At 38.9% G+C, this 143518-nt stretch overlaps 6 protein-coding genes and 1 long non-coding RNA gene across 12 annotated transcripts in view; 5 read left to right on the plus strand and 2 right to left on the minus strand.

Annotated features, from left to right (window-relative positions):
* The first annotated feature begins 686 nt into the window (after positions 1 to 686).
* Positions 687 to 18102, plus strand: ddx46 (DEAD-box helicase 46). Of its 2 annotated transcripts, none has more exons than XM_023341973.1 (23): positions 687 to 826; positions 1027 to 1194; positions 2257 to 2379; positions 3160 to 3265; positions 3345 to 3513; positions 4769 to 5013; positions 5084 to 5194; positions 6261 to 6426; positions 7121 to 7241; positions 8297 to 8472; positions 8561 to 8682; positions 9804 to 9882; positions 10631 to 10713; positions 11824 to 11988; positions 13487 to 13649; positions 13746 to 13939; positions 14519 to 14656; positions 14735 to 14884; positions 14963 to 15190; positions 15714 to 15932; positions 16536 to 16680; positions 17694 to 17767; positions 17877 to 18102. In XM_023341973.1, the coding sequence occupies exons 1-23, from the start codon at positions 810 to 812 to the stop codon at positions 17922 to 17924; spliced, it is 3210 nt and encodes a 1069-aa protein (XP_023197741.1). In that variant the 5' UTR covers positions 687 to 809; the 3' UTR covers positions 17925 to 18102. The 2 variants fall into 2 exon arrangements, with proteins under 2 accessions (XP_023197741.1, XP_023197742.1); XM_023341974.1 differs by having other exon boundaries at positions 3160 to 3253.
* Positions 18103 to 19241: 1139 nt separating this feature from the next.
* c11h5orf24 (chromosome 11 C5orf24 homolog) lies at positions 19242 to 27177 on the plus strand. The gene is made up of 2 exons (XM_023341975.1): positions 19242 to 19747; positions 22370 to 27177. The coding sequence occupies exon 2, from the start codon at positions 22375 to 22377 to the stop codon at positions 23026 to 23028; it is 654 nt and encodes a 217-aa protein (XP_023197743.1). The 5' UTR covers positions 19242 to 19747; positions 22370 to 22374; the 3' UTR covers positions 23029 to 27177.
* A 1063-nt stretch (positions 27178 to 28240) lies between these two features.
* txndc15 (thioredoxin domain containing 15) lies at positions 28241 to 31964 on the plus strand. Its single transcript, XM_005807203.3, has 6 exons — positions 28241 to 28453; positions 29073 to 29380; positions 29490 to 29633; positions 30461 to 30624; positions 31492 to 31622; positions 31696 to 31964. Exons 1-6 carry the CDS (start codon positions 28357 to 28359, stop codon positions 31890 to 31892), a joined length of 1041 nt encoding a protein of 346 aa, XP_005807260.1. The 5' UTR covers positions 28241 to 28356; the 3' UTR covers positions 31893 to 31964.
* A 793-nt stretch (positions 31965 to 32757) lies between these two features.
* On the plus strand, positions 32758 to 54054 carry pcbd2 (pterin-4 alpha-carbinolamine dehydratase 2). Of its 2 annotated transcripts, XM_023342664.1 has the most exons (5): positions 32758 to 32945; positions 34371 to 34502; positions 44227 to 44307; positions 51610 to 51663; positions 52157 to 54054. In XM_023342664.1, the coding sequence occupies exons 1-5, from the start codon at positions 32844 to 32846 to the stop codon at positions 52163 to 52165; spliced, it is 378 nt and encodes a 125-aa protein (XP_023198432.1). In that variant the 5' UTR covers positions 32758 to 32843; the 3' UTR covers positions 52166 to 54054. The 2 variants fall into 2 exon arrangements, with proteins under 2 accessions (XP_023198432.1, XP_005807261.2); XM_005807204.3 differs by lacking the exons at positions 51610 to 51663; positions 52157 to 54054 and adding an exon at positions 48302 to 50782.
* A 4836-nt stretch (positions 54055 to 58890) lies between these two features.
* pitx1 (paired like homeodomain 1) lies at positions 58891 to 70162 on the minus strand. Of its 3 annotated transcripts, XM_005807205.2 has the most exons (5): positions 70029 to 70162; positions 69471 to 69525; positions 63187 to 63336; positions 62321 to 62523; positions 58891 to 60421 (listed from the first exon to the last, which is right to left on the minus strand). In XM_005807205.2, the coding sequence occupies exons 2-5, from the start codon at positions 69514 to 69516 to the stop codon at positions 59873 to 59875; spliced, it is 948 nt and encodes a 315-aa protein (XP_005807262.1). In that variant the 5' UTR covers positions 69517 to 69525; positions 70029 to 70162; the 3' UTR covers positions 58891 to 59872. The 3 variants fall into 3 exon arrangements, with proteins under 3 accessions (XP_005807262.1, XP_014327301.1, XP_023197459.1); XM_014471815.2 differs by lacking the exon at positions 63187 to 63336 and having other exon boundaries at positions 70029 to 70161; XM_023341691.1 differs by lacking the exons at positions 69471 to 69525; positions 70029 to 70162 and adding an exon at positions 63482 to 63645.
* Positions 70163 to 94201: 24039 nt separating this feature from the next.
* On the minus strand, positions 94202 to 105506 carry LOC111610006. 2 transcript variants are annotated; one of them, XR_002753448.1, is made up of 3 exons: positions 105214 to 105506; positions 103573 to 103818; positions 94202 to 94505 (listed from the first exon to the last, which is right to left on the minus strand). It is a non-coding gene; the product is annotated as an uncharacterized LOC111610006 (long non-coding RNA). The 2 variants fall into 2 exon arrangements; XR_002753449.1 differs by lacking the exon at positions 94202 to 94505 and adding an exon at positions 99925 to 100447.
* A 24324-nt stretch (positions 105507 to 129830) lies between these two features.
* Positions 129831 to 143518, plus strand: part of LOC111610082 (cell wall protein DAN4-like) — a 17035-nt gene continuing 3347 nt past the window's right edge. The window contains exons 1-21 of the mRNA XM_023342420.1: positions 129831 to 131658; positions 131737 to 131899; positions 132074 to 132266; positions 132627 to 132698; positions 133009 to 133080; positions 133389 to 133460; positions 133769 to 133840; positions 134149 to 134220; positions 134531 to 134602; positions 134911 to 134982; positions 135293 to 135364; positions 135675 to 135746; positions 136057 to 136128; positions 136437 to 136508; positions 136819 to 136890; positions 137201 to 137272; positions 137583 to 137654; positions 137965 to 138036; positions 138345 to 138416; positions 138727 to 138798; positions 139107 to 139178. Coding sequence (XP_023198188.1) covers positions 131538 to 131658; positions 131737 to 131899; positions 132074 to 132266; positions 132627 to 132698; positions 133009 to 133080; positions 133389 to 133460; positions 133769 to 133840; positions 134149 to 134220; positions 134531 to 134602; positions 134911 to 134982; positions 135293 to 135364; positions 135675 to 135746; positions 136057 to 136128; positions 136437 to 136508; positions 136819 to 136890; positions 137201 to 137272; positions 137583 to 137654; positions 137965 to 138036; positions 138345 to 138416; positions 138727 to 138798; positions 139107 to 139178 — 1773 coding nt within the window. The 5' untranslated portion in view covers positions 129831 to 131537. The remainder of the gene's footprint in view (positions 131659 to 131736; positions 131900 to 132073; positions 132267 to 132626; positions 132699 to 133008; positions 133081 to 133388; positions 133461 to 133768; positions 133841 to 134148; positions 134221 to 134530; positions 134603 to 134910; positions 134983 to 135292; positions 135365 to 135674; positions 135747 to 136056; positions 136129 to 136436; positions 136509 to 136818; positions 136891 to 137200; positions 137273 to 137582; positions 137655 to 137964; positions 138037 to 138344; positions 138417 to 138726; positions 138799 to 139106; positions 139179 to 143518) is intronic.

The following is a 143518-nucleotide window of genomic DNA, read 5'->3' on the forward strand; positions in this document are numbered from 1 at the left end:
ATATATATATATATATATATATATATATATATATATATATATATATATATATATATATATTTATACGTTTCATAGTTTCACTTCCTAAAAAAAGCAGAAAGCAGATATTACAGACATTATAAGTTGAAAACATCCAGATCTGCGATATTCATACGTGTTTACAGCATTTTTGTTTGTTCTCTTGACAATGGTGGATAAATATTGTTCAATGTTCTTAACCAAAACTGTAAAAAAGGGTGAAGGTGATGAAAATGTACATTTGTGATATGAAATTTGCCAAATATATTAATTAGATTAATTGCCAGTCTTCTGCCTGCATTAGTAGTCATATTATGAAAACCATAAATAATATGCTCATACTTGAGAGAAAATGTAGTATCAATGTGACAAATTATAAAGTTGTTGCATTCTTTCCAAAATCTTCTTGTTATATGACAAATCCAGAAGAAATGACTCGATGCTTTTTGCATAACTTACAGTTGTGTCTATTGTTTTAATATATTTGATACTGTATTGATTAGTTGGATAAAATCTGTGTAACAGTTTAAAGGAGACATCTATGATTTTGCTATTTATCAAAATTTCTGATTAAACGTCCACACCCTTTCCCACAGTAAATCAGGAACAAATCTACCGATGGTTTGTTCAACCTCCGAACACGTGAGGGCGCTCTCTCTATTTTTACTACATGTTTGTCGCAGTTTTCATACGTTTCTGCGACACAAACAAACCATCGTCTGCATTTCGAGACGCATTAGTTTCTTTAAATCAATTTGACCTTCATTTAGTGCAACTCTAGTTGAGTCGGAATGGGACGTGAGTCCAGGTGAGTCCACATTTCTTGCCTAATTAACGTTTTAATCGTTTAATCTGTAGTTTTATGTGACATGCTAACATTAGCATGCTAGCTAAAACGGCTCTTGTTGCACGTTCTCTAGTTATCAAACTCTTGCTGCTTAATTTGAGGCTAGTTATGATTTTTCTTTGAAAGTGAACCCGTTTGTTATGTTGTTCCTCCGCCAACAGACACTACAGGAAGCGCTCAGCGTCCCGCGGCCGGTCGGGCACCCGGTCGAAGAGTCGCTCCCCGGACAACAAGCGCTCAAAGAAAGACGACCGAGACCGAAGCAGGAGGGATCGGTCCAGGAGCAGAGACCGCAGGAGGTCCCGGTCCAGAGACAGGAAGAGAGCCCGGTACGTTCCGGTCACCCGACCGGGAAAACGGCAACAAAAATGAACTTTATGCAACTTTCAGCTTCTGTATGCAGCTACAGAAATCTTGACCTGTTTTATTCGCGTTTATATTTGTTTTATTTCTATATATTTAGTAATTCGTTACAGTTTAGTTAACTGAATATACTTCTGAGTACTTTCTTCATTTTTCAAAGAATTTACTACAGTTTAACTTTAAAAGTCAGTGTAGTTTATCAAAAATGTTTGCTATATTTTAATAAAATATAATCTAATAGATTTTCTTTAATAATTAAAGTTTAGACATGTAGACCAAACTAATTACACAGTAAAATGTAAGTCAAAAATGTAAGTAAAATGCACAAAAAGTATACATTTATTTTAGTAATTATGCAGATAAAAAGTAAATAAATGCTTAATGTTTAAAGTTGTGAAATTAGTCTGTACAGAAATATTAATTTATTTGTAAAAGATGCCCCTTTCTTTTGAAGTTAAAAAGATATTGAGTGTCATATTGGATTATAAATGCAATCAAAGCTTTAGACAAACAAACTGTAATTATGAGTAAGATAGGAGGAGATAAAAATAACCGTTAAAAATATTTGCCGTGGTGGCGAAACGCGCGACCCACGTTTAGAGGCCTAGAGACTCCCGGACCCGTTGATATTTGCCACATGTCTGCTCCCCTTTCCTGTCAGCCTACTTTCAGATAAGAGACACTAGAAACCGCAAAAGACCCTGGAGGGGAGAAAAAAAATATATTTTCAGTACAGTGAAAGTGAAATCATTTCACTTTTAACGGCCGTGATAAAAAGTGGATATTTTTAAAAATGCTGATAGTTTGCAGTATTAATAGACGGAGGTTTTTACTCGTGACCTCTGACCTCTGCAAACTGAGGAGCAGAAAATCACCGACTTGTTGAATTAACTAATCACCTTTGATGGAAAGAAAATCTGATTAAATTAGCAGCAGTATAAAAGCGGCTGCCTTCATGCTTTAATTGAAGGTATATTTTTATTTCTTGTCTGATTTCTCTCACCCCTGTGTCTGTGTCCGGTGTCCAGGCGGTCCCGGAGCAGAGACCGGAGGAGGTCCAGAAGCCGGGAGAGGAAGAGATCGCGCAGTCGGAGTCGAACTCGCAGGTCCCGAACCGGCAGCCCGGCAAAGAGCAAGAAGTCAGATGAAAAGTGAGTTTTTAATTTTCTGGGACAGAAAAGCTCACAGTGTCTCGTTCTCCCAGGTCCAGGCTGCTGGAAACATTTCATCCCAGTTGGTTTCCAGTCCTAGCAATTACTGATAAGCAATTAATCAATTGAAAACTCAATAATTTTCATTCTGATGAAGATTAATTTTGTCTAGAGAGACATCATAATCCATGTTATTTATGGTTTCTGTTGTGTGTAGTTTTTATCTTTGTTTCATTTATTGTTTTTCATTATTATGTTTCATTTTGGATATTTAAATTATTTTCCTGTTCAGTATAAAAAGTTTTTTACAAAAAAAGGTTTGAGAGGGTGAACTTGCATTAATGTGCCATTATCATTATGTTACATAAAATGGTTCCAAAACAACAATATTATCGTTTATCGTCCAGCAAAATATCAATTATCTTTATTTTGCCTGACAGTAAAATATTTTGATACATAATAAGATAATTCAGAGATGCTCAAATCTGACTGTAGTTTTGATTCTAACTCTCATTTTGGGTGAAAAACATTAACAAAGTTAGAGATTAAGGAATTTACGTAAAGTTAATCTGTTGATGTGAATTTTCCACATTGAAATTTAGTAGATTACTTTCATATCATATATTATTTTAAATATTAACTTACAAAGAGAATTAAAATGGTTCAATAAAGGAAAGAAAGAAAGCCATCAAAACTGTAGATGCACCATAAAAATGATGAAATTTATTGCATTTATTAAACTCCAATGAAATGTTTTTTGGTTTTGTTTTGTTTCCTCAGAGCCAAGAGCAAAGAAAAGGAAAAGGAGAGCGTCGAGCCAGTTTCCGAGAAGAAGAAGGTGAAAGAGGAGAAAGAAGATGAGAAGGTGGAGGACGTAAGTTCAAAAGTGTGTTTCCCAGATTTTACTGAGCTCAGATGTTTCCCTCATCATGGCAGGAAAACCTGATCATTTCTTGTCTTTGCAGCAAGATTTTGACCAAAACAAACTGGAGGAAGAAATGAGGAAGAGGAAGGAGCGTGTGGAGAAATGGAGAGAGGAGCAGAGGAAGAAGGCGATTGAAAACATTGGAGAGATAAAGAAAGAACTGGAAGAAATGAAACAGGGCAAGAAATGGAGCCTGGAGGACGACGACGGTAAGGATAAAAAAACCAGGAAATTTACCCAAACATGGGAATATTTTACATCTCTTATGTTTTTAGTTGTTACTAAAAATAAAACCAATTTACTAATCACTATTTAAAAATACTCTACTGGATACTTGGAAGATGAAACTTTGCATCTGACAAATATTTTTGACCTACAAAATAACTTTTGTTTTAAAATGTTCACTGCCATGCCACACTTTTCAGATTTGAATTTGGAAATTGAAATTGAAACCGTCGTCTCGTTTCTTCCACTGCAAAAATATGCATTGTTTTGCAGGACTGAATCCATTTTTTAAATAATTGTCAACTAATTTGTTCATCAATTAATCGTTAACTGGAGAATACACTCAAAAAATTATAAAAATAAAAAATGGTCATTTGCAGAAAAAAACCAACGTATTCAGAGCAATAAAAACTGAACAGTAAATATATAGATTTTCCTTTAAGATAAAAACACAAAACTCCTCAAGTGGAACAGTTTGAGCTTCATGCGGTTAAAAAAAAAATCTCATATTAATCTCATTTTCATATCCAATCATTAATCAATCAAAACGTTTTCCACATGAATCTTTAACTGCAGATTCTTCCTTCACTATGAATAATCAAACTTTCACTAAAGGAAGGTTATGTTGTTAAACTTCAGGCATTACAATGTTTTATTATTTAAAGTATCAATTTGTTTCATTTCTACATCATTTAATGTATTTATATTAATTAATTAAAAAAATTAAGTGGTTAAATAAAACAATCTGCAGAATATGGAATTTTTTTTGATCAGATTATCATCAGAATAATCGATTACTAAAATAATTGTTAGTTGCAGCATTTGTGTTGTTGTTTCTCCAGAGGAGGAAAGTTCCCAAAAATGATCCTCAGGTAAGAGTAGAAACACGTCAACATGTTTTTACTCAAGTAAAAGGAAAAAGTATTTGGTGAAAGTTTACTAAAGTACTGAGTAACTGATCAAATTATCGATCATTTAATATTTAAAAATGACATCATCAGCCGGACCAAAATATGACGATATGTGGATATTTTGGTGTTTTAAGAACAAAAATGACAATAATTGATTTAAGTCACAAAAAATGACAAAACAAAATGTTTCCAAATCAGTTTCTTTCAATAAAACACTTCACAAACTTTAAAACATGTTTCATTCAGTGGGAAGAAAATCCAGAAGTTTAACTTGGTAGCCTGGTAAAAATACTGTAAAAGTATAAAAACAGGTTTTTTTTGGTATCAGATGATGATGAGGAGGGTCCTGCTCTGATGGAAGTGGATGAAGATGAAGAGGATGGGGAAGAAAAAGGGGAGGGAAAAGAGAAGGATGCAGAGGAAGTGAAGAAGGAGGAGGGCGAGGCTGAGAAGGAGGCGCCGATGGAGCAGCAGGAGGAGGAGGACGAGGTGGATCCTCTGGACGCCTACATGGAGGAGGTCAAACAGGAAGTGAAGAAGTTCAACATCGGAGCCATGAAGGGAAACGATAAGGTGAGCGCTTCACTTTAAAGGAAGTTAAAAGTTTTATTTCCATGAGATATTGATTTGTTTTAATCAACAGAAAGGAGCAACGACGGTAACCAAAGTGGTGACGGTGGTAAAGACCAAGAAACAACCGATGACGCACAAGAAGAAGGGAGAGCTGATGGAGAACGACCAGGACGCCATGGAGGTACGACGGAGACCCGCTTAATGACTCCATGTGATCTATTGGTCTGATTCTTAGTGTTTGAACATTTAACTTTTGGAAAAATCTGGATGTTTTTTTCCTCATCACCAATGCTGTACTTTGTTTCTCAGAGTTCAGAGCAAACCTGTCGCAATAAATCAATTAATCAATTAATCACATGATAAATTAGAACCAACACAATAATTTCCATTTGCATGATTTATAGTTTTTCACTTCCTACCAACAACTGGATGATAAAAATCTTCAGTCTGCTGCTTTAGTCTCAATGTAACTTTTTTTTAAGGATAATTTTGTTTCCACAGACTTTATAATTCATTTGATTTGTTTTGGATATTTAAAATGTCTTCCAGTTCCAGAGTTAAATATTCATTAGAATTTAAAGTTTGATCTTTGAGAATTTGTTCTTCTATTATTATTATGCCATTATTACCATTATATTAATTGAAAATGGTCTCAAAACAACAATATTATCGTTTAGCGCGATAAAACACCCAAAGCCGCCATTTTGTTTGATCGCCTGTTCAAAGCTTCTGTTTGTTTTATCTCTACACTGAAACATAAACGCCAGGATAATATGTTTTTGATCATGAGATAAAGTCATAATACAGGAATAGAGTTGTAGTAATATGACAATATAGCCGAAATATTGCAAGAATAAAGTGTTTAAAAGTGATTGATATTGATAAAATTATCAATATCAGGACTTTGATGAACAACAACTGAGAAATAACCAACCTGAGGTGATCATATAGGATTTTAACTTTTATTTAAAAACAACTTTTTTCTCATAAGATGTTTTTTCTGGTAATATTATAATTATATTTTCATAATGAAACAAACATTTTCATAGCTTAATCCTCCGTCGTGCAGCTCAGAGAAGAGACAATTGAAATAAAATCCACTTCTTGAAAATATTCTGTCATTTGTAATTCCTTTTTTAGAAAATAAAGCACGGGAAAAAAATCTGTTAAAACTGGATTTGTTGTGAAAACCAGTTGGATTTAAGTTCTGAGCTGCTGGTGCCTAACATCCTGTCTTCCTCTGACAGTACTCGTCGGAGGAAGAGGAGGTGGACCTGCAGACGGCTCTGACGGGTTTTCAGACCAAGCAGAGGAAAGTTCTGGAGCCAGTCGACCACACCAAGATCCAGTACGAGCCGTACCGCAAGAACTTCTACGTGGAAGTTCCTGAGCTGGCCAAGATGACCACAGAGGGTCGGTCCTCACGTCTGACTGCACAAACACACACTCCCAGTCACTGTTGGTGATTCCACTGGAAAAACTGTGTAGTTTAAAGGGAAACTTTTACTCAAAATTCACATTTTGCAAATTTTTGTTCTTCAGTTTGGATTTCTGCTGCTTCTGAAATCAGAATAAGCTTTAAAAAACATCCAGCTGCTGTTCAATAAGTTTTTATTTTTTTATTTTTGGGTGTCTGGAAAATGAGCCCTTTCAGAAACAAATCAGCTGGCACTGCCTGTTGCTTAGCAACCCCAGTGCAGTTCAGCCCGTTTGGTCAGCTGGTTTTCCCGCTGTATGCGCTGTACAATGGCTGCTGGAACAGACAAGAGTTGCTTTTCAGACACTGATGCTTTTCAAACATGCACAGTTATATAATTGTGCATCTGTTGCAGCCATTTTGTTGCGAGTGTGGATATTGAGTTGAGGGCGTGGCCAGCAGCTTTGGATTTAAAGTGACAGAGACTCTTAAACAGCTCAGACTGAAATCTGAGTATCTAATAAAGATTGAATGTAAAAATTGTAATGAAGATGTTTTGAATGGACCATAGAGCGATCCTAACCGGCTGCAGGAATCAGAATTGATCACTGTTAGATGTTCAAAGTTATATTTCTACCAGATAAGCGACCAGTTGTCCTCTTTAAATGAATTATGACCGTCTGTTTCCAGAGGTGAACGCGTACAGGCTGGAGCTGGAAGGCATCACCGTCAAAGGCAAAGGTTGTCCCAAACCCATCAGGACCTGGGTCCAGTGTGGCGTGTCGATGAAGATCCTCAACTCCCTGAAGAAGTGAGAGATAAGATTCTCATTTTTAATTATTTTACTACTTTTTTTACTTGAAAATACAGAAATTAAAATATGAGGGAAGTTAAAGTTATATTTTTATAATTCTCTACAAAACTATGAGCCCCATCTTGTTAATCCTGTCTGAAATTATTAAACCATACAGAACCTTACTCATGTTTTTATGTTTATGTACACAAAATAACAGAAAAATTTCTTAAATATGAATTTTAAATAGTCCACCAGAGGATTTTATTTCCTAATTTGGTGACTTCTGAAGGTAAATGCTTATTTAGGGGTATTAAACTCAAGGGGGATGTCCTGGTTTTCAGATAATTACATTTTTTTAAGTCTTGTGTCAGATTCACATTACTAAAAGTAACAAGGAATTTAGGGCTGAAATGATTAATGACCATTAATCGTTAACTGCAGCATACAGACTTACAAAAAAACAACAAACTCAGAGCAGAAATTAAGACAGAACATGTAGATAGGTTAATCAATTCCTAAAGTAATCATTATTTGCAGCCCTAATGGAATAAATAGAACTCATTAATTGTGACAATGAGGTCTGTCACAATAATGATAAATTGTTCCAGACATTATTGCTATGAACAATAACATTGTTGTTTTGACGCCGTTTTCCAGTAATATAATGCTGATAATGGCCATAATATTACTTTAAATACTAATGATCAATTGACACTGGAAAACATTTTAAATATCGAAAATAAATAAGCAGAAACAATAAAAAATATGAATCTCTGTGAACAGAATTGTTTTAGTTGAGACCAAAACACCAGACTGGAAACTTTGTCCTCCAGGTTTGGTAGAAAAAGAAAAACAATAAATTATGCCAATGGAAATTATTGAGCTCGTTTTCATTTATCATGCGATTAAATTGTTTCTTTATTTCGAACATGATAAAAATATAAAATCACTCACATATTTTTGTACCACGATGTTCTTAACATCCTAATTGATTTACTTCTTATTGCGACAGGCTCCTGTGTTCAGTGACATGAAAGCTGCTTCATGTTTTGTTTTATCGATGAAACCAGGCAGGCATATGAGAAGCCGACGCCTATCCAGGCCCAGGCCATCCCCGCCATCATGTCCGGCAGAGACCTGATCGGCATCGCCAAGACTGGCAGCGGGAAGACCATCGCCTTCCTGCTGCCCATGTTCCGCCACATCATGGACCAGCGCCCCCTGGAGGAGGGAGAGGGGCCCATCTGTAAGGTCCCATGTCAGAAATAAATAAATGTTTTATTGGCGTATAAAGCAGCCTGGAAACTGATGGACGCCCTTTGTTTCCGTCGCAGCTGTAATCATGACTCCCACCAGAGAGCTGGCTCTGCAGATCACCAAGGAGTGTAAGAAGTTCTCCAAACCGCTGGGGCTGCGAGTGGTGTGTGTTTACGGAGGGACGGGAATCAGCGAACAGGTACAAAAACCATGAGGCAAAGCCGCCTCACTCTGTACGGCCAGAGAGCTTTAACTCAGCCGCTTTGAAAATATTCATCAAATCACCAGGAAACGAAAGCAGAGGGACGTGGAGGAAGAAACATGGATCCAATTACTGATTTAGGCTGAAATTATTCATCCAGGGTTTTTTGATACTAATTAAGAACTTGAAATATTCACATACTGATTACATATACAGAGTTGGGCAGTAACTAGTTACATTTACTAGAGTAACGTATAGGAAAAAATTTACCTTTAGGAGTATTTTATCACTCTGTACTTGAGTAATTTTATTATAAAGTATTTTTACTTTTGAGTCAAATTTTTGGATTTTCTTCCCACTGAATGAAAATCAAACATGTTTTAACCAGAAACCCTCCAGACTCGGACACAAACCAGCAGTTTCTGTTAACGTTTCATCAGTTTTTTATTGAAAGAAACTGATTTGGAAACATTTTTATTTTATCTGATTTTATTATTTTTTGTCACTTACATAAATTATTATTTTGGTTCTTAAAGTACCAAATTTTCCACTTAGCTTTTTATTTTGGTTCATCTGATGATGTAATTTTTAAACATTAAATGATTGATAATTTGATCAGTTACTCAGTACTTAAGTAAACCTTTTAACCAAATAATTTTTTTACTCTTATTTGAGTAATTTTGTGGACGGCTACTTTTTACTTTTGCTTGAGTTGAATATGTTGAAGTATTTCTACTCTTAGCTGAGTAATATTTTTGGTAACTATACCACCTCTGCCTATTTGTATAAGTAAAATAATCTCTTTTAATGAAAGTTTGGAGCCTTTAAAAAATATTTAAAGAACTTAAATCTCCCTCAGTAGCATCATTGGTCACCTTTATAAAAACTAAATACATTTAAATTGTATTTTGTCTGAAGTTTTATGTTTAATCTTAGTATTTTTAAAAACTCTACACAGACTGAATCTACCGATATTGAAAGTCAAATTTAAGCTGCATCCTCTGACACTTTTGGCTCTGATATGTATTGATTTCAGCTTTAGTTAGATGCTGATTATATTTGTCTGAAGGTGATTCTGTGGAAGTTTTCCTGAGTTTTTCTGCCGTTGCTGGTTCCAGATTGCGGAGCTGAAGCGCGGAGCAGAGATCATCGTTTGCACTCCAGGGAGGATGATTGACATGCTGGGCGCCAACAGCGGTGAGTTCAGCCGAATTCATCCTCCTCCATGAGATGTTGATGTGATTTAGTATCGTTTTGGTTTTGGTCTCAGTTTTTATCCTCACCAGTGCCTTTTTACTAAACTGTTGACATTATCTGACCGCTTTTGGGATCAGTCATTTCTACAAGACAGTGATGAGTTTCCTGAAGATCAGGGCGAGCACAGGTAGGTGAGATCCAGGTTGGGTCGTTCATGATGCCTCCTATCAGGGACTTGGATTAGACCGTTCATGTAATTATTACTATAAATAAACTTATCTCTGTTTTGATGGTCCAACAGCATGTTAAACGAACTCTCTGGGAATAAATGTTAGCATGCTAAATGCCACATGTTGTTAGTATTTTTGAATGGTAACACCAGGGTTTGTGTCTGGTTTCCACACATGCGAGGTAATCTGTAATTTGTTTCCCTTGTAGGTGATGGGCTCCATCTCTTGTTTTGTATCTTGAGGCAGTTTTCTGACTTTTTCAGGTCCCTCATGTCCCTGAGATGGTACGCAAGACCAGAGACAAGCAGAGTCAGGAATCTGAAATGCAGCCATAGGAGGAAAAATATATATTTTGACATTTGAATATATTAAATAACTTTAAGTAGCCTCATCCTGAAAGCGGCTGTTTGCTAGGTTAGCTGGATGTTTCTAGAAAAAGGCAGGCTGCTTTTTTTGTACAGCTGAATTCTCCTGATGGCTGATTGTTCTTCGATTTGCTCCTCTTCCTTGGCGTCTAGGCCGGGTCACCAACCTGCGGAGGGTTACGTACGTGGTGCTGGACGAGGCAGACAGGATGTTTGACATGGGCTTTGAGCCACAGGTTGGTGTTTTTATCCCGACGACAGCAACGTCTCTGAATGCTTTTAAATCACATCTTCCCCAAGACAAAAGTTCAATGATTTGTCCTCAATGAAATAACAGTTAGCGCACGGCGCTAGCATAAGCAGAAGCTACTGCTAGCAAAGCAACGGCCAGGACGTCATGTCAACATCAACATATCTAAAACAAAGTTAGTCATTTCAGCGTTACCTGCAGGTTTGCTGTGTCTGTCCTTTCATTGAGGATTTAAAAAAAAATCTGTTTTATTGGCAGTAATTTTTGCACTGTATTTTTTGTAAACACTTTTTTATTTCTGGGGAGAGAAAAATGAGATCACACCATGAGCTTGAAGCCTGAAGGCCTGAGTCGTCCTCTCAACGTTTATCCAAGTCCCACAGAAAGGATTCAATCATTTATAGATCCTCGTTTCTCTGCTGTTAAAAATCTCCAACTTCAACTACATTGTATGGAAAGTGTCAAGGTTTGCCACAAGTTCTCTCTTGGATTTTGTTGTGGGCTTTGACTAGGCCAGAGATGTCCAAACATGTTGAAAGTTCTCAACGGCCACAAAAATCAGATTTTTATAAAGCTTTTCTTGTCTGTTCTTTGAGTCTGTCTTGAGTTTGTGTTGATGTATTTAGTTATTAGTTTTATAAATCGATAAAATGCAGATTTTGGTGCATCCAGATCTGATTTGACTTAAAGTTGGACGAAGCAACAAGAAAAAATGAAAACGCGTGGTCAGTAAAAATTCTCCATAGCTCCTTGGACTAGGCTGTTCTAACACATGAATATTTGCTTCTGTTGTCCCCACAGCATGATGCTGCCACCACCATGTTTCACAGTGGGGATAGTGTAATCTTATTACTTTTACTTCTGGGTTTTCTTTAGTTAGAGTTGAGCTTCTCAGATTAAATGTTTCATTTCTTTATAATCTTTTAAACATGTCCTCCTTTGTGTTGTTCTATTGCCTAAAGCTTAAGTAAAATGACAAAATGCGGAAAAGTTTAAGGTTTGTGAGCATTGACATTGTGCTGCACTGTTGTTTAGAATTTCCGAAGATAATGAGAGAAAACATTAAAAATCTCATTTATCTTTCACTGTGGTGCAGGTGATGCGTATCGTAGACAACGTGCGTCCCGACCGGCAGACGGTCATGTTCTCCGCCACCTTCCCCAGAGCCATGGAGGCGCTGGCCCGCAGGATCCTGGCCAAGCCCATCGAGGTGCAGGTCGGAGGTCGCAGTGTGGTCTGCTCAGATGTGGAGCAGCACGTGGTAAATAATCCTAATCTGAATTATTCTCAAGAGATTACACGCCCCTTCTATCTACACTGAAAAAACAAGAAACCTTACTAAGTATTTTATCTGGTTTCTAGTGCGAATATTTTACTGCACTTCAAATAAGACAAAACTAACTTACAAGTAAGTAAGAGTAGAAGTACTTTAACATGTTTCTACTCCTCAAAGCTCTCCACTGGCTACCGATCAAACAAAGAATTCATTACAAACTCTGTTTGCTCACCTATCAATGCGTCCACTGCCCCTGCTTACCTCAATGAACTCCTCATACCACATGCCACCTCTCGAAGCCTTCGTTCCTCCTCTCACCACCTGCACCAACCAAAGACCAAGCTTGCCACCATGGTAGACAGGGCCTTTCAGGCAGTAGCTCCGCGGCTTTGGAACGTCCTCCCAGAGTCTCTGAGCCCCACAAGGTGTGGAGGCCTTTAAAAAAGGTCTTAGACACACCTTTTTAAACAGGCTTTTTAGATCTGTTAGCTTTTTAAATTGTAAGTTTTAATTTGTTACTATTTGGTGTGAGATGTATTATTGTATATTTTATTGTAAGTTTTATAATCTATTTTCGTCTCTGTAGCACTTTGAGATTTCTTTGAAATGTAAGGTGCGTTACAAATAAAATGTATTATTATTACTCAAGTAAAAGCAAAAAGTAGCCATCCAGGAAATTACTCAAAAACTGTTCAGTAAGAAGTCTGAGTAACTGATCAGATAATCATTTAATATTTAAAATTACATCATCAGACGGACCAAAATATAAAGTTATAAAGTGGAAATTTTGGTATTTTAAGAACCAAAATGGCAATAATTCATATAAGTAACAAAAAATAATAAAACCAGGATAAATAAAATGTTTCCAAATCATTTTCTTTCAATAAAAACCTGTTAAACTTTAACAGAAACTGCAGGCTTGTGTCTGAATCTGGTGAGTTTCTGGTTAAAACTTGTTGATTTTCATTCAGTGGGAAGAAAATCCAGAAATTTGACTCAAGTAAGAGCAGAAATATTTCATAATAAAATTACTAAAGTACAGTGTAGTAAAAGTAATTTTTTTCCAAAAAGTTCCTTAAGTAAATGTAATTGGATAAATGTGACTAGTTACTTATAAACAGAGTTTGGTAGTAACTTTAGGAGTTTGTTTTAAGTCAATAATTCATTAACATTTATTGAAAAAGTTCTAGTTGCACTGACAGATTGTCTTTTAGAAAAACATTTTTTTTCTGATGTTATAAGTGAAATGACATCAGAACTAGAACTTTTTCATCAGAAATAATTTATTTAAAACAAGCTCCTGTATCTTGCTGAAAAGTTACCTCTAACTTCTGTCTTATTTCTGGTGAACTGTGATGTGGAAACTTAGACCAAAAATACTTGCTGAGATTTAATGTTTTTGCAGTTTATAGAACCACTCCAGTTTATAGTTTGATATACGTTTCATTTTCTCGCTCTCTGTTTCTTTTCTGTGTGCTGTCAGCTGGTGATTGATGAGGAGAAGAAGTTCCTGAAGCTGCTGGAGATCTTGGGTCACTACCAGGAGAAAGGATCCGTCATCATCTTTGTGGACAAACAGGAGCATGCAGACGGCCTGCTGAAGGACCTGATGAAAGCCTCGTACCCCTGCCTGTCTTTACATGGAGGTAAACTCAGATCGGCGGGACACATGTGCTTCGTATTTCGGTTGAATCTTTTGCCGTTGATCTTTGAGAGTTTCCCTGTCGTCGTTTTCCTCCGAGGCATCGACCAGTACGACCGAGACAGCATCATCAACGACTTTAAGACGGGAGTGTGTCGCCTGATGGTGGCCACCTCAGTGGCGGCCAGAGGCTTGGACGTCAAGCAGCTCATCCTGGTGGTCAACTACAACTGCCCCAACCACTATGAGGACTACGTCCACAGGGCGGGGCGCACCGGCAGGGCGGGCAACAAGGTCTGACACCTTTACTCCTCAAACTCTGCTCTGTGCTCCAATAAAGCTGCTGAAGGGGAAAGACAAACCAGAGAACTCTGAGGAGTCTGTCCATGTCGACGAATGGTTTACCAGATTAAAATTAATGGGTAGTAACTAGTTACCTTTACTCAATAACATTTACTTCAGTAACTTTTTGAAAAATATACTTTTAGAAGTATTTTTACTACACTGTACTTTAGTAATTTTATCATAAAATATTTTTTCTCTTATTCAATTTTCTGCATATTATGAAAAATATTCACTTTATGTTATGGAAAGACCATCAGTCCTCTTGATACAAGAGAAAACTAAGAAAAATGGCCTCTTATTAATTCCTTTTTAGTTGATTGATGAGTTCAGTTAACAGTAGATTAACTCGAGTCGATATTTAGTTTCCCGATTTCGTATCTATTTAGTGTGTGGCTGTGACGTGATATAAACTGTAGGGGAGCTTTGTAGGTGTGATCAGAGTTAGATTCATCTTCTTTTAATGGATTTTTCCTTCTCTTAATTGCTTCTTTTGCATTTCTAGAACTAACAATGATCTGTTTCTGGTAGGGTTACGCCTACACCTTCATCACAGAGGACCAGGCTCGCTACGCTGGCGACATCCTGAAGGCCTTGGAGCTGTCAGGCTCAGCCGTTCCTCCAGAACTGGAGCAGCTGTGGGCTTCCTTCAAGGACCAGCAGAAGGCGGTGAGATAAATCTACATTTAAAGAATAATCAATTCTGTTTAAATCGTCTCTGAGCCTTAAATATTCCTGATCATGCAGGAGGGTAAGGTGATTAAGAGCAGCAGTGGCTTCTCAGGGAAAGGCTTTAAGTTCGATGAGACGGAGCACGCTCTGGCCAACGAGAGGAAGAAGCTGCAGAAAGCTGCGCTGGGACTGCAGGACTCTGACGATGAGGACGGCGCCTTGGATGTGAGGAGCGATCTGAAAGTTAGAAAACGCTGTAAAGGATCTATAATCCTGCAACGTTTCAACCTCTCCTTCCCTCAGATCGAGGAGCAAATAGAAAGCATGTTCAACTCTAAGAAGCGGGTGAAGGACCTGTCGGCTCCCGGCGCGGCCGCCGGTCCCGCCGGCGCCGTCACGGCTTCATCGGCGGCCCCCGGGGGCCCGGCGGGCCTCATGCCTGGATCCGCTGGAAACAACCAGAAGCTGGAGATGGCCAAAAGGCTGGCGCTCAAGATCAACGCTCAGAAGAACCTGGGCGCCGAGGCTCAGGTGGGTCAGGCCGACGGAGGCCATTCTGTCCGAGATCCAGGCAGGAAAAAACAACTTGAGGGTTCTTTGTTTCGGTCTCATTTTGATGTTTCAAGGTTTGGAAAATGGTTAAGATTCAAACTGTTTTGTAATAAAGTCCAACCTAATGTTTGATTCAAAGACTAAATTTGGAAATCGATATTTTCATACACTTTATGAAAAGTCATGCACATTTTTTTTCTTGCTGTATGAAGTTAAGTTAGAATAAACATTTTTTGTTTTAGGTCAGTTAGAATTACAAAAATAATTTCTATTTGACAAAAGCCACAAACTTTGCAAAAACATTTTTAGACTTTTGTACTTTTTAGAGAGTACAAAATTCTTTGTATTTTGTGTTTAAGTATTTAAGTAAAAGTAAAAAGTACAGTTTAGTAGAAATACTGAGGAAAGTAAATTTCTTCCAAAATAGTTAATCCACTAAATGTAGGTGAGTAAATGTAACTAGTTGCTACCTAACTGGTTGTGTGTTTTACTGTACCTGCAGGACGTGATGCAGCAGGCCACCAACGCCATCCTGCGCGGCGACCCCATCATGACCCCGTCGGTGTCGGCCAAGACCATCGCAGAGCAGCTGGCGGAGAAGATCAACGCCAAGCTGAACTACACGCCGGTGGAGAAGCTGGAGGAGGAGCGGCAGGCGGCTGAACAGGCCGAAACCGTCAAGAGATACGAAGAGGAGCTGGAGATCAACGACTTCCCTCAGGTCAGCCATTTATCACCTCAGTTAATCAGCTGATCGATCGACTCGTTTCAGTTCCTTCAAAAAAATAAAGATTATTGTTTTACTTGTTCACAGTAACGTTTTGGCGGTTATTCCTTCCCTCTAAATAGAATATGAAAAAAATTTAGAACAGTTTAAAGTATGAATTATTTGTATAAAGAACCAACAAAATCCTGCATATCCAGCATCTTACAAATGTTAAATTTGATAACAAATCAATTAATCGCATAATAAATTAAAACAAGTTCAATAATTACCACTTGGATTATTTATCGTTTCTCTCTTTCTACCAAAAACTGGATGAAAATGTCTCCAGTCTGGTGTTTTGGCCTCAAACAAAACAACAAATAAAATTAATCATAAAGTCTCTAAACAAAATTATCCTTAAAAAAAGTTTAGTTGTTTGTTTTCTTTTGGATATTTAAACATTTTTACTGGATCAATTTTGATATTTAAACAAATAATTGTTCTTCTCTGGGCAGAAACAAAATAAAAATGTGCATTAGCTATGTTTTTCTGACAAGCCGCTGTCTCATTGTGTAGTTTTACAGAAAGTGTTGTTGTGGTTATGTTTGTGTTGTGCAGACGGCCCGGTGGAAGGTGACGTCTAAAGAGGCTTTGCAGAGGATTGGTGAATACTCTGAGGCGGCCATCACCATCAGAGGAACGTATTTCCCTCCAGGCAAAGAGCCGAAGGAGGGAGAACGAAAGATTTATCTGGCTATTGAGAGTGAGAATATTTACTGCTTCCTACTTAGATACTCAACACAGAATAAATCATCTGGTGATCTGTTGTTTTATCTCTGGATGGTAAACACGCACACACACACGCACACACGCCCACTTCCCAAAATTATTATATCAAGTTTGCTGATCTGCTTTTTATTGTTCTTATTTGCACACCTGTCCAGTTTCTGACTTATAAAAGGGGAAAAATACCAAAAAACTGAAACTGATTAATTGTTTTGATATCAATATCTGTATTGGTCCCAGTATTATAAAAAATCTAGCTCAGGTATCAATTCTGTGGCTGATCCAAAGGGCAGATCTACTCAGTTTGATTCTGTGCGTTATTATTTATTCTACATTATATTTACGATTCCTAACTACACTTTCTGAACCATTGGGAAGAAAGTTTGTTGCAGTTTATTTTTCAGTCAGTTTCTTTATTATCTATTTCCCATTGGCTGTTATTCTAACTTCACTGACTGAACAAATTAAAGTTGTTTTTCATGTTTGACCAGATGGTGAAACTATTTGCTTAAGTTCTCAAATAAATTTGTGATTCATTTCATTTATATCTGTTTTTAAGGAAAAAGAAATGGTTGAAGTCAATCAGCTGTTTTTCTGTATCGGATCGGAATCGGCCGATACTAAACCTCAGATATCGGTATCGGAAGTGAAAAAGTGAATCGGTGCATCCTGAGTTTGTTCTTTAGTGAACAAAGTGAATTAAAGTTCACTTTAATTAAAGTCTTTAAGAACTTTTAAGTTATTTTTCTCTGTGTGTCTAAAATGTTGGAAAAACCTCTTTACTTGCACAATATTTGATAACTAAAAGTTTTGCACTTTGGAAACAAATGCACGAACTTTTTAAAGTGATAAGCTTGTGTGTGCTAATTCTTATTTGCTTGACTTTTTTTGAGTTTCAGGCTTTAAGGACTTTCTAAGTCCTTAATTCTCAGAGAAGCTTTGATTTTGAGGTTTTTCCTGCTAGTAAAGTGTTTCTGTTCTGTTTCTTAGGTGCGAGTGAACTGGCTGTGCAGAAAGCCAAAACGGAGATTACACGGCTAATAAAGGAAGAGCTCATCAGATTAGTATGTGTTGTTACAGATGAAATGTTTTTGGTTGAATATACACAAGTGACATTAGCTGTTTTAAACTCTTTAAATGTGTAATTGTTTCTTTTTTCCTTTTTGCCTTTAGCAAAATTCCTACCAGCCGACAAGCAAAGGCCGCTACAAGGTGTTGTAGAGGAAGCGGCGAGGATAATCCGATCTCACGTTTATCTCAGCAGTTTCATCAAAGTGGATGATGAATATTTTAATCTGTGTTTTAATGTTTCATTGATTTAGTTTGTATTTCCCCGACTGTCTAGCCGTTTTTCCTCTCGTTCCACATTTAACATTAAAGCAACACGTTTCTCCAATGATCTGGTTAAAGAATGTTTTTATTTTTAATGGAAAACATATTTAAATCAAATTTGTTAACAAATATTATAACGTTGATGCAAAGATAAAATATTTCTAGTTTTCTGGTTGCTGAAGAAATAAACGCAATGTGCTCAGATATAGTTAATTATTCAGCAGCTCTTGGTCTTTATATTATTTATAAGGTGGGATCCAGATGTGTCTGTGGCGACCGAGCCGACGCCTTCTGCCGGTTCGTTTTAATGAACAGCTTCCTTTTAATCCTTTATATTTATGTTGGAGTCATAATCAGATTTTACCCTCTCTCTGATTGGCTGCCATGCAACTAATTAACCAATGAAACTAAATTGCTCATCTTGCTCCTCCCACTCACTTTCACAGTTGAGAAAAATTCATGACATAAAATATGTATTTAAATAATTCAGGATGCTTCGTACATGTAGTGAATACAGACTTAAAAAATAAATTTATTCATGAAACAGTTTAATATACATTTAGTTAATGCATGCATTTCAAATGTTATTTAAATCACAATATATTAAATCACAAATATACTCTAATAACTTGTGTAAGTAATGACTTGTGGCAGTTTTGGCCCTTAAAGTTGGAAGATAAATAATTTTGCACATCTGGATTTAACTGATTTATGTTATTTTACTATTAATAGCTCAAATTAGCAGGAATAAATGTTTCAGATATGTCGATCTGTATGTAATAAATCAAGAGTGCTGCAAAAATTATCTTAAATGTTTGATATAAAACAAATTTTAAAATCTGACATAAACAACCAGAATAAAGTTTTCAAATGATCCCCAGTAAAATTACAAATTGCTAATTTTACATCTTGTAGCCTACTTCATGTTGTCAGACAGGTTCGATTTCTTTATTTATTCATTCAGGCATGCAGTAATAAATAATCACAGCAGAACGTAATCATGGTGATTGTTTACTTTCACAACTGAAGTCATTTCAAAACTGCTTTTTTAATGTACTCTTTGTCTGATATTAAAATTTGTGTGATCAGAAACATGTAAGAGTGAAGTACATTTCCGATGTTATTCACATTTATTGAACTGTTGGACAAAATTACAAACTTTTTGGAAGCTGAATCACTTTGGTGTGATGAGCCAAATGATGCGGATCTCCTAAAAAGGAACGGAATTCCCACCGTCACAGCGAGCGGCGTTTAGAAAGCGTTACCACTCCGCTACTGACGTTTTCTCGACAGCATTGTTAAAAATGAAGCAACGTTTTCCGTTTTCATTCACCTGCGGCCGTTAATCGCTCCGGTTTTTCGTGTCAAAGCGGCTCATGAAGCGGAAAGGCTGGAAAACCGCGGCCGCTGTTCGGCCGCTGTGCGCATGCTCAGACTGCGCTCTCCGTCCTTATTAATTTTTAATGGAAAATGGCTGCGTTTCTTATCCAAACCGCCGGAGCAGAGGAATAAAGGAACCGTTTCTTCGGCCTCGCTGCCGCTCGCGTCGAACCGGTTCTATGTGTTTGACTTCACGCTGAGCCGAACCGAACCGAACCGAGCCGTGAGGTGGAAAAATAACAGAGGGGGGGGGGAATGGACCGACTCCCGCTTTGAGGGATGAAAGATCATTTTTCTCCTTAACCCTTCTGCTTGATCTGCGAACAATCGAGGTACAGTAACCCCGAGAGTTTTAGGATTTTCTTACTTAAAATATTGTCACTTTTTTCGTGATGCTGCCATGTTTTCTGCTGGACCGCTATCCGGGCCAGAACCAGGCTGGAGGCAGCGGAGTCACCGAGCGGTTTTTGTGTCTGGACGCAAAGATGCGGAATCCATGTGCGCGTATTTATTTGTGAATGGAAAACAGTAAAGATGATGTATTTGATAGTAAACTCCACATCACTCTAACGTCATTGTTGATGTGATTTAATCCCAGCAGAGAATAAATGAAGATATTTAGAGAGTAAAATGTTAATTAACTTTATGTTTGTTGATTAATCTGCGCTTTTTTGGTTTGCTCGGAGGGAAATCTGCACTTTTCTCGAGGTTCTGATGTTGGAGGAAAATTGGGTCAATGTTTTATTCAACAAAGAGATTTCAGGGGGACAACTATGGAGAACTAAAACTGACATAATTAAAAATAAAAGCAGAAATATATATTAAGTTTTTCCTTTTACACATATTTTCAACTATTTATTTTTTTTCTTCCTTTCACCAAGAAATATACATTTAAGGAAACATATTCATTTCATTTCTTGACAAAACGTATGGATAAGGAAAAGGAAGAACAAAATATATATACAAAATATATATACTTCTGCTTTTATTTTTAATTATGCCAGTTTTGGTCTTCCATAGACTCTTCCCCCATTTAAAGCAAATGTAAATTTGCACACCACATACATTTAAATTATGTTTAATACAATTAAAATATGATTTCTTCATCCAAAATTCAAATTATATTTCAGATCATTCAAAAACCCTTAAACGTTGTTGTGGATGGTGATGCTGTAGCCGTCAGTGTTGCAGTGAATCTGAAGAATCCTCTGACTGAAGACTGTTGCTTTATGTCAGCCTCAGACCAATAAACCTTAATTTTGTAAAGAACATTTCACACTGAAACTGGAAGATATGTTAATTATCCATAATGAAACGGAACAAGGAAAACCATAAAGAAAGTTTTTTATGTCTCAAAATATATTAATACATAATCAGAATTCAAACTATTGATCTCATTTTAATTGAACATGTGATTGATCTATTACTAAAAAGTTGAGTTGTTGGTTTTAGAGTGTAACGGCCATAACTCCAGATTTGTATTTGCAAGAATTTCTACATTGCTTTGATTTGATGACTTTACTCTTTGTGGTTTATTTTTCCACTAAAATGTAGAGATTTTACCGTCTAAGAACTTAAACCATTTTTTAGTTGGTTGACTAACATGGAAAATATAAAATTAATTTGAGGAAGTTTTTTCATTTTGCTTTTCTGCCAGAAAGTGAGATTATTTATTTTACATTAATTTATAATTCCTAATTACAGTTTCTGAGTCATTTGGAAGTTTATTGCAGTTTATTTTAACGTATTGTTTTAGTCGGTTTGTTTCTTTGACTGAACAGGTCAAAGTTGTTTTTACATATTTGACCAAACTGGAGAAGCTGTTGGTGGATTCAGGTTATCAAATAATTTGTAATTCAGTTAATTTGTGTCTGTGTTTAAAAAAGGAAACATTTTAAGTCAATCTGTATCGATATCGGTCGGTATCGTATCGAAAGGTAAAAAATGTGGATCAGTGCGTTCATTGAGAGGTGGTGGTCCGGTTTGTCCACATTAGATGATATAATCCTATCTAATCTAATCCTATTTCAGATTATCTAACAGAAGAATTGCAGATTTATTTCAGTTTACTGAATAATTTTACTGAATTGATTCATTATTTTGATTGTTTCCGTCGTTGAGGAATAGAATAGAAACAGTTTTATTAAAGTTCACAAAAACGTGTTAAAAATATATAAAAACAAGATAAACAATAATAATATTATACTGTTCAAGATTATAACAGAAAATACTGTGCAGTTATTAGAAATAGGAATATTAGACTCACAATAAAAAGGATGAGTTGGATTACTTTAAAAAAAAATCACAGTTGAAAGTGTATTGAACATAAAAATCTATTTCTAATTTTGTATATCAGTGCAGAAAATCAGATGTTTATTAAGAGCTGGAATGTTTTTGGGTCTTTAAATAATAACACATCATCGGCAGATAGACACAGATTTTCTAGGTAGCAGATTTTGCTGGACGATAAATTTTCCCAGAAGTTATTGCCATAAATGATAAAATTGTTTTGAGACAATTTTCCAGTCAAAAATGTTATTGGCATAATAAGAACAGATGATCAAAGATCAATAAACATTCAATTCTAATGAACATTTTACACTGGAACCAGAAGACATGTTAAATATCCAACATAAATAAATCTATAGAGTCAAAAATTAAAATGAATTATGAAAACTTTGGAAACAAAATTGTCCTTCAAAAAAAGGTTAAAAATAAAACATCACACTGAAAACTTTTATCATTCTTTTTTTAGAAAGAGAAAAACAATAAATCATTCAAATGAAAATTGATTTTGTTTAAGTTTATCATGCGATTAATTGATTTTCTAAATTATTTTCCTTACCAGTCACAGTTATTCAGTCCGTCTCAAACACTTTGCATGACTGAAGCCATGGAGCCATGAGTTCCTCGGCGTTTCCTCGGCAGTAACGACTCGTTACTTTGACCCCCAGCAAAGATGATGCGCCAGGTGACCAGCAGCGACTTCTGCATGAGCAGCAGGCCGTCCTGCCTGGCGGAGGACGCTCACCACCCCGCCGCTCATTTCGACCTCTGCGCCTCGCAGCCCAGCAAGTTCTACCCGCCTCCGCCGCCGGGCTCCCTGCAGATGACGCTGGCGCCGATGGCCTTACCCGCCCAGAGCCACAAGCCGCTGGGGTGCCACAGACAGGACCTTCTGGGCGCTGACCCGCGCGCACCTGGTAAAATACCTGGCCTGAAAGGCTCGGAGCAAACGCCCGGCGAGGCGAAGAAAAAGACCAAAGGCGGCGGGAAGTCGGGCCGGCGCGGCCGGCCGCTGGGCACCACCAAGCTGGCCGGGTACAGAACCAGCACCGGGCGGCCCCTCGGCACCACCAGGGCCGCCGGGTTCAAGACGAGCCCGGGGAGGCCGCTCGGCACCACACGGGCCGCGGGGTACAAGGTCAGCCCCGGGCGACCCCCCGGCAGCATCAAGGGCCTGTCCCGTCTCAACAAACTGGCTTACAGCAGCAGCTGCAGCGCGGCGGCGTTCCCCTACCCTCTGCCGCACAAAGACATCCTCTGTGAACCTTCCTGCAAAGACAAGGCGGCCGCCGAGGACCGGCTCTGCACCGTCTCCACCTCACCCTGACCTGGCTGGGAACGCAGCTGCTTCCTGTTGGGGCTGGCTGCCATTTTGATTTGTGACACTTTTTAGAAAAAATTCTTGTTGTCTTGGTGTCATTTGTGTGCCTGCCGCCTGATAAACCACCGTTTGTTTCTAATGCTAATGCTAACGCTGGAGATCTCCAACAGATTCATGGGAACAAGGACAGCAGGAGGCCGTGGCCTGTCAGAGCAGCAGCTCCACTTAAATATGTAGCATTTTAAAACCATTTCAAATGGAAAATTAATTTCTGCATTAGCTGCGCTTCAATTACAAATGTGTGCAAAACTTTGTAAAAAACACAATTTTACGATTGCGGTATTTCCATTCAATAGGAAACATAATTAAATAAAATCACACTTAAATTATTAAAAACCATCATCCTCCAACCACTTCCTGTCTTCTTCTTCTTCTTCGTGGTTTCTGGCAGTAGTAACTTCCTGTTGTTGATCATGAGGATGAGAAATAAAGAAAATGTGACGTTATTAGAGTTTCATTCTTGTTCTTATCATGAAAAGGGCAAATATGATCATGTCATCACGTTTCCTTTCAGGTGTGTTCAGGCTTGTTGCTCATGTTTATGTTCTCTTCCAGTCATTGATAAATATATTAATAAGCCATTCACATGGAAAATAAAACCTGACATCATTTTTCCCACTTGATAAACTTTATGCTCACAAACAGCGTCTCTCTTCCAGCCACGTTTCTGCCTGGATGATCTCAGTTTTTTTGTTGCTAAACTTTTCACTTGATGCTTAAATGCTTTTGAAGTTATGTTTTTAAATCTGTTTATTCGTTTTATTAAATGTATTTAGCCTGTAAGCTAATGTGAACGGAGATTCTCAGCAGAAGAGAAGGAATGCTGGGATTTTCTCTGCACCCAGAAAATTAATCTGGAAATCGTTTGGACTCTTTTAAACCCCATAACTCAGATAAACTTGGTTTATTTCAACTCTACTGACTGAAACTCAAAATGTTGCTCCAAAATGTCTTTATTGTTATTAGCATATTTTTGTCTAGCGGCTCCCTCGGCCTGCAGACTGGGACAAATACGACTGTTATCCGTCTTTGTGATGTTTGTTTCTGTTATGTGTATTATTTTCTCTTTCAGTATTTCTCACAGGAAAGATTTGGATAATTGTTCATCCTGCAGAATTCAATTTGTCCTTTTAAACTTAATTAGTTCATTTCTGTTTTCTTTTTGAAATTCAGCATTTTTAAAAAATTCTCAGCGGTTTTCCCAAACGATGGATCGCTCCACTTATGTTTCATTAGTAGATTTTTTTTGAGCCAATACTTTTCTATACATTATCCACATGTAGTTATATCTCAACATATGATGAACATTACCTCATTACTAATAACTGTAGATAAACAAGATGCTTTTTGAAATCAGAAAATATCTGAGGAATAAATATGAATCCATGTTTCTTATTTCTTTGTTTCTGACTAATTGTTCCAATAAAGTATCAGAGTAGAAACATGACTATCACATTAACCTTAAAGACTGGATTACTTTGATACGTTTGTTAAAATATATAAAATTCTTTCACTTTCCTGTCTGGGAACTTATTAATTATGTATCAGCATTTTAATTTTTACAAGATAAACTCTGTTTGTTTTGTCATTGTGACATAAGCTCCAGTTTTCTATGTATTTGTCTTATTTATTTTTGTTTGTTTCTAGTTTCATCATAAGCCTTTAAGCTCCTGAAATCAAACTATATGGAAATGTTTTTATGAAGACCCATCCAGAAATATGGCATAGTCCAAGTTTAGTTCAACTTTAAGTTGCTCTTCTTGGAAACCATTTAAAGTTGGTAAATTTGGTGCAATAATTTACCGTATGTATTCTATGCTTTTCACTTCTCTGGTCTTTTAACTTGTGTGCATTTTACTAAATGTTTGGATTATCTGTGCAGTGTGAACAAATGTACTGAAAAAGTCAGAAAACTTTTTTTTTAACTCTTTACCAAAGAACGCAGCATCTCAAAAGGTTCGATTCAACATTAAGTTGTTGTGTAAAATGTAAATCAAAAAACAAACAGTCCAATATAAACTAAACATGGGTGAAGTAAAACTTGTTGCATTAGATGCTAAAATGAATGCATTCATATCATCTGCATTATGTCTGATTTTTCTATTAGTCTGTTATGTTGTGAAAGAAATATCCTCTTTGTACAACGTTTTGTCCATTTAACCGATACGTTTTGGTTTAAATCATTTTTTTATTCAAAGTATGTGTCAGGATGGCAACAGGAATGCTAGTTTTAGTCTTTATTGTTAAACATCAGCTGTCTTTATATTTACATTTTGTCCTTATGTCTTAATCTTCAGGCTAATTTTCTGAAGTCCTTCAGAAATGTGAAACTGAAAGATTTGTCCTGATTTTGTGAAAATGTTTTGAAGTGTAACTCTGTCCCTGAGAGGTTCATTTAATTGACCCAAAATCAGAAACAGTTTACACCGTCACAGCTAGCGAAGGAAGCTAGCATGAGTTTGGTTTGAATAGCATTATTAAAAGTAAATATAATTTGTGGTGAAACAAAACACAAAATAATAATGTACACTTTCCATCTAGATTGTAGAGATTTTAATTCTCTGAAGTTTTGTATGTGGATAATAAACACAGATTTAAGTTTCCTTTTTGACACCAAACATTAAAATCCAGTTTCTTGATTTAAATCAGATTTTTTTTCTTTCAAACTCTCATGATAAAGGTATAAACTAAATTATTCTGACTGTATTATTAGACTTAATGTTTTCATTTCACAGTGAAGCTAGCTTCTGCTGGGTTAGCATAAAGTCCAGCTGCAACGTCAGATTCACACATCTGTCCCGTTTTCTCAAAACATTCACAAAAGAAATGCAAAACAGAAAAGGCATTTCTTTTTACCAAATAAAATAGCTAATTCGAGAAAGAATCGTTAACAGCAATTAAACTAAAAATAATCTATGTAGAAGTAATAAAACACTAAAGATTTCTCTGCACTGTTTATCTGCTTTGTATTTCTGTGTTTCACAATTTAAATTTTCTGAAGATCTTGTTTGTAGAGACAGAACTCAGATTTGTATTTTATTTTTAACACTAATATTTAACCTCCATCAGATAAAAACAACAACTTAATTTCCACTGTTGTAGTTTAATTTTTAACTAAATTGTTAAATGGGAGTTTTAGTCTTTACCTTTGTCATAAATATTGCCGGTTTTTATATTAACTTTGTCTTTACAAGATTTTGTTAAAATAAGGCCATTGAATCCATCCATACTGTAAAACTTACATATTTAATATTCTGGAATATTTTAAAGATCTCATGTGTTGTTTTTCCAAACAATATCCTTTCTTTTAAAAATAATTTATAGCTTCACATCCTGCTAGTTAGCAGGAGGAGCTAGTATTAGCATGATTTTGTTAGTGCTAACAATTAAATGTAAATTATCTGTCTTTACTGTAGCAGAAGGTTTTTATTAATGTAGAATTATTATTAATAACTCTCCATTAATAAGAGTTATCATGATTTGTGTCGTTTTTGTGACAATCTGACTTTTAATCTGTTATTGTGAAATGCTAACAATAAAAGCTAACATTTATTTAGCTTAAAACTATGGAATAAATAATCCCAAGAACCAGCTCCAAGTTTCTATAAAACCTGATGTAGCTGGTAAAAATGAGAATAGAGTGAAAGTTTGGTTCATATATTGTATCTTAATTATCTTCTGGGATTTAGATATTAAACTGAAGCTGTTTTTTTGTTAAAAAGACAGATGTTGGTATGAATTTTGAAAAACTTTACCTCATCAAAGAACATTGTGTCAGCTAATATTAGGCCTGAGATCCACTGTTTGTTTGTAAGGAGGAGAAAGAATACCTAAATAATTCTTGATTATTATTATTTTAAGCAAGACATTGCAAACCAAGGATCCCAGTTATGAATAGTTTAATCTCTGTTACCGTTTTGTGTCTCACCACCTGCAGCTTTTTCTCACGTTTGTGTTTTGGAGAAAATGTGAAGCCCAGTTATTCCTGTGTGATTGACAAAGCTTGTAAAGCTTTGTACAGATTCCCATACTCTTCCTGCATGATTGTTGTGAAATGTTGAAAAGCTGTGTAATAAATAAAAAAAAAACACTTGAGTAATTTTTTCTTTGCTTTTATGATGGTTTTGCTTTTCTGACTGTAGTGTTTGTTGTTCAGTGTCTGAAAATCCTTTTTTTACAGTGTATGTCAGTGTAAATACATTTATTGATGTAGTAATATTTAAGTACTATGTAATGATATGATGGATTAACGTTAATGTCATTTCATTAACTATTAAGGTAAAAAAAGAAATAAAAACAAATAAAATAGTTTAGACAGCTTTATCCAACATTTTCCTGATTTTAAGTTACATTTGTTGTACATTTAAGTCTTTTTATTCTTTCATTGTAAATTCACTGGGATTGATTGATTATCCTCAGTGGACTTATAAAGTTATACTTTGTTCTTGGAAGGTAATTGGTTACAGATCTGTTGCACAAAAACTTCCCACTTCCCTTTTACCTGAGTTTAAGTTAAGTTTTATTGCACATTTAAACCTTTTCATTCCTTCACAAAGAACATCACATTCTTTTGCATCTAAAAGAAAAAAGAACTTCCACTATTCCACTTGAGATATTGTTAAAGATTTTTCTTTAAAGCTTTTATGAAATTTAGCCTTAAAAACAATGGGTTTGCTCCTTTTATTTGGAGGCCTAACAGAAATAAAGGAAATAATTCTGGAAGTAATTTGGAAGCAATGAAAGAAGAAAAAGCTCTACTAAAGTAATGTTAGTTTTTATTCCCCCATAAGCCCTAAAATATACTTTAGTTTGAATAAAAACATAAAAAAGATCTTGTACACAACACAATATGTAATATCAGCAAATAAAACAAAGAATAATAATACAGAGGAATAAGGAGAGGGTACATAAATGATATAGAAATAACTGCAAAAATGATCATAATTGACAATATTCAAGAATCTTTCAATCTTCAAAGTTAAAATATAAAGTAAAAAAAGTAAACATTTATTTGTAAATGAGAAAAATAAGATTCAAATGTGTATCTCCTTTAAATATATGCAAAAATATTGTTTAGAATTTATTATTATTCATTCTTTACGTAAACAAACGTTTGTAAACAGTACGCCGGAAGTTAAATTGCGGTGTATCATTTATATAGTTCCGCCACAGAGTGAAATATTTGTTCCTAGGAAACAAATACTGCTGTCACATCTCATCGTAATGGCCTCATAATCTCTTCTCTGACCGAATAGTCGTCTTAAAAACTAAAATATGTCGCGAAAGTATCGTAAATCTTTTATAACGTTTGTTTTGTTATTTGTTTTTCACAGTTCCGCCATGTTGAGTCTATCGGCTCAGACAGCAGAAGGTAGGACTCTAACTGTCAATGTTGTGAAAATTAACCGACGATTATGCTAATAAATATAACATTTATGATAAGATTGTATATAGAAGCAATAATTCAAGGTTCTGACTTATATTTCTGAATAAGTGAATTCATCGTCTTGTAATGTGACGCCATTTTTCATTAATATCTTAAGCTAGCTAATTTAAACGCATGTAAATGCGATAATATTTTTTCCCACTTAATAAAATAGGTAGTTGTTTACCACAGATATAAAGATCTGTATTATATCTTCTCTATTGATTATAAATACAGTTTTATGTTGTATTTTTGACACTTCCGTAAAGTAGGTTTTTTAAATAAACAAGTTGGATAAAATATTAAAAAATTAACCCATATTTAATAGAAATCTGAAATGCACATTTGGTCAAGACTAACAGATTATAATATATAGTGAAAAATGTTTATAAATATTCGTGGAGTGTAGTGTTGGCAAACCATATTTTTTGTAAAAGTTACGTACTGCAGCTTTAAGGCTGTGATGGGTTTTTGTAAAGGAACCCCTCTGTGAGATTCGTGTTTGAATTTTCCTGACTGAACCAAATTAGAAATGTTGAGTGAGGTATCTTCTGTTTTTCTTCAGGAACTGATGAGTCTCCTCAGGTTGTTCTGTCAGAGGAGTTGGAGAATAAACCCAGCTTTGTTGAGTCAGAGGAGTTGGACTCTTTGCCCAGAAGGCAGTTTAAGACGGCTGAAATCGCAGACGCGGTGATGGGGATTGAAACCCCGATCGATCCGTCTGACATCGAATCCCTGATTCCCAGGAATGTGAAGGACTTCCAGTCGGGCTTCTCTCCCCCCTGCGACGGGAACGGCGATCGGTGCGTCTCGCCTGCGCAGGCCGAAGACCTGGAGCTGCTGGAGGAGCCGGAAGCAGAATCAATGCAGCAGGTTCTTCAGCTGGAGCTCAGAAACTGAAATACAAGCTGCTGTGAAATGACTGAAGGGTTAGGGCTGAAAACATCACACAGAACCTTTATTTTTATTGTTTCACTTCCAGGTCACTCTGGAAATGGTTCCTGCAGAACTTCCAGCTGAAGAAGCGAACACCACAGAGACGGCAAAGACGTATAAAGTGAACTGTGACAAGAGGAACGTCACAGGACTGGAGAGCTTCACTGTTCAGGTCCTCAACTCCTCACAGGTACTTCTTCCTGCCTCAGTGTGAAATCTGTCAAAATGCAAAAACACAAAACATCACCAAGTCACTTTGGTCTAGTTTCTAGTGAAAATATCTTAGTACATTTGAAATAAGACAAAACTAACTTACAAGTAACTTTTCAGCAAGAAACAGGAGCTTGTTTCAAGTCAGTTATTTTTTAATATTGATGAAAAAGTTCTAGTTCCTCTTGCAGATGATTTCACTTATAACATGGGAAAAATATCTTGTTTTAAGTTAAATCATCTGTCTATGTAACAAAAACTTTTTCTTTTATCTTGCTGAAAAGTTACTTGTAAGTTATTTTTGTCTAATTTAAAATGTACTAAGATATTTGCAGTAGAAACTAAACAAAAATACTTGGCTAAATGTGTGTTTTTTGCTGTCATTTTCAATAGTTGATTTAATTTACTAAATGATAAAGTCCATCCAAGCCGACCTGGAACGATTTAAAAATGTAGTCCCCCTCACTTGTAAGTCATGAATGAACTAATTAGACACATTTCTTTGGTTCATTTTCAGTAGCTGCAGCCAGGTTTGAAAACTGCTTTGGTTTCTAGTAATTAATACATGATAAATACGCCTGTCTGACAGACTGGAGTTGGTTAAAAGATCCTAAAACACAACATATCCTGTGATGATCTAAAGAAACAGTCAGATGATCTTTAATTGGATGTTGTTAGGATGTTGATGTGTAAACAGCTCGTATATTTTACAGAGATTGATCTGCTTGTTTTCTGTTCCAGCCAGTAAAACTTCAGAGGTTTTTACTGTAACTGAGCAGCAAGTGAGGATTTCCTCCTGTCTTTCAGGACCTGATGGATTTTCTCAACGCCAACAGCACAGAGTGCTCTGTGGTTCTGTTCTTCACAGCCTGGTGTCAGTTCTCAGCCAAACTGGCGCCGCACTTCAACGCCCTGCCACGCGTTTTTCCCAGCATGCATTTCCTGGCACTGGATGCCTCGCAGCACAGCAGGTGGATGTAACTTCTTTAGGGTGTAAAAACGTCTCATTTCCCTGCTGCGTCTCCGTTAGAAACACCGTTCATTTGAGTTTTATTCACTCCGTGGCTTAGTTTCCTTATGATTGTTGAGTTCAGTTTAAATAAACAGAGTTTGAGCCAAACTACAAACTAGACATTTTCTTCACAACAGATGAAATAATGAGCAACTTGTTCAGCAGGAATCAGTTTGTCTTGTATACAGAGTTGAGCTGAAAAAAATGTATTTTTAGGAGTATTTTTACTACGCTGTACTTTTTACTTTTACTTAAGTAAAACTTCTGGATTTCCTTCCCACTGAATGAAAAACAAGCAGACTCACACCTGCAGTTTTTATTAGTTTCATATTTTCTTTATTGATAAAAACCTGATTTGGAAAATTTTTGTTTTGCCTCATTTTTTTCATTTTTGTTCCTTATATGATTTATTGTCATTTTGGTTCTTAAAATACCAAAATTTCCACTTAACTTTACATGTTTGTCCATCTGATAATGTAATTTTTAAATCTTAAATGATTGATAATTTGATCAGTTACTCAGTACTCGAGTAACTTTTTACCAAATACTTTTACTTGAGTAGAAACATGTTGAATTATTAATTATTTTGTACTACAACACTGTAACTTGACTTCCAAACTCTAACTAACTGGTCATCGGACGTCATTAAATAATCGATTGGAATTCATTTTAATCTAATAAAGCATTAATCGTAAATCGATTATTTGCAAAGCTTTCTCTCTCAGTGCTGAAATTGATACAATAGTAATAATTAAATAGGGAACCATAACTTGTGTTTCTAGTTTCCATCTCTTGAACTTTTGTCCCGGTTGTGTTTCGCTGCCAGTCTCTCCACCAGGTTTGGGACGGTGGCCGTTCCCAACATCCTGCTGTTTCAGGGGGCCAAACCTATGGCTCGCTTCAACCACACGGACCGCACGCTGGAGATGCTCACCTCCTTCATCACCAACCAGACAGGTAGCGCGTGTAACGTGTAAAGAAATAAAATTTAGATAAACTAAAAGGTTAAAGCAGAATGTTTTGGCTTCAGGGTTTGAAGCGGGCCCCAACAGAGACGTGACAGAGGGAGACCGGATGGGGCCCCTGTCCAGCCTCCCGGTGAGAGGCATCGACTGGCTCCTCGTCTTCTCCATCCTCTTCATCAAAGCCTTCATCGTCTACGCCATCCTGCGGGCGGACAACCTGCGATGGGTCGTACCGGGACAGGAGCACGAACACCAGGACTGAAAACACAATAATCATACTGCAAAGTTTTTCATTCAAAAATGTTTCAGATTCAAATAAAATATGCAAAATGTTGTGGTTTATGTTTTTAAAAATGGAAATATTTCATAGTTTTTTGAGTTGGTTTCCTCTCAGTAGAGGGCAATAATCTTAGAGTTCAAAGTTCAAATCACAGAAAGCAAATGTGACGCATGTTAGTCGCACCTCAATATCTTTACAAACAAAAAAATAAAGTAGAAATACTTTACATGAATGCCTTCTTATGTATTCAAGAAAGAAACTCCATTTTCTAAGAATAATTTCATAAGTTGGGATTTTAGCAACAAAACAGACCAGAAATTAACTTAATATGCTTTTATTGTTTTCTGATCTGGATAAAATATATATATATATAAACTATACTGATATTTTTAACCTCCCTTACATCCTCATTTCCTGGCAGTTTTGTTGCTGAAATTCATTACTAATACACCTAGAAAATAAAATATACTTTATTGATCCCCTAGAAAATTGCTTATTGCTTATTTTTAGAGAAGCTAGTCCCATCCACAATGTTATTGGTGAATATAAATATACCATTAGTAATATAACAACACTAGTGTGAAATAAGTAAGTTAAATATGAATAAATAAAGTAAATTAATTGACTTAGTGTAAATAAAAAAAAATTATTTGGTGACCATTAGTTGTTCCCCTTGTGAGAATGAATGTTCTGAAATTAAAGGTCAGATGTAAAAGTAAAAAAAGTCAATTAAATGTTTCTATTGCTATACACAAATGATTTTAATAACTACGTGTATACATTTAGTTTTACTAGTTTTTGTGTAGGCTGACTCCTTTCGGGTGATTTTGATCAGGCAGTGAGGTGAACAGCTACGTTGAACGTGAGTCAGGACCTCGGAGGACGCACGTTTGCGCAGAACAGGTTGTAAAGGGTAAATGAAGTGAAACAGACATGTTTGCGTTAACGTCCGTCCTGAGGACGAGCAGCTTTCGGTCCTGCAGCCGGCTGAGCTGCCTAAGGAAACCTCCACTCCGCAGAATCTCCTCTAAAATGGTGAGAGCAACAGCCGCGGTTTTCTGTTAGCATTTATGCTAATTAGCGTCTTTAAGCTTCTTTAAAAGACGAGCGGGACGCCGGAGTTGTTACCCCGACGGTGTTTCTTCATGGGGAAAGTTTGTAGAAGCAGCGGCGTATGTCGCATTCAGTTTGTGTCGTGACGAAAAAACACATCCTTTTAATTACTCTAAATTTATTTTATTATTTTCTGTCATGTTAGTGTAACATTTATTTAAAATCTCTCCGGGCTTCTGTTAATTTTATAATATCGCGGAAGAGTTTGGGAATAAGGAACTAAATACACAATTTAAGAAACTTAGAGCGCGGTGACGAAGACATTTAAAATCGCCATATTAGGAGTTTATCACAATAAAGTACAGAGAAACATGCATGACAAAGTAAATGCACTGTAACTGAAATAGTAGCTCAGATTTTATTAGAAAATGTGACCAGCAGCATCGACAGGTGCATAAACAGCTCCACCTGCTGGAGACCAAACAAACTGCACTCAGGTGTCCACAAAGTAAAACACGAATGGATCAAACAGGACAACAATATTACAATACATTTTTACTAATAACTGACACTTTAAAAAATAATCCATCGTTTAGGTTGGTGTTACAACATATCTAATAAGATCTCATGATGCAGCAGCTTCCAATTTATCAAAGGTGACTCACTGTTGATCATAAATCTGTGCACTTTACTTAATTAATTTAAAGAATTACATTATCTTCTGTATCTAAAGATGCACATATACCGTAGAAAACTGCTTTAGCTTTCTCTTATAATGAAGAAATCAGATTATTGTAATCTAATAATCTGATTAACATTAAAGTTGAATCCAATTCCTTGCTATTTATTTTTGTTTTAGTTTGGTGAGCAAATTATTAAATTTGCACCAGTACATCTGCCACATTCTAATTGTTTTATTATGATCCTTGTAGCCAGATTGGTTTAAATATATGCTACTGATACAAAAAATATAAAAAAGAAATATTATTTAGACAAGTAATTTTAAATAAGTCCTGTAAATTTACCCTTTTATTGCAGTAATTTTAACCAAAACAGCATATATGTTATGTTTTATTTACAGAATAACTTAAGAGTCTTAGGAGTCTCACATAAAAAATATCCTAAATAATTCAGATATTATTTGTGCAAACATTTCCTCATCACAAAAACCTAAACAATATATCTTAACATAAAAAAAAATGTCTAAAATTAACTTCTTTTATTTTTTTTGGAAAGCACTGTAAACTGCAGAGGAAATCCCAAAATGAGCGGTGTTGCTCTGACAGCTGCCACCAGGCGTTTGCTGCTCTGCAGTTATAATTCTGAAGGAAATCCAGTAAAACTGAGCCTGAACTTGGTGGTCAAAATGTTTGATTTTAATAACTTGGAGTGGCTTGTTGTGTCCAGTCGTCAGACTCTCATTGGCTGAGCCCGACGGACCGGGATCAGCTGGTGATGGAGCTCCGGGCGACGGGCTGGATGGAGGTGGAGGACCGCGACGCCATCTTCAAGGAGCTGCACTTTAAAACGTTTAATCAGGTCTGTGGCTTTATGCTTGTTTTCATATTAATGTTGTTTTCATAATGTTTTTATTTGAATTTTTTACTAAAATGTTGAGTCAGAGGGCTGCAAACTCAAAAATCTGACATTTTTCTGATCAGTTAATGCACCATCACAGCAACACTCACTGAGTACAGAAGCCGAATGGATCAACTGTGAGGGATTGTTTTAATAAAATGTATTTTATTTGTTAGGAACAATGCATTCATGTGCAAAAATTAGCCAAAAGGCTTTTTTCATCTGTTGTCTCTTAATAATCCTAAATTTGTCCTGCTAAAAACAAATAAAGGCTATGAAATAACTTAACTACACTAGTTTTGTCAATAAATACAAAAACTACAATCAAAGCAATGAACTAACATCATAGTTATCATAGGAAGTGTAAAAAGTACAATTATACTTATCAAAGGTTAAAAAAGTAAAAAAAAAAAAATGGTGGTTTTACTTCTGTAAATCGTCGTTATTTTGCTGTTTTTTAAAAATATTTTTTGCACTTTTGGCAATCCGTACCTGAGTTTGTGCATTCATGTGAGTCGCGGAGAGATTTCTGTCAGCAGGAAACATGAAGGCTGAACATTAAACCACAAAGTTTAATCCGTTTCCACCTTGTGTCTGCATCAGGGCTGAAACGATTGGTCAAATTAATTGTGATTAATCAATAATTTAAGTAATCGTCAACTAATTTTGTAATCAATTAATTGTTAATGGAGTATACAAACTAAGAAAAAGACCGTTTGCTAAAAGAAAAACACACTTGTAGCCAATATTATGTCAAAACTACAAAAAATATACATCTTGCATTTAAGATAAAAACATTTTCTGTAATTTGTACTTGAGGAGTTTTGGGTAGAACAGATTTATAAACGATTTTGTAACTTTAAATGTAAAATGTGAATACTTTTTGTACAGTTTTGTCTTTATCTCCTCTGAATGTTCTGTTCTTTCAGCAAATGGTCTTTTTTTTAAAAATCTGTATACTCCAGTTAATTAATCGATTACTAAATGAGTTGATGATTATTTCAGTAATCGATTAATCGTTTCAGCCCTTCTTTGGCCAGTAAAACATTTATATTTGGAGTCCTGCTGCATACCTCTTGCAGTAAAATAAACAGAAAGTCTAACATAACTTTCTTGTTTTCTTTTTGATCAGCTTCTCGTTTAAAATCGTTTTTTAATTCATCTCGGGGCCACTTAGTGGACTTCCTCTAATCCGCCGTTAGCTGCTTCAGCCACTAACGCCGCCTGGTTTTACACTTCCTGCCGTTTGAAGTCGGAGGCGCGTACGGCCGTCCTCCCCCTCCGGATCCTCTTACCCGACACGTCAGGCCGCATTAGGCGGAGACTCGCCAGGCGGCCAGTTGGCAGCAATTTTGGTTTTGATCAGAATGATTTCTTTCACAAACAATGAAATTAGTTAAAATGTCTCATCTGGTTTGCAAACCACTAACAACCCGTCAGCCTGCAGTGGATGTCCCTCTCCTCTCCCTGTCGCTGCGTCTTCTCGTCTCTTGTTTCCTTCTGGAAGATGAGCTCATGTTGTTCCAATTTTGGTTGTTGGCGTCTCTCTGTTTTGTCTTGTGGGCCGTGTTTCGGTCCGGGGTGTTTTCACTCTCATGGCTGCACTTAAAGGGCTTTTAAAATGACGAGCGCTGACGAGGAGCGACATGCTGGCTGATTTCCATTCGCCACTTATCTGAAGACATCGAGTCCATGAAATCAGATCCCAGAAGAGTTTAGAATGGAAATAACAAACCTCCTTTTCTGCTTTGAAGCTCCTCCTTATGTGATCACCAGGGGGCGCCAGAGCTGCAGTTAAAAAAAGCAACACGACATCTGTGCTCGTTTTTTAAACTGAAGTTACTCAGATTATTGCAAATGGAAAGTGTCATAATGTTTGTTGGTGGCAGTGAATTTGAGAAGGGATTTTTTTTTGTATTTTTCTTACATCAAATTCCCGTTTAAGCAGGTTTGGGTGGTGAGGAGAAGCCCTGCAACCACATGTGATTCTGCTCAGAAACATGCATGTTTTTCTGTTTTTGTTGTTTTAAGTTGCAGCCGCTGATGCTGTTTACACACAGTTTAAAGATCGCCCATCTGCTCGACGTTTCTGTGAATAAAGCAGAAACAGTCATGTGAAACGGCGGAGGTGAGCTGTGCATGCTCAACTGTTGTTACCTTAGCTGAGGTTGACAATAATGGCATTCCTTCATTTTCCCACATAAACTCGCTCCTGCAGCAGCTGCTGCAGCTGCTGAAGCTGCAGCAGCTGCTGCTGTGTTTCAAGTTTAACCTGCAAAGTCAACAAGGAAACTGAGGGATGTAAAAATCCACAATAACAAAAACTAAATGAAGTTTTTCTCCCAAGTCAAATCGAACTATTTTTTTTTTTTTACATAAAAAGTCAGATAAATATTAATAAGAACATATAATTAAAGAGATGAACAGCTTTCTTTAATGATTGCTTTGGTAATTTTTCTAAAAACATTTAATTTATTTAATTACATGTGTAATGAGGAAATTTATTGCTAATCTAATTTTCATAAAGCTGTACACAAAGGAAGGGTTAAAATTTAATACCTCAGACGTCCCAGTCGTTATTCATGAATCTATTTTATTTATTGTTTATGAAGCATATCTAAAATATTTGAAAGGAAATGAAAAGCTGAAATAATTTGTGCAATGCTACCTGACACGCTATTGGCTGTTGTCTAGACAGGAGCCAATCCAGGAGCAGCTTTTTCCCCTCAGCTCTGATTGGCTGAGATGAGATGACGTTAGCTTCTGCGCTAGCGCTGAAACGCTTTCAGCTTATTGCTGAATATTCAGGTAGACTTGGAGTCTGAATTATTAGAATCAATGTTTTAATCTTTTTAGAATCCCCACAGCATGATTCTTCCTCCACCATGTTTCTATTATTTTAATCTTTTACATAACATTGAGACCTTTTGGTTCATTAAACTGTGTTTTATTGATATCAGGCCTGTAGGGGGCGTTGTTTAGTTCAATAGGTTAAAAATGGAAAGCGATGACCTTCGACCTTCAGCTCTGTTTGGACGTTTTGTCTCAATTAGTTTTAAATTTTGTTGCTTAAAATAAAATAATTCCTGAAGCTTTGTTGCCTTTTTATATTTATTAAGACAATCTGTTTGTTAGTTTAAAAGTTGTACAACAATTTCTATTTCTATTTTCTGTTTGTTTCCACAATTCTCAGAATATTATTTATGTATTCAATGAAATGTGGAGAATTTTAGTTTTCAATTATAGAAAAACTTAAAATAAAAAGTAAAAGAAAATAATCTTTGCATTAGTGTGATCTTAGATATTTGTTGTTTTTTAATTAATTACATTTTTAGTAAACAACCACACTGGCCTATTATTTTTTATCAGAACTCCTTTAAAATGTGACATTAATCTGCATGTCCAGCGTCTGTTTTATAATAAAAACTGTTTAGTGCAAACAGTAAAACAAAAACGCACCAACTGATTAATGTGAGATGGAAACTTTGCCAACATCAGAACCAACTCATTTTCCTGGAAAACAGAAAAAATAAAACACATTTTCTGTATGTTTCTTCAAGATCATAATTTGCAGTTATTATGTGAAAGAGAAAATCAAACCATCATTTGAAACCCTGAAGCAACATGTTCACACTTTGGTTCACCACAGACAACGACCGCATGAAGAGCAGCCAGAAAACTTTCTGTTCGTCCCGAGACTCTCGGAACATCCGTCCTCCTCCTCCTCCTCCTCCTCCTCCTCCTCCTCCTCCTCCTCCTCCTCCTCCTCCTCCTCCTCCTCCTCCTCCTCCTCCTCCTCCTCCTCCTCCTCCTCCTCCTCCTCTTCCTCCTCCTCCTCCGATTCTCCCTGCAGCCTCCGTGTCGTTCTGCGGCAGTCGAATCCGTTTTCTGAGACGCTCCTGTTCGTGAATCTGATTCAGATTATTACTGAAACCTCAGATTACAAACCATAAATCAGTTTAATAATTTCACAATGAGAAATTAAACATGTTAATGTGATTGTAGCTCAGTTCAACTATAAAATAGATAAATTTGGTTTTTATCAGCTTCCAGTCTCTGTGTGTGTGAAACTTAATCTTTCTACATATTTTTCAGTTTATTTAATGTAACTTGGAGTTTTAGTTACTTTGTTGTTTCATTCTTTTAGTTTTTCTAATTATTTTGGGTTAAAATTATTTTTAAAAATCTGGAATGAACAAATATAAATATAAAAGAATATTACTGTAACTCAATGAAAATATAATCTAAAATACATTTGAATAAAATATAAAAAAGTAGATGAATAAAACTAAAATATTTAAAATGGTCAAATAGTGAAAGTATTTAAGTTCACAAAAATACTAAAATTATATAAAAACAAATGAACCAAAACAAAATTTAAATATTAAAAAACATAAAAGTTAGGAACATGAAATATTAATAAATATAAAAGTTCTAATAAGTTCAGATTTAAATACTGAAACGGATGAATCAATGTTTAGTAAATTGTCTGAATTCTGTAAAAATTCTGCAGATTTTTGATGATTTGCTGAACTGAACTTTATTCTCATGTGAGAGAAAAACGGCTCGTTGTTTTCCGAGTCGGTAAAACTTTACGTTTCCTGCAGATTGAAACTGATTTCTTTCTCTCTGACTTCGTCTCATTTTGTCTTTAAATATCCAGAGAAATCCATTTGTTTCTTTTTTACTTTTAATTGTAGTTTAGCTCTTAATGATGACTTTCCTCCGTAGCTCTGAGAATCGGCTTTGAGAAGCAAAATGCTCTTTATGTGGTTCTGTTTAGAAAAATAAACATCCAATAAACTCCTGAAGTTTCACAATGTTTGATTTTATTTTTTATCAAATTATTTAAAAAATTATCCTTTATGTTATGGAAAGACGGTCGGCCCTTTTCATAGAAGAACTTTAAAAACTGTCAGGTTTTTAAATTTTCTTAGAAAAACAGAACGCCTTCAGTCAGAGGCTTCTTCAAATTGACCGTAACACAGACTGCTACAGGAAATTTATCCTGCCAACAACCAGAATTAATATGAGTTGCATTTAATTTCTCTTTGGGATCAATAAAGTACCTTTGAATTTTACTTTGAATTTGGATTGAAGGTTTTTATTTTTCAAAAGCTGAAAATGTTCAACTTTTGAAACTGAAAAACTGAAAGTTTTTTCTACAAAATTCCTGAGATTAAATATTCAAAATTTCCACGTTTTTTTCATGCACATTTTCCACTTTTGGAGCTCAGAAATGTCCATGTTTTTTCTAGAAAATCTCTGAAATAAATTTTAAAGAGTGTTGGTGGAGATTTGCTCCTATTTTCGGTCTGCCTGTCGTTAGCTGTCCGTCGCCGAGGTCCCGCTCAGCCAGCTGGCGGACGCTGGAGGCTTATTTGGGGAGTGAAACATCAGAGGTGTGGTCATCATCCTCATCATGGGTGCAGCGTTCTCCCGTTTCGCGCCGCAGAGCGAAGACGATGTGTGTAATGCGGCGGCGTAGGCCTGAGTGCGCGGTGTGAACGTGTCTGCCGGGGTTGGCTGGAGTCTGCAGCCACTTAGCCTGGCGAGGCGTTCCTAAGCCTCTGCAGCGCGCCGGGCGGCCGAAAGCCGATCTGTAAATAACAGACATGTGTTTGAAACCGAGTCCGCGGCCGCAACCAGAGCGAGAACAGCGCCTCGCTCCGACGTCAAATTATTTCATCCAGTGTTGTATGACAATCACGCTGTAATAGCTCCAAAACGGCGGCTGGTTCTGATTATTGGGGATGGAGGCTCTGCGTAACCTCACGTCAAATTATCTGAGTCTGACAGCTGCAGCTGCTGGAGACGGCCGAGGGACGGCCGCCTCGCCGGCTGACCCGCCGCCTGCCCAAGAGTGGCCCAAACAATACAAACGGCCTAAACAAAGCACTTTAAGAGGGAGAGCCCTTGACCTCTGTTGACTTGCTGGCTGGGAGTGGAGAGGCGGTTTTTATTTTCATCTGGGCCCAAGTGGAGGATGTTGAGACGCTTACTGGGCCTGACGGACCGCCGCCCGTCAGAACGGCATTCTGCTTTTTCAAAACTAATTGTAATCTTTTTCTATCTGTAGGGAGAGATTACAGGTGATTTTATTCTCATGAACTTTAAAATGTTTAAAATATTTTTCTTTGCAGAAAATTCACTTCCTGCAGTTTGTGCCTCAGCAGGCCTACAAATGTTTATGATAGAAATAATTGACATTTAATTTAGTGATCAATTAATCATTAATACAGACCAAACAAACACTCAGAGCCGTAACTAAGACAGAACTGGACAACTTATTTAATCATTTGCATTTAAGATAAAAAGAATCTTGTTTGTAAAAATGTTCAAATCTCATAGTTTTAGTTTCACAACACAAGGAATAAAAATAGTTTTCCAATATTTTTGTTTCAGTCCCTGAAGTCAAAACTTTGCAGAACCAAATTTATCTGGGATGTTTCAGTTTTTCACATCTGAAACTTTTCATCAATTCTTTGATCAAGATCAGAATAAACACTTGAACTGACTTTCAGTTCAGAGAACCCAAAAGTTTTCCTCCTTCACTCCGGTCGACCCGGTTCTACTGGAACCAGAACATCTGCTCCACCTCCAGCTGCTGTGGTTCTGACTCAAACCTACCTGTTCCCCTCCTGGCCTGTGGGGGCGCTGCACCAAGAACCTCTGAAGACACTGAGAGCAACTTCCTTCTTCACCAGATGGAAACAAGATGGAGGATTTTAGTGTTGGAGGATTTCTCTTTAGTCTTTGGCTAAAGACCAGGAGCCATTTCTGCTGCTAGCGCTAGGCTAACACGTTAGCTTTGGTTGTAGTTACCCAGAATGCCCTGCACTGTAGTCCACTTCCTGCTTTTGGAGCGGTCTCCGGTCCGCTTGACGTTTCACATTCAAACCGAACCAGACCTGGAGGACCAGAGGTCAGAGGTCGATTGGGGTTCACACCTCCAAACCAGCCGGACTCGACTGGATTAAGTTGAAACTTAAAGAGCTTTTCAAGTTTTTAGAAACATTTTACTGTTGGACCATTTCTGGTGAAAACCTAAACGGACGTTTTTACTCAGAAAAGCTTCTGAATCTGAAATAATTGTGAGAAAGGCAGTAACGTTTTTTATTTTATTGAGCTGGTTCAGTTCGAGTCCGTCCGTTCCAGAGAGTCGAATGCGATGTGTCGGAGTCCAGAACTACAGAGCTGCTGGTGTTCTGAAGTGGGCCGGCGTGCAGGAGCCCGACCTGGTACCGCCGAACTGTTTCCTGTCACCCGGCTCCCAGCAGCCGTTCAGCCTGAGATCGGCCCAGAGACACCAGACTAGTTTGGGCAACACCTGACTCAGCCTGCTCCGCCGCCTCCATTAGAGCCAATGAGCGCTGAGGGAAAGCAGAACGCCTCGCTCTGCAAATTGGAGCCTCTGGGGTCAAGTTGCAGGAATATGTCAATTACTTAAATTGATCAGGAGACGGTTTCCTTGATAACCAATTTGATCGAGCTGCCGATCGAGTTACACGCATAGCGGCACAAGGGAACCAAACAGGGCGTCTCAAAAATTGGTCCGCCACGCTAAAAACACTAAACCCAATTTCCTTTGTGAAGGTAATTCTGTTTGGTCCTGTCAGGTGGCGGATGGGGCCGCGGCCCGGCCCGTAAACAATGGCATTTCAGTTGATTTAATTAGGCACAGAGGAAGCATTTAGGGGCTTAATTGAGATTGCAGTGGGAAATTGCTCTGAAATAAGGCCTACCTGCGTTTCTTCCCCCTCTCTCTCTGGCCGGGGCGAGCAAGACGAGGGATTTCTCTCTCCTCTTTGTAGATAATTAGAATTACGGTAATCACTCCCTGGATGACCTGTGATTGGAGGGAGCCGCATACCGAAGCCTGAGGACGGAGGCTACGGTAGGTTTTATTCAGAGGCCGTCGCGTTGCGCCGCGCCGTGCCATGCTGCGCCGTGCCGTGCTGCGCCGTGCCGTGCTGCGTCGTGCCATGCTGCGCCGTGCCGTGCTGCGCTGCGCAGCGTCGTGCCATGCTGCGCCGTGCCGTGCTGCGCCACGCCGCGCCGTGCCATACTGCGCCGCTCAGCTTTCACATTTTAAATCATCCAGACGTCGCCCAATTGGTCAGAAACCTGCAGAAATAAAGTTTCAGCTTCAGGATGTTTCTGTTCTGACAGGAAATGGATTAATTAGTTTGAACAAAACTCATTTGTATGGTTTTTTATAACGATTTAGAGCGGCAACAAATGATTAATTCAAACCTTTATAATACAATACTAGAAATATATTACAAAAATGCAAACAAACATTTTAAAATAAGAAACTAAACAGTTTTATTGCCTAAAATGAAATGATAAACGCAGCTTTCCCTTAGTGAATGTTTGAATCTGCAGCTAAAACCACATTTTTAACCTGAACGTGAGAAAACGGCGTGTAAATCTGATCAGTTTGTCATTTTGGGGATTCAATTATTGATTAACGGATAGGAAAATAAAAAATCCGAGATTTTTTAGGAGTTTTGTGTTGCACATATTTACAGGCAGTTTTTTTATTATTTAGATACAAAATGTTTATTTCTGGCTCAGTTTCTGCTCAGCAGACGGTCTTTTCTTTTTCTCCACTTATTGATTAATTGATTAGTAGATTAGTTGATGGTTGTGTTAATGATTGATTAATTTTAATGTAATTTTAGCTTTGCTGAGAATCTTTTAGTTTCTTTTTTTAAGTGTCCTGGTGAAAATATTTGGTTTTGCTGCTGAGGAACAGGAACGGTGCCGTTCTTCCAGCCCACTGTCGCCTCGTGCTTCAGTTAACGATCTATTGGACCAGAAACATTTTACCAATCACAACACGATGGTTGGATTTAACTAAATGATATAATTTTATTGACTGTTATTAAATCTCAGATTAGGATTATTATTGGCTTGTTAGGGATTATTTGATATAATTTGAACCTTTTTGTCCTGTAAAAAATGACTGGTGCTACATAATTAATCTACACTGAAAGAAATTAAAGTTTCCAAACTGGGATTCATATTTTTACTGTCAAAATTAAAAATTGATATTTTAACAAGCTGTAGTTATGTTTTATACTCAGATTAAAACATTTCAATCTCTGTTTACCAATTATGACTTTTAAAGACAAAAAATATGCAGAACACATTTTTAGGATATTTTTACTTATGAAAATAAATTAACTTCCTCATACTTGTTATTTATGTTGGTCTAGTTCATACATTTAAATGTGCTTCAGTTTGTCTAAATGTGAAAGTTGATTGTTGCAGGCAGTTTTAAAAACCTGCTGAGGAAACTGTACTATTCTCTGTTGTCCTTCCACTTAACTTTCTGTTAATGTGCTTAGACATTAGCAGTCAGCTGTTGTGGTTAGGTAGTCTGCTGGGCATGACTGCAGAGATTTCTGTTAAAAATCCTTTTATGTCTCATGATCATCTAGAAATATGAGTTTATATTTTTATTTTATATGAAATCCATAATCATCAAAATTAACAAAAACAGTGAAAACATTAAACTTTAACAGATCTTTCTGTAGAATTACTCCAATGTACTTTTCAATCTTTTACTTTAGATGATAAACCAGTGAAAAGTACATAATTTAGATTTTTATTAGTATTTTATGAACATAAAAGGCATTATAAAGTATAAAGCCATAAAGTTTATTTTTCCCTCCAGGCGTTTGGCTTCATGTCTCGAGTCGCTCTGCAGGCGGAGAAGATGAACCATCATCCAGAGTGGTTCAACGTTTATAATAAGGTAAAACATTTAAATCAGTTACAGAACAAGACGTTTTCTCTGTTGATCCTGTTTGGTTCTGTACAAATCGCAGAAACTCTGAGATGATCAACAGATTTTAACAAACTAAAAAAACTAACCCTTTTTTGAGAAATCTTTCCATCCAAACTCCTAAAATATTCTAAAGGTCAGAAAAAAACACATAAAAAACTAGTTTCACCTGCAATCCTTTAGTTTTTCTCTTCAAACCTTTGCAGATATCCAGGGCTGAAACGATTAATCAGATTACTCGATTATTGGAATACTCATCTGATTTAGTAATTGATCGATCAATTGCTAACAAAAGAAATGCACTCAGGGCAGCAATTAAGACAAAATTGTATAAACTTGTACATTTTGGATTTAAGGTGGGAAGAAAACTTTTTTATTTTTTTCACGTTATGTTTATTTTTAGCTGTTATTGCATTTTAGGATTTATTATAAAGTATTTCTACTTTTACTTGAGTGAAATTTCTGGATTTTCTTCCCACTGAATGAAAATCAAACCTGTTTTAACCAGACAGACTCAGACACAAACCTGCAGCTTCTGTTAAAGTTTAACTGATTTTAAACATTTTATTTTATTTTTTGTTCTTTATATGAATTATTGTCATTTTGGTTCTTAAAATACTAAAATTTCCTTTACATTATGGTCTGTCTGATGATGTAATTTTTAAATATTAGATGATAATCTGACCAGTTACTCAGTACTAGAGTGGACTTTCTACAGAATACCTTTTACTTTTAGTTGAGTATAATTTTCCGGAGCTCTTCCCGCCTCGTCAGTGATTTTTCCTCGGAGGTAGAGAAGTGCGTGACGCAGCCGGTCGGTGAAAATCTCTGGGCATTAGGCTGAAGCCGCTGAATTACCGTGCGGTGCAGCGCGGCTCTTTAGGAGGAATGCTGCTCCTAATCCACTCTTTATTAAAGCGGCTGCAGGTCTCTGCGCTCTGCACCAGGCACTGGGAGGCAAACCTGAACAAAATACTTGATCCATTCTGAATTCATACTGAACATAAATAATGTTCTGCTCGGTTTTCATGATTCGCTGAAGTGTGAAGAAAAATCTCACTGGTTTAAGTTGCTCAGCTGATCGGGGGTGTACTTACTTTTCCACGGCTCCTCCAAACCTTCATGCAATCTCTAAAAACCTCAAAGCCCCCAGGATTTTCTGACGTGTGTTTAAAATAACAAACCCAAGTCTAGTTGAGTTTTTCTCAGCAGTTACAAACTCTGTTTCATAATCTTAGTATCAAAATAAAGCTAAAACTTTGGAGACTCAACCAGAAACGTAAATATCACTGCAGAATGTAAACCTTTTAGAAATATCATGAATAAAGAGACAAACACTTTGGAAACCAAAGATCCACATTACTTTGCTAAAATAAACTCGGTAACACTTTATTTGACGAGTTGTGAGTAAGATTGTCGTGACTCCGTCATAAACATGACATAACACCTTCATGAATATTTAAACTTTAAAATTATGTAGCTTTATGTTATTAAAGCTAAAGTTTAATCAGTAATACTTTTATAACAAATTTATGTCAGATCATGATTTATTAGTTAATGTCAAGTTGTCATAACAAAAACATTTTGAATAAAGTCAACTTTGTATTAAAAGCGCCATGATTTACCGAATGACACTTTATGACAACAGTCATAAATATTCATGAAGACTTTCTCATGTTCATCAGTTCAGGTGTCATGTTTATGATGGAGTCATGTCTCTTATTCACAACCCGTCAATAAAGTGTCGCCATAAACTCAAACGCATTTAGATGTTTAAGTAAAAATACTTTAACATTTTGCCTTTGGCACCATCTATAAAAACATCGATGCACCAATCCGATATCAATATCTGTATTGATGCTGATAATGAAAATTATAGAATATCCTGACGGTGTCAGCAGCTCTGACTGAACAAGTTAAAGTTGTTTTTATATGTTTGACCAAAATGGTGAATCTGTTGGTGTATTTAAGTTATCAAACAAATTTGTAGTTCAGTGCATTTATGTCTGTGTAAAAGAATAAAATAAAAAGGTTCTGTATCAGTTGGTACTGAACCTCAGATATCTGTATGGAGAGAGAAAAAAACTTTTTAAAATACCCACATTTGTTTTTTATTGAAATCCTAACCCTATAAAATATTAAGAGTTTGAAGTGTATTTTTTGTAATCCAGTGTAAAACAATAAAAAAAAGTTACTACAAATTTTGTCACATTTTAGGGAAAAAACACAAATTAAGCCACTTAAATATATATTTATTTTTGGCACTGCCTGAGCTCCATATGGGGTCTTTTTGTTGAAGATTTCTGCAGAACCTTGGACTTAAACTCAAACTCAAATACTTTTTATCAGCTTCTAGAAGAGTCTTGCGTTTCCATGGAAACCAAATGTGTTTATGTTTAACTGAGAGGAGGAGCAATAATGAAGGAAGAGAAGTTTAAGGCCTTGTTAACACGACACGATCTAATGAAAATTTAATTTTTGTTCCGTTTCTGTTATTACATTTACATGAAGACGTTCTAATTACAATCTTTGTTCACACAGTAACGATACATCGGAAACGTGTAATGCTCTCGCCATGCCACTAGGCGGTGCTAGGTTCTTTGAACCTAAGTGGCATGTGTTTTAAAAAAAAGTTCTACTTGAAGGCACGTCTGTTCGCGTTCCCCCATCAGGTCCCGTTCCCCCATCGGGTTTCGTTCTCCATCAGGTCCCGTTCCCCCATCAGGTCCCGTTCCCCCATCAGGTTTCGTTCTCCATCAGGTCCCGTTCCCCCATCGGGTTTCGTTCTCCATCAGGTCCCGTTCCCCCATCGGGTTTCGTTCTCCATCAGGTCCCGTTCCCCCATCAGGTCCCGTTCCCCCATCGGGTCCCGTTCCCCCATCGGGTCCCGTTCCCCCATTGGGTTTCGTTCCCCCATCGGGTCCCGTTCTCCCATCGGGTCCCGTTCCCCATCGGGTCCCGCTCCCCATCAGGTCTCGTTCCCCCATTGTGTCTCGTTCCCGAGGGGTCCCGTTCCCCCATCGGGTCCCGTTCCCCCAGATATTGGGGGAACCACACTGTGTGTGTCTGATTAGGGCGCAGTTGTAAAAAAGTGGGCTAACTTCTCTGAAACCCGCTGTGTGAGTTTTCACGGTGTCTGTAGTTCTCTAGATCAGAGCTGAACAAGCAGGCGTGTATTTTGCCGCCTTGGTGATGCGGAGCGATGAAGAGACGCTGAGGGAACCGGACCTGATGGGGGAACATGAACTGTAGCAACAGCAGCATTATCAGTAGTTTCTTCTTCTGTGGATGGTAGGAAGCAGCTGTTTTGCGTCATGCTGTGCATTAGCTAGAGATTCCCTGACAGAAAAGATCCATTTATTCTGTTTACAAGACAACGGTACCGGTACGTTCAGAACCACTGGACTCTGGAACCCGATTTCAATCTGTGCCGTTTCAGAGGAAACATTCGGTGGTTTCATGTAAATGTAGAGAACAAACCCAACAAAACGTCCATTTTCACCAGAAACTGTTTGTCCTGTAAACAGGGCATAAATCTGCCCCCGTTGTGCCCCGGTTCTGCCCCGGTTCTGGGCTTAAAGAAGTGGGTTTCTGAAGGTCTTTGAAAGATTTTCTTTTAATGTTTTCTGCTTATTTAGTGTTTTTGTTCCATCAAGGTTTTCAGAGGAAAACTGCTAACATTTTATTTACAAAAATGTCATGAAATGAAGAATAAAAACAGAAAGCTGGTGGTTGAGTTTATTTAAAACTGGCATTTTATAAATAAATATAAAATTAAGAAGCGGTTTGAACAAAAGGTTTTTATTCTGTGTAGTAAATAACAGTTGGACGTTCTTTGACCCAATAAACATGTTTCCTGGTGTATAAATGTAAATATTGCGGCGCATTTATGTAAAAGCTGCAGAAACAAAGAGCCATTTTGAACATGTTTGTAACTGAAACCAGTGTGCTTCTGTTTCCTCAGGTCCAAATTACTCTGACCACTCATGACTGTGGAGGGATTTCTAAACGGGACGTCAAAATGGCCAAATTTATTGACAAAATTGCTCTTTCAATGTAATGTCTTCAGACGTTGTCCTGAAGTGTAATTTTTAGTAAGTCAGAGTTTTTCCACATCATTCTTTTGTTTACTATCAATAAAATGTGTGAAAATGGACCAAAATGAGGTTTTTCCTTCAGAGGCCTGATTCTGGTTTTTCGGGTGGAAAGATTGTAGATTTGATCCATTTTATCACCGACTGCCTGATTTTGGCAGCATTTCTCCTTGCAGAAGGTAATAAAATAAATTGCGAATACTTTTTCTGCGTAGGACTTGGCAGGAAACGACGTGTTCCTGACTCCGTCCTCCTACAGTCGTATTTTTTTGTTTTGGCTTCGCAGGTTGGAGCAAAGCGAAGGACCCCTTGAACTTTCCCTCTTTTTATGTATTTATTGGGATTCTTTGATAGACCAACACAAAGTGATGCAGAACTGCGAAGTGGAAGAAAAATGATTTTTCATTTTTGATTTTTACATTTGCATTCAATCACTTTCACTTCCATTCCTGTAAATAATTTCTGGGGCAACCAATTGGATAAACTGCATGAAACATCATCTTAAACTGTTATTCTGCTGGTTGGGAAAAAATCTGACTTTAGAAAATAAAATGTTAGTCTTTTCAGGATTAAATCTGGATTAAAGCAGCTTTTCACTCGTTTTATTCACCAACCTGGTTTCATCACATGCAGATGAAACTGGAACAACTTGGAGAAAAATGTTTTCAAAACTTTAATCACATTTTTTAACAGATTTCATTTAAACATTTCAAACACAAATGTTCCAGATTTTATCATTTATGTTTTAATGTATCGTAGAAATGTACAGCTGATATTTTACACTCATTTTTTAAAACTTGCTTAAGTTGAAAAGAAGAAGACATTTTTTTTATTTGTCTCATGTTTTGATCTTGGAGTTTAACTTCAGGATGGCAGGAAAATGTCCATGAAACAGATCCACGTGTTTGAGTTTTTCTTTATTATGAAGCCAAATGTTTTTTATTTATGTCTTGGAGACAAAAAGATAAACTAACTACAGGCGTTTCACGTTTGGCACAACATCTACTTGCTGCTTGTTTTCCTTAATCTCGCTCCTGTCCCTCCGGCCAAAAGGCAGCAACAATCTATCTTTACTACTAGAAACACAAAAATAAAGAAATGGTTTTAAATGAGTTCATCAGTCACAGATAATTATTTAAAAAGCCAAATCCAGATTTGAATCTGAGAAAATTGGATTTACGATTACAGTACGAAACATTTAAACTTTCTGCTTGTGTTGATCTAAACACTGAAAGCAGATTTAATTCTTTCACCCCCTCCATCAGTTATGAGCCACAAAATAACTTGGACCTTTTCAGTCCTTTATTTTGGGAAGGTGATCAACGTTACGGCGGCGGCAGCAGATTACCTGGTGCTGTTTACAGTAACCAGAGTAAAAGATGAACGTTAGCATTAGGCTAACAGGCCGGCAATAGACAGGAATTCTTAAACATTGTGAGTATTTAGCAGTAAAATAAACTTACACTTACCTTCATGAACGCACAATACTGAACCTGATTAGATCCGTGTGTCGCATCTAAATACGTCCGGGTGGAAACCAGACATCCACCCACAAATCCCAGTTTTTCTGAGATTGGAGTGAAGACCTGAGCATCATCTGCATAATTATCATATCTGATCTTATTCCTGTCAGTAATCCAAGCTGGTCGGAGCTTCTAGATGTTAAATAACATGGACTCCAGGACAGAACCCTGAGGAACCCCACATGTGATTTCTGTCAGAAGTTACTTATTAACACAAAGAACTTCCTGTTCTTCAGGTTCTGTTAGGGGTCAGACTTTCTGAATATTTACATAAATTATGTAATTTGTATGGTCACAAAATGTGATGCTTTTTCCCCCATTGTTTCATCGGTTGGTGTACATGTCGGCTCATCTGTGAACATTTTCATTTATTTTTGTGAACAGAAATCAGACAAATGTTGTTTTTGTTCTTCCCAAGCCGACGCGCCTTCATGAAAACAGAACCAGTGAGTTCAGGTGTTTTTAATGGTTTCCAGCTCATGCAGCTCATCTGTATTGTTTCAACTGAACACATGTTCTTCTTGTCCCTAATTCAAACAGAAGAGCCAAATGTTCACTGGTTGCCAGTTAAAATGCTGGTTTCCATAATGATGATACCAGGATGGGAAAGAAGAGATCAGAGTTCTGTTACGACGGAAAATCTGCAACATTTTCAGATCTATTATATCTATGTGCAATTATTAATTATGTTACATCAGGTTTTTATTGTCTTCTAGCCTACTTCATGTTGTCAGACATGTTCTATTAAAATGAAGAGAAACTAAACCGCCTCAAAAAATTAATCACATTTAAGTCATTATTTAATAAAGACGTTTGGGTTTATACACAGCAAACAGTGTTTGGATTGTTTATTGTGTTGAAAGACACATTTTTTATTTTCTCATGTAGTGAAAATCTGTGAGAGAGAAAACACTGACAGCAGCACGTTAAAGAGGAAGAGTCACATTTTGGACATTTTCCTATTTCCATTTCAGTCTGTGATTAAAAACACTCATCTGTTTCTTGGCAATAAGTTTGTTGTGATTTTTGGTGTCTGGAAAACGAGCCATTTCTAAAACTTCCAGAGTGTAGCAATCCCTGGTTTTCCTTTGTACAATGGCTGCTGGAAAAGACAAGAGTTTAGTTGCTGCAGTCTGGTTGGTTGTGCAGGAGGCTCCACCAATGCTTCTCAAAGACGTACAGTTTTATAACTGCCCACCTGTTTGCAGCCATTTTGTTGTGAGTGTAACGGGTGAGTTGGGGGCGTGGCCAGCAGCAGCTTGTCTAGATTTAAAGCGACAGAGACCCTAAAACGGCTCAGACTGAAATCTTAGAATGATTTGGTGCTTCAAATGTAGTACAGATGTTTTGTTTAGGCCGTAGATCTGTCCTGACCTGGTTAGGAAGCAGAAAGAATCACCTTTAAATCTGAAGCTGATTATTAAAGTCTTACTGCATTTCTTCATTGTTTAGCAACAGAAACATTTAATTTACAGTTTTTATTTCTCTTTCACTTTATTTTTTTAAACTTCTTCAGCAAACTTTTTCACAATGAGAGTTAAATATTCTGCACATGTAATTTGCAAGTTATCCCCGTCCAACTGGTTCTGTATATTGTAAGTAACTTTAGGTAAGTGAAGCTGTTTTCATCATTATATTTCCTTCACTTCTCTTAGAAACTTCACTTCTCGCTCCAAAGCGAAGAAGCTCTGGATCTAAAGAGACGTCAGGTCAGTTTGAATTTGATGTTTTTTATTTGTAATCATTGATGCTGATCTGACTGTAAAACTTTAACATGTAACTTTTTACCAGAACAGAAAATTACAGCTTCATATGTTTGGAAACATTTTCCTTTAAACATGATGAGTCGTTAATTTCATGTTACTGAAATAAAGCAGAGTATCCAGAGTTACCGGACCGAGCTGAGCCGGACCGAGCTGAGCCGGACCGGTCCAGATGAGGCTCCTTCATGTAATTGGCCTCAGCTGATGGCCAGAAGCTGCTACTGGCCAAGTCAGCCCTCCATTAGTGAGCTCCCTGCTTTTTGCCCCCTTAATCCAGTTTGGGCTCCAGCTACTAATTCTGCAACGCCAGCAGTCCGGCTAACACACACACACACACACACACACACACACACACACACACACACACACACAGTGAGAGCAGAGCGACTGCAGGAGCAGAGGGGAGGAAATGACACACTGTGATTTGTTTTGTCTTTAGGATGAGTAAAATAATTCTCGTCAGCATAAATGTCCGGCCGGCCCGCGGAGCAGGAACTGCAGGGAGTTATTTACACCAGAGAGCAGAAACCACAAGCACATTAGAGGCTCTCTGGGTTCCTTCCAAGCGGCCGCGGAGCCAGATGGCCGCCATATATCTGCTGCTCCAGGGTCCGGCCTCTGGCACCGCCGGACGGCTGAAGTGGCTGCGATGTGACGGCGAGGCTTTCTGAATCCACCTGGACTGAGGTCCGTTTGGAGCCTGCAGGGCAGCAGCGGCCGGCGCTGAGCGCGGAGCTCTGGCTGTTTCTGCTGCTGGAGGTCGCTGAGCGCCAAGCGTCCAGAAAGCTGCAGCCTGATGTTCAGCTCTGAATTTACAGCCTTTCAAAGGTTTTTATGTTTTCCTCTCATTACGGCCAAAAGCATGAATCTATTAAACTGAGATTTTAGTTGAGAACATGAAAATAAAAAATGCATTTTACTTTTTAATTTATGATTAGAGATCTGTAAAGTGTGGTGTGCATTTGAATTCAGCCTTTAATTTGGACGTTTTATGCAAAATTCACATTTTGAACATTTTTATTTTTCCATTTTGGTCTCAACTGTTTCCAAAAACAGAACAAGAGATTAAAATAAAAACCCAGTGGGTTTTTGGCAATACCTTCATGATTTTTGGTGTCTGGAAAATGAGCCGTTTCAAAAACCTCCAGATTGTTGAATCACATTGAAGGGCACTGAGCTGTTACCTAGCAACCACAACCTAGCCTGCTGCCTAGCAACCCCAGCTGATCTGCAGTGTTTGGCCAAATAGTTTTCCCACCGTACAATGGCTGCTGGAGGAGACAAGAGTTTAGCTGTTGACTTGCTGCATTCTGGTTGGTTGTGCAGGAGGCTGCACTAATGCTTTTCAAACATGTTCGATTGTATAATAGCATATTACTAGCATATCTGTTTGCAGCCATTTTCATGTGAGTGTAAACTTTGTGTTGGGGGCGTGGCCAACAGCAGCTTGTCTGGATTTAAAGCGACAGAGACCCTAAAACAGCTCAGACTGAAATCTGACCATCTGAGAATAATTTAGTGAAGTGAATGTGATGAACATGTTTTGTGTCGACCTTAGAGTGATCCTGACCAGTTAAAGGAAGCGTAGACCTGGTGTTCTGCTGCCTGAACGACTCGGAGGTTTCTTAGCATGAAAAACAGTAGAGGTCAGGGTCAAAGTTCAAACCAGAGTTAGTTCATAAAACAATTCCCCAAGCTTTGAAGATTTCACAGATCACTGTTCCTCTGGTGGAAATGGAAAGACTGCAGCACAAATGCAAACCTTGTAGCTGAATGAAAGAAGAGCGATAACTAGAGAAACATCCCAGAGGCCGAAGGTCACTGAGGACGACCTGCAGAAATCAGACAGAGGAACAGCTGCTGGTTCTGCTCTGGTGTGGAGCCTCACTCAGCCCACTGCTGGTCAGCTGGACGGATTTGAAGGTCTATTTTATCTCAAGGCTCCTTCAGCTTGGAGCAGCAGCACCACAGAGCCGCTGATGGGACACACGACTCACTGCTCAGTGTTTGGGTCGCTGTTGGCTGACAGTCCCAACATGACGGGTCGTGTTGGTCACGTGACCCCAGGTGGGAATCGCTGAGGAGACGAGTTGATGCTGCTGAGTTAGAAAGAGAAAATCTGCGATCAGATCCTGTTCAGCGTCTTCAAGAGACTTTCTGTTGTCCTTCAGACGCTCAGATCTGATCTCTGGAACACAGCTTCAGTGGAAACTAGAGATCAGTCTGACCTCTGACCTGACCCCTGGGTTCCACAGTGGGCCTTCTAGCAGCTGCAGAACATTTCCAGAACCAGAGACTAAAGTCTCAGATCAGAGAAACTCATCCAGGCTTTAGTTTCTCTTTAGTGGCTTTGATTCCTGCAGCAGCGTCTTCACAGGTCTGATTGACAACCCAACGGTCCAGAACGCTGCTGCTGGAGTTCTGACTAGAACCAGGAGGATAGAGACACCATCCAGTTCTACACCACCTAGCTCTACACCACCCGGTTCTAAGGTTGATCAGATTCTCTTTGCTGCATTTTACTGATAAAAACTGAGATAAATGTAACTTTTCTATAGCAAAGCTAAATGCATGTTGATGTTGACGTTACTGGAAACAGCAACAGCTGGTTCTACAAATGATTGACCTGCAGAACATTGTATTTTTTTGTGAAAAATGTAGAGTTTTGTGTATTTTCTTCCAGTTTCATGTGTGCTTGTTGTTTGTGCTGCAGCAGCTGCATCTTATCTCACAGTAAGTAGATCAATAAATCCTGGACTGAAGCTCCTGTTGCTCTTTACTGCTCCAGTTTTCAGCCTGTTGCGTCTGCAGGAATGTGCTGAACAATAAGTCGATGCTGCTCCTCTGGAGAAAACGCCCTGAAAGCCGCTGGCTCGGCGCCGTCACAGGATGACAGAATCAAATATTCGGCACAACGCCGCCGCTCACTGAGCTGCAGCCGGCAGCCACTGCACTCGTCCCACAAACTCGTTTTACTAACTCGTGGAAAAGTTTTGATCTGCTGGAGGAAAACGGAAATGAGACAAAAAAGATGATTTTTCCCAGTAAACTGAGTAACCCAGTAACGGTGCCTTTTAACTGGTTTATCATTTTCTAATGATGTTTTATTTTGGGAAATTCCTCCAACATGTTCAGCGCTGAGCCAGCAGTAAAACTTTCCCTCTGATAAATCAGTCTTAATGTTTTACTTCCTTATAATATCACTTTCTTTAAATTTCTACATTTATCTGCAGTTTTCTGATTCGCTGGTTGAATCTGTGATATTTTTCATCTCATAATGATCTTGTGTTGAATAAAGGTAATAAAACCAGATCAGCTCTCTGCTGCCTCTGATCCCTAAATGACGGTCATGTCGGCTTCGTCAGGTGCTGCAGCTCAAACACAGAGCTGCATGGAGTCACAACATTTTCTTATGACTCATATAATTACAGTGATTCATGCTGCTGGACTCGGGTTCTGAACGGCAAACTTCTGTTTTCAAACAGAACCATCAGATTCATAAATTAGAGGGTAAAATAGCTGCACAGGCTAAATGTTGGTTCATTAAATCATCTAATGCTGTTATCATGTCAACTGAGGGAACAACCATAATAAAACATAACACCATCCAATTACTCTGGATTCATTCATTCACTTCGTGCAACAACTCAGACCTGAAACTTTCATGGAGGAAAATTACATCTTCTAATCACCTGACAAGATTAATTTCTGTTTGGATTAGGAATAAATCTGTGGAGCATCTATTCAGATTACACTGCAAAAACTCAAAACCTCGCCAAGTAGTTTGGTTTAGTTTCTACCTCAGTTCACTTGACATAAAACAAAAATAACTTAAGTAACTTTTCTGTAAGTAAATAGATTTAGATTTAATATTGATTTAGCAGATTTTTCACTTATAACAAGATATTTGTTCCATTTTATAAGTGAAATTATCTACCAGTGGAACTGGTATGTTTTAAATCAATATTAAGGGATTATTGACTTTATGTTGATCAAAAATTAATGTGAGTTAAATTTGTCTTATTTCAAGTGAACCAAGATATTTACAGTAGAAACAAGATTTAAAATACTTGGTAGGATTTAGTTTTTATAGTGTAGATACAATTATTAGGCGTCTCAATGCAACTTTTTCACTTCTGATCCGATATCAGTATCATACATTTATTACTTATTTTGTAAAGGAGTGTAAGGAAAGCTTAATCAGTTTTTATTATAAACTTAGTATGTGGGATAGAAATCCTGGGCCGGACTAAATGCTGGAGCGGACTGATTCCATCAGAGATTTAAGATGCGGGTCGATATCCGATATTTGATATCAATATCAGATCGATACTCTTGGTTATTGCTTCCAGATGTCCCAGTTGTGGCGCCCCCTGCTGGTACACCTTTAAGTAGAAAATGAGCTGAAATCTTTTAGCTTCGGTTTAAATCGGTTTGTTTCAGTTCAACGTTCGTTCCAGGAAAATGGAAATGATCTGAATCTGGAAACAGAACGAATTCTGAAAGCGGAACGCTCGGCTGGGTTCTGTCTGGGTTCTGGATGCAGAGACCGCGTTAAGTGGCGCTGCAGCAGCAGCAACAGCTGCAGCAACAGCTGCAGCAGCTGCAGCAGCTGTGGGAGGCCTTAATTTGTAACTTTTAGGCAAAATGATGTTATAATTACACCAAATTATTTTCTTTAGAGCTGCAATGTGTAACTTTCATAAAAATATGTTTTAAATATTTTTTATATCTGTCTCCATGTCAGGACAGTTTGAGACAGAATCTATGAAAAAATCAATCTTCCATGTTTTCTCTCAGTGCTACCTACAAACAGCCAATCAGAGCCAGGAGGCGGGTCTTAGCGCTGTCAATCACTCTCCCTTTGCTCTCTGCTAGGCTGCAGCTAGCATAACCTGCTGTAAATTGTAAAGCTAGTTAGCATAGCCACTGATGACGGCAGATAAACTGTTTTCCTTTAATGGTAAGCTGTTCCATTAGCACATTTAGCAGCGAGTTCATGAGCTTGTTTGACAGCGCTAAGCCCCGCCTCCTGGCTCTGATTGGTTGTTTTTGGTTAATTTCTTCAGACAGTAGTATTAGCTCATAGAGGAGATCCATCTGCTCACAGATTGTCTGTCTTATAACAAACTTTTATAGCACAGTTTGGTGCTTTTATTTTGAAAAGGCACTAAAGTTTACTTGCAGCTGAAAGATTATTCTGTAAAAACATGGCGGAGGCAGCGTCAGCTCCGTCTCAGGTAAAGGAAACTGTCAGTCCCAGTGTGATGATTATGCTACATGCTAAGTGGCTAGCAAAGCTAACAGTCACAACTTCAGTGAATCCCTTCTGTTCAGGTTATTTTCAGAAAACCTGCAGATTTTAAACGCAGCCTATCTAAAGTATTCAGAAGACAATGCATCATGGGAAACTGAAATATTTATGACGTTGGCTGGCCAATCAGCGCTCATGTTGCTTTGTGCTGATTGGCTGTAGCTGAAATGAATATAGTAGATATAGATATTATATCTACCTGTATAGATCAAACACACATAGATAGTTTGATCTTTTTGTGTTTTCAGAAGGAAAGGTTTGAAGTTGATTGTTTCTCAGTAATGGATTCTGACCTGCTGAGTTAAACCAACGGCTGAACTGGTCAATGTTTGACCCAGTACTGGGTTAGCTAACTTCCAGACTGACTTGTTTTAACCTTGCCGTTTTTACAGTGTCGCCCAGGTAACGCATCCAGTGACCAATCCTGTTCCTCCAGATTCCCTGCGTGTTTTAGATATTCTATTTACCTCACCTGATCCAAAGGAATTAATTACTAAATCAATTTTATCCTCGGTTTCCCAGAAGAGTTTGAACTGGAACATGTGACACTTTCTGATTGATGTTTGTTTGATTTTAGTTTTATTTGGGTTTATTTTTTGTTGTTAGTTCAGCTTAGAATTGCGCTAATATTTTTAGCCATAAATGCGCAGTTTTTGCACCATTACAATTCTATTTTCTTCCATTCTCTGCTCCGGGGTTTGTGGAGATTAAAACCAGAGAAAAACTGTTCAAATATTTACCAGGTATAAAGCAGCGCTGAACTTTGCCCTGCATGTGCGCGTGCGCGTCCGCGCCTCGTTTACAGCCGCAATCAGGGAAACTATTGGAGACGTTTTACGACAGTTTGCGCGTTTTGTTTTTGTTGCGAATCACCGCGGCGCGGCGGCGCGGCGCGGCGCGTCCTGCTGCCAGAGGATTAATAATCAAAGCCAAGAGCTGCAATTACAAGCAATGCGCGTGCGCGCCTTAAATAAACGCGGCGCGGGCACGCGTGATGGCGCAGACCATCATGCGCGCCGCCGATGGTCTGAACAGATGAAGATTCATATTTACAAAACTTTAATAAATACCAGATAATCAGAAACGGTCCAGTTGAGACTTTCTCGCTAAATTATGACAAATAAATAAAATGATATGAAAGTTTGAAATGAGGAAACGCGGCCATCGTTTGACCCGTTCAGACAAAATCAAAGGAAACTTGAGTGAAAAGAAACGAGGTGGAAAATCAGAAGGAAACAATTTCCTGCTGTTTCTGAATAAAAAGGTTATAAATCAAATGAATGTTTGAGGTCAAAATTAATAGGAAAAGATTGTAATCTGATCAACAAGGAAAATAAAAGTTAATTCTTAGGATTAGAAATATTACTCCCAATGTTTGATTAAAAGTTTTAATAATAAAGCAAAATGTATTTTATAAACAGTCACGCTCTTATCTATAAATGACATTTTAAATCATTTGTGTTTAATAATTAATTCTGATCATGTTTCAGTGTTTTATTAACGGCTGCCTCTAATCCTAATCCTGCAGATTACCTATCAGGTTCAACACTAATATCAGTCTAGTGGCAGTAATATAGATAATACAGATATGAGGATTTCTGCAGGTGTCAGAACAGCAGATATGATGTTGACTGAATAAACTGAGCGCTTCTGGCCGGAAGGAGAACATGTGAGAGATTATAATCAGATTTACTGATTTATTCAATAAAACCCGCCGTTTTCTGTGATTTGGTGGATCATAAGTTTTTAACGTTAACATTCATCCTTCAGCCTCGATGAGGAGGAAGACTGAAAGTAAATCAAATGAGAGTTAATAGATTATAATTATTTTAAAGTATAAAACGTTCCGTGGAAGTTAAATATTTAAATGAACCTTTTTAGTTTTCTGTGGATTTATTCAGACACACATGTTACATTAAACACGAGAACTTTGGATCATTTATAAACAGTTCAGGTTAAACAGTTTTACATTAAATCACGGCAAGTTAAACATTGTTGAGTTTTTTTTTCGTTCATTTGAGCAAATAAAAATGAGAAGCAGTCGGTGGCAAAAAGCACAAAGAAGCGTTTATAAAATATGTACAATAAAGTCAAGAGTTCTTCTTTTTTCACCTTTCTGGTTTCAGTTTCTTAACATTAATTATTTATGTTTTTTAATCATTATTAATAATCCCTCTTCCGGTCATTTTCTGTCATTTTATTTGTTTTCTTGACTGAAAATCTCGGCACAAAAACGAACAAAGAGCAAAACTTGTGGCTCCATTTCGTACCTGTCATTCCGAAATGAATTATGGGTATTTTGCTTACGAAATTGAGCCGCAAAGGATGCCGGTCATTTCGCGGTTTCGTAATTAATTAGTTTTATTTTTTTTATTAGTCTCGATGATTTGGGCGCCATTAGTTGTTGTTTTTTTAGGTACGAAATGGAACCACCTGCGGATCAGTTTCTGCTCATCAGAAACGAAACGGATGAAAAAAATGTTCAGAAAAATATCAAATGAAATAATTAGAGTATTTTTATGATTTTTTGATTTTGAATAGTTTAAGTGCGTCGCTACGAAATGGAAGTAAGGAGAAGCGAAATGGAGCCACCAAGCAGCCCAACCAGTACCGGAACCAGAATCCCAGTGTGGTTTTATGTCCAGTTAAATATGTACAGTGCAGTAATGTAACACGTCTTCATTGTCTAGAAAAGCTCCAGATGTTTCGTGGTAAACTTGTAACCCGCATAATCCATTTTTTCTCTTACGGAAAAAATGACCGCAGGGATCCAGGTCGGTTCGGTTGCTGGTTCGGGGTGAGATGCGGATCCTGCGGGTCGGTTCGGGGCCCCGCGGCCCGTCAGCTGTTGTACTGGCAGGCGTTGAGGCTGGAGCCGGGGCTCTGCAGGCCGCTGTATCCGAACGTGGGGTGCTGTTTGGACTTGAGTCTTAGGGTGGCCAGGCTGGAGTTACACGTGTCCCGGTAAACGCTGTACGGCGAGCCGGGAGGGCCGTACGGACACGCGGAGGACGACATGGCCGAGTTGATGCCGGAGGTTCCGATGCCGTTCAGGTTGCTGATGTTGTTGAGGCCCGGGGCCGGCATGCCGGGCACGGCGGAGTGGCCCATACCGGACGCCATACTCATGGAGGAGATGGAGTTCGGGGCGGAGAACATGGACTGCGAGGTGAGCGGACTCATGGAGTTGAAGAAGGTGAAGTTCTTGGTGGAGAGCGGCGCCGGGGCCAGGCCCTTGTTGGTCCAGTTGTTGTAGGTGTAGGTCGGGTACATGTCTTCGTAGGGCTGCATGAGGCCGCTGAACTGCGGCAGGTAGCTGTTCTTACACAGGTCCATCTGCTGGTTCCGCTCCCGCTTCCTCCACTTGGCCCGGCGGTTTTTGAACCACACCTGGAAGGTAAACACTGCGTCACTACGGGACACCCGGAGGCTGCCAGCCACACTATTCAGCTCCAGTCTGGTCACCAACATGGCGCCAAACCACATTTAGATTAGAAAATCCTGATTCGCGTCAGCAACCGAATCTAATTCTAATCCAGATTAAGGATTCATGCAGATTATAGTTTATGATCAGGAAAATAATTTAATGCTTTTAGTTTTTAGAAACGTTTATTCATTTTTTAAAATAAAATATCAGTTTATTTTGTATTATTGTGAAGAGTGCAGAAAAATCACTGTAGCAAAATTATTATTAATAATAATAATAATAATAATAATAATAATAATAATGTTTTCTCGTCAGTTTGTCTTCCTTTCCTTATCGTGGGTTTTCCACGGAGCTGCTTTAACTCCCGTGGGTCCGTGAACGTTACATGAAGCATTAAAACTGCAGAACATTTTTTAGATAGTTTATTGAGTTTTAATCTGTTTTTTAAGTGTAAAGCTCTTTATTAAATAAATATGATGTATGCGCTGAACTTTTTAAAATCGCTTTGCAATAATTTATTTCTGAACATAAAACAATAAAACAATATGTCGTTATTTTAAATTAATTTTGGTTAATATTCCACAGGTAGAATAAAAAAATTTAATCTGTTTAATACATAAATACTGAAGTTATTCTAAGTCATTTTAATGCTTTTTTCTCTGAAACGCAAAACATCCAATTATATATCTATAGATATATAGATATAGATCTCGCATCAAACTGGATTAGAGAAAACAAAGTAAAAAATCTAATCACATAAAATCAAACCGATCGAAACTAAAACAGTCTGAATGAAAACTCGCAGTTTGATCCGCAGCTGTTTGCGCCATTTAACTTTTATTTGAAGCTCCGACGGAGAAACTTTACATTCAATATCAGACATGAAAACGTTACTAATATGATCTTTGCGTGAGTTTGGTGATTTGAATAAAACCAGCAGGTGGGAGCGGACCGGACCGGACCGGACCGGACCGGACCGGACCGGGCTGCGCCGCGCCGCCACTTTGCAGAATCGTTTTTTAATTCATAACTGAAACAGTTGAAGTTTCGTCCGATGAAGATGATTTATAACCTAAAGAATCTCCAGAAGCTGCAACAGGAAAATGAAGGAAAACAAGTCGACCAGAAGAGATTAAAATAAATTCCGTTTGGTTTTTTTAATCTGCAGCCACTTAGTGCTGCAATAATTCAAAATGTCACTTTTAACACTAACAGAAATATCTTTGATTTTTTATAAAGTGCATGACAGAAAATGATTTTCCTCCTTCAAAACCAGCGAGTCTGGACTCCGCAGGAAACCGAACCAAATGGGACCGGTTGCTTTTCCACCACAAAACCGACTCGTTGATTCCCAGAGAAACGCGCGTGGCTGCGCGGGAAAAGGTCCGACAGGAGAAAACGATGAAAAGGAAAGGTTCGGTTTCTGGTGTCGGTTAGTCTGAAGTTTGTGATTAAACGGAAACAAAGATCCAAACCGGATCTGATAAATATGTACAAAAAGTCAACAAGCTTCGTTTTTAAGTTTAATGTTTCGTCCTGATGTTTATCATTAAAATCATTTTAATATTTGCGGGTTTTCATTAAATCTCGTTTGATGAGAAACATTTGATCGTTCAGAACCGCAAACCCTTCAGAAAAAAGCGGAACAATAAAATCCTTCAGCCTCATAAAAGGTCAAACTATTTGACCCGGAATATAAATAACAGAGCAGAAACTTCACTGCTGCTGCCGCCGTAAAAATAGAAGGAAAAACATTCAACCCTGACAAAAACAGAGTTTCTAGTTGGTTTGTGATTGAAAATAAATCAGATTGATTAATGAAGTATTTGGACGTGTTTCCAACATGGCGCCGGGCCTCTTACCCGAACTCTGGCCTCCGTCAGGTTGGTCCAGACGGCGATCTCCTCCCTGGTGCTCATGTCCGGGTAGCGGTTCCTCTGGAAGGTGGCCTCCAGCTCCTGCAGCTGCTGGCTGGTGAAGTGAGTCCGCTGCCGCCGCTGCTTCTTCTTCTTCGGGTCGTCGGCGCTGCCGTCATCGCTGCGGTGCTCCGCGCTGCGCTCCTTCTCTGCGGGGAACAGAAAGCGGCGGAGCGGTGAAGACGTGCGGCGCTGCGCTGCGCTGCGCGGCGCGGCTCACGCAGCTCACGCAGCTCACGCGACCTGCTCAACATTTCACACGCGGATTCAGTTTCCAACTTGCAAAACAGCGACAGGTTTTAACCGAGCGGGGAGCGGAGAGCCTGAGGTCAGACATTTGCAAGTATTTTCATAAAATCCCTGAGCAGAGAAAGAAAAGCAAATATTCTCACACATTTACAACCGATTCTGTTCTCACTGATCGAAATGTTTAGGCCGCTCTAATCTGAGGCTGAGATCTGATGGAGGAAAGTTTAGCCAAAGTTAAACTCGTGAATAAAGCAGGCGGTGAACTGCAGCTGATTCTGCTGCTGGGTTCAGATTGATGGTATTTAGTTTGTTTCATTGTCTGACTGCAGGCCGGGCTCCGCGCATTTTTCCGTGACCCAGTCCGGGATCCGGCCCGGTGATTGGCTCAGGCGGCGCAGAACCAGAACAGAACAGATCTGGGTGAAGCTGAACCTCTGAGTTCTGCTGGTGCGTGAATGAACGTCCCGCTGCGGATTTCTCTGCTTTTTACGCACCAACATGATTTCCGCTCAATAAAAAGTGGATTTTACAGGAAGAGTCTGGTTCCGTCCGGCGGTATCTACCTGCCAGCTCTGCGTCTGAGGACTCGCTGCTTGAGTTCTCTAACGCCTCCCTGCCGGCCTCCGCTGGTCTCTGTAAATGAAACGCGGCGGCCACGTCACGGGGCGGCGCGGCTCTCACGGCCTCCGAGATTCGGTCCAAATTCATGCCACCTTAAAGAGAAGGATGCGGGACAGTGAGAAAGTGGGTCCTGCTCTGCAGCAGCTGCGACAGCGAAGATCCAGAATCACACCGCGACATGAGCGGCGCGGCCACGCGGAGGATTTCCACCAGAGGTTCGGTTTCCCCAAAACCCACAAAGTTTCTGTAGAGGTGAAGCAACGCGAGGCATCGGGCAGCGGTCCGGTCCGGTCCGGTCTGCAGCAGCGCGGCTCTGCTGTGCGCTCTGACCGACTCGGAGCTCCGACTGTCAGGCAGCAGATCCTCCTCCTGCCGCTCGGAACCTCCCAGAGCGACAGTCCAACCCACCGAACCTGCGCCGCGACGCACCCCCACCGCCCCGGGACTATGACGTCACGGTGACCCGACCGGCGTCCCGCTGATGTAAAAGTCCAAACTGCTCGGCTGGTTGTTGGAAAACATTCCGGAGAATCTTGGCAGCAGATTCGGTTTGGTTTTATTTTTGCTCCAATAGAAAGTTTATGGATTAAAAAAGGGGCGTGGCCACATGAACAAAATGATTTATGGATCAGTTTTACAAAGTGGCGACATTAATATCACAAATAACAAATAAATGTTGCGACTTGTTGCTTCTCTTTTCATAAATTCATAAATATTTAATGTTGGTATTATTAATATTTCTGCGGTGGGATTCAGGAGGCGCAATAAAAACAGGCGCTTTAATTCATGTTTGCTGCGTTCCTTTACACACACAGAGACCGGTGTGTGTGTGTGTGTGTGTGTGTGTGTGTGTGTGTGTGTGCTGGATAAACATTTCCTGCTTCATTGTGTCCGGATGAACGATGCGCTGATGGATGAAACATGAAATGATCAGAAAACCCGCTGAGATTCTGACAGCTGCTGATTATCTAAACAACACACACACACACACACACACACACACACACACACACACACACACACACACACACACACACACACACACACACACACACACACACACACACACACACACACACACACCAGCTGCTGCTCTCTCACCTTTAGATATTTACACAGAAAAACAGCAAAACGCATAAATAAATTTCAATCTCCATATTTTTAATGAGGATTTTATTATTTTATTTTACTAAAATTATATTATACTGAAGAAAAGTGGAAGCCAAAACTAAAACATGGAAAACATGTCGGCATGTTTTCATTGTGTTGGTTTACATGTTGGAGTGAATGAATAGAAAATTATAATTATTATGTAAATTAGTTAGATAATAACTAGTTAAAATTACTGAGTAACTTTTGGAAAAACATATTTTTACAGTGCTGTACTTTTGACTTGAGACATTTTATTATAGCAATAAACTGAATGAAAGTCAAACCTGTTAAAGGTTCTGAAGTTTTATTGAAATAATATTTTTATTTTTCTTAACTTTATGTTTTGGTTACTTATATGAATTAATGTCATTTTATTTCTTATAATAACAAAATTTCTACTTAACTTTATATTTTGGTTTGTCTGATGATGTAATCAGCATGATGCTTAGCATGATTAGCATGATGCTAAAGGATTTATTCTCTTCAAAACTAAAATCTGCCCAGAATCGATAGAGAAATGAATAAAGCTATTATATAAAATATAAAGTAGAATAATTTTGAAAGTCATTTAAAGTTTTAAAGTTTTTTTAGTTTTAAAGTTTTTATTGCTTCATTCTGTGTGATGAGTCCGCTGCTCTTGGACGCCCCCTGCTGGCCTGGGTGTCCTAACCTTCAGCTCATATCATTCTTCTTCCTACTTTAATCTATATAAAAAACTAATTTCTTTCATAAAGTTTTAAATGTTAAAGCTTCACACATTCAACACGACTTTAATATTACAGCTTATAACAGAAAACTTCACAATAATCAAATGTTTGTTTCCAGAATCTGAATTTTTTCAGCTTTTATGTAAAATGTGAAAATTTGTTCTAGAGCTCAGATAAAATCCGACTGAGGATGAAAAATATTTTCCATCTAATCCAGATTATTTCAGAGAAAAATAATAATTGATGCTGATTCTAGTTTATTGTGTCAAATGGAGCAAAGAAGAAATTAATTTCTAAAATGTTTCACTCAGTGAAATGATTTACATTTTTCCTTTTGAATATCAAAAATTATGATTTTCATTTTGCACAATTACAACAAATTAATGAAAAAGAAAAATCAGTGAAACCTGAGTTGTAGTTGCTGAGTTTGCTTATGCATCAGGCCGGCTTTTTGTTCAAAATAACCAAACCAGAAAAAACTTTTTTTTCACTTGGGACTCTTTAAAGTTTATGAAATTCATAATTTTATGAGTCTTACCAACATATTCAACAGATTATTTATAGAAAGATTCTCTGTTTCTGGTTCTGCCATCTTCAATTCATTTCATTTTTCACACGCATACCGATATGATCAAACTTTTCTGACTCGTTTCTCTGAGTAGATCTGGAGGTCAAAGGTCAAGTCCTTCCTGCTGCTGCGGTTAAAACATTTCAACAGAGTCGGCTTCGTTCGAGTCCAGAAAAAATTACATCTTCAGAATTTATTTCAGCTAAATTAATAAAAGACTTTCCAGCGTTTAATATCTGTAATGATACTCAGCAGAGAGTCTGACGGTCAGTCTGGGTTCTGGGTTCTGGACTCTGGGTTCTGGATGTTTTGGGGTTTTTACGTTCCTTGCCCGCAGCAGGTCGTCCATGTTTTCAGGGCGTCCATGTTTTCAGGGCGTCCATGTTTTCAGGGCGTCCATGTTTTCAGGTCGTCCATGTTTTCAGGGCGTCCATGTTTTCAGGGCGTCCATGTTTTCAGGGCGTCCATGTTTTCAGGTCGTCCATGTTTTCAGGGCGTCCATGTTTTCAGGCTTCGGTTAGTTTCTGGTTTTACGTTCAGGCGAGTCGAAGCGAACGGAGCGAGTTCGTCCTGCAGGTCAAGTAGAGCCGGCCTGAGTCATAACGGACCTGAGCCGTCCCCCATAAGGAACCATTGACTTTAAAACAGAGGTTCACAGATTTGTGTTGTTTGTATTTAGTTTTATCTTCAGTTTAATTCCTTTACTCTGGAAAATGATCATTTAAATTAACTGGACAATCAAACCAATTCAGTTGAAACTGGAGAAGCTTTCAGATAAAAACTCGACCTGCTGATGACTGAACATACGAGTCCTGCATGAACTGTTCCTGTGACTCTGCATGTCGCCCTGTGTGCGAGCCTCCTGACATCAGATCCAGCCCGCAGCACCCGGACCGGCCCGGTTGCTCAACATCTGGGCTCAGAGCTGCGGCTGCTGCGTGTTTCTCTGACAGGAATCAGGGCAGCGACCTGCGCAGGCCTGCCGGGACGCCGCCGCTTCAGAAACAGATTTGTTAGGGGAACCGGAGCGGAGCCTGGTTCTGGTCGCAGCAGAGGTTTAGTTGCCATGAGTTACAGTGACACGTTTCCACGGCGACAGAGCGTTTAACCCGGAGCGCCACATGGATCCGTTTCCAGGTTTTACTTCAGAAAACAACTTTGTTACCAAAACAATGTTTAATAAAACTGAGAAATAAATACATACACTGCAAAACACAAAACCTGCCAAATCATTTAAAAGGAGACTAAACTAAAACTTACAGGTAACTTTTCCGCAGATATAAGTTTGTTTTAAGTAAATAAATTCATTAATAATGATGAAACAGTTCTAGTTTCTCTGCAGATTATTTCACTTCTAGTAAAACATTTTTACCAAGTTGTAAGTGAAATAATCTTTCATCAACATTAATGACTGAAACTGTTTCTTCTCGCTGAACGTTTCCTGTAAGTTAGTTTACTGACATATTTGCTCTATAAACTTGGTAAGATTTGGTGTTTTGCAGTGTAAGAGGCCGAGTTGCAGGGTTAGTTAATATTGTAATTTTAATATCGCTCAGAGAAGATGCATCATCTCTACATCTGGAACGTTGTGATGTTGTAAAGGAGACGAGTGGATCTGCTGTGCGGCTGATCGATGGCGGTTATCTAAATACTCCAGCCTCCATCTCGCCTGCGTCCTTCTGCTCCACTTCTGCGTGTGATGGATGAGTTAAAAAGCCTTTCCATCCGGCAGGACAGGTTAAAGGTCCAGCAGCAGCGCAAACATTCGTACTTTTTTCTCTCTCCTGTCCATGATGTAAAAATAAAGTGTGAGCCTCATTAATCACCAAGCAAACACACGGAGGGAATAAAAGTGCCGTTTTTTCCCCTGCAGCTGGAAAACAAAGCAGATTGAAAGCGAGACCAGCAGCGGAGATGTAACTGGAGCCGCTGGGTAACTGGAGAAGCGCTGGGCAGATTATCGCCGTGGTGACGGTTCCCCTGCGTGGGCCGAGGCCCGTTTGACCTCCGACTCTGACATCCAAACAGCGCTTAAGAACAACGGCTAATGAGCAGAAAACACACAGAAATCCCCTCTGAGGCTGACGGAGCCGATAAAATCATCCTTCATCCAGAACCAGCAGAACGTCCACAACAAGCACGGCCGGCCTGAGGCATACGCACGGCCGGCCTGAGGCATACGCACGGCCGGCCTGAGGCATACGCACGGCCGGCCTGAGGCATACGCAGGGCCGGCCTGAGGCATACGCAAAGTCAGCAGCTGCTGCTGAGTTTCACCAGAAAACTGCAGAAAACTAAACTCTGTCAGATCTTCATGGTTAAAATTAGACGTTACATTTTATGGGAAAAGTTTCATAAAATCTGAACTTTATTTATCAGTTAGATCAATATTTCCACCAGACGTTTGTTTTCTGAAATATTCTGGAGTTCTCTGCAGAGCAGCCGTATATTTATTAGAAATAAAAACATTAACTGGAATGTTTGAGGGCAAAAATCTCTCCAATATTTGAAGTCTATAAAATCTATAAGAATTGTTTATTCATTTTTCTGAAAGGCAGCAAATTTTTAAATTTAAAATAAATGTAAACTTTAAATCTTTTAGATTTTTGTGTGACTTTTTTCCAAGAAATTTTGTTCATTTTCTGCAGAACAGTAAAACGTTTCCCCAGAAAAACTTAGAAATAATTTTAACTTCTCCAGCTGATGACTGGCCAGAGCCGGCCTGAGGCATAAGCGATCTACATGTTGGTTTGGTTCCTCCAGGCCAGCAGGGGGAGCCCAACATTTTATCACAACATCTCCATGCTTTGTGTTCAAGTTCTTAAAATAAAAAATATTAAGTAGTTTCAAGCAGTAAAACCAGTAAAGTCATAAATTAATTTAAATGTTTAATATATATATATATATATATATATATATATATATATATATATATATATATTTAATTAAAATCTACATAAACAATCATTTTGGGGGGTTTCTGTCATTTTTAGTTGAACCTTTAAACTAAACATCCCGGTTTGTAGTTTTATTGTTCCTGTGAACAAACCACCAGCTGTTCATTTATTGAATCTGATTTATGATTTTACAGTGAATGAGTCGCTTCACATTTAGACAAAACATAAAATGTTTTTCTTTTCATCTGCAGATTAAAGCAGAAATTTTTACTTCAGGTTGTTTCAAACTAAATATTTTCCCGGTAGAAATGAAGCCGCGCACCACGTGACGTTCCTGTCGTTTTCTAAAAATTATTATTATTTAATTCAAAATAATTTTCTATCATTCTAACAATCCGCTGATGTCGGTCCAGTTATTCTGGTTGGATCGGATTTCATGGCATTAAATGACCATCAGGACGAAACGACGCGCAGCTTCACATGTAAAATTAAATTAGTTATTATTTTTCTCCGTAATGTAAGAAAAAATCAAAAGTGAAACAAGTCCGTCCTTCATCTGTTAGAACCAAAATGTTTTATTCTTTATATGTTTTATAATTCAACAAAAATATTTGGAAATGAAACAAATATGATTAGAGTTTGTGTTTTTAAACTTATTTAATATAGATTTTTAAATGTTTAAGTAAAAATTCATCAGTTAATTCCTTCACTTAAGTCATTTTCGCTCCTTTATTTGCACATGAACATTTAATAATCCGCACATCTGCGCGTTTCTGTCCTCAGAAACTTATGAAGCATAAACTGCGACTAAACTCTGAGTTTGAATAAATGTAGATTTGAAGTTTTTCCAGAATCTGTTGGGAGATGAAGATGAAGATGAAGATGAAGGTTCCGGTTCTTACCTGAGTCTCCGCATGAAATCACGTTCTTGGACAAATTCAGCTCCATTCCAGATCCCTGCGAACAACAAGCGTTTATCCAGAGTTTATTAAACATATTCATCAAGTTTCTGAATCTGAACATTTCAACTGGAGAGAAAAAAGTGAAAACAAACAAACAGCAGAAAGAAAGAAAGAGAAAATATTTATTGATCCGCAGCGTCGCTTCAAACGGAACCTTCATCATTTATCCAGAACCACGAACACACACACACACACACACACACACACACACACACACACACACACACACACACACACACACACACACACACACACACACACACACACACACACACACAGTTATCTGCGGGAATCTCTCCTCTGTCCTTCAGCCGAGCTGAAATGTTCAAAATGTTTTCCTGATTTTCCGCACAGCCGTAAAATTCCACTTTATTTGCGCCTCGTGTTGTTATTAAAATAAAAATCAGAAAAGCTGATGAATGAATGAATCTGTTCTTTCTGGTCTATTTGTTTTTTTCTCGCAGCTCTAAAGCTTCCCAGTCAGAACCAGTTACTCACCAGTTGGTTCCCAGTAGAGCGAAGAGGTGAAGGGAGAAGCCTGACTGCGTCCCATGCAGGTGTCCAGTAAATCCAACAAAGCGCGGTGTGTGCGTGAGGCTGCGTGAGGCTGCGTGAGGCTGCGTGAGGCTGCGTGACGCTGCGTCCGCGGTGACCGCCGCTGTGGTTTCGTCCGCGCTGCGCTGCGTCGCTTTTCTCCTCCGCGCTGCGCTGCACGCCTCGCCGTGACGTCACCACGCCCCCACCCCGTCACCTTCCTCATCCTCCTGCATCTTCTTCACTCTTCATCCCGAAAACCAAAGATTGGGGATGAAAACATCAAACTGCTTTTACTATAATTACGAGAGAAACAAAAATAAATTTACATCTTCATGTTTTTTTCTTACTCAACTCATTTACCGTTTTTAAACTTTTTATTAATTCTGGATAAACTAAAGCGGCCCTCTAACATATCTGGTACTTTATGTATTTATTGTTTTTAAAATAAATTTGTTTTTGTTATTTTGATACTTTCTGATATCACATTTATTTTTGTTTTAACGTTATTTGACATTTTGTATTACTTATTATTATACTTTATATTTAATTTATTCCCGTTCATATTTTTATGTTTAATACTCGGATTTAAATTAGATTTTTGTTTGACATTTTCTCAAATATGATAACAGAAATTTATGTAAGCATGAATTATATATTAACTTTGACAAATGTTATGTCTTAATGTAACATAAAAATAAATGTTTTACTGCCAGATTTACTAATAACTGGGTGAATTTGAGAAAATGTTCAGCAATAAGAAAAAAGGTTTTGTGTGTTTTTAATAATTAACCAAACAGATTATTGTTTGATTATGTAGAATCGTTAAGAAAAACGATTTTTCTTTTTTTGTCATTACAAGTTCAATATGTGAACAGTTTGGTTTTTCAAATTAAACTTCTGTTTCTTTTGAAAATTAATCAGATAAATACCAGAGGAAATGATTCATGTTTCCTAAAAAAGAAAAAGGTGATAAAACAGGTTTTCTTTTTCTCTTTATTTCCCGCCGCAGAAACACAGGAACCGGAAGCCGAGCGGCGGGATGATCCGGGTCAGAGGTGAAGCGAATCGGCCGCATCAACTCATTCATTAAATAACGCAAATGAAATTAAATATGTAAGAATTATTTATTTTAAAGATAAAATCTAAAAGCTGAATCGTGTTTCGGGTCGAGCCCAGACATTCAGCCTGGCGCAGAAAAATAACCTTTAAATATTCAAACTCGGTTCATTTTGGCCCTGAAGACGCCAGAGAAAATGTGAAATTTGTCCCTTCTGGCCTCCTGTAGGTCCACCGCGCCGGGAAACAGGAGCCGATTTATTTGGGCTGATAGTTTCTACCTGCAGGTCCTTGAATCCACACAGAGGGGGCGCGCTTCAGGTTTGGGGTTATTACAGCAGGTTTAGCTAAATTAACTGACTATAAAAGATAATACAGCTTATCACAGCTATTGGCTTATAATTGATCAAAGTTCTGCATCTTTCCTGTTTGTTGCTCATGTACCGACCCAGAACAAAAATGAACTGAAAAATGAATTTCTAAAGTTTTTAAACATTCATTTCTAAAGTAATTTTATTTCAATTGAACATAACCGTTCATAAATGTAATGTTCAAAAATGATTAAATTAGTAAATCCTTCCTCAGCATGTAGATTAGATTTTGATTTATTTCTAATTATTCTTTTCGTGTTCAGTGCATAGAAAGTTGTGTTAATAATAAATGTCTCTATTCTGAGGCTATTAGCATAAAGCCGTCGGTGTTAGCTGCGTGTTTTCTGTCTGATAATCAGTAACGGCTACAATTTAAACACCAACACTTAAGATCTGCATTAAAAGTTATGGTACAAAAAGGTTTAAGGTTAGATTTAATCCAACTTTAGCTAATTTAGCGATGGTGCTAATGCTAAATTCAAACTTAATAGCAAACTGAGATTTTTAGTGTTGAGCATATTTATGTGACATTAGTACTCAGAAAAAACTATCAACCAGAATATTCTGATGGGATTTAAATTTTCATCCATCCATTCTGCATCTGGCTTTAGCTAACGTAGCATCTGAGCTAATTCTAAATTCTAACTTGCTATTTGGATAAGCTAGTCTCTGCTAATCATCAGCTGTCTTAGCAGTGTTTGTCCATGAAAAGGTTCACACGTTAAATAGTTAAAATAGATTTTAAAAGTTTGTATCTCCAGTTATTTTAGCATCAGCGCTAATGTTAAAGTCAGAGGCTACTTACCATCAAGGTGGCGCTGTTAAACCTGAGACGGTTGTTGACATGCTACCGTCAGAATTGAAAAAAACAAAGTTTGTATCCAGCTTCAGCTAGCTTAGCTTTAGCTGTAACACAAACGTCGCACATGCTAACAAGCATGTTGTGGCTAATCATTGTTGGATGTTGTTGTGAAGGAAAACTTTTAGCTGCCACTCTGTCCAAATTAATTAGTTTGTAGCCTATCTAGCACTAACTAGTTCTACGGTGGCCCAGAAGGGTCAGCAAAATGAAAAGCCACACAGAAGAAATTGCTGTTGTGTTGTGACTTTTACATATTGTTGACACTTCTGGCCCACTGTTAGCGTTTAGCTTAGCGCAACGCAAAAGTCAGACCTGCTAGCAAGTTGAGCTTCTTAAGTTTGACACAGCTGCTGCTTCTTAAAGGCATATCGTAGTTATTTGTTTACATGTCACTTTGTTAAAATACATCAATTATATTTTGCATCCAGCTTTAACTAGCTTAGCATCTGTGCTAATATTTGCTAGCAGGTTGAGCTTGAGGCTAATGAGCCGCTCATCAGGGAAACTTCTTTCTATTTCATTTTGCCTATTTGAACAATTTTAAACATTTATAATATTTTTTCTTTTATTTTGCAAGTTTATTTTAGCATCTTCTGGCTGATTCAAAACAACTAAAATGAAACAAGTTTAATTAATTTGGTTGATTTAACTCTTACAGTTTGTTTATCAGTGTGTACTGGTAAAAATGCTCGTAATAGCCTCCATCAGAGTGTGTAATTGTCTACCTGTGAGGCCTGCAATGCTAGATAATGAGTCTGTGACACACACACACACACACACACACACACACACACACACACACACACACACACACACACACACACACACACACACACACACACACGCACACACACACACACACAGAGGCAGGCAGGCAGGCTGTAATTAGGCAGGCAGCAGAATGCTGTGATTACGGGACGAGTGACTGGAGGAGTTAAGTGTCACCCTGCAGGCCGTGGCCTCTTCTTCTCCTGTGTAAATAGGTGGGGGGATTATTCAGGTGTGTGTCTGTGGCCGGACCCGTCTGTCTGTCTGTCTGTCTGGTGGACGGCTCTGCACTGTAAATAGTTATTCCTAAATGACAGAACAGCTCTCATGCAGCCAAACTGAAGAAGTGACACTTTACAGTTGCTGTTTATTTTTATTTAAATAAAAACTGAAGTGATTGATTTCTTGGTTGATCTGCAGCTCAGCGTTTCCACCGTCCGTCAGAGAAGCAGAGCCGGTGGTTTTAGCCTGTCAGGCCTTTTTCCGCCCGCTGAGGAGCAGAGAAGTGTCTGTGAGCGGCGTGCCGTCCAGATCCTGCAGAATCAATCAGGAGGATTTTCTCAGCTTCACGTCGGGCCGCTCCACAGAACAGAAAACCTTTTGTTAAGTCCAAGATGTTTTTTCTAACTCGGTCTGTCTTCAGCCGGCCAGCTGCGATGGTAGAACAGACGCTAAACGACGCAGGGATATTTACTGCATAAAGTCTGCAGCCTTATGGATGCATATCCTCCTCCAAACACAGCAGCAGATGAGGGTGAGCTCATCCCGTCATCAGCAGAGCCACGCTGAGGAAGGGACGCGTCACGCTTTGAAGCTGTCCCCCTCTCAGGGTGTTTGATGCAGATGTCACAGTTTCCGATCAGCAGTAAAATTAAAGATGTTTTGATTAGGCCGGTCTGGGAGATTACCAACATAAACAGCTCCGCAGCGTAGATCATCATTTTCCACTTTGTCCAAACTCAGCAGCTCTTCTGGGCTTAGCGCTGATGACAATCGGACGTCCAGCTTCCAGTTTCACATCTGAGCATAAACATGATGCTGGAGAAAGACTGGTCTCCTCTCTGGACCTGCAGGTAGAACCTCACAGCAGCCTGGTTACACTTTGATCTGACAAAAATCATACAGTAAAACCTTTATCTAAAGTACATTTATGGCACTGTTCACCTTTACCGTACAGAAAAATGAGAGGAAATCAGACATACAGTGTTTATAACTTAATTTATGTTTAGAAATCTGAATAAAAGGACTTGATGTTCTGGACTCTTTGTTCTCCCAAAAGCCAAATGTTTCACTCAAAACAGAAAAAATCTAAATGATTTTTATAAACTTTTACATAAAAGTGATAAAAGTCATGGAGTTCCTCAAGGCTCCGCTCTCAGCTCACTTCTATTCAGTATCAGAGACATTCATCCCTCTGGTGCTTTTTCACATTTTGTTGAAACCATACTGGATATTTATATGTTAGACCAACATAAAGTAATGTATAAATATAAAATGATTGCAGAATTACTCAAGTAATTTAAAAAAATGTTCAGTAGGATTCTGTGGTAAAAGTTTAAAGTTATTATCTGCAGATGTTCTCCGTTCAACCTGACTGATGCTGAGACTTTTTACAAACACAGATAGAAAATAAATTATTCTCCAAAATAAATCTGCAGCTTTAGCAGCAGCTGAAGTGATCAAATAAAAAAAATAACTTTATCATTCTGCTTTACTTTGAAACCCTGGTAATACATTAAAGTTTGTGGTTACAACAAAATGTGGAGAAGTTTAAAATGTGTAAATACTTTGGCAAGGCGCCGTGAACAGACAAATAAACCCAGAAATCCAACCTGTGAAATATATAATAATGTAAACAAACAAACGTCGCAGTCAGATAAAAAACTCCTGTTTGACTCGGATGAAGTTTTTCCACTAAAATGAAATTTGTACCTGCAGGTGAATCTGCAGAATCCGATTCAGAGGAGAAGAAACTCAGATTTAGATTTAATATTAAACAGGAACGTTGAGCCGGCTTGTTGTGCATGACGGAGCGACTCCACAGGAAGCTGCAGCAGGTTCTCAGGATTTGCCTGTCTGTGGATATCGAGGCCTTTAACAGTCTTTGCTTTCTCCTCTGTAAGAGTTTAAGCCGAAGATATTTACTGCAGAATGAGGTTTCCATATCTGTTTATCCCTTCAATCCACCTGCATCTCCAGCTGATAAAAACTAATCCGAGAGGAAAAGGTCTGCTCTGTATTCAGCATCAGCTTCAGACGGGATGAGTAAACGGAGCTGCAGGATCCGATCGGCTCTGGTGGAATTAGCCGCTGATTCGACCCGCTGAGGCCGGCTCTGCTGCAGATCGCAGGAAATGACTGTTTATACACTAATGCGTCTAGAAACACTTCATAAAAACACTTTCACCTTTTGTAAACATTAATTAAAGAAATCCTTCCCATCATAGAACTGAACAGGAGTGAATTTATAACACTGAATTTTTATAGCTATATATATATTATTATTTTTCCATTTAAGTCCAAAGTTTTTCTAAAAACAGCGGAATCAGTTCAAACCACTCAGATGTTTTTAGTCGACAGGTTAAAGCTGTTTGGTGTCAGAAAGGAGAGCAGTTTCAAAAACCTCCCGTTACCTAGCAACCACAGCCTAGCCTGTTACCTAGCAACCCCAGCTGATCTCCAGCGGTTGGCCAGCTGGTTTTCCTCTGTACAATGGCTGCTGAAAAGGACAAGAGTTTAGTTGTTGACTTGCTTCATTCTGGCTAGTTGTGCAGGAGGCTCCACTGATGCTTTTCAAAGATGTACGGTTGTATAATTGCGCATCTGTTTGCAGCCATTTTCTTGTGCAAGTGTAAACGTTGAGTTGGGGGCGTGGCCAGCAGCAGCTTGTTTGGATTTAAAGCGACAGAGACCCTAAAACAGCTCAGACTGAAACCAATTTCTCATATTTGCCCTGAAAACTGGAAGCTTTTTAGATCACAGATATTCAGCTGTTATGAAGGAACAACGGATTTATCGTTTGAGACGATGGATCCAGAGAGGTCACCATGTGACAAGCAGCAAATGACAACATTCACACAGGATATTGAAAGATTCCTCTCAGTAAACATCCAGATAAAGTTTTCGTGTCGGTCTGATGATGAGCTGCTGCGTCATCAGGGCGGCGATGGACCAGGGGCGGCACTAGGTTTTAGTGACGGGGCCTTTGGCCCCAGGAGATTCACAGGACGTGAGAAAACAACAGCAGCAAAACTGAAAAGTTACTTTTCTACTTTAAAATAGATTTCTGGATGATAGAAACTTATTTCACTACAAAACTCGACTGTAAGCAGTAAATCAATATAATATAATGATTTTCTATCAAATGTTGCTAAGAACGTTTGTTCAAACTTTAATGCTTGTTTCACTTTTCAAGCTTCAAAAACCCAAAATATTATGACATATCCGTCAGGGCAGCTGACAGATTCTGGAAAACAGAAAAAAATATGTTCAATCTGCAGTTTTTTAAATGTCAGTTTTTAAAAAATCATATATTTAGTAAAAAATATTCTCTATTCTTAATATTTTATGTAAATTAAACTAAATTAGATTAGCATTTGTTTTTATGGAACGAATGGTAAAATGAAACATTAAACTTTAAACCAGTAAAACCAGTTGAGTCACATGACATGCTCAGGATCTTCAGGTTAATTAGAAATTATAAACTCTTTAAATGACCTTCAGAAAGACAAAAACTTTATCATTCATAAAAATGATTATATAGAGATAAAAACAAACCTCTGAAGCAAAGAAGAAAAGTAAACAGAGACATTAAGATTCAAATTAAGTAAAAGGGAAGTTTTGCTTTTTGTAAATAAAATATAAAATGTTTCTTGCAGCTTCACCAAATCAGAGCGTAAAGTGAGCAGTGGAGCTTCTGAATAATTAATCAGGCATAATATGTAAGGAATAGTGACAGCTGCAGAGCAAGAATATAAATAATAATGTTTAAAATGTAGGCTGAAATGGTTTTTCCTGAGTTATAAATTATATTAAAAGCTTCATATTCACCCTAATAAAGATTATTATTAAGTTACATATCAAAATATTCCACAGGACGATTCTTCTTTAGCTCGGTTTCTCTTGTCAGACGAGGAGCGTTGAAATTCTTCTGAAGGCGACAAAACAGGAAAACGTAGAAAATAATGAAAAAACAAACAAAGCAGTGAACAGACTGAAATAAATAATCAATCCTCTGCAGTTTAAATATTAAAAACAGTAATATTCATTCAAAGATTTATATGGTTTTCTACTCAAATGTAAAAATTGAAAAATAAAGTCTAAATTTATATCAACATTTTAACATGGTAAAAACCGTTTTGAATATAAAAAATAAAGAATTAAATTATTCACTCAAGCTGAAATAAAAAAGAATGTACTTGACAATCAGTTTTAAATTTATTTCACATAAAAACTCTTTTTGACCTGATTGTTGCTCCGTAGATTTTGGCTGCAGGTTTGAAGCATTTCTATAAGAACAGCAGGCTGGAAAAACCGCCTCACCGACAGAATGGAAAGTAGATGGAGAGTTAACAAGAGAGAGAGAGAGAGAGAGTGTGTGTGTGTGTGTGTGTGTGTGTGTGTGTGTGTGTGTGTGTGTGTGTGTGTGTGTGTGTGTGTGTGTGTGTGTGTGTGTGTGTGTGTGTGTGTGCTACCCACCCAGCCTTTGACCTATAGCTCTCTTTGTATTCCCCTGACACAAAGATTTATTATGCAAACATCACAGTTCCCAAAAATACATATTGAAACAATTTTTGGACAAACAGGAGACAAAGTGAGTGTTCTGTTCTGTCACGGGAGTTTGGAGCTGAAGGTGGGCCAACGAGGCGGCGCACAGAGCAGCAAGTGCAGCAGCCTTCTCGCTTCAGGGGCGCTGAAAAGGCGGGAGGCGAGGCGAAGGTCTGCCAAACAAAAAGACCAGAGATGATTCAGAAGCTGCCACTGACTCCCTGCTCACCTGTAGCTGCTGCGAGGCCAACACATGAATATATGAACACATGAACAGCATATCGCTCTTATTCAGAGGCGTTCAGAGCAGAACCACTTCAACTGATTTCACTTCAGGAAAAGTCAAAATGACCCAGAAACGACTGAAACTGTATCTGGTTCTCAAGAACTTCAGTCATTCAATGTTTAAAAAAATAATAATTATTATTTTAAATAAATTATGTTATTTTACATAAATAACATAATTACAAAATAACAAAATCAAAAGAAAACATTTAGAAAATCTGATTCTTTCAGTTTTAAACTTTCAGTTGTGATTCCATTGAACATATATTTAAATTAAATTTGTTTAATGGAAACACAAATTATGGAAAAAACTAATTTTTAAATAAAAATCTTGATGCTGGGATCAGGCGTTTTACTTTTGGTTTATTTCCAAAACCTAAATGAAACGTTTTTTTTGCATCCTGAGTCACATGATCAACAACAGGAAGTTACTACTGGCAGAAACCACGAAGAAGAAGAAGACAGGAAGCAGTTGGAGCGAGATGAAGACGCCGCGTGTTTTTAATAACTTATGACATAAACCAACTCATTCAGCTGTGATTTAAATTCTTATTTAATGGAATTTACTATTAGTTTATATCCTTATCATTTTCTTAACATCCTGGTTGTTTCTTGTGTTTATGCTAGATATTTCATATTTATCTAAATATACTTATGTTTATGTGTTTGCCCTGCCGTAAGAGTTGCTATTTTTCCAATTTGTTGTTTCCTTGCACAGCGACAGTAAAGAAGTTCTGATTCTGAAATATTGCATTTGCATAATTGTATTTTTTGACATGAATATCGACAGTTTTGCACATTTATAAATGAAACTGCAGGTTTGGTGAGTTTTTGTTTAAATTTGTTCTTCATTCATCGAGTATCTAGAAATTTAAATAAGAGAAGTGATACGTTATGATAAAAAGTGCAAAGTAAAAAACTCCTAAAAGTTCATTTTTTCAAAGGTAACTGAGTAAATGTAACTAAAGCACCAATCTGTGCTCATGTGTTTTCATGCTCTGATTCTGCATCACTGAAGGTCATAGGGTCGTGTTGCACCCTGAGCTGAACGTCTGAGTGGTTCTGGTACCGGTTCCTCTGGTGTCACTGGTACTTCCCTGCAGTAACTGTGACGTTTCACCTCAAAGGCTGGATTTGTAAAACTACGCTGCCCAGAAAAGGCGACACATTGACAAGAAGAAAGCTCTCTTCTCACGAGATTCTCCAGCCTCCAGCCGTGACTCACTGCATTCCTGCTCACCGGCTCTTTACGTTGCTGGTTTTGTTTTTTGCAGGACAAATATGTGAGCCGAAAGTTTGAGACGTTTCAGGCAGCCTGGTGACGCCGCGCCCTCCGAACGTTTCTGTCTGACTTCACAACAAAAAGCGGCTGTCCTGGTTCCCGCTGCAGCAGCAGTGACGTGGTTGGCGCTTCGGCGCTTCATGTTTTCCTCCAACGTCTGTTCAGCCATTAACCAGCTGCAGCTGAACCTTCGGCCTTCTGGGTCAGTTTTGATGAAACTCTTTGTTTCACTCGGTGCTTTAAATTCTTGGAAATGATTCAAGGTTTTCCAAGGTTTGATTTCTCTATAAAGTTGTTGATATTCAAAGTGCAGTTTGGTAATAAAATTCAATCTAAAGTTTGATTAAAAACCTAAATTATAAAACATTATTTACAGTTGAGACCAGATATTTTCATGCAGCTAATATAAAAAGAGAAACATTTTTCTTAAATCTGAATAATTTTTTCTTGTTTTAAGTTTTAAATCAAATTATTTCATGAGACATAAAATTTTCATATTTTAGCTCAACTTGTTAAATACTATCACATTATTAATAACAGTAATAAATATCATATAATAGGGAAATAAAACTGTCTTCTAAATACCAAAACCTCTGAATGAAGAGTTGAGTTTTTAATAAAAACTCTGCACATTTACATCAAATCTTACATTAAAATATGAAAATACATAAAGACTATTACTTTCACTAGATTAAAACATAAAAATATGAAACATAAAAACAGGTTATTTAGTGTCTTTCTGGATTGTTTTATTCTGCTCACATATATTCTACATGAAATATTCTTTTGAACAATGATAATTAGGATATTATGAAAGGATTTCCAGCTGCCTGTCGCCATGGTTACCCCAGGTAAACATGAAGAGAAAAACATGGAGAGGATTTCTGATTGTTAACAAAACTATTAAACGTTTGGAGAAAAAAAACAAAACTTCAAATTTATAATGAAGCACAATGATGAAAGGACACAGAGGACGAATCGGAGCGGTTCGTACAGAAAGTTTAATTTCTATTATTTTATGACATATTTCTGTAAAATAGGCATGAAGTTAAAGATTTGGGATTCATCTTTATTTTGCCACCCACATTTAAACTATTAATTTTACATTTAATGTGATTTGATTATGATCATCTCAACAGAATGATATAACAACATAAACAAATAAATACCTGATTAAAAGGCTTTGACTAGACCCCAGGCCTTTATTTGAACTCTGCTGCGTTTAAACACTAAAACCAATAAATCATCTGTTAAAAATGTTTTAATAAAACACTGAACATGCAAATAAAAGACACTGAAATGTTTCTGCTGTAACATTAAGATAATCACATCTGAACTTTGAACCCATGGCGAGGATCTGCAGACTGAACGTTTGTGTCTTTCTATGCAGATGATGTTCGTTACGTTTCCATGAAGCTAAATCTGCTGGTTCCTTTAAATCTGCTTACAGATTATTATGAGATGATTTATGGATGTTTACTGCAGATGAACCCAGCATGTTGTGTCCATTTTGGTAGGAGAAGATGTTGCAGAAATGTTTGGTGAAGCTTCGTGTTGACTTCCACCTGAACTGACAGCTGACCCAAAGTGATGCTGCTCCATTAAACCACCTGCAAATTCCATCTCTGTCTGAGATCTTCATATATCAGCCGCATCCTGCATTCAGCCAGAGGGCCTGACGTGTTCTTGGCGGAACGTCTCAGAGAGCGAGCATCGCTTATTGATTAGCAGAAAAATGCTGCGGTGGAGCGAGCGGCTCATGTCTGCTGAGCAGCTTCAGCGACGTTTGTCAATCAGAGGAAAGGTCAGCAGCGTATTTCATCTCTCTCAAAGCAAATCCTGGAAGTAGCTGGACCTGAGAAACATGCATTCACGGTCGTATTTACATCAGCACATGCTCCACCTCAAGCTCTCATCATCCCTGAGGAAAAAACCGTGATGGATGTGTTTTTCAGAAAGGACGTGTAGGTGAAACTCCTCTATCTGCTTCTCAGAGAGAAAGGTATTCAGGAGGGAGAGGACAACGTCGCCCCGTCCGACAATTTACTGCCCTTCCCTGGGAATCCCACATGATCCCAGAGCGGGAATGGAAAGGGGGGAAGGCTGGAACATTAAACCTAGCCTGGCAGTTTTATCTTGATTGTCAGATAAAACACTATCTGCAGCTCTAAAGGCCGAGCATGAGAGTCTTTAGCAGGAGGTACTTTAGCTCCTTCTCACGTTCTGCTTTCTGATAAAAAAGCACAAGGACTCTGTCATTAACGAGGCCAGAGAGAGTGCAGAGTCTTTTGAAGACTTCTCTCTAAAGCAGCGGCGCACTTGCAGAGGAAATAAAAACCTTTCTTTGGAGCTCATCAATCAGAAGCTGAAGGATTCAGCTCAGCTGCGCTCCGTTTTAAACCAGAGCTGCGTCATGAAGGAGGAGGAAAAACCCGGTAAGCCCAAGAGCAGCCGCTCCACAGAAAACATCACTGTTACACCAAAACAACATTCTCCCTGCTCCTCGTGTGTGTATCCACACACACACACAGTAGCCTGACCCGGGCCGGGTTAAAGAGGAGTTAGGGAGGAGGAGGAGGAGGAGGAAGATGAACTCTGGTTATCTTCAGCTTTCCCACCGCGCTGCTCGGCCTCTGGAGTAACGCACCGTCCAAATCTCCCTCTGACACTTTTATCTGATCAAGGTTTCAATAAAAACGCTAAACTATGACTCGGCTTGATGACCTACTGGCTGAGAAATGATTAAACTTTATGTTTCTGCTGTGCTTTACGTGTTCGGCTTCGGTCTGCTGCGGAATCAGAGGAAGGTAATGAAAAGATGGAAATCAGAACTCAGGGCTCCTGGGATCCAGGGCAACAATATCTCTGCTTTCCTCAGCGCCACCTTTTTATTTTTAAAGCATTATTTTTCCAGGTGCAATGATCATATTTGGGACAAATTCAAACGAGAGATGGATGGACCCAGGGTCAAGGTTCACAATGTATGAATAATTGTGGAAAAAAATATTCTACACTAATAAAACCTTATTTTATTATATGTGTTAATTTTTTTTTTTTTTTAACATTTCACAATTTATTTCACAAAAACTTCTTGAAAATGACATTTTTTAATGGAAACGCAGCCAGTAGCTGTGGCTCCATTATGGTGCAAATTCAAATTGCAAAAATAAATTTGTTTTGATTGAAAAAAAAAGTTTTTTGATAAAGGTTTTTGCTCCAGGATGAAGTGGGTTTTGATTATAATGAGATTATATCATTTTGAAAAATTGCAGTAGGATCAAGAACCGGAAGTTACTACTGGCGGAAAAGACAAAGAGGAAGACAACAGGAAGAGATAGGAGGATGATGGTGCTGCTGCCTGATTATGATCACAGAATATGATCATACTTCTGTAAATAAGGACGTTTTGAGTCAAACTCCTATCAGCAGGTGGCGGTAATGCAACCTTAACGTTTCTTGACAACCGTCATAAAAAAGAAGAAGAAGAAGAGTTTCACAATTCAAACTGTTTAAAATCTACTGATGTCCTGCAGCAAAAATTAGCAACAGAGTTAGCATCAGTCACCAGAGAAATGTCACCGTTCAGGTAATGCTAACAGCTTTTAGCCTGACGAGGGCGCTATGCTATGCCTGTTTTTATGCTGTGTTATATATCGTGTCATTGACTCATGGGGGGTCTGAACATGTTTGAATTTAGCGCTTTAGCATTAGCTTCTGCTAAATGTCAGTTGCTATGGGAACCTGCCACTATCTAATGCTAGCTTCCTCTATCAATAGCCTCAGTGATATTAGCAAAGCTAACGAGTTCAGGTGATGCAATCAGCTACATTTGCTCCCTAACTGGTTCAGTTTCACACAGCAGCTGAAAGTGTTGAAACTGACCGGCGTGAAGGGAAGCAGGCGGCGGCCGGGCTGGAGGCGGGAGCGGCGGCCGGGCTGGAGGCGGGAGCGGCGGCCGGGCTGGAGGCGGGAGCGGCGGCCGGGTGAGGCTGAGAACAGCGAGAGGCTTTTCTTCAGGTCGCTCTGCCCAAACATGACGGCTTGTTTACCTGTCAGGTTGTTGCTTTTGTCTGGGCCTCCCACGGGAGACAAAGGAGAAGGAGCTTTAGCTTCTTACCGACCAGGACCACCAGTGAAGCGTGTGTGTGTGTGTGTGTGTGTGTGTGTGTGTGTGGGTGTGTGTGTGTGTGTGCGTGTGTGTGTGTGTGTTAGCAGCCATGTTTGCCTTTGGCTGTGCTCATTTAAACATTTTCACTGTTTTCCAATAGCTGCACATTATATCAATGTGTTTTTGTATTTCAGCGGGTGCAGACGCACATTGTGCGCCATCTTCTCTGTTGTTGTGTGTGTTGTTGGGTGTGTTGTGTGTGTTGTTGGGTGTGTTTGTGTACGGATGTAAAAATGTGTGACTAATTGGTTTTCAGTCAGTGGGTTTGTGACTGGACTCAGGTCAGGAGGTTGGCGTCATTTTAACTAGAAAACCCACAATATGATGATGTGTTGACACACATGGAGAATTACAGAAATAACACACACACACACCCACGCACACACACACACACACACACACACACATTAAAAGGTTAACCATATTGGAGCTTCAGTCAGAAACCTGCTGATTGGCTCTTCCGGTGATTTCCAGACTGGGTGAAGGAAGATGGCGGGACGCACCGCATGCCGGACTGGAGGGTTAAAATGATCATCAGTCATATTTAATCACGTAGGTGTAACATTTCTGCTGTGAGTCAAGTTTCATACTGTAGTCATCAAATAACAAATGAATCTGTCTCAGTGATAAACCTTTAAGCTCCAGGATGACGCAACAGAAACGCAAGTTATGTAAAGTAGGAATTTAACTAAACTAGAATTTTATCTGATTTATTTTAAATATTTGGTTATTTACTCGCTTATTCAGTTTTGAAATGTGTCACATGAAGACAAATACTTTTTAAAATAAAAGATAATTTCACAATGTCAACTTTTTTTATAAAAAGTATTATTATTATTATAATTATTATCCCCATTATTGTTCCTTTATTCGAATCCTGCAGTTAAATCAGGTGTCTGATTAATGTAATAAACAAATATCCATGCTTTAGCATTTATTATTATTACTTTATAAATATTTACAGTAAGATTTTCACTTGATAAACTAACTGAATACTTTAGTTATAGGGATTTTTTATGCTACTTTTTCAAGTTATAATGAAAATATACCACAGATAATTAGTTTATAATATTTGTCTCTTAGTTGGTTACCTGAATTATATCAACAGCAAATGGACAGATGCATATAAAAATAAGAAGTCATAATAAAAGAATAAAATATAGACTTTACAGTAAAGCCAAATATAAGAGGCAAGAAAACCTTCAGTTATACACGATTAGCAGATTTCTTACATTTTAGGAAATCATCATGATATAAAATTATAGCAACAAATTTAGCAGTTTGTCTGACCAAAACGTAACAAACAACATCATCCATCATAAATTATAATTATGTTTTAATCTATGAGATTAAAAAGACATTATAGTTTCACTGATTATAAAACAGCGTCTGGAGAAACTGCAGAAAACAAATATCTGCTGCGTCAAAGTGAAGATTCAGAATAACATTTTAACACCAGAATACTTTAAAACTCGAGTTATTTGTGTGAAAACGACGTCCTGTTGTCATGGAGACACTGATCGAAATGTAAACAAAACTAATCTCCTAAAAATCGATTAACATTCTGTTCAGAATCTCAGGTTTTAAAGCTGAAATTCTGCCTCTGAATCTGATGGAAAGGATTTTATTCATGAAACGATAAAATGTCAACATCAGTGCTAATGTCATAAATTCATAAATGTGCCGATCAATGGTCTAAAATATCAAATAATGTGAGAGAAAATAGAGGAAATAATTCCTCAAAGCAGATTATATTTCCAAACAGAAATCCACATTAATGTGATTGATGATTATAAAATTAATATAATCATAATTATATGAATTCATTTTAAAAAATGTTCATTTTAAATAATCAAAAAGGTCATTTAGTAAACATTGTGACTGATTATTAATTTTTTAAGAGAGAAAATCAGATAAGATCATTAGTTTGAATAATTTTGGTTTATAAAATGAATAAATGTTTTATAGAAATTAACAGGTGACATCTTGATTTTCCTGATCCTTTAGTCTTTAAAGAATCTGTTTGTTGAATCTCTTTCAAAAGGCATTTTTCTCATTATGGGACATTTTGTTCAACAGAAATGAAAACTGTATTTACTCAGCGACAATCACAGTTATGGTGAGATCAACCTGCAGGAGAGCAGAAGCTGCAGCGGCTTCAGCGGCCAGGCTGCAGCGGCTTCACCTGCCTGGCTGCAGCGGCTTCAGCGGCCTGGCTGCAGCGGCTTCAGCGGCCTGGCTGCAGCGGCTTCACCTGCCTGGCTGCAGCGGCTTCAGCGGCCTGGCTGCAGCGGCTTCACCGGCCTGGCTGCAGCGGCTTCACCTGCCTGGCTGCAGCGGCTTCACCTGCCTGGCTGCAGCGGCTTCACCTGCCTGGCTGCAGCGGCTTCAGCAGCCTGGCTGCAGCGGCTTCACCTGCCTGGCTGCAGCGGCTTCAGCGGCCTGGCTGCAGCGGCTTCACCTGCCTGGCTGCAGCGGCTTCACCTGCCTGGCTGCAGCGGCTTCACCTGCCTGGCTGCAGCGGCTTCAGCGGCCAGGCTGCAGCGGCTTCACCTGCCTGGCTGCAGCGGCTTCACCTGCCTGGCTGCAGCGGCTTCACCTGCCTGGCTGCAGCGGCTTCACCTGCCTGGCTGCAGCGGCTTCAGCGGCCAGGCTGCAGCGGCTTCACCTGCCTGGCTGCAGCGGCTTCACCTGCCTGGCTGCAGCGGCTTCACCTGCCTGGCTGCAGCGGCTTCAGCGGCCAGGCTGCAGCGGCTTCAGCGGCCTGGTTGCTGCAGCTGCAGCAGTGTGATTGACGAGCCTCTCCTGTCCCTTCCTCATGTGACGGCGTAACCTCTGAGCAAACAGCTGCTGCTGCTACTTGTTCTGCATTTTTCTCCTCCTTTGATTCTCGTCTACATGAGAATCGTCTGTAATAATTCAAAGCCATTTCGACATCGCTGGATCTGTTTGCGTGCAGTCGGTGCTTGTGTTTAATTGTGTGTGTCCTAAAGCTCCCGTCTGTGTGTGTGTGTGTGTGTGTGTGTGTGTGTGTGTCTACCTGTGTGGCAGTGGGTAAGCCCAGTAAATCTCTGTTTGTCTCAGTCTGAGAACCATAATGCTGTGAGTCACTGTGAAAGCGGGCGAGCTCAAACCCAAAGCACTCTATCTATCTATCACAGGAATCAGCCGTCGCCGCTGTCGTTTACCGAGCTAATCCTCAAAGGCCACATTAATATGATAAGTATAGGTGTGATTAAACATGTTAAAGGTGCCTGTAAACTGTCGATGTTCCCATCTTTGTGAAGAGGAGCAGAGTGTGCGTGGGCGCTGCTGCTCTCCACATTCTTTATTTGAACCTCAGTCATGTCGAGGCGGCGCGGTGCGGCTCACTTCCTCTCATGGTTTCAGCTGAAAGGCTGAAACTTTTCAACTTTTATCATTTATATTCCATGTTTGGGGCACACTTTGTTTTTAACTTTGTGCTTTATTGATTTTCTTTATTAATTTTTCTTTCCATTTGAGACTGCTCCATCCTCTGAGGGACAGTTGGGTCTTAGAAGCTCATGGTGCGGATTTTTCGTTTGCGTTCTGTAGTGCAGAGGTTCCTCTGTATCCACTGGAGTTAGACCGACTGTAAACCATATGAAAATACTTCAGACTCCCTCTAGAAACATTTAAGCTGCTTATTTTAATAATTCACACATCAAACCTAAACCTTAGAGAGAAATTATTCAGCAAAATTCACGTTTTGATGTTTTTGTTCTGTATTTTGTGTCTCTACTGCAAACAGATTAAAAACATGCAGACATTTTTTGGCAATAAGTTCATGTTTGTTAATGTTTGCAAAAAAAGCCATTTCAAAAACGATTGTTAAATCACATTTGACGCCACCGTTACCTAGCAACCACAGCGAAGCTCAGCCCGTTACCTAGCAACCCCAGCTGATCTCCAACTGCTGGTTGTTGTGCGCTGTACAATGGCTGCAGGAAAAGTCAAGCGGTTAGTTGTTGACTTGCTGCATTCTGGCTGGTTGTGCAGGAGGCTCCACTAATGCTTTTCAAAGATGAACGGTTGTATAATTGCTTTTCTGTTGGCAGCCAAAATGAGTTGATATAATTAGTCACCTTTAACCTTTTATTGTGAAATTCCTTTGGTCTGTTGCTCCTTTTAGTTGATGATTTCTTTTATTCATATTAATAAAAATAAAATGCTGCGTTTCTGTTTGGATCTGAACTGCAGCCATGTGGCGTCTGAAGCGCTAAAACAAAGCGTTGCATTTAAATATCCGGGCGTGGCCCAGCATGGACATAACTCTTTATTCGCTGAGCGTCACAGAAAGTCTTGTGTTTCTTCCCTTCTTGCCTTTCTTCTGTTTCTCTGTCATGCTCCTCCATATTTTCCCTCTGCCTATATCTCTTTCTCCATCTCCACCCCACCCTAAATCCATCCATCCTTTCCCCATGTTGTGTAAAAACCAGCTGCTTCTCTTTCTGTGTCCCGGCCTGGAGAGCTGAGTGCTGCGGAGGACGGAGATAAATCCTGCTGGACATATTTCTTTGAGACAGAGAAAGATGGGGGCGCGGGGCGGGGAACACATTAGAGGGTTTGGGACAGAGGACAAATGGTGAAAATCGAGAAGAAAAGACTGAAGACACATTTCAGGCTGTAGAGAGGATCTGTCTCACTTTGATCTGATCTACATGTTGTTCTGCTTCGTCTTTGGGTCTGGATGGTTCCTGAGATGTTTCAGGCCGGGTCACGGAGTGGAGCAGAAACTGCTCGGGTTTTTATCTTTCAGCTTCATTTTAAAGGATTATTTCATTTTTAAATCTCACAGGGTGCAACCACACCAGCCCTTTTCAGTCCGCTCTAATCCGACTCCAGTTAGTTTGTCCCGAAAGTCCGATTTGTTTGGTGTGACCTCTAATCGACCTCTGACCCTGTTCCTCCAAACCTCGGTCTGGGTTCGCCAAGCGGACCGGAGACCGCTCCAAAAGCAGGAAGTGGACTTTGGCTTTTTGTTCTAAATTCATGTTCTGTAACATCTGGACTGGCAGAATCTGGAACCGGACCCAGAACCTTTTCTTTACATAGATTCTTTTCTGCTTCAGATGAATTATATCAGATAAACGTGAGAATAACGGTTGAAGAAGTTGGATTAGAGATGAACAGAAATCCCGACTCCAAAGAAAAACTTTAAATGACCTCAGAAGAACGAAAGGTCAAGGTCGTTATGAAGTTTCAAAAGAAGGTCTGGCATCTGGAAAGCAAAATGCAAATCAATAATGATTATTATTTTGTTTTTATTCAATATTTAATGCTAAAAAAATCACATTAGTGTAACTGGACTTCTAGTTGCTGAGTGCAAAAGCTCGTTGTTTTTAGTTGACCCCATTTTGACTGCAGGTTAAAGTTTATTTCTTCCATCTTTTTAGAATCGGAGCAAAACCGTTGGAGAATATTTCCGTCTTTATAAAGTAGTTATAAAGAGACGCTGCCTGATATCTGCTGTGATATTCTGTCTGCAGCGCGCCGAGGTGAGATGTTTGTCAGACTGAAGGCCTGCGAGTCGAGCTGACGTCTTGAAGAGATTGGAGTGGATCTGAGGTCAGAGGTCATGTAAACACAGCTGGCTCAGAAACGCTGTCCTCTCGTCTGCTCCAGGCTTTTTTTCTCAGTTGTTTTTCTTTAATCTTTGACGCTTCCTCTCATTCTCTGCTCACCTTTCTACATTTGCTTATCATTTGCACAAACGTTGGTCTCCCTGCTATCTGCTGCCTCTCCTCCCCGCCCAGCTGCTCCGTTAGCTTTTCTTTCTGTCTCTTCATCATGTCTGCTCCGGCTGGAATGTTCCCTTGATTTCCAGATCCTTCACATCTTCACGTTGTTGTCAATAAATCTGTCTTTACTTCCTTCTGTCTCCTCGGTTACTGCTCTGGCCTTTCATCTGCTGCTCTATCTGCGCTGCATGGCACCGGGCCGCACGGCTCAGCATCTCCTGACAGGGTCCACAACGACCTCAGCATGTTGGCTGAAGTATGCTGGAATTTTGTTGTTTGTGATGCGTAAAAACTTACTACTTCAAAAACTGAACATGTTAGATATTTTTGGGCATGGATTGAGGAAAACTACCTGAATGTTTTCATGAGATATCTGTTGAAACAAACTGGTGTCTGACTATGTGAGCTACCTCATCACATTTTCCTACCACAGCACGGATAGATAGCTATGTCTGTCTATCCGTGCTACCCGTCTAATACTGCTACCGTCATGTTTACAAACCGAAAACTACAGTGGGTTGTGTTAATGTTAAATATATCGGATATTATGGTTAGCTTAGCATTGAAACCACAAGAAGATCACTTCCTTCATCTGAATATCCTACCTGTTTAAAATGAAAACTGTAGATTTATGCACTAATCCGTTTACTAGAACATCCTACCTGTTAAACATATTTTAAATACAGAGGCGTTTGTAAAAACACAACAGTATCGGACAGAGGAAACTAATACAGATCACTGCAACTCTTTCTGCATTGATCCGTTTCATAGGGTCTGTTATCATCACAATGTGTCACTGAAATGATGGGATATGATTAATATACACTAATATTAATGTTATATTAAACGGCTATTACTGCTTCAATCCCACATAGCATCGCTAACATCTATCTGGTTTAATGAAAAGAAGAGTGTTATTAAATAAACTAAAGCCTTTTAGAGTCTAGGGACAAAACAGCCACAAAACAACATATTTTGTCCTGATTAACAATGACTTGTTTACAGTAATAACAACATCACAGACAAACTAAAGCCATAAATATGTTTACAAGACATGAAGTAATACAGCAGCTTAATGAAAGCCAGGTATAAAATAAATTAAATAAAGCTCACCGTGATCTGCAGTGAAATAAAACACATGAAACGAAACTAGGATAAGAAATCTGCAGAGTCAGCAGAATGTGACGTAGCATCGATGTGGTTTTACCACGAGGCAGGACGGATTCAGGGGTGGCACAGACAGTCAGAACACCGGCGTTACCGTCAGCCGGAGCTACACTGTCAGCCGGAGCTAACAGAGTCAGCCGGAGCTAACACCGTCAGCCAGAGCTAACAGAGTCAGCCGGAGCTAACACCGTCAGCCGGAGCTACACCGTCAGCCGGAGCTAACAGAGTCAGCCGGAGCTAACAGAGTCAGCCGGAGCTAACACCGTCAGCCGGAGCTAACAGAGTCAGCCGGAGCTAACAGAGTCAGCCGGAGCTAACAGAGTTAGCTGGAGCTAACACCAAATCAAAAGGAGTCGCAATATAATGAATGGATATTTAAAGTAACAATGAAGCACCTTTAAGTTTTTATAACACAATATTCTGATATATCTGCTAAAATGTTTTGCTCACCGTAAACAGCCTGAGTTAGAAACTTCACCTTCCAGCAGCAGCAGCTGCTTCCTCTTCATCCGTCCAGTCCTCCTCATCTTCACTCCTCCGTTTCCATTTCAACGCGCTGCGGTTCAAACTGAAACGGCTCAACGCTACTGATTATGCAAATGTACTGTTCTGGCTGGCTGGAGCTAGCTAGCGCTAAAAGACCTAGCAAACATGCCGGTCTTAAAGGGACAGATCAGATTTTGTTTTAAATTTGGGCTCTGTGTCGAGATTTAGAGCAATAAATATCAAAAGCCTCAGCACAAAAAAACAAAAATACATTTTGAAAATACTCCACCTGTCCTTTTGGGTTCGATTGTTGGCTGATTTCCAAAACCTCACATGGTAGGTTAAGGGTTCGATCGGGTTCGATCGGGATTGATCGGGTTCGATCGGGATTGATCGGGTTCGATCGGGATCGATCGGGATTGATCGGGATCGATCGGGATCGATCGGGTGGTGTGGTGTCCAGCACACGAACCGATTTCTCTTACCGACGTTCAGATTCCAGACAGAAAATCCCGTAAAACCCACAATATCACAATGAACTGAGTAAACAAAGATGGCTGACAACGTAGAAGCATTAGTGATAATTTGAGTTGATTTTAAGCGATAAAAGATGCAACAAAAAGAAAAGATGTTGGATACAAAAGGAGTGGAAACGGAGCGGCGGCTCTGTTTGCTGCACTGATATGGAGACCAGTTTGTTTTTCCATCGTCACCATTTGTGTGTTTAGATTGTTTTCTGTTTTTTCATTTCTTTAAGCTTCATCAGTTAATTAGTATTTGTCATTTTATTGTTTACAATTACATTGAGAACAATGGGCACAAGATACAATTAAAGTTACCTGATTTTAAAACCAGAATTAATCAATGTTTTACTGAAATCTACCTGCAGTGCATGTTGCTGGTGTCAGCATAAAGCCCTGACTGAATTAATAACCTATTCATTATATTTATGTCACATTAACGATGAACAGGTGGAAAGTTACTGGTTTATCACCTGCGGTACCAGTTTCACTCCAGTTCCTCTCCTTATCATTTCTGCTGATGTTCCTTGTAATGTTCAATAAACATTCAGGATGTTTCCACATATCATCTCTGATGTCTCGGACTCTCGGCTGCGCCATGTTTGGGATTCCCTCCGTTCTTATGTCACCGCGCTTTCTGATTGGCTACCTGTCACATTCAACAGGCTGCGTTTCGCTCCCAGTCAGGAAAAACCCCACAGGCTGCGATAAACTGGCCAAGACAATCCAACATGTTGAATATGACCATTCTAGACCAGAACGAGTCGATTCCAGCTGATTCCACCGACTTAGCTAAAGCCTTTCCTCTGCCTACAGCTCACAGATATATTACATCAGGCATATTATCTACTGATATTGGTCACATGATTGATTCATAGTAAAAGAGGAACAATCAGCTGTTTTGTCAGGAGAATAATAAACGGAGCAGATGAACTGGTTGTGCGACTGGGGCGTACTGGTTGGCAGACGGCTTAGCGTGGCTTCCTGGAAGGAACAATTAGGAATTCAGAACCAAACAAACTGAAACACCAGAAGTACAAGAACAACCAGATTCAACTTTCATCAACTTGTATTGATGACAAATGTTAGAAAGAAGAAAAGCAAAGTGGAAACTCCTACAAACGAATTGTATGAGGGCCGATCCTCAGACTGCAGAATCAGCTGCAGCCAGTCCCTCTTTGGTCCCTCTTTGGTCCCTCTTTGGTCCCTCTTTGGTCCCTCTTTGGTTCTGGTTTGGTCCCAGTTGTGAAGGAAGTATTTATATAATTTCCCCTTGAATCCAATGTTTGTAATGAGTGCATTAGGTCTTTTCTAACAGCAGCAGCTCGCTGTCTGGCCCTGCGGCCTCAATAGATGGTAAACTGTCGGCCAGTTAGCGGTCAGCGGTTCACCACGCAGCTTTCTGAATGTGTTAAAGATGATGGATGGACGTTTCAGTGAGGACAACAGGAGACAAAAGGCTTCTTTGTCCAACTGGATAAATATTGAGGCAGTTAAATAAAGCTTAACAAAAGGTTAATCTTTGTGCTGGTAGACATTAGCCTCAGCATAGATCCTCTTTCTGATGTTTGCGGCCTGAGTGATGGATGCTGCTGTGGGTGGGGTGATTGTGACAGACGTTGCTACAGTAGCTTTCAGCGTTTTTCTCTCCTTTGGGCGTTTTCCTTGTTTGCTGGAATGAGTCGCTGCCCTTTTGTCAGCTTTTCAAACTGCTGCTTTCAGGCCACCTGTTCCGTCTGTTGTTTTGGGCTCATTGTTTTTGTCTTATGTCTGCATAAACGTATTATTTGACTCATTCTCTCTGCTCCCATTCAGTTAAATTTATGTCTCTTTTTTATTGCTGGCTGTACTTGCTCAATGGACGTTGAGGATGGAGTGAGGACGGCCGATCCTTCCTGCATGCTATGCAAAGAGTCGGCTGGTCAGCGTCGGTCCTGTTTTCATCTTACAGATGGCCGACGCTTTTCAGACAAATAAAATCGCTGCCATGCAAAGAGGAAGCGATCTCTAGATTCTTCATTTTTGCACCACTTGGTTGACGTGTTTTCAAATTCAAATTCAGATGCATGAGGGAAACCGTTGGCGTGCTGCGTTTGTTTTGTTGCAGTGACTGAATACAGAGCAAAGAAAAGAGTTTGCATGGATCATTTTCCTGTCTAAACATGACGGCTCTATTTGCATAACTGGGATGTGGTGTGGAGCTGAATGGACATGCACACCAAAATTATGATTTTCTGCTCGTTTTCAGAGGAAGGGACTGACCTGGTATTCAGCTCGTTTCTATGACAACCGCTTTACTTTGAGCTAAAGTGGGTAGCTAACCACAGACGGACTCTTTCTCAAATTAACCTGGAATTAGTTTGAGTGTAAAATGGGCCAAACAATAAAAACAAATCCTGTAAATGGGATTTCACTTCAACTTTTCACTTTTGTCAATTCTTAAAAAACTTAAAAATTAATGAAAACTCTCCAAAAGAGACGATATGAATACAAAATCTGACAATATAGGAGTTTATTGTCATTTGTGCTTCTATAATAAAGTTCAGTTTGAGAGTGTAGTTTTTAATAAATAATGGAATGGTTCTGATGCTGCTTAACATTTTAAAAAAGAGAAAACAAAATTCTAGAAATGTCTTAAAACATGTCTGCAACATTTATCTAACCAGGTTTGAATCATTAAGATAAAAAATCTCATTTTTAAGAAACTTGTGGCAACAATTACAAAAACTACACATATCAAAACCAAACACAGTTGGGCTTCTTTAAAAGATGTATTACGTAAATTAGATAAAATATTGAAGTTTATTCCTTAAGTTGATCAATTTTATTTTGAAAAATGATCAACTTCTATTATGTATCAGAAAAATAACCACCTAATTCAGGGATGTCACAGTCGGACAACGAGGAAGCGGCGGCGGCGGCGGCGCATCAACCCGTCACTTCCTGAAACCACAAAAACCAGAAAAAATGATGAAATGCACCAAGGTCAGTGAGTGGGACCCCTGGTACGGCACACGAAGGCGACTGGATGTTTTCTTTCGACTGAAGAAGGAAAATGTCCAGATAAACGAAGAGCCGTGTTGGAACATATAAAAACCAGGCGACAAAGTTTTAACTTTATAAATCCTGCCTGGTTTCTCACACAAAGTTACTTATTTATTAATCTAAAATAGTTTTATAATTACAGCCTGTGCCCTGAAACTAAAATGTGTGGCTGGGTTAAATCTGATCGATGTTTGCCGTAAGACAGTTATTACACATCACACATATAATTACCGATGATTATATGCTGCTAGCATTCGCTCTGCCTTTCCCTCACACGCTGTGCTTCATTTTGCTTTGTTAGCTTTTCTCTGTTGAAGAGAAAGTACCTGCGATTAAAGAAAAATGTTAATCTTTATCCTGCCGGTTTGAGAGCCTGAGCCAAATAGGTAGTAAAAAAATATTTATGAAGATTTTTCAACAACAAAAATCAGACCTGATTGTTTCATTCTCTGTACAGTTTAAAGTGGATTTTTATTTTGCAGTGCTTTGTGATTTTATGTTTGTGAAAAACACTTTATAAATAAAGTTTACTTATTGAAAACATGCAAACAATATCAACTTCCAGATATAATCTCATAAATCTTTAAAACCAGTTATGTGTTGATTTCTGAACTTAGTTTTTGTTTGTAATTTGATAAATACAGACAGAAAATGGGTGCAATATGTGCAAATATTTAATTGTTTTCTTAATCGTCTCTTTTTGGATTTATTTTGATAATGTGGTAAAAATGTTTCAGTTAAAAATGTTTTTTTGTGAGTTCTTTATCCTCCTTATTGGTCCCAAAGTTAAAAACCAAAGCAGATTTAAAAATAGAAAACTATCTAAAATAAATAAACAGCCAGTATGCGTAAAATATTCACTTGTTCCTCTTTAGCATTAGCACTGCAGTACAGCTCATTGCTGCAAAAAGTTAGAAAAGTAAGCATTTACATTGTCAAAATTTGTGTTTGAGGATGTTCTCTTTATATTGGATTAAAGTATATTACACTGACAGTGTAAGCTAAGTTAGTCTGTAAAAAGTAAAACCATTGTTGTCATGTTGACTTTAGTATTTCATCTGAAAATTTGAGGTTTTGGATTTTTTTGTAGCTAAATAAGTTATATAATCTTGAAATAGTAAAATCAGGGTAACTTTAAAAAACTTTTCAGAGCAAAAGTTCACAAAAATCAGATTATGTTCATCTTTTAACTTCAAAACAAAACCAGTTAAACTGTAACTCTAAAAGTAATTCTAGATCTCTTTTACATGTTTATTTTTGCCAGCGGTTTAGTTTCTACCAGTGAAACTTTTCCTCTTTGTACATAAATATGAAACAATGTAAATTATGGTGGAGTAAATCCATGGAGGATGCAGGTGTGACGGCGATTCGGTTTGTTTGACTGAATTTTAATATAAATTATTCAGCTGCGGCTTCATGTTTAACCTGTGTGAGCCGCAGAGACAGAGGGACAAACCTGAATGTTAGCATGCCTTAAAAAAAATCACAAAGGAGCAAAACGATCACGTTGAAATGATGAACAAACAGAGGAGTAAAGGAGAACAATAAGAGCGCGTGGATTTGTGTTGGACTGGAAGGCCGGTCACGCTGCTGGCTGGGCTTAAAGCAACACCTGAGTGGCTCTCATTCGGCCTGTTAGCAGCCAAAATGTCCGCCGACACAAACAGGGAGGCAGGCATGATGGAGTTACCTGGATTTGGTTCAGCACATAATTCTGCCTTGTTCAGATTTGACCTGGATTCTTTACATTTTATCATAAAACCTGGGCGCCAATTAGCTTTGGATGCTAGCATGGTGCAGACGCTGGTGTCTGCCAATCCTCCCTGCAGAGAGAGAGAGAGAGAGAAACAGAGAGAGAAAGCCGCTGGATTTTCCTGCTCTTAACGTGAGGCCTGGGCTGCAGAGACTAACAGACTAAACTCTGAGCTTACACCTGCAAATGTGGCTCATTGAAGCTGCCTGCTGTAATCCTGTGAGCCTGCAATCAGCCAGCACAAAGGGAATTGATGATGGGGTATTATGGCAGTATAGTAAATATGAGCCATTAAAGTGCCTCAGATGATGTATTAACTCCACTGAGCTGCCGTTTAGTTTGTAATTAGATGATGTGTGTTTGAGATCATTCCCTGGATGGCAGCTTTGTGAAATTTACAGCCTTTGTCTTGAATTGAACAACTTAAAGTTTAATTAGTGTTTATTTTAAAAAGTTTTATATTGTGGTGTCATTAAGGTAAAAATGATCTGCTAATTTAACTTACCAGAAAGTAGAAATGATTTTCATATTCAGGATTTCTGCCAGAGAGCTTCAGTCAGGTGGCAAATACCAATTTATAGATTGATTATTGAGGTTTCCAAGACTTTATTTCTGTTATTTATGATGATTTTTTTTATTTATTGCTAATAAAAAAAGATAATTTTGAGATTAGAATATGATATTAGACCTTACCAGGAGCTGAGAACCGTTTGGTGCAATATCCTCTGCAGAAAAGGATTTTCCTAATGCAAATTACAGAATATAAATATGTACAATTATACATAACTGGGTTTAAAGTGATGATACCAAAAATACTCTAACTTCATCATTTTCAGTTTGGCTTATGTCGATACAAATCCAAAGTATCATTATATGTCATATCATATGGGCTTATTACTCTTACAGAAAATGCAATAAAAAATGTTTTAAAATAAAAATGTGTGGGGCTGCCCCCCAAAACATGGCGCCCTGGGCTGCTGCCCCTGTAAGTCTGACCCAGATCAGACCAATAAGAAGTATTTTAATGAGACCTTATTGATTTTTCCAACCCACTTTAAAGATTATTTTCAATAACAAATAATTCTGATGTTTTATAACTGCATTAATGAAGTTATCATTAATCAGACATTCCGACTTGTTGCTGATATTCAGATATTTTCCTCAGTAAAACATGAAGCCTTTCGCTGGCGTCCATCTTGGATCCTGAGGATTACTGTAAAATGAACCTGAACATCCAGCAGCGTGTTTCTGATTGTGCTGCGATTTTATCCTGCTGATCCTGAAAACGAGCAGCGAATCCAAACCTGCAGCCAACAGGCAGCATGATGTCAGAGCAGGAAATATGAAACATGATTTCATGTTTCCTCCAGATCAGATGAAAACGCTCTGAGCCGCTCCTCTGCCTAGCCACATTTATTTTGAGTCTGAATCATCTTATGATCTTTCAACATTTGCAACGGCTCAAACAAAACCTGCCGTATGAGAAGTGATGCAGAAACGCAGAAAATGTTCATTTTATTTCCGTTTCTAATAAAGTTTGCTATTTAGTTTTGCTGCAGAGAAAACTCTGAGCTGATTCAGATACAATGAAATATTTGTGCTAAGCTCGGATTAACTCTGCGCTTTCCAGGCTTTCTTCATGGGATTAACGTCTTGAAAGGAGTCCAGATTAAAATACATTTCTATAAATTGATGCTAAAAGTTTCTTTTTTTAGGGATTGATTTTGGATGCAGGAATAAAACTGAAACTAAAACTAATAAAATTCCTCTTTGATTTCTAGGGATTCAGTAAAAAATAATCTAATTAAATGTTAAAGCTAATGTTCAAAGTTAGCTAAAATAATCTGAAAAGTGTCGCATGTTTAATTATTTCAATATAAAACATTATGTTAAGTATGAATTTACAGCTTTAATTTCTCAGTATTGTTGAGATTTAATGGCTGGATGTTTTCAGATCTGATAGAAATAAATATAATTTTCTTTCTGAAATCAGCAGATTAAAAATATGCTGATTCCAACAAGTTTTATGCTGATTGTTTATACAGATTTTCAATCTCAGGGGGGAGGAAGGAAAATGATATTTAAGATTATTTCTAGAACTGAATAAAGATTAATATTTTTATTCTGGCAACATTTCTAAAAGGTCATCATACAAATGTTATTATATAGATTCTTAAAATGGTTGTTCTGCTAGTCTCATTAACGGCAGTATTTAGATAAAATATGAGTAATTTTTAATCGAACATGCCTGTAGTTCATGTCGACACATCGGGGCGGCTGCAGCTTCCAGACTAAATCCGGGTTGCACCAAAACAATGGCGGCTTCACTCAGCTGCATTAAAACACTCAAAGTAAACGCTGCGCCTGTTTGTGAGAGAGTCACTTCTGAAGCCACACACACACACACACACACACACACTCGTCGTGCTTGGCTTCAGTGTGTCAGCGGCGCTGATGATGGTTCAGGTTGGGCTGACGCTGCTAACCGCCTCCATCAACACGACTTTCAGGCAGAGCAGCAATTCTCTCACGGCGCCAAAGAAAACAAAGTCTGCAGTTCACACACACTTCACACACACTGGCATGACAAAGATGCACAAAGATCACAAAACAAAATGAAATCTAAAGACCCCAAACATCACTTCCTGTCAGCGCGAGCGCAGGATGGCAGGAAGTGATGTTAACTGGAAGATTTTAGGTCCAAAAATATTTAGATGTTTGTGTGTTTTCATCACAGCAGTTTTCATCACTCTGTGTGGGCGTGTGTGTGTGTGTGTGTGTGTGTGTGTGTGTGTGTGTGTGTGCAAAAGGTTTCTTCCCTGGTTGGTTTAAAACCTGCAGTGTTGGACAGTTAATCCCTAAAAAGAACTAGTTCATCCAGCTGATAATGAACCGATTCATGTTTATAGTTCAAGAAAAGTGTGCAAACAGATATGTAGGTTACAAGTTCATTGATCATAAAACTATGTAAATTGGATTATGAAAATAAATTAGCTTAATGGAAAAACGTTAATTTAGAAAAAACTCATTTTTACTCCAGGATGAGTTTTTTTTTTTTTTCTGGTTTATTTTGCAAAACTGAAATGGAAACATTGTGTTTGCTTCACACAAGTCACATGACCCACAACAGGAAGTTACTACTGCTAGAAACCATGAAGAAGACAGGAAGTGGTTGTATTATGATGATGATGCATGTTTTCAGTTGAATATCAAAGTTTTTCACACTTTAGTAATGGAAGCAGAGCTGCAGAGTTATTAGCCAGCTAGCATATCAGTCATGCAGCATTTCCAAACTGGCCTTTTTATTACATTTTCTCCTGTTATTAATTTTTTATGACTCATATTTCGATGTTTTCAGAAAGCAAAATTATGATAAAAATGTTCTATTTGGATTATATTGATGTTTTTAAAGCACTACAAGGTTGATGCTCAAATTTATTAAAACTATAATTTTGTTTAATTTCTTTAGCGGACAGGAAGGAATTATTAAATTGATAAAAACTCATATTTCTTATGAGTTAGTTTTGTCTTATTTCAGGTGAACTAGACCAAAATAGTTTTATATTATTGACCAAAATACAAAATATATTTTGTATTTTTAACAAATCCACATAATTTCGCTCTGATTTTCTGTTAAATTGGATTTATTTAAATATAACAACTGACTGCTGTGTGACACATCTTTAACTCTTTTTAGGAAACTGTGTTGGTGCCGCAGCATCAAATCCCTGTAAATGATTGTGACTCCTAAAATAACTTTGTTAGGCGCAGAGAGAACCGGTTTTTCTGTTCGATCCACTTAAAGCTCGTCATGTTTTCTCACCTCTGAACAGAAAACAATCTGCCTTCATCCCCTCAAAGAAAAATACAAGCTAACGCTTCAACCGTGAAGTTAAAAACGTTGCATGCTTTGGATGTTTGATGAACCGGGATCAGGTGAAACCTCCTCTGCAGCGGCGGCGGCGCGGCGAGCAGAGCTGCACAAACGCCTCTCAACAGGAACGTGGGCGTGATTGAGAGGATCCTGCAGAACGTAATCGATGTTGAAATCCCTCCAGAAGCGAACGTGTCGACATCTGCCTGTAATCTGAAGAGTTTTAACATGTTTGCTGCTCTCTCTAAAGTAACTGTCAAAATAATTTGAGTTTTTAATCTGAGTCTTGTATTGAAAACAGTCAACATGTCAGTCCTTTGTTCACATTTTTGATGTAATTAAATGTCTATTTTCTCCGGGGAAATCCTGATACGTCATCATTTGGGAATTTTCAGCGTTGTGAACTGAAGCAGCAGACCGATTGAAAACAGCTGAGATGATAAACTGCTGATTATTTCTGCATCGTCTGCTGACTTTAAACAGAGCAAAACCAAATTCAGCAGATAGAAACATTCGCCTGCATGAATATGTCCACGTTTTAATACCTGGTTCTGTTTGGTTCTGAAATGAACTGAAAGGACCAACAGTATTTAATATTTAGTAAATCATTTAGAGCTTTTTTATTCTAACCAGCCAGTTAAAACTGCTGCTGAAATATTCACACAATGTTTGATTCAATATTCCAAATTATTGGTGGAAAATTCTCACATTTACAGATTTTTTCATCTAAAATATTTTAAATAAAATAAACCTGACGCTGTGCTGGCTGGCGGTAGCAAAGCAGCCAATCCGAGAGCGCCATTCGTTTTACCTGCTGCTGATTGGCTGGGATAAGGAAAACTGTAGATGTTAGCGGTAATGCTAAGCTAATAAGGTTTATTTATGCATATTAATGTACATTTGGTGTTTGAATGAACAGCCTTCAGGGATTTAGTTTATATGAGCGTCTTTGTTTCTTTTCATTTTATTTGTTTGTTAAAAAAATTGCAAACTTTCACATTTGCTGTTTTTGTTTTTTTCAAAATACCAAATTTAAAATCAATGAATTAAATTTCATATTTCAATAACCTGATGAGTTTATTACATCCCAAAACACAAAGAAACATTCATAGTTTGAACGTTGAGTCGTAATTTAATGGATCACTTCTACATGGTTTTGTATTTTGAATGTTCGAAGTTGCTACGGTAACGGTGTCCCGCGGTTGCTACGGTAACATGTCCCAGGAGATGAGTGGAAGGTAAAAACTAACAACTGTCCACTTTATCAACAGTGGATGTTAATTATTATTAATACTTTTATTATTATTCATAGCAATAATAAAATATTTTGCATTTAGATCTTAAACACAAGAATGAAACGTCTCCATGTTGCTGACAGAAACAGACTGAAGACGTAAAAAACATGAATTTTCCTGCCTGCAGATTTACTGATTCTGCATTAAAACATTTTAAAATCTTTATATTTCAGCTCCAACTTTCCCCTCCTAAAGAAATTGATCTATGCTGGAGTTTAATTAGTGTCTCGTTAAAGTTATAATTATTTCTCATTTCTTAATTTTTCAACTTCAGTTTATTTCACTGAGATTTTATAAATTAGATGTTATTATGAACCAAAAGGAGCAGAAACAAAAAGTTTCTTCATAAATTAAATCTGTTGTGGTTGGGTTCCTTTAATTTAGGCTTTTTTGGAGGATTTCTGCATTTCCCCCAGATTAGTAAAAACAAGTCAAACATCCTAAAAGCTGCTTTATTGGTGTTTTCCTCCAGCCGTGGGTCACTGCTGCACTAATTTACTGCTTAAGCATAATTAAGTTGAGAGAAAGCTTCCTGCAGAGCAGCAGGGCTGATTCTGATCTCCATCATGTTGAGCTTAAGTGGAGGAGGTGAAGGGCGGCGTAATTATCAGAGGATTTTCCCTGCAGTCGTCCTCGCTGTCTCTGTGAGCGTCTGCGTTTCCGCTCCGACAGAAAGCCCTGCGGCGCGGCGCTGCAGGAACGCAAACACTGAAAGATTTACAGACGCACTCAGATCACAGCGAGAAACATGCAGCTTTTATTCTGAAAAACTTAATACAGTCACACTTCCTTCAGGAGCCTCGTCAGAATAAAACTTCTCATCAGTTTGGTAACCAGTTACATTTAGCTGAGTAACTTTATTTGAAAAATGTATCTCTACTCTTCAGTCAAATTTCTGGATTTTCTTCCCACTTAATGAAAATCAAACATATTTTAACCAAAATCCACCAGACAGACTCAAACCTGCAGCTTCTGTTAAAGTTTAAAAGTTTTTTATTTAAAGAAACTGATTTGGAAACATTTTATTTTGTTATTTTTTATTCTTTATATGAATTATTGTCATTTTGGTTCTTAAAATACCAAACTTTCCACTGAACTTTACCTTTTGGTTCATCTGATGATGTAATTTTTAAGCATGAAATGATTTATTATTTGATCAGTTACTCAGTACTTGAATAGACTTTTTACCAAATACTTTTGTACTTTTACTCAAGTAAAAATATGTTAGAAGTATTAGTAGATTATTATATTAGTAGAAGTATTTCTACTGTTGCACATAATTTCTGGTTTTAGGTTGAAATAAAATCCAAAACAAGTCAATCAACAAACGCACTCAGTTTATTTCTCTACGTTTAATTAAGGTTATTAAAGGTTTCTGGATTTCTGTTTTGATTTATTGCATTATTTAATATTCGAACTGGAGTTAAACTGATACAGATATTTAAAAGGTTTTTAATAACAGGTAATTATCATTAAAAGTGACGCTGATCAGTTTAAACAGGCTTTTCATCCTGACAGCCGGTTTCCAGGGAATGACTCAGTTTGACAGGAAACGCTTCACTTCAAACTGTTTGTGTAATAAACTTTATTTCCACAGGCTCAGTGAAGTTAAGTTATGGATTTTTATTCTTTTAATTTGATCAACATGTTCCCGGTTGTGTTTTTCAGGACTGATTAAACCTTCCGAGGTATGAATAATTCTGGTCTGGATTTGGACCAAAATCAAACGTCGTCCTGCAGAAGCAGAAGCTCATTAATCACTCATCAGTCTCTCATCTCGTTATCTGAAAGTCGAACCTCCTGCGTCTCTTTTTACGGCTGAACATCCTGATGTTTATTATATTTGGCGTCTCAATAATTGTTTCTTTTTCTTTGTATTTTTTTGTTAGGGTTCAGAACCGCCTGGTTGTTTTGGATCTGACGGGTAGCAGCCCACACGTTGTTGCTAATATCTGGTTATTTTCATTAGTCATCCAGGTAATTATTCTATTTATGTCTGAACATCTTGAACTTTCCAAAGCGGCTTCCTGCTGCTTTCCTTACCGGTTTGTTTATTGTGATGTTTCCATGAAGCCTGTTGTTGGCTCTGTTTCGTTTGCGTTCTCATTCATCTGGCATCAAAGTAAAGCCGTCATCAGTTCGTCGTTTAGAAAAGCCATCAGCGTGTCACCTTCTGTCCTGCTCACCGTTCCACCTGTCTGCTGCTGCAGCTTCAGATGAGCGGCGGTAAACGCTGCTGCAGCGCCGACACCAGCAGCTGTCGGCCCGCTTCATGTTTCCTCACTGCGTCTGTTTGTCATCCAAACACACAAACGGACAGATTGAGCCGCAGCAGCAGAGAAAATGTCAAACACCAAAAGTCCCTTAAGCCCAAAGATCAACTCCAAAAGTCAAGTTTATTTTTAAGCCTCTCCACATCCAGTGGCATGCAGATCTGGTGTTTGGTTTTCTAACCTGGTAGTGAAGCAGCACCGTTGGACAAAATAAATTATCCTCATTATTAGCAGTAAGATACTTTAAGTTTGTCAAAACAATGCGTCTAGTGAAAAGCACTAAATTGTCTTAATCATTACATTTTACATGAATGTAAAACAGTTAAAGTCTGGTAGGTTCATCATAGAAACCTACAGGAAGCTGCAGTAAAACTCCAACCATAGATGATGGAAATGCAGAGATTTATTATGTTGCTGTGATTTATTCTAGTTATTTTTCTTCTTCTTGCCTGAATGTTAGGGGAGCAGCTCTGGGCCTCAGAGCAGAAAAGGAACAGCTGCGCAGAAACTAAACAGGCTGAGAGATGCGGCCGGGAGGTACGGTGGTCCACAAGGGTCAAGAAGATGCAGCAGAAAAAGCCACAATGTCACACAGGATTTATGCTAAAACTGAGTTTATGGTGAACAGGATGTATGCTAAGATGGAATTTAGTTTTAGAAGTTATGAACATTTTTCTAGCGTAATTTCTGTTTCAGAAAGTTCCAGTAACTTTCATGTTGGCATTGCTGGGTTTCAGACACGTGACCCGGATGACGCGCGAAATTCAGATGGAGCTTCAGACCTCAAATTATACGACGAGCCAGAAGAAAGTTTCCAAAAGCCTGGAGAACAAAATCCTTTAGTTTCAGGTTGGGTCAAATTTAGGACCAACAGAATCATTAAATGGCTGTGGACTGGTTTCTGCCGGGTGAGTAGTGAGTTGTGCTATTTAAGTAATTAGTCTATGATAACGATGCTACCGCTAACAACAAGCTAACCCAGGTTATTTCTATGAGCTTGGATCTCCTGGTAAATCATTTATTTAGCTTCTGTAAACCAAATTCATGCAGGAGTTGTAGGTTAATGTTGAGTGGTTGTAGGGTTCAGGTCCAATGCAGGTCCTGGATTCGCTCCGACCTACAGAACCTCCGTGTTGGACTCAGACATGAACCGTGTGGGGGAACAGTCACAGCTCTCTGTCTGTATGGCTGGGGAGGTTACATTTCATTTATTTAGCTTTTAGCTTTTAGCATCAATAAACATGATCTTTTCTGTCCGGGACTCGGCCCTGAGCTAGCTGCTAACAACATTAGCGCTCTGAGGACAACCAAGCCAAGCCATAAAATAATACCTTACATATGAATGCTTGTCTTTCTAAGGAACTGTCCAGTAAAATATCTGAAAATACAATATAAACGATGCGATCGTTACCCGTTAGAAACTCGGCGCTGCAAACTGGCGTTGTTAGTTTTCACACCTCCTGTTTTTAACTGTAGATTGTTGATCCACTTTTCTCCTCTTTTTCCTGAAAGTTTTTAAAATTAACTCCCTTGTGACCGACTACCTTAGAAACAGGAAAATAACGTTTATCTTTCTCTGTATTAGAACGGCTGGAACAACCGTACAGGACTCAGACTTTAGGCTTTTTGATGCTGGATCAGCACAAATAAACAAACTGCTTTTACTTCCGTCTGCACTGGGTGACGTCAGAGCTACGTCATCTGAAACCCAACAACAACGTCTCTGAAGGCTTTTGTTTTTGCGTTGAGTTTTGCATCTTATTGAATATTATTTTCACTATTACAAAAGAAGAGCATATTTTCATAACTGAATATGATAATATTGCGTTTTGAAATAACAACAATAGTTATTTTTATGATCATTTAGAGGTCAAATCTTATAATAATGGCACAACTGGTGTTGGATTTTCTTTATGCCCAGAAAAAGGTCAGAATTTCACACATATGAATTATAAAATGTTGTATAAAACAGTAGCTCCAGTGCTTTAAATTTATGCTCAGCTGTTTTTCCGAATGAGTTTATGAGTTGTATTCATCTTTTTGCTTTTGGATCGTGGGATGATTAAAGGTTGTCAGTAGATTTTTATAGCTTTTTGCACCTTTAAATGATATTTCTGAATATTATTCAGTGAAACATATAATGAACATGTTGGAGTTTGTGGGAACAGCTGCCGTCACGGTTTGGTTGCAGAGTAACGAACCCTCCCACCTCCCTGCTGCCTGGTTCCGGTTCTGTGGGCCGGGCCGGGCCGGGCCGGGTTGTGCCGCTCTCTGTGACTCATCCATCTGTCAGTCCGCTGCTGGAACAACCCGAAGCATTTAAAGAACATTTCACGTCTCGTTTCTGTTTTGACTTGCTGCGTTTACACAGCGGAGATGAAAACGTTTGAGTCAAATCAGCTGAGTTCACTGAAAAACTACGTCAAATATTGATTTCTTTATCTACTAACAGGTTTTGTCATGTTTATTTTTATTGTCATTTAAATATTTCTGGCATTGATTCTTCATACCACAATGTGACAGAAAAGCTAAAAGCTGTCAGTCAGTTTAATTTCAACTCCTGTAAAAGATTTGATCAAGATGTTAGTTTGTGTTATTGCTGATGACACATAACAGATATTTGGTCTGTTACGTTTCTGCCTTCATGTTTCCTGCTGGTTGTTGTCTGCAGACATGGAGGGTTGAGGAGTGTAGATCAGATCAGTTTGACTCTCAGCAGCAGATTTTCCTTTAGCTGCTTAGTGATGCTTCAGTTACGGCCTGTTGAGTTCAACAACAAGCGAGTCGCTTTCAAAGGAATGAGTTATGCAGCTAAGAAATGTAAACATCAGTATATTTTGATTTATGACTCTGTAAGTTGGCAGGTTTACTGTTGAGACTTTGATGCATTTCTTCTCATTTCTCTGCCAGCTGTCATGTTTATCTTGTTCTTGGTTGAGCCGTCAGTCAGCTGCTGTCTGAGCTGCTCAGTAAAACTCCTGAACGCGTCGAGAACAAATTAACGCTCAGAAAATCTTCATGTTTGAGAATATTTCAGCTTTAAATGTTTTTCCTGATTTCTGTTTTCTCTGAAAAGGAAACGTCTACATTTTAAATAGTTCTGGTTTTGTTGCATTGATGATTAGTTAAATTTTTGTTTATGTCATAAGAAAAACAAAAACATAAAAATCTCTCAATTAACTGGAAAAAAACATCTCAACAGTAACGAAACCAAAACTTTGCTTTTGATAATTGAATAAGTAAAATATTTAATTTAATTAGACAAATGATACACGGGACTCATCGTTGTTCATATTAAGCACAACAGTCAGATTTCTGTGTTTATGGCCCTGAAGTGACCTGCACAGAAAAGGTTTGCAGAAGCAGAAATGGACGCCGTCGTCTACAGATGATTTTAAAGTGGACCAGTTAAATCCAACACTTTGCCGTCTGTTGGCCTCAGTCATCGTTTACGTCCAGATTTATGGCGTCTGGCGACGAGCCTCTCATGGACGTTCTTTCAAAACGATCACAAACATATCTGACTTTGTTCACATGTAAAAGTGGCAGACATGAGATTTTTTGGAGGGTGATTGGAATATGGCCGTCTGGCTAACAGTCACTCAGACTTGAGCTAACGCCTAGTTAAAGTAAAACTGACAGGTTTTGTGGGTTAAACTAATCAAATAATCTCAAAGTCAACAAATACCAACTTCATCTCACTTGCCAAAAGGTTTTCATTTTAGCAACAATTACAGAAAAATTCAATGTAATTCCAGGAATAAAAACCTACATATTGATGCCAACTAGTTCTACAGATTTGAACATATTTTTTAATTATAAACAACAAAAAAATCTCTCATTTCTGTACCAAACTGTGTTGAGTTGTCTGTTAGATAATTGTCTAAAACGGTTTTCCTGTTCTGTACACCAACATGTTGGGCCACCTCTGTTTACTTTCAGCAGGTTTTTACAAACTTCAGCTCATATGACAGTAACTCCAGTAACAACGGCCGGAGTCGTCGTTAAATAAATTTTTTCCTCTCTTTGCATTCAGCTCCACTTGCCAGCCGTCTCAGGTCATTTGCAGGCAGGTATAGATGTGCGTTGTTAACCGCTGGAAGGAAAACTTCCATCCAGCTTTAATTGACTTGTCTAAGTGATGAGCTGTCAGCCTCTCCATCCATCCAGCCAGAGATAATGCCGGGGGGAAAGGTGCCTCCACTCCGCCGCCTCGCTCTGATTAAAACAGCTGAGCTGAGGGCAACATGGCGGCGGCTCGGCCCGAACGGTTCGTCGTAACAAACCGCTTCTGTTAGGTGAACCTGCGTAATGCCGGCCTGCCCGTCTGGCCGTGTCTGCAGGGGATTTGAGATGCATATGCATGAGCGGCGCAGGTTGGGAGGGAGGCAGGTGGAGTTCTGGAGGCCAATTTGGGTCTGCAGGGAGGTGAGCAGGACGGAGGAGGAGGAAGGGCAGGAGGCGAAGCTTATAGAGCCGCCGCTAACAAGCCGTATCTCTGAGGTTTAGTCTGATGTCACCACATCTTCTGCTGCTGCTCCAGCTCTGGCTGCGGTTTGCATAATGTCCCCCAGTCATTTGGTTCGGCTGCAGCGCTGCTTTCTGCTGCCGGCACCAATTTGGCCCGGCAGCAGCGAGTTAAAGATCCGTCTCTTTCTGCCTCATTTGTGTCGGCGCAGAACAGGACAGGTTCTGCCTTTTGTTTGCATGTTTGTGTGTGTCCATCTGTCAGTGGCAGACAGGTGCTTTGTTAAGCTGCTGCCAATCATCGTCTGCTTCTCTCTTGCTCCCAAGAGGCTGAGTTTTTCTCGTCCATGCACCTCATATTTACAAGAGGAACCTGAAGGCAGCAGACAGCTTCAGGAGATTACATCTGCAAGTTTGCTTTTCTCTGAGGTATTTCTCATTCCTCCCACGCTCCAGACAGTCAGAGTTCATTAAGGTGGAGTTCGTCACAGCAGCGCTCCAGGCCAGGTGGATAACAGGTCAGAAAGTTTCCCCCAGGCTGCGTCTGGCCAGCCGTTTGCACAAGTTCCTGTTGTTAGCGTAATAGGAGAAATGTTGAGTCTCTATCAACATTTATGGGTTTTTTCACACGTGACAGTCAGGTAGATGCAACGTTTGTTAAACTTTCAGTTCACACTGGACTGAAAAACCTGTTCCCCTCCTGGCCTGTGGGGGCGCTGCAGGAAACGGCACAAAAACCTCTGAAGACGACTCTGAGCGCCGTATGGAAACAAGATGGAGGCGTCAGATTTTAGTGTTGGAGGATTTCTCTTTAGTCTTTGGCTAAAGACCAGGAGCCATTTCTGCTGCTAGCACTAGGCTAGTACGCTAGCGTTGGTTGGATTTACCCAGAATGCCCTGCGCAGTAGTCCACTTCCTGCTTTTGGAGCGGTCTCCGCTCCGCTTGGTGTTCACATTCAAACCAAACCCAGACTGAGGTTTGGAAGACCAGAGGTCAGAGGTCGGTTAGCGTTCAAACCAAACAAACCGGACTGGACTTTAAAGGCAAATGGACTGGAGCCGAATTAAAGCAGACTGAACAGGTGTGGTGTGAACTCACTGTAAGAGTGACATCACTGTCATTTTAACATTCCTAGTTATATGTATGCAAAAAACATAAATGATCTCAAAATAATTGCTGAATCAAATGAAAGGTCTGAACTTTAACTGGGCCGTTCTTGATTGTTTTCAGTGACTCTAATGTCGGTGTGTGTTTATATTTGTCATGTTGATGAACCAGTTTGACTCTAGAAAAGTTTTATAGAACCAATCAGTGTCTAAACGGCATCCAGAACAAATCATCACCAATCTACAGTTTATATGAGACGTTTGTGCTAATAATGCTAACAATGCTAACGTGCTGCGTTTAGTTTCCTTTAACCCCTAAACCCTCGCCTCTGGATAATACAATGGAAAAACGACACCCGGCGTTCTGCTGCTGAAATACGATGATTTCAGTGGATATTTCCACTTTATCCTCATCTGTACAAAAGACTTTGATGACATTTTATTTTGTCTTTGTAGAGATAAATGTTCGTCTCCTAGCAACCCTGATTAATAAACCAAACGTTTAGTTTAGTTTCTGGCTCATCTTGTTTCCATCAGATATTGGTCATGACTGAATCTTCCTCTCAGCAGATTCTACCAAACAGAGAAGTTGGTTTTTACACTGGAAAACTAAGATTCTTATTGGCATTGAAGGTTTTCCATATCCCATCTGAACCTGAACCGTTGAGGTGTGACTTCGCGGTTTGTGAAGAATCGTAAGCCAGTCCTCACAGCGACTTCATCAGTAAAATCCGATTTTTAACTCTTTGGATGAATAAAATTTAAAATCTTGTCTCCATTTTCAGGACACTTTAACTTTTCAGATTAGCAGATTAAAGCCGTGAGGTCAGGTCCATAAATCACCTCCAGCTTTGGGTTCAAGCAGGTTTGGTCTGTTTCTGTGTTGGCATGACAATACATTGCTGCTCGCCATGACCCTGGCCTGATATAAACTGCTATAAATGACGGATTATAATTACAGGTTTATCACAGCCAAACTAAATAAATGTTTCCTCTGCCAGGAGGAAAATCTTTCTTCAGATTATTGGGGAATAAAATCAACATTCTGAAAAGTCAGGGAGCTGAGCCTGGTTAGTGATCGTCCTCCAGAGACTCTGAGTTTGTTTTCTACCTCTGAGTTTCTGTCAGATCACTGAATATTCCCGGTTTTCCCAGAGTGAAAATCAGATTATTAAAAGTCCACAGCCTGGACTGAACCTCTGTTTGTAGAAACATGATAAAAAGTGAAACTAATTTGAAAGGGAAGCTTCAGCTCTGTGGACTGAGCCGCTCCTGAAGCTGAATATTTCCCCACTTAATCATTCAGGAGACGCTCAGAGGGAGACGTGTGTCGGGTTAAAGGGAGATCTGCTCTTCCTGTCAGTCACAGTAACGCTAAACGAACGTCTCTGTCAGAATCCTCTCCATCCTCTCCGGTTTGACGTCTGTGTTAAATGAGCGCCGGGCGCCGCAGCTCCGCGGCCGCCGGGGAAATCCCAGCCGGCTGCTGCAGCCATGCATATCCATGATGCTGCAGCACAGAGGGCGCCGCGCTGCCCTCCGTGCTGCACGCTCCTGGGGGTAATTGATGCTCCTGGTGGCCTCAGGGGGGGCAGTTAGGCCGCCTGGCTCCGGCTGCACACCTCCACTCATGGAGAATGCATAAAGGGATTTGTGGAGTTCCTGCGGATTAGGACCAGCAGCCAGACAGGTGAATTTATTCCACCGTTCTGCTGCAGATGTGAAACTTTTACTGATTAAAACAAACATTAAAGGAACATTTTTAATTCTGTTAAATATAAACGCATCAAAAATTACAATGCACTGTTGTAGTGACAGGATTTCTTTATTTGGTCGGTTCAGACAGGATGTGAGCTCACTGCCGAAGATTGGATGTTATTACATATTATGTTATATAATGTTATATTTTCCTAAAACACTGAATTTGATTGGTTTTTATTATAGTTTGTTCTGTTCTTTATGATTAAGAAATAAACTTTAAAGTCTTCAGTTGAGTGAAGAACGGATTTAAACGGACAGAAAGTTCCAACCATGGATGACAAATAAACGGATTAATGTTCTGGTAGAACTGGAATCAGATTCATTTTAATTGATTTGAGTCAATTAAAATGGTTTGACTCAATCAATCAATCAATCAATCAATCAATCAATCAATCAATCAATCAATCAATCAATCAATCAATCAATCAATCAATCAATCAATCAATCAATCAATCAATCAATCAATCAATCAATCAATCAATCAATCAATCAATCAATCAATCACATTTCAACATCCAGGCATTTTAAAGTGTTTTAAAATACAACCGAAGCTAAATCAACATACAGTCACCAATGGAGAAAACCAATAATAAACATTATAACTTTCAGTTTCATCACCAAAATAATCAATACGTTGATCAATGTTTCAGTTATTATCAATCAGATCAGCTCCAACCAGCTGGTATCTAGTCTAGATTTAAAGGAACTCTGTTTCAACAAACTTCAGTTTTCTGGAAGTTTGTTCCAGATCTGTAGTGCATAGAAGCTGAATGCTGCTTCTCTGGTTCTGGTTCTGGCCCAGAACCAGAACCAGCAGGTTGATCCAGCAGCAGATCTTTAATCTGTTCAGTGATTTATAAACTAGCAGCAGATTAAAGTCTCAGTGAAGGAATATAGAACTGGGTGGTATAGAACTGGGTGGTGTAGAACTGGGTGATGTAGAACTGGGTGATGTAGAACTAGGTGGTGTAGAACTGGATGGTGTCTCTATCCTCCTGGTTCTAGTCAGAACTCCAGCAGCAGCGTTCTGGACCGTTGGGTTGTCAATCAGACCTGTGAAGACGCTGCTGCAGGAATCAAAGCCTGGATGAGTTTCTCTGATCTGAGACTTTAGTCTCTGGTCCTGGAAATGTTCTGCAGCTGCTAGAAGGCCCACTGTGGAACCCAAGGGTCAGGTCAGAGGTCAGCCTGATGTCTAGTTTACAGCTTGAACAACTGAAGCTGTGCTCTAACTCTATAACGCTAGATCTATTACCGTAGATCGTTCCTCTTTAGGTCCAAAGTTAATAACTTCAGTTTCTGTTTGTTTCAGTGTGACTAAAGATGATCTTCTAGATCTTTCTGTCCTTTAATCTTGGCAGCGCTGCACTGAACCGGACGGATCAGCTGAGCTGTTTTTCTGTCCGTCTTCCAGTCTTCGTTAACTTAATGATCTCAGAGAATCCAAAATGGTTCTTTGTTTTCTGATTGGACCACAGAGCTGGATGTCAGCAGCTGCTGAAGCCAAACAGGAAGAGTTCAGCCTCTCCTGGCTCTGATCTGATCCAATCCGATCTGATCCGATCTCATGTTTGGGTCAATTCGGTGAGTGAGCCACAGCTTCCAGGCAGCTGAAGCGTTTTGACGTTTCGGTTTGTCTTCCAGGCGTGACGATGCAGATAAGCTCTGCTAATCCTGGCAGCGCTGCAGGTTTATCTAAACACCTGGGAGGCTTGGAGGCGTCGCTGCTCCACTTTCAGCTAAGCATGTTTTACTGAAATACATTTAGAACAAAATACACCAGGATGTATTAAAACATGAAAGGTCGCTGTTATTTCTCCTCATGGTAAGAAGGAGAGCGCCGGTTTGAATGGCAGATTAAAGGTTCTGCAGGTTCTGGGCGGACAGACGCTCTCCATGTCTGCAGCCATTAATCTTCATCATTTGATTACACAGAGAGGCGCTGGAATGACAAACGCTTTGTGGTGGATTCCTTCAGAGGCCAAACCCCAGGGCGTGTCGCCTGCTGCCTGGCAGCTTAATGCTCTGACTGATGGCTTTCAGCGACATGGAGGTTTGGGAAGCTTCCAGTTGAAAGAGTTGGAGTAGCTGGAAGATTTGTTTGGATTAAAGAACTTCTGGTTCAAAGTTTGAACATTTTTGTTCATCAATGGAAATTTCTCTGCTTCTAAAAACCAAACCAAACACCATCTGGCCGTTTTTCTAGCAGTAAGTTCATGTTTGTCTTATTGGTGTCTGGAAAAGAGTCATTTGAAGAACCTGCACAAATCAGCAGGAACTGCCCCGTAACCTAGCAACCCCAGCTGATCTCCAGCAGTTGGTCAGCTAGATTTTATGCTCTGTACAATGGCTGCTGGAAAAGACAAGAGTTTAGTTGTTGACTTTCTGCATTCTGGTTGGCTGTGCAGGAGGCTCCGCTAATGCTTTTCAAAGATGTACGGTTGTATAATTGTGCATCTGTTTGCAGCCATTTTGCTGTGAGTGTAAACGTTGAGTTGGGGGCGTGGCCAGCAGCAGCTTGTTTGGTTTTAAAGCGACAGAGACCCTAAAACAGCTCAGACTAAAATCTGATTATCTAAAAATGATTTGGTGTAAAAATGTGATGAACATGTTTTGTTTAGGCCAACCAGATCCTAACCTGTGACAGGAAGCAGAATTAATCACCTTTCAGTTAAAATCTGCCTTCTCAAAAGCAACAAGTGAGAAAAATGAGAGGTGACCAAAGACTTTTGTCCAATTTTGTTCTTAAAGTCTGAGCTGCTTTAGAAAACAGATAAAACTGTAAAACCCTGAAAACCCTCAGAGCTTTTATTAGTTTTTTATTTTAACTCTGGATTAATTCATCAAAGAACAAAAAATAAAAACAGTTTTTAGTTGTTGATGTGAAACTCTGAAAGTGTCTCCTTTGCTTTAATGTTTTCATTGTTTCCAAGCAGAGAAATGATGAAACCACAGATTATCAGGCCTCCGTTTATGGTTATTGTTTCTGAGGCGATTCTGTGAAATATCTAAATATGGGACTTCCTCTCCGTTTAAACGGCTTTTAGCTGAATAAACTGAAAGTGAATAAATGTCTGATCTGCAAACGTCTGGTTTGGTTTCTGTGGAGAGAATCAGTCGGTTCTGATGGAGTTTTCCTTCCCGCTGAGGCAGCAGAGCAGGTCGCAGCGTTTAACGGATTCACTTCCTGCCGGTTCGTCCTGCAGACGGGCAGAATATGAGCCGAGGCTGCTGACGGTTAAATCATTTAATCTGCCGCTGCAAACATCTTCACTGGATTTCACTGGATTTCACCAGTTAACCCACAACAGGAACCATCACTGCAATATAACTTGTGATTTTATATGACCTGTGATTTTATATAACCTGTGATTTTAATGCATTATAAAAGACACTTTTTAAGGTTTCCCTTTGTTTAAATCCTGTTTAATTAAGTTGATCAGGTACATCCAGATTCTAATGAAACACAAAAACATTTGAAGATCCCATTAATGTGAACCTTAAACTACACTGTAAACAAAGAATCCAACAAACCTACTCAATAAAACTAAGGCAACACATTAAAGCTAATATTATTAATTAGATTTTATAATGTTTGGATTTAAATTTGTTAATTTTAACGTTTTACATTCATAATTTAACCTTAGTAGAATCAATAATTATAATTTAAACAAACAGGTTAAGTTAAAAAATAGAATCTTTTAAATGTATGTAAATTGATCATAAAAATTAATTTTATATTATTTAACATTTTTGCCTAAAATGCAATAACTGCATTCCTTTATTAAATCTGAGAATAAAAATGAAAATTATTCTTATTGAGTTTTAGCTAAAATTTATTTATAGACTAAATAGTTTTTATTTTAAATGCGAATCATTTTTTGTTTAGTTATGACTTAATTGAATCTGTTGTTATCTTTTGCAGCAAGTGGTTTTTTTAAGTCTGAATTCTCCAGTTAACGATTAATCAATTACTAAATTAGTAGACGGTTATTTGAATCGTTGATTAATCACGATTAATTGTTTCAGCTGACGTCTGGCTGCCAGAGGAACCAGGGTCGGGCTTTGACTAAGCCAGACTTTCATGGATGGTCTGCAGCCTCTTCAGTGGTGAGGTTGGCGGGTCGATTCCCGTCAGTCGCTGCTGCGTTGCCTCAGCCTCTCCCACCAGCCGAGTTTCTCTCTCCATCTCTAGGGACATTTCTGAAGTCGTGCCAACAGTGAAACATAGAGACGTGTCCGTCTAGATTATGGCAGCATGCTAGCTGATAACAGCCTCCATCCATCAAGTGAATCAGACCATCATGGCGTTTTCTTCACAGCCTCTCAGGAATCGTTTCAACATGAAGTTGTCTGTTACACCGGCGGCGGCTTCCCGAAAAAATAACAGATTTTTTTCTGCAAACACCACAAAAAACTAACATTTAATCAGACTGCAAATACATACCTCATTCATTCAAAACCCTAAAATTAAAAGAAATATAATTACAGTGCTGCTAATTTGATGTCAAATTTGATGTCGAGTTTTCATGCTTGGCGGCTTCATTGTCAGACGTTTATTGTTGTTGTGCAAACCTTTCATCCATTAATCTTCCCATTCTCAATCAGTGTTTGTTCAGACAAAGTACAGGATGAAGGTGTGTGTTGTCTGGGCGTTATTTCCTGCTCTATTGTGTGTTGCCATACAGCGGCGTGGTGGGAACGTTGCAAACATTCGTCTTTTCACAGCGGTGTGTGTGTGGCTGTGGTTTCTCTCTGAGGCTAGTATCTGCTTGTCCTTGTGGCTACATCTGAGGTTTGGAGTGTGTGTGTGTGTGTGTGTGTGTGTGGTACGCAGTCTCAAAGCGTCAATCAAATTTAAATCCAAAGATTAAAGGAAGGGGCGGTTCTTCCTTGGTTTTAGTTCCAGTGTTGGTGGCAAAGCAGCCAGGAAACACAGAACCGCCTGCAGTACACACATCCACAGACAGGGGCAGCACTGAGACAGACATGCAGCAGAAAGGGTTAAGTTTGTCATCGTTGGAGGTGAAAGGCGAGGCTGGAGGCAGACAGGTTAATCCTCCCTGACTCACCGTCACACTTTACCAACGATTTTCCTCCTTCCACCTGTGAAACCACAAAATCAGAACAATTAACGACTCCAACGCTGGACACTGATTCATCAGGCCGTTCACAAAACGTGTTTACATAACCTGAACATTTCCACATTCTGTCACGTTGAATAAATCAGTCTGCAGTTGTAACGTAATAAATGAGTAATATCTGATTTTTTTAAAATCCAAAACGTTTTCAACCTAGAAATGAAAATATTTCCTGAGTTTCTGAGCAAAACATCTCAAAGCGAGGTTTTCTGAAGAGATGATTTGAAGTCTTGTTACTGTTGGGTTATGGTTTGGGCTTTGACTGGGCCATTCTATTGACTTTTAAAATTGTGCAAATTTGAATCATGAAAATGAATGTGCTTAATGCAAACACTGCAAAACAAAAAGAAAACTTTTAGTTTTGCAGTGGGTTGAGGTGTCAGGACTCCAGGAATTAGATCTGGTTAAATAAAGGTTGAACCGGCGGTTTTACATTATTTCTGTATTCACATTACAGGTCATGTGATGAACAACAGGACGTTACCACTGGTGGAAAAGACAAAGAAGAAGAAAACAGGAAGTGGCAGGAGGAAGATGGCGCTGTGTGTATTTTAATGACTTATCGAGTGAACAAACTTATTCACGGCATTTTAGCTGAATTTCTTATTTACTGGAAACAGAAATTGCTAAATTGTTTTTCCAATATTAGTGGAATATGAAAGTTTTGCTCACATTCGTAATGGAAATGCAGCTGCATTATCGGACTTTTTAAAAATAGTTTTCCTTCTTTCCAGTAAAGAGTTGTGAAGTGAACAACCTGAGCCATGGAGCTGCAGCTCCTCCATAGTCGCTATGGGGATTCTCCAAGTTAAAGGTGACAAAACATCTTTCCGTTGAATCACTTCTAGCTAATGAAATTTCAGTCTGATCCGTTCTGAGCTGTTTTAGGGTCTCTGTCACTTTAAATCCAAACAGAACACAGAAAATGGTTCCTGGATAGTGAGTCAGCAAAAAACTCTCACCTTTTCCAGCAGCCATTGTACAGCGCATAAAAACCAGCTGACCAAACATGCTGGAACTCTTCTGGGATTGCTAGGCAACAGGCTGGGTTTGGTTGCTAGGTAGACTTAATCGTTTTCCTGACACTGAAAAACATGAATTCTAGATTCAGATGCATTTTTTACGTTAATGACGGATGAAATCCGACTTTAACTGCTCAGACTGCAGACACTTTGGAAACAATCTGGTTTATTTCCACATGTGGAAGTGGCACACATCTGATATTGTTTATGCGTGAATAGATCAGAACCGGGCCTGCCGTAATGATTACCCAGCTAAGCTAACGCTTGCTAACAGAAATTACATGATTTAAACTTAGATTAAATTACAAACATGCAGACTCTATTTACTATCTGAATGAAATAGTTTTTATTCCACTTCATGGCATAAAATCCCAATAACATGTTATGTGCATTCATTTCTAAAAGAGAATATAAAATATGTAAAGTTTTGCAGTACAAACAGTTTGATGAATCTTAGCTATGAGGTCAGGCAGAGTTAAGGCCGGCTGGATTATGAAGTGTAACCCGGTGATGAGGACAGGTGGCGTTCAGGAGCCGCCGGGGCGCTTTGCACCGGCTTTGATCTGCAGCAGCAGAAATCTTCCTAATCCTTTAATGGAGGCGCTGACTCAGCAGGACCGCCGTCACCATGGAAACCATCTGTCACACTCACAGCGGCTTGGGAAACCGAGTCTGGACCAAACTCTGATTACCACTTACAAACATCAAGAATGTGAGCAGAAGAAAAAATCTCAAGTTTTGCTTTTCTGAAGGAATATTTATTTGGCCTGCAGACAAAAAGCCGAAGTGTCTAAAAACAACCAGCAGCAGGAGGATTTTACCCAAGCAGCCGAAAGTCATGACTTCAACGGGATCCGACACACACATCTCTCTGTTTCACTGCTTTTCACTCATTTGCATCAGACAACAAAATGGAGAATTGAAAGAAGACAAGAAACAGCAAAAAGTAAAGGTAAAGGTCCAAGTTTTAACAGAATCTGAAAAATCTGACATTAGTTCTAAGTTATTCTTATTAAAATCTCCAATAACTCAAACAACCCCAGATTACCACTGAAGTATTTTAATTTTTATTTCAGTGACTTTCTGTTTCTGCCATGATGGACAGGATCAGAATCAGATTTCCAAAGTTAACCGTTAGAGAACTTTAACATTTTCTAAATGATGGCATATTAAGGTCAAAGGTCAGGTCAAATATGACCAAAACACCAAGTATTTTTGGTCTGGTTCCTAATACAAATATCTTGAAATCAGACAGAAATAACTTAAAAGTAACTTTTCTGCAAGATAAATAATCTTGTTTTAAGCCAGTAATACTTTAAAAATAAAATTTTTAGTTTCACTATCAAATATTTTCACTAAAAAATTGAAAAATTAAATCATCTGCCAGAAGAATTAGGACTATTTTTTTATTCTTTAAGATTGATTGACTTAAAACTAGCTATGACATCTTACTGAAAAGTTACTTTTCTATAATTTCTTCATATTATTTCCAGTGTACTCGGACATTTGCATCAAAATCCAGACAAAATACATGGTAAGATTTTTTGTTTTTTACATTGAAGATGTAAAACCACTCGTCTCTTTTCTGTAAGAAATTTTTTCTACAGATTCCTGAACAATAAATCCTTTTGTTGCATATTTGCGAGCAGCAGTGTGCCTCCATGTTATCGCCACGTTGGTTCAGCCGTATTGACACAGCTGCAGATTCATGTATTTCCACCGTTTGCTGCGTTTATCAGCTTACAGTCCAGCAGCTGGACGGAGCGAATCATCGCTTGTTTGCTGCTCCGCTTTATCGAAATGCTGAGCTTCTCCAATCCTGTCTCACATCCTTTGGTTTCATTCAGACGGGCTTCTGCTCTCAGCAAACATCCACCACACACACACACACACACACACACACACACACACACACACACACACACACACACACACACACACACACACACATACACACCCCTACGCTGCAAAAACACACAATATGAACTACTTTTGGTCCAGTTTCTAATGCAAATATCCTAAATTAAGACAAAACTGACTCACTAATAGCTTTTTAGCTAAATATAGCAGCTTATTTCAAGTGAATAATTCCTTAACGGTGAAAAAGTTTTAGCTCCGCTGGCAGATTGCCGTCCCCTAGCAACCTCACCGCCGGTTGATCCTGACAGCAGCCATTTTGTTCATGTGTCTTTTTCCCACACATACTTTCTTTCTGTTGGTCTTGAAGCTTTGGATCTGCTGTGCTCTGCGCCTACCAAGATGGCGCCGATCACTTCCTGTTCAGACTTGTGGGATGAAAAAGTTCTAGTTCCACTGGCAGATCGACAGGCACTGCGCCGTTACCTAGCAACCCCAGCCACGCCCAGCCCGTCTCCTAGCAACCAGTTCTACTCCCACTGGAAAATTGTTTCACTTTTAACATGAAAAATGTTTTGTTGCAGGTGAAATTATGCTTTTCATCAGTATTAAGGAGTTATTGACGATCTGCAAAGTTAGTTTTGTCTTACGTTTGGACTCTTGCTCTGGAATCCAGACAGATTTACTGACGGGTTTTTTCAGGGTGCTTCTTGCCTGGCGGCTGCTTCTCGTTGGCAGAGAACGAGCCGCCCAGCAAGTCGCTCCCTGAGGTTGCTGCAGATTGCAGAGGAATGCCAGACAGCCAATCGGACGCGGGCTGCGTGGGGGGGCAGGCTTTAGCAACGCTGAAGCTAATGCAGCCAATTAGAGCCTGGCGCACCCCCCCTTCATCCACAGAGTCAATGGCAACATTTATCCCTCAATAAAACAGACATGATCTCAGGGGCCCGGCCCTGCCAGGGCTTTCCGCTCCTACAAATTTCTCCTGATTGTACAGTGCTGCGCCTGTAAGCACTCCCAGGATGATTACCCAGCTAAGGTTACATGTTTTAAGGCATTTTACTCAGATTTAAAGAGGCCTTTTTTTCCTCTCTGCGAGTTGGAATATGACGGCTGGAACTGAAACGTTTCTCAGATAGAAACAGTCGAAGTGGCTGCAGTCGGTCACATTTACCTGCTCAGATGAAAACTGATGGAAGAAAACAAAACGCAAGAAGAGTTAGCAGGACATGCTAATCTGAGGTTTTAAAGCTGTTCAGTGGCTGAAAATCGAACTTATTCAATAAGAGATTTAAGATTTTAATCCACTTCTGGCTGAAGTTGATCATTAAAACGAGTCGAAGTCGAAGCTCTGCCGGCCGTCAGCAGTCTGACATTATTTGACTGGTTTAAGGAATATTTACTTTTTTCTTTTAAGCACAAACCTTTATAGCAAGCTGAACGGCATGACTTTTAACCTTGACTGATACAACTTTAAGTTAGCAGCAACTGCATTTCAAATGTTCACAAAACTTTATCACTGCTGAAAAAATGTATTTCCATTTAATAAAAAACACAATTAAAACCACACATGAATAAATGTGTTCAGTTAAAAACCATTCAGTGCCATCATCCAACCACTTCCTGTCTTCTTGCTAGGTTCTTTGTGGTTTCTGCCAGTAGTAACTTCCTGTTGTTGGTCATGTGACTCATGATGAAAAAAATAAGTTTCTGTCGTAATTTCGATACGACTGAAAAACCTAATAATAGCACAAAAACCTTTTATCAAAAAAAACGAATTTTTCGAAATTGCAGTGTTTCCATTAAGAATTTTTTAAAATTGCAGTTTGTTCAATATAAACAGCAATGACTTTCACCCTGAGGAACATTTCAGTCCCAAGATGGCGGCTCATGAATGTTGGTTAGCTTCTTGCTTTAGCGTTCACTGCAAAGACAAAATCTGACCAACTATTTCTGTCCAGTTTCTACTGCAAATAATTTAAAAGTAGAGATGGAGAGTAAATATTTACATTTACTTCAGAAACTGTTTGGACAAAATGTACTTTTTACCTTTTATTGAGTGATATTTTTATTAATGATTGTTACTCTTTGTGAAATACACAAATTTTGGTACTGCTGGTATTTACCATACCAACTTTATTTATGAAGCACTTTATACAGCAACAGGACCAAAGTGCTATACACAATCATAAAATACAATGCGATTATAAAATAGAAAAGACTGAAATATAAAATACATACAGACACAATAAAACAAAGTGTAACCTCTCAGATTTTGCCAAAAGCCAAAGAAAAAAGATGGGTCTTAAGAAGTGACTTAAAAACAAGTGAAAAGGCCAAAGGAAGATCGTTGCCCCAGAAAAAGCCCGGTTCCCTCTGAGCTGCACTTTGTCTTTGGTACCTTCAGGAGCAGCTGATCATCTGACCTGAGGGAACGGGACGTTGTGTACGAATGTAACGGCTCAGACAGATAGGGAGGGGCGAGGCCATTAAGAGCTTTAAAAACAAATAAAAGGATTTTAAAATGAATCCTAAAATGTACTGGTAACCAGTGTAAGGAAGCTAAAATAGGGGAAATATGGTCACATTTTCATGTTCCTGTTAAAAGACGTGCAGCAGCATTTTGTACCCTCTGAAGCTGGGAAATATAGGAATCACTGACTCCTATGTAAAGTATTTTACATAGCTGGTATTTGAAGGGTAAAGTAGGATTTTTGTCTTAAAAAATGTATGAAACATGTTTTTACATATTTGTTGAAACTGTCGCCAGTTGGGACAGTTTAGGAGACAGATAATCTGTGAAAAAAATGAATTTCCCCCATGCTTCTCAGTGCTAACAAGAAGCTACCAATCAGAGCCAGGAGGCCGGTCTTAGCGCTGTCAATCATGTCTGTGTGCATGCTGCTCAAACCTTTCAAACTCCCTCTGCCCTCCTCTTGCTCTCTGCTACGCTGCTGCTAGCACAGCTGTTTATCAGCCACTGATGACGGCTGATAAACGGTTTTCTTGTTGTTTCTCCGTCATTAGCACATAAAACAGCGAGTACATGAGTATGATTGACGGCACTAAGCCCCACCTCCTGGCTCTGATTGGTTGTTTCTGGTTCATTTCTTCTGAGTTTAGGGAAGGAGATCTTTTTTTCACATATTATCTGTCTCATAACAAACTGTCATGGCACAGTGACAATTTTAACAAATATGTACAAACATATTTTTTGTTGTACTTCAGGTTTAAACTATAGTTTAAATTCGCCTTTAAAGTTCTGAACGACCGTTTTGTCTCTGCTTAGCCCTGATCTGTTCAGCTGCCAGTCTTTCCTCCCCCCCTCATTAGCAGCTCTGTTATCTCCCTGAGACAATGCTTCATCACAGGATTACATTTAAATTAGCCTCTTTAGCAGCTTTAACTTCCCTGCAGCTCTGCAGCGCCTGGTGCTGCAGTCAGAGCAGAACTTTACCTTCTGATTTCAGTCGGAGGAGCAGAAACATGCAGGGTTAGGTGAACAATGCAACCTAATGCGGGGCAAGCCACAGAGCATGTGGTGGCAGCAGATTTATAGAGAGATTAGATTTTTATCAGCCATTAAATAACATCTAAATGGGGATTTTTTTTCTTTTTTGTCTTTATGAGTCCGCATTCGAGATGCTTAGTTGTTGTGTCCAAAAATTGCCAGAAAAGCTTTTTAAAAATTCCCAGCTGAGGATAAGTTTGTAGTTTTATGGCCGTGTGAAGAAACTTGATCTGTATCCTTTCACCTAAAGCGAGGAACTCAAGTAAAGTGTGTATTAAGTTCTTTAAATCTGCTACATGTTCGCCTTTTTCTGTCCGGAAATAAAGAACCTCGGCTAATCTTTAGAGCTTTTCCATTAATCTCATTAAGACCTTCCTGTTCAGTGGATAATTGCTGCTTTAATAGGAGACCAATTAAGGATCGCGGCGATGCTGTAAAGATCAGCCCGGCTCAGTGAGAGCGCTGACCCCACATCTGCTAAACACACTGGGCGAACCGGAGGGGCCGTGTGTGTGTGTGTGTGTGTGTGTGTGTGTGTGTGTGGGTGTGTGTGTGTGTGTGTGCGTGTGTGTGTGTGTGTGTGTGTGTGTGTGCGTGTGTGTGTGTGTGTGTGTGTGTGTGTGTGTGTGTGTGTGTGTGTGTGTGTGTGTGTGCGTTGGTACATGTGAAATAACAGGACATTTCGCCTGTATACACGCAACACTAACGGGACATTTTGAATTAGTGGGACAGTGCCAATGTCCTCATAATTCTTGCAACGTAAAAGTGATTGGAGGGTGTTTGAATGGATGCCAAAGGGTTAAATTCCAAAAATCAGGCAAAGTCCCAATAAGTCACAATTACATGACATTTGTGTATAACCTGTGTATCGATATTGCGCCCCTGCTGCTAACTTTAGGTACTGCACTTGCTCATAAATAATTCACACATGTGTATTTTTTAGACATGCTGATTGGCCAGCATATGGGAGTCCCTGTAATGAAGGTTTTTGTGAGGAAAATGTGTGTTAAATAACAATTCTCCTAAAATATGCTACTTTATTGAATGAAAATCTGGCTAAATTAAAACAGTGATCATTTTAGATGTACTAAATCTGTAGCTGGCTGTTGGGTGATTCATTTCAATAAAGTTAATCTTTAATCTATGGTTTTATAGTATACTGAAGGAGGTAAGAGGATTAATAATATTGAGACTAAAATGTCAGTGGCCTAATGATATGGTATTACTGACCATAACATATTTTTGGATTGTAAATTAAATGTTGAATGATTCAAAGATAGCTGTTAATAAATATTGGGAGATTGAAAGATAATTATCACATGCAAATGTAATAGTTTAGGTGTAGGGACAAACCTTACTCAACTAAATCCTAACCTACAGTGATGCAACTCACTAGATGTTGCAGATTTAATGAGAAAATATTAATTTTACTAAAAAGAGACTTAGACTTGTAAGAGGTTATGTGAACATCTCTGGATAACACCTTTTTATCCATATATACAGTGAATCTGGAAAGTATTCACAACGCTTCACTTTTTCCATGTTTGGCTATGTTATAACATTTTTCCAAATTGTATTAATCCCTTTCCTCAAGATTCATAAAACAAATGTCCTATTATGACTCAAAGTGTGAAAAAGTGTGTAATTTTTTCAAACTAACTAAAAACAGAATAACTTAGAAATTACATTTACATACATAAGTATTCACAGCCTTTATCACGAAGCTCAAAATAGAGCTATTTTCACTGATAATTGCAGAGATTAAGTTCTACAACTTAAATAGAGTCCACCTGTAATAAATTCTGTTGATTTGATTAGATCTGGAAAGGCACACACCTGTCTTTATAAAGTCCCAAAATGGACAATGGATATCAGTATGCAAACACCACACATGAAATAAAATATGTTGTCTGTAGACCTCAGAGACAGCATTGTTTTGAGGCAAAAATCTGGGGAAGAATATAAAAAATTCTGCTGCTTTGAAGGCCCCAATGAGCTCAGTAGCCTTCTTCATTCATAAATGGAATCAGTTTGGAATCACTAGGACTCTCTATTGAGCTAGTTGGTTGTCTAAATTGAGTGATCAGGAGAGAAGGGCCTTAGTGAGGAAGGTAACCAAGTACCCTATGGTTACTCCAATGTTCCTCTTTTGAGAGAGAAGAACCGAGAATCCGACCCCTGGCTACAGAAGCTGGCTCTTGGGAGCCAGCGGAACATCACCTCTCTGGTGGGGAAGAAGCCTGAGCAGGTGTGGGAGGTTGAGAGGTTCCATCTGGAAATAGTCAGTCTCACCTTGACCCATGGCTCGGGTTCTGGAACCAGTCTCCTTGAGAGGGGTTGGACACTCCTTTTCTCTGGAGTTGCCCCCAGAGACAGATGTTTGGCTGGAGTGGACATACTTGTTGCCCCCCATCTCGGTGCTTACACATTGAGCTTCGTCCCGGTGAGCGAGAGGGTAGCCTCCCTCTGCTTAGAAGTGGGGGGATGGGACCTGATGGTTGTTTGTGCATGTGCACCAAACAGCAGTTCAGATTACCCACCCTTTTTGGAGTCCTTTGAGTGTTACTGGAGAGTGCACCTCCTGGGGACTCCCTTGTTCTGCTTGGAGACTTCAATGCTCACATGGGCAATAACAGTGAGACCTGGAGGGGCACGGTAGGAAGAAATGGATCTCCTGATCTGAACCTGAGTGGTGTTCTGTTGTTGGACTTCTGTGCTCATCATCAGTCATCAATGACTATAGACCTGTTGCCCTGATATCCCATATCATGAAGGTCCTGGAAAGACTCCTGTTGGCCAACTTGAATAAGCTGACAAGCACATATCAGGACCCCCTGCAGTTTGCTTATTGCCATGGAGTTGGAATTGATGATGCCATCATACACCTGCTTCATCAAACCCACTGTCATCTGGACAAAGGCAGCACTTTGAGGATCATGTTCTTTGATTTCTCCAGTGCATTTAACACAATTCAGCCTGATCTGCTCTGTGAGAAGCAGATCAGAAGACACAGATGGAGGCCTCAACAGTCAACTGGATCTATGACTACCTCACAAACAGACCACAGTTTGTGAGACTGAAGGACTGTGTCTAACTAGGTGGTCAGCAACACAGGAGCTCCACAGGGAATTGTACTCTCACCATTCCGTTTCACTCTGTACACACCATGCTTCCAGCATAAGTTTGACTTCTGTCACCTATGAAAATACTCGGATGACTCTGCAGTTGTGGGATGCATCAGAGATGGACAAGAGGCTGAGTATAGAGAGCTGATGGACTGCTTTGTGGCATGGTGTGGGGACAATTATCTCATCCTGAATGTAAACAAAACAAAGGAGATGATTGTTGATTTCAGGAGAAACAGTGTCAGATCAAGCCCCATTTCCATCAGGGGAGAAGAAGTGGAGGTGGTTGAGGAAAATAAATGCCTTGGTGTTTAACTAGATAACAGACTAGACTAGAAACTCAACAGTGAAACCGTCTACAAGAAAGGACAGAGCAGACTGTATTTCTTGAGGAACCTAAGGTCCTTCAAGGTTTGCAGCAAGATCCTGCAGATCTTTTATGTCTGTTGTTGAGAGCACTGTCTCCTCTGCTGTTGAGCCTTTTAAGCCAGGGACTTAAAAGGCTCAACAACTTGATAAAGAAGACTGGTTCTGTTCTGGGGACGACTGTCAAAATTCTGAAGATGGTGATCTTCATCATGATTTTTTTGATTTTGCATAACATCAAAAAAAGTTTTAGACAATGCTGACCATCCTGTTATTTCAAATCCGAGTCTCTTCTGCCAGACGTTTCTTCAGATTGGTTGTAAAACGAACTGCTACAGGAGATCTTTCTTTGCCATCACAATCCATCATAACTCCTTAATTAGCTAGGAGTTTAATTTCCGTTTTGAATAAGCAAATTACTTTTGAATTTAATTGAATAAATACCCAATGAGATCAAGATATACACCACAGGTCACTAATAGGTGGACCCTGGTCTGCATCTAGACTAAAATTATGTCTCATGCGGACCCAAAACTGATACCAAAACAAATGCAGATTTTACCGTCTAAGCCAGTGTTTCTCAACCCTGATCCTCACAGCCCCCCTGTCCTGCATGTTTTAGGTATTTCCCTTCTGCCACACACCTGAATTGTACACTGTAACAAATTGCTGTATAAAAACGGCCAAAACTGAACAGTATCATACTGTTTCTATTGAAAATGGTACTGCACCGTGAAAAACAATGCATTCTGGGCAATTATTACTGTTTTTAATAAAATACTGTAATACTATACTGTGAGTAGCATTGCATTTTGGGAATGATGTTAGATTCAACGGCAAGGAGGCTCTCTTTAAACAGAACGCTACTGTATTTCTCAAGAAGATACGTCGTTGTGACATGTGGAAGCAACCTCTAGAATTTTCTTTACAAGGACTGTCCATTTGAATCCTGCATTTTATGAGCCAATCCGGTAAGTTGGAGCATAATTTATTTGTCAGATGATGTTGTCATACAGTTGTCATTTTTAAGCAGACTGTAGCTGTTTGAAAGTTAGCTTAGTTAATCTGTCATGCTGTAATAAGGAAGCTAGCATAACATTATTTGATATATCTTGACCCTGACTCCTTAAGCATCATATGCCAATCTGAAATTACTGCATTTTCAGGCGCTTTCTAGATATCAACCCTGAAAGAGGGACCAAGGCCAGCTGTGGCAAGATCGTCTCCAAGAGGACAGGAAAAACTGTTCAAAAGAAGTCGGTTACTGTCAACCCCTGTGTTTCAACTCTGCTAAAAAACCTCTTGGACTTTGAGTGGAATTTCATATAGGTTAGTGAGAACTTTCTAACCAGGCTATAGATATTGTTGCCCCTCCGCGCACAAACAAACAAACAAACAAAAAACTATACAGGCATGAAGGCAACTTATCCCTGAACAGGAGTTTTCTTGAGAGATTTTTTTGGTTTAAAGGTCAGCATAATCTTAGATATCTCTTTTAATTTATAGCATAAATTTTGTTAAGGCTCCCACTTTCTGTTCTTCAAATGTAATTTGTAATTTTGACTGTACAGGCACAATGTTTAACTTATCTTGGCAGTGTGCTGTCAAATATTGTTTCATTGTTTTATCATTTGAAGTTGGAGCTCTGATTTTGCCCTAAAGGAAATTCAAGTCTAAATGTTTAATTTAAATTTTTATCAAACTAAAATTTGCTATTTTTTTCTATGCTTTAGATTAAAAGTTAAATGTTTCATTTGTTTTATGTTGCATCATATTGTTCCTCACTTCCACTAAAAGTAGTGTTTTGTATTGAAAAAGTAGTGTGCTGAGTTGTACAATGCATTATTTCATAATTTCTTTCATACTTTTTTATTTCAGACTAATCAAAAGGCCACAATTCATGCTTTATTCAAAAACTCTTTAAATCAGCTATTAAGAAATTTATTTTACAAAATAGATGGTGATTTTCTTACTGTTTTTCCAGAATACGACTTACTTTGGACAGTTTACCCTCAACATTCTTGTAGAAAAGGTTTAGGTGTAAGGCACACATACGTTGTCGTTTCAAAACCTTCTTCTTTATTATGTGGCCCATTAAAGACTGTATATGAGTCAATGTTTGAGTTGGTTCTTTTTTTTTCCCAAATAAATGTTGGTTGACATGATGGAACTTACATTTTCTAAGTGTTTTTTTTATGTTTCTATTTTGTATTGGAAATTTACAGTAGTAAGCTGTATGTGAATTCAACAGTAATGATACCATAGAAAAACTGTAATATACTGGCAACACAGCTGCCAGTAGTCTACTGTAAATCTGATAAAAACAGCAATGTGCTGTAACGGATAGACTATTTAAAGTAAATTAAGAATTTTCTAAATTAAGTATGACACAGATTGTTTATGGATGTTTGTCTGTTTTGATTAGTATCTTTGTTGTTTTGTTTTGTTGTTTGTATTGCAAGTTTATGTTTGTATTTTAATATTTGTATATGTTTTAGTTTTCACGGTGACTGTGGTGACGAATCACCCGAAGAAAAATAAAAACGCTAAATTCACCCGTCGAGACTGACTGATTAATTCAACTGCTGGGGAGCTGCTACAGTGCTGTAATCAAAAGATTTCTTTTGTGACAGTAATATACTGTAAAGTTGATTACAGTAAGGGTACTGTATAATTAACAGTAAAATGCTGGCAACCCTGCTGCCAGCATTTTACTGTAAAAATACAGGGCAATTTGTTACCCTGTATACCCTATATATCACCCAGAGATATATAGGGTATACATATATACCCTATATATATGTAGGCTTGACTGCAAGCCTGCAGTCAAGCCTGCAGTGCTTGACCATCAAGCACTGCAGCCTTCTGCAGTGCTTGATGGCCATGCAATCATTTGAATCATCTGTTCTGGAATAGAGGCACATCTAAACCATGCAGAGCAGGGGGGCATGAGGACCGGGGTTGAGAAACACTGGTCTAAGCAGATGTATCCCTGCAGGAACAGTCTGTAAGGACTGATCCCCTGGCTCCAAAGGGCTACTGTCCTCAGAGCTTTCCCAGCTCTGAAGACAGTAGACCTGCAAATCTTAATTATGTTTGGTTCCACACACAACCGTAAGCCAGCTTTCTCTACAATTAATATTATAGAAACCAAATATTGTTCCTGGCTCACCAATGAGCACATCCACACATGCATGAGACTGGTTCTGACATCATTTAAGCACAGGTTAAAATTATGGCATGACAAGCAAGCGCTCACTTCTGTTACTGGAAGCAAAAGTAATAAGTGATCTAAGTCTGAAAATGTTCAGTTATTAAATCTGTTAATTTTTAAATAGTTTAAGTCCAGATGGTAAACAAAAAATATAAATCAAGCTTTCTTCAATTTGTTTTTTTCTGAGGTCAGTCACTTGTGAACATTCAGGTTCTTCTTTTGACTTGACATCCTACTTTTACTCAGTGAATGAGAGAACATCAGAAATCAAACATACATGTTCAGCTCCCTGTTTCATGACAATAAATATTGTCAAAAAGTACTTGAATAAGACTGAATTCATTTAATTTGAAAAGCAAATCAAGGCATGCAGATGCTGAAACAACTACCTAGCTACTAAGATTTAAGTAATATATATATATATATTATTTTTCTTCATATACTATATAACTTTGGTCACTATGGAAATGACACCTGTAATAATTTTGGAAATCACTATCATGAAGGTCCCAGGTAGTGGATAAATAATTAATCTATCACAAAACCTAGTGAATGATTTGTTCATCAAATATCACCAAATTGGAGAAAGGAAAAGGGGTGGAGCCTTAACCCCTCCCCACCTGCCATTTTCCTCCCAGGACTGACGTTGCGCTCTCTGCGAGGAAAGTACAATTATACTGCACTGCAACTCGGATGGATGTGGAGAAGTATGTAGGTAAGTCTTTGTTCAAGTGATTTGAACATAAGCAAGGTTGGCAAAGTTTTACTGATATTTGCAATGTGACCGACATATATTTTCACGCAGCACTTCCTAATTAGGGCACCGCTAATGAGCAAAAGCTAGCTTGTGTTGAGAACATGTGACCACTTAGAACAAGGTTTAAATACTCCATGTGTTAAATGGAATGGCCATTTAAAAACACGAATTAGAATGTTACATTTGTGTTAAAACTGACTCCATGTCAACTAGAAACAAAAACGACAACATGCGCTAATGGCTGCTCACTTCAGCTATGATGTTAGCATGTGCAGCTAACCTTGTCTACTGTTTTACATTTTCGTTTTATAAATGTACAAGAATAGTTTCATTATAGAATACGGTGATTCACAGTGCATACCTCATAATCCATATCCCTTTTGCAATTTATGGTGCAGTTAATGTAAAAATAAATAAATATTACCAGACGTTTTTTCATAAGAAAGTTTAAATACCCAGATCATTCAACAGTTTCACATGGTGTGATTTTAAGTTTTTTTAATGTTTCCCTTCTAAACTAGTGCTTTCTAAATATTTTGTAGATGTTATTGTTGGCTAAGTTAAACAAATGTGAAAATATAAAACATCATCTGCCACCGCACGTTAAGAGAAGTGCAGTCCTATGTTAATTTCCATGACTGTGATAAGAACACAATGCAGAAAAAAAAGAGCAACGAATAAGTGCATTTATTCAGGAAGGAACATCAGACATCGAATAGTGTGGAGTTGTTCCCTATTCAGTCCCTTTTTTATTAAATCAAAGAGGAGCTTTGTTATGCTTATTGTCAACCGTGGTACTAAGGACCCACTGCCTTGTATATTTTCCTGCAACTTTTAGATATCTCTTTTTCAGCATACCTGTCTCCAATATAAGCACAGTACAGGTTGATTACATGCTAGTGAGGACATTTCACCATGTAATCTAAGAATATAGGACAAGTTGCACATCTAAAAGTTACAGGACTTTGGCCCTTGAGGAATGCAGTTTGAGAACACTGTCTTAAGCATTTCCTTATTGTGGCGCAGCTGATCTGAGTGAGTTACATCCGCTGTGCTGAAACAGTGGTATACTGAGGAGGTAATACAATCATTTGATTTGGTTTTGGTGGAACAAAACCTAACGGGCAGTGGGCCCTGATACCAGTAGACAGTGTAAACAACTGGAATAACTTCTTAACAGTGTAAGTTACTGCTTGCTGCTCTGACTTAGAAAGAATATATGAACAAATTGTACAGGAGTTCCTAGTTTAATCATAATTTAATTTTGCAAATAGTCATTGTGGTTGTTTAGCTGCTGTTCTGTTTAAAACTTGATGATGATAATATACCCATAGATTTTCTCAGTCTATTATTAAAGCATATGTTACTTTTATTTTCTCTTGATCACCATAGACTTTTTTTCTCTAGATGCACACAACAATGAGGCCACAGAGATTAAAAATAAAACCAAAGGATGAAGCAACTCATTTTGTGAGTCTGAGTCAGGACAAAGATGGTTTTTATGTACAATACATAAACTCTTTTAAGGGTAAGTTGACAAGCCGTAGTTTTTAAATGAGATTTTTGTCACTGTGGGCTGACAATGACATTTCATATGGTCTAACAGGTCGAGGAGTATTTAGTACATGCCACTTTCAGACAGGAGCTTTCTTATTGGAATATCGAGGCGATGTCATAAACAACGAAGAGTATGAAAGACGGGTAAAAATCTATCATGATGCCTTGAAGGTCTTCATGTTTGAGTTTCGTCATAATGGGAAAAAGTTGTGGTATGTAAATTTTAAAAATAACTAAAAGCAATTATAAAAATTAAGTTTTAATCGTTGAAATATTGAATGCCTTCTATTATTAGTTTTTAAAAACTTGAAATCATCCCAGAATTATATGGACACTGTTTTATATCCCGTCATCCTTGGCCATTTAGATTTTTCTTCTTCTTTCAGTGTTGATGCAGCGAGAGAGGATGGGTCTTTGGGAAGACTGGTTAATGACGACCATTTGATCCCTAACAGCAAAATGAAGACAATAACAGTGAATGGAAGACCTCATCTCTGTCTCTTTGCAATTAAGGACATAAATCCAGGGGAAGAGATTACCTATAACTATGGAAACGCTGAATGGCCATGGAGAATGAAGGTAAATAACTAGAATTTCTGAAAGCTATTTGACAGTCAATAACATTTTACCAAAATACAATCCATTGTATTTTGGTAAAAATACCAAATTTAACAGAATATACAGTCTGTTTGCGGTCTACTCCTAAGGTGTCTGCTTGACACAGTCCCAGCAATGGTTATTCCTGTCAAGGCACAGCATTCCTAAGACTGTGTATAGATAACCCAAAGACTAATATTGTTTTCTATCACTAGGACCTTGCTTAAAATTCTTTGGCCAATTGGCTTACCTAGCATTGCCTTAGCTCTATATACAATGTTACTGTATCTCGCAGTTAATGTTAAATGAGTCTTAATGACTCGTTTGCTGTCTTCTCCACAGGTTTCTGCTCATCCTGACAAAACTGTAGGTGAAGAACCGATGGGATCACTATCCTCGTCTCTTGAACCACAGGTGAACAGCTATCTGACTTGGAAATCTTTGTAATTTGTCTGACAGGTATATTAGTGGACATGGGTTGTTGAGAGCGTAGACACAGTGTCAGCAATGCTTGTTCCTGTCAGGGGACAGCATTATGAAGACTGTGTGTAGATGACCAGAAGAGAAATATTGTTGGCAATCACTCGGACCTTGCTTAAAATACTATTGCCAAGCAACTTGCCTAGCTTTACCATAGCTCTTTATACAGTGTTACTCTATAGTGTCCTAACTTGAAGTCAATATTAAATGAATCTTAATGACTCGTTTGCTGTCTTCTCCACAGGTTTCTGCTCACCCTGACAAAACTGTAGGTGAAGAACCGATGGGATCACTATCCTCGTCTCTTGAACCACAGGTGAACAGCTATCTGACTTGGAAATCTTTGTAATTTGTCTGACAGGTATATTAGTGGACATGGGTTGTTGAGAGCGTAGACACAGTCCCAGCAATGCTTGTTCCTGTCAGGGGACTTCATTATGAAGACTGTGTAGATGACCAGAAGAGAAATATTGTTGGCAATCACTCGGACCTTGCTTAAAATACTATTGCCAAGCAACTTGCCTAGCTTTACCATAGCTCTTTATACAGTGTTACTCTATAGTGTTCTAACTTGAAGTCAATATTAAATGAATCTTAATGACTCGTTTGCTGTCTTCTCCACAGGTTTCTGCTCACCCTGACAAAACTGTAGGTGAAGAACCGATGGGATCACTATCCTCGTCTCTTGAACCACAGGTGAACAGCTATCTGACTTGGAAATCTTTGTAATTTGTCTGACAGGTATATTAGTGGACATGGGTTGTTGAGAGCGTAGACACAGTCCCAGCAATGCTTGTTCCTGTCAGGGGACTGCATTATGAAGACTGTGTAGATGACCAGAAGAGAAATATTGTTGGCAATCACTCGGACCTTGCTTAAAATACTATTGCCAAGCAACTTGCCTAGCTTTACCATAGCTCTTTATACAGTGTTACTCTATAGTGTTCTAACTTGAAGTCAATATTAAATGAATCTTAATGACTCGTTTGCTGTCTTCTCCACAGGTTTCTGCTCACCCTGACAAAACTGTAGGTGAAGAACCGATGGAATCACTATCCTCGTCTCTTGAACCACAGGTGAACAGCTATCTGACTTGGAAATCTTTGTAATTTGTCTGACAGGTATATTAGTGGACATGGGTTGTTGAGGGTGTAGACACAGTCCCAGCAATGCTTGTTCCTGTCAGGGGACAGCATTATGAAGACTGTGTAGATGACCAGAAGAGAAATATTGTTGGCAATCACTCGGACCTTGCTTAAAATACTATTGCCAAGCAACTTGCCTAGCTTTACCATAGCTCTTTATACAGTGTTACTCTATAGTGTTCTAACTTGAAGTCAATATTAAATGAATCTTAATGACTCGTTTGCTGTCTTCTCCACAGGTTTCTGCTCACCCTGACAAAACTGTAGGTGAAGAACCAATGGGATCACTATCCTCGTCTCTTGAACCACAGGTGAACAGCTATCTGACTTGGAAATCTTTGTAATTTGTCTGACAGGTATATTAGTGGACATGGGTTGTTGAGAGCGTAGACACAGTCCCAGCAATGCTTGTTCCTGTCAGGGGACTGCATTATGAAGACTGTGTGTAGATGACCAGAAGAGAAATATTGTTGGCAATCACTCGGACCTTGCTTAAAATACTATTGCCAAACAACTTGCCTAGCTTTACCATAGCTCTTTATACAGTGTTACTCTATAGTGTTCTAACTTGAAGTCAATATTAAATGAATCTTAATGACTCGCTTGCTGTCTTCTCCACAGGTTTCTGCTCACCCTGACAAAACTGTAGGTGAAGAACCGATGGGATCACTATCCTCGTCTCTTGAACCACAGGTGAACAGCTATCTGACTTGGAAATCTTTGTAATTTGTCTGACAGGTATATTAGTGGACATGGGTTGTTGAGGGTGTAGACACAGTCCCAGCAATGCTTGTTCCTGTCAGGGGACTGCATTATGAAGACTGTGTAGATGACCAGAAGAAAAATATTGTTGGCAATCACTCGGACCTTGCTTAAAATACTATTGCCAAGCAACTTGCCTAGCTTTACCATAGCTCTTTATACAGTGTTACTCTATAGTGTTCTAACTTGAAGTCAATATTAAATGAATCTTAATGACTCGTTTGCTGTCTTCTCCACAGGTTTCTGCTCACCCTGACAAAACTGTAGGTGAAGAACCGATGGAATCACTATCCTCGTCTCTTGAACCACAGGTGAACAGCTATCTGACTTGGAAATCTTTGTAATTTGTCTGACAGGTATATTAGTGGACATGGGTTGTTGAGAGCGTAGACACAGTCCCAGCAATGCTTGTTCCTGTCAGGGGACTTCATTATGAAGACTGTGTGTAGATGACCAGAAGAGAAATATTGTTGGCAATCACTCGGACCTTGCTTAAAATACTATTGCCAAGCAACTTGCCTAGCTTTACCATAGCTCTTTATACAGTGTTACTCTATAGTGTCCTAACTTGAAGTCAATATTAAATGAATCTTAATGACTCGTTTGCTGTCTTCTCCACAGGTTTCTGCTCACCCTGACAAAACTGTAGGTGAAGAACCGATGGGATCACTATCCTCGTCTCTTGAACCACAGGTGAACAGCTATCTGACTTGGAAATCTTTGTAATTTGTCTGACAGGTATATTAGTGGACATGGGTTGTTGAGAGCGTAGACACAGTCCCAGCAATGCTTGTTCCTGTCAGGGGACAGCATTATGAAGACTGTGTGTAGATGACCAGAAGAGAAATATTGTTGGCAATCACTCGGACCTTGCTTAAAATACTATTGCCAAACAACTTGCCTAGCTTTACCATAGCTCTTTATACAGTGTTACTCTATAGTGTTCTAACTTGAAGTCAATATTAAATGAATCTTAATGACTCGTTTGCTGTCTTCTCCACAGGTTTCTGCTCACCCTGACAAAACTGTAGGTGAAGAACCGATGGGATCACTATCCTCGTCTCTTGAACCACAGGTGAACAGCTATCTGACTTGGAAATCTTTGTAATTTGTCTGACAGGTATATTAGTGGACATGGGTTGTTGAGAGCGTAGACACAGTCCCAGCAATGCTTGTTCCTGTCAGGGGACTTCATTATGAAGACTGTGTGTAGATGACCAGAAGAGAAATATTGTTGGCAATCACTCGGACCTTGCTTAAAATACTATTGCCAAGCAACTTGCCTAGCTTTACCATAGCTCTTTATACAGTGTTACTCTATAGTGTTCTAACTTGAAGTCAATATTAAATGAATCTTAATGACTCGTTTGCTGTCTTCTCCACAGGTTTCTGCTCACCCTGACAAAACTGTAGGTGAAGAACCGATGGGATCACTATCCTCGTCTCTTGAACCACAGGTGAACAGCTATCTGACTTGGAAATCTTTGTAATTTGTCTGACAGGTATATTAGTGGACATGGGTTGTTGAGAGCGTAGACACAGTCCCAGCAATGCTTGTTCCTGTCAGGGGACTGCATTATGAAGACTGTGTAGATGACCAGAAGAGAAATATTGTTGGCAATCACTCGGACCTTGCTTAAAATACTATTGCCAAACAACTTGCCTAGCTTTACCATAGCTCTTTATACAGTGTTACTCTATAGTGTTCTAACTTGAAGTCAATATTAAATGAATCTTAATGACTCGTTTGCTGTCTTCTCCACAGGTTTCTGCTCACCCTGACAAAACTGTAGGTGAAGAACCGATGGAATCACTATCCTCGTCTCTTGAACCACAGGTGAACAGCTATCTGACTTGGAAATCTTTGTAATTTGTCTGACAGGTATATTAGTGGACATGGGTTGTTGAGGGTGTAGACACAGTCCCAGCAATGCTTGTTCCTGTCAGGGGACTGCATTATGAAGACTGTGTGTAGATGACCAGAAGAGAAATATTGTTGGCAATCACTCGGACCTTGCTTAAAATACTATTGCCAAGCAACTTGCCTAGCTTTACCATAGCTCTTTATACAGTGTTACTCTATAGTGTTCTAACTTGAAGTCAATATTAAATGAATCTTAATGACTCGTTTGCTGTCTTCTCCACAGGTTTCTGCTCACCCTGACAAAACTGTAGGTGAAGAACCGATGGGATCACTATCCTCGTCTCTTGAACCACAGGTGAACAGCTATCTGACTTGGAAATCTTTGTAATTTGTCTGACAGGTATATTAGTGGACATGGGTTGTTGAGAGCGTAGACACAGTCCCAGCAATGCTTGTTCCTGTCAGGGGACTGCATTATGAAGACTGTGTGTAGATGACCAGAAGAGAAATATTGTTGGCAATCACTCGGACCTTGCTTAAAATACTATTGCCAAGCAACTTGCCTAGCTTTACCATAGCTCTTTATACAGTGTTACTCTATAGTGTTCTAACTTGAAGTCAATATTAAATGAATCTTAATGACTCGCTTGCTGTCTTCTCCACAGGTTTCTGCTCACCCTGACAAAACTGTAGGTGAAGAACCGATGGGATCACTATCCTCGTCTCTTGAACCACAGGTGAACAGCTATCTGACTTGGAAATCTTTGTAATTTGTCTGACAGGTATATTAGTGGACATGGGTTGTTGAGAGCGTAGACACAGTCCCAGCAATGCTTGTTCCTGTCAGGGGACTGCATTATGAAGACTGTGTGTAGATGACCAGAAGAAAAATATTGTTGGCAATCACTCGGACCTTGCTTAAAATACTATTGCCAAGCAACTTGCCTAGCTTTACCATAGCTCTTTATACAGTGTTACTCTATAGTGTTCTAACTTGAAGTCAATATTAAATGAATCTTAATGACTCGTTTGCTGTCTTCTCCACAGGTTTCTGCTCACCCTGACAAAACTGTAGGTGAAGAACCGATGGAATCACTATCCTCGTCTCTTGAACCACAGGTGAACAGCTATCTGACTTGGAAATCTTTGTAATTTGTCTGACAGGTATATTAGTGGACATGGGTTGTTGAGGGTGTAGACACAGTCCCAGCAATGCTTGTTCCTGTCAGGGGACTTCATTATGAAGACTGTGTGTAGATGACCAGAAGAGAAATATTGTTGGCAATCACTCGGACCTTGCTTAAAATACTATTGCCAAGCAACTTGCCTAGCTTTACCATAGCTCTTTATACAGTGTTACTCTATAGTGTTCTAACTTGAAGTCAATATTAAATGAATCTTAATGACTCGCTTGCTGTCTTCTCCACAGGTTTCTGCTCACCCTGACAAAACTGTAGGTGAAGAACCGATGGGATCACTATCCTCGTCTCTTGAACCACAGGTGAACAGCTATCTGACTTGGAAATCTTTGTAATTTGTCTGACAGGTATATTAGTGGACATGGGTTGTTGAGAGCGTAGACACAGTCCCAGCAATGCTTGTTCCTGTCAGGGGACTGCATTATGAAGACTGTGTAGATGACCAGAAGAAAAATATTGTTGGCAATCACTCGGACCTTGCTTAAAATACTATTGCCAAGCAACTTGCCTAGCGTTACCATAGCTCTTTATACAGTGTTACTCTATAGTGTTCTAACTTGAAGTCAATATTAAATGAATCTTAATGACTCGTTTGCTGTCTTCTCCACAGGTTTCTGCTCACCCTGACAAAACTGTAGGTGAAGAACCGATGGGATCACTATCCTCGTCTCTTGAACCACAGGTGAACAGCTATCTGACTTGGAAATCTTTGTAATTTGTCTGACAGGTATATTAGTGGACATGGGTTGTTGAGGGTGTAGACACAGTCCCAGCAATGCTTGTTCCTGTCAGGGGACTTCATTATGAAGACTGTGTGTAGATGACCAGAAGAGAAATATTGTTGGCAATCACTCGGACCTTGCTTAAAATACTATTGCCAAGCAACTTGCCTAGCTTTACCATAGCTCTTTATACAGTGTTACTCTATAGTGTCCTAACTTGAAGTCAATATTAAATGAATCTTAATGACTCGTTTGCTGTCTTCTCCACAGGTTTCTGCTCACCCTGACAAAACTGTAGGTGAAGAACCGATGGGATCACTATCCTCGTCTCTTGAACCACAGGTGAACAGCTATCTGACTTGGAAATCTTTGTAATTTGTCTGACAGGTATATTAGTGGACATGGGTTGTTGAGAGCGTAGACACAGTCCCAGCAATGCTTGTTCCTGTCAGGGGACTGCATTATGAAGACTGTGTAGATGACCAGAAGAAAAATATTGTTGGCAATCACTCGGACCTTGCTTAAAATACTATTGCCAAACAACTTGCCTAGCTTTACCATAGCTCTTTATACAGTGTTACTCTATAGTGTTCTAACTTGAAGTCAATATTAAATGAATCTTAATGACTCGTTTGCTGTCTTCTCCACAGGTTTCTGCTCACCCTGACAAAACTGTAGGTGAAGAACCGATGGGATCACTATCCTCGTCTCTTGAACCACAGGTGAACAGCTATCTGACTTGGAAATCTTTGTAATTTGTCTGACAGGTATATTAGTGGACATGGGTTGTTGAGAGCGTAGACACAGTCCCAGCAATGCTTGTTCCTGTCAGGGGACAGCATTATGAAGACTGTGTGTAGATGACCAGAAGAGAAATATTGTTGGCAATCACTCGGACCTTGCTTAAAATACTATTGCCAAGCAACTTGCCTAGCTTTACCATAGCTCTTTATACAGTGTCAAGGTAATCCGAGCTCATCCCACTTCCCCATGCTGGAGATTTAAGTTTAACAGTAATAATAAATAAAGTTATCTTTAAAATGAATCACTCAAGTGACATCAAGGCCCAACAGTAGACTTAAGTGTCAATAAAATAAATCTAGTTGTGTGTGTTGTTTTTGTCTCATGCAAACTTTGCTTTAATTCTACTTTTTTCTATCTAATTGTGATGGACCGAGTTAAAAACAGGAGGAGTCACAGGACATATTAGAAAAATATGGTTTTTATTTTAACCCAAATATTATAACTAGTGATGTTACGTGATGTGCCGAGGCTTCGAGGCGTGTGTCGAGTAATGGAGGGCGCGTTTCTGTAAAGCGCGTATCGAGGCTTGCTTCATTTAGGGGAGGAGCCGAAAACGATGACGTCCGAAGCCTCGCTGCCTGGCTGTACCACGTGACTGCTTCGGGAAGTGGCTCAGAGTTTGGCGCGGGGTTTGACAGCTTTAGAAACCCCACAGGATCCATTCAAAATGTGGGTTGTTGTAGGTGAGTTGCGGTCAGTTGAGAGGGTGGAAAGAGTTTTGATAGTTTGGATAGCAGAGTTTGGATAGTGGTTATTTAGTTTGAGACAGTTAGTTTGGTGTTTGGAGAGTTTAGTAGATAGATAGATAGATAGATAGATAGATAGATAGATAGGAGATTTAGGAGCGCGAGGACAGGATAGGAGTAGGATGGAGCCGGCGAGAAAGAGGAGGATTTCCCCTATGTGGGAACATTTCGATTTGATAAGCCCTAACAAGGTAAGGTGAACTGAACATTTGCAGATGCATTAGGTTTGCTTATGAGGAACTGTATTTTTCACTGTTTCTTATTTTCTGTAAAGGTGAGGTGTTTATTGTGCTCCAAGGAGTTGGGGTACAATAATAACACCTCATCCATGTAGTGTCAAAAAAGAGAAATCGTTTGAAACCAAAAACTGTGGAGAAATTGTTGTTTCTTAATAAAAATGCATGAAATCATCCAAGTTACACAAGCATTAGCCTATTCACTGCCCCTCCCTAGTTCCACAAGCACTTTCACTGTCCTCTGCCTGATTAAGCCCATGCCATTTTTCTAGAGTCACAGAAAAACATTATTACACAACATGCCATATCACATGACACTACTATTTTGGGAATAATTACACACAGAGGATACATTCAAACAATATTTTATTATACACATATGTGTATACATAATTTATGTAGACAAATGATTTCGTCCTACACCTTTTGTGAAGTCATTCCCAAGAGCCATAATAGACAAAAATTCAATGCATCACATGTGTTAAGATACAGCTGGCTGTGATTATACACCTGGCCAGTAGGTGGTTTCGTGTGCACATGAAGCCTCAAGAAATGAACCCTTTCTGAACCAGTTGGCTCAAGTGGTTCAATGCCTCATGAGGCTTCATCTCACCATCACTAATTATAAATAACAAAAGATAAACTGAGCTCATAAAAGAGGTCAAAGAAACAAAACTGAACTCAGGCAAAAAATGTAAATAAACTGGCTGCACAAACAAACATAACTGACCTAACAAAGAAATGACACACAGGGGTTTATATACTGGCTGATCAGACCAATTAAGACACAATAGGGGTAACTAAACAGAATACAACTACAAATAACACAAAAACAAATAACAGTACAGCTAAGTTTGGCTAAACTAAAGACCCAAAACTGAAAATCAAAAATATTAAACTTTAAATACTAATATTTACTTAAATACAAAACTTATCTAAAGAAAGAAACTACAAATCCCCCTGCCAGCAGGAACTAGTGGTTCAGTCCAATCAGCATGTAAGCCTGCTGAGCCCTGGGCCCCTTCTTTTGTCTGGTAACTCCAAGGCAGGTAAGTACCGGTGGGAAAACAAACAGAATTAATCTTAAGCAAACAAAATTAATTTTAAGTTGATATAAATACATGTGCTAACTAAATGTGCGTGCTAACAAATAGAACAAATGCATTCAAATCAACTAATAAATATTTTTATTGAAACTAAAGTGTTGTGTTTGTATGAAAAAATAAACTGTGCATAAAAAGAGTTACCGACAGAGTGTGGCCATGGATTTGGCCATCACACACTCCCCCACTTCCTGGTCTTCACTCTGGCACCGAGAAAGGTAATCAGCAGTGGTGTTGTCTTTGCCGGGGATGTAGTGAACCTTAAACCGAAATGGCTGCATAGCAAGATACCATCTGGTGATTCTCCCATTAGTGTCCTTCATCCTTTCTAGCCACTGGAGGGCTCTATGATCAGTCTGAAGGGTGAATTCTCTTCCGAGCAAATAATATTTAAATGAGTCAAGGGCCCATTTAATAGCCACGGCTTCCTTCTCCACAGCTGCATATCGTCTCTCTCTTGGCAGCAGCTTGCAGCTGATGTAGGCAACTGGATGTTGGTCCTCTGGTGGTCCCTGCAGAAGCACTGCCCCAAGACCCCTTTCAGAAGCATCAGTTTGCAACAAAAAGTCTTTTGTAAAATCTGGTGAATGCAAAACTGGATTTTTACTCAGGGATTGGCTAATGTCCTTAAAAGCTGCAACGGCATCTGCTGTCCACTGAATTTTGGTGGGACTTCTGGAACCCATCATGTCTGTTAGAGATGCTGCTCTAGCTGAGAAATTGGGGATGGATCTGTGGTAGAATGCAGCCATGCCTAGAAAAGATCGTAGCTGTTTCCTGGTTTGTGGGAGCAGACAGGATGCTATCGCATTGATTTGATCAACTTGAGGTTTAAGAATGCCACCTCCAATAGTGAACCCAAGGTACTGTATTTCTGTCTTAGAGGCCTCACCCTAGCCTTCAGCAACAGGGCAGACAAAGTTGGATCATTCTGCTGCATTTGTAGGTATTGAAAAACCCAGTGGCATATCTGGAGCCACTTCAACTGAAGTCTCACCCAGTGTATGTTGAAATTTCTCCTGCCTTCTTTGACTGCGTGGCTTCCGTGATTTCCCAGGTTCTGTCTGCAGCTCAGCCTCAAAAAAGGGTAAAGCACTGAGTGTTGCAAAATGCTCATCTTGATTTTTAGCTTGGGACCTGATTACAGCCACATTACAGCTCTGCACATCCCTCAATAAATCATAAATAACAGGCAGATCCTCCCCAAGAACTACAGGATAGGGTAGGTTACCAGCTACCCCAACCTTCAACAAATAGGGAGCCCCCTGCACCTCAACAAACATATCAGTAGTGGGGTATGATTTCTCATCACCATGTATACAGCACACTGATATTGTTTCAGAAGGGCATATACAATGAGTTGGCACATGCTTCTTATGCACTAGAGCAGGGGTGGGCAACTCCAGGCCTCGAGGGCCGGTCTCCTGCAACTTTTAGATGTATCTCTACTTCAACACACCTGAGTCAAATAATGAGGTCATTAGCAGGACTCTGGAGAACTTGACTGCACTTAGGAGGTGAGTCAGCTGTTGGATCCAAGAGTGTTTCAAGGGAGACATCTAAGAGTAGCAGGACACCGGCCCTCGAGGACCAGGATTGCCCACCCCTGCACTAGAGTCTGTGTGCTGCCAGTATCTATTAAAGCATTCATTTCATGTCCAGCAATCTTCACTGGGATGATTTTATTTGACTGCTTTATTTCAGGTTTAATACCCATATTCTGGTGAGGCACAAAACACATTTGAGTTAGCTTACTTTGATTCTTGGGGCACATGGGCTTGGTGTGACCTTCTTGTCCACAGAGGTAACACACTGGTGGTCTTTTTCCTGTCTTGAAAGGCTGATTTTCTCTTTAAAAAGGCTTACCCACACCTGTTGCAAACTTTTGATGAGGTTGAGAGGGTTGTAGCTGACGTGAGTCTTTAGCAGCTCTCCATGCACTGTTGCTCCAAGGCTGACTCCTACTTCTGGCAGCTACAAACACATCTGCCAGAGTAGCAGCTTCTGCAGCAGACTTTGGATTGTGCTCCTTGATCCAGACCTGAAGCTCAGGACACAACATTCTCAAAAATTGTTCCAGAATAATCAATTCACCAACTTGTTTCACAGTTTTATCTTTAGGCTGAATCCACTTCTCATAAAGTTCTTTGAGTCTTGAATACAATTCCTTTGG

This window comes from Xiphophorus maculatus, chromosome 11 (genome assembly GCF_002775205.1).
Source record: "Xiphophorus maculatus strain JP 163 A chromosome 11, X_maculatus-5.0-male, whole genome shotgun sequence".
Lineage (NCBI taxonomy): Eukaryota > Metazoa > Chordata > Actinopteri > Cyprinodontiformes > Poeciliidae > Xiphophorus > Xiphophorus maculatus.

Excerpts from the sequence above, each read along its gene's own strand:
- txndc15 (XM_005807203.3), top strand. The coding sequence starts at position 28,357 with ATGTCGCGAAAGTATCGTAAATCTTTTATAACGTTTGTTTTGTTATTT. Across the intron at positions 30,625-31,491 it reads GATGCCTCGCAGCACAGCAG|TCTCTCCACCAGGTTTGGGA; the intron begins GTGGATGTAACT and ends TTTCGCTGCCAG. Across the intron at positions 31,623-31,695 it reads CTTCATCACCAACCAGACAG|GGTTTGAAGCGGGCCCCAAC; the intron begins GTAGCGCGTGTA and ends TTTTGGCTTCAG.
- pitx1 (XM_005807205.2), bottom strand. The coding sequence starts at position 69,516 with ATGGAGCTGAATTTGTCCAAGAACGTGATTTCATGCGGAGACTCAG. Across the intron at positions 63,337-69,470 it reads GATTTCATGCGGAGACTCAG|GTGGCATGAATTTGGACCGA; the intron begins GTAAGAACCGGA and ends CTTCTCTTTAAG. Across the intron at positions 60,422-62,320 it reads TGACGGAGGCCAGAGTTCGG|GTGTGGTTCAAAAACCGCCG; the intron begins GTAAGAGGCCCG and ends TTTACCTTCCAG.
- ddx46 (XM_023341973.1), top strand. Across the intron at positions 1,195-2,256 it reads AGAGACAGGAAGAGAGCCCG|GCGGTCCCGGAGCAGAGACC; the intron begins GTACGTTCCGGT and ends TCCGGTGTCCAG. Across the intron at positions 8,683-9,803 it reads GGACGGGAATCAGCGAACAG|ATTGCGGAGCTGAAGCGCGG; the intron begins GTACAAAAACCA and ends TGCTGGTTCCAG.
- pcbd2 (XM_005807204.3), top strand. The coding sequence starts at position 32,844 with ATGTTTGCGTTAACGTCCGTCCTGAGGACGAGCAGCTTTCGGTCCTGC. Across the intron at positions 32,946-34,370 it reads GCAGAATCTCCTCTAAAATG|TCGTCAGACTCTCATTGGCT; the intron begins GTGAGAGCAACA and ends TGTTGTGTCCAG. Across the intron at positions 34,503-44,226 it reads ACTTTAAAACGTTTAATCAG|GCGTTTGGCTTCATGTCTCG; the intron begins GTCTGTGGCTTT and ends TTTTCCCTCCAG.
- c11h5orf24 (XM_023341975.1), top strand. The coding sequence starts at position 22,375 with ATGATGCGCCAGGTGACCAGCAGCGACTTCTGCATGAGCAGCAGGCCG.